This window comes from Grampus griseus (genome assembly GCF_964374135.1).
Source record: "Grampus griseus genome assembly, chromosome: 9".
NCBI lineage: Eukaryota > Metazoa > Chordata > Mammalia > Artiodactyla > Delphinidae > Grampus > Grampus griseus.
The window spans coordinates 103,120,011-103,264,189 of NC_139003.1; the positions used below are offsets into that span (position 1 = coordinate 103,120,011).

General features: G+C 47.0%; 1 protein-coding gene across 1 annotated transcript; it reads right to left on the minus strand.

Annotated features, from left to right (window-relative positions):
* Positions 1–2,063: 2,063 nt before the first annotated feature.
* On the minus strand, positions 2,064–85,975 carry IKZF1 (IKAROS family zinc finger 1; the record flags this gene model as incomplete). The annotated part of the gene is made up of 9 exons (XM_082661803.1): positions 85,876–85,975; positions 76,724–76,777; positions 68,031–68,150; positions 30,713–30,772; positions 22,703–22,963; positions 16,929–17,096; positions 12,670–12,795; positions 9,779–9,883; positions 2,064–2,773 (listed from the first exon to the last, which is right to left on the minus strand). Exons 2-9 carry the CDS (start codon positions 76,761–76,763, stop codon positions 2,064–2,066), a joined length of 1,590 nt encoding a protein of 529 aa, XP_082517929.1. The 5' UTR covers positions 76,764–76,777; positions 85,876–85,975.
* Between the last annotated feature and the right edge of the window lie 58,204 nt (positions 85,976–144,179).

Here is a 144,179-nt window from a genome sequence, read left to right on the forward strand (position 1 = left end):
AACTAACACTGTCCACAGCCCAGAGCCTCCCTCTGCCCCTTCACCCAGTGCATCAGTGTGTCACTGCCCAAATTATTACAACTTTGTCTATTTCCAGGTTCAAAATGTCAAACGGTTCTGTAAGCAAAGAACCCCATGCCTCAAGGATGCTGGGACGCCATCCTTTCCAGAAAACTCAAATGCACCTGAGAGGGTATGTTTCTGAAGACTGAAGAGGGATACTTCATTGATAGAATTTATAATGAATCCAAAGGAACAGGAGTCAGGCTCCAGCCTGCTGACGGGAAACATTCTTGCAGGGCTTCTAGACCCTTCCAGACCCTTTGGAAGGCCTCCAGACCCTTGACTGGTTCAGAATTTGCTTAGAGCAGTGTTCTCCGCTAGGGGCAACTCTTGTTCCCAGGGAACATTTTTGGTAGTCAACTCGGGGTCTTACTGGCATCTATCGGGTAGTGACCAGGGATGCTGTTAGCCTATGATGCCCAGGGGAATCCCCTGCAACAGAGTATCCAGCCCCAGATGTCAAGAGAGCTGAGCCCAAGAACTCTGGATTTAGATGACATGCAGAGGTGCTTGTGCACAATTCTTCCTGTTTCTTCATGGTCACCTTGGACATTTTTGGTGACGACAAATACTGGAAACATTTGAAACTGTATGCCCTTCCTGCTAGATGGTGGAGATGAATGTCCTTAATGACAGAATTACCTTCCTGGTTGGGATGAGAACCCACGGACACCTTCGTGGAGCTTCAGAGAGCACCTCTGGGGCCACCTGCCTCTGTCCTGTTGGACTTCGAGTTCTGGTCACGAGATGGTCCCGAGTCAGACGGGTGCGTCCTGCCTACGTGGATGCAGGGTGCTGTCCTTACAGGAGAGAGTTTCAGATGGTTGGAAAGTTTAGTTTCAAACAAATAGGTGCTGTGTGTAAGAAGCGTTTCCCGGACTTCACCTGTCAAACTTCCTTGACCTAAAATGAAGGGTCATTCTGAATCCTTCTTTTACGGATTTAAAAATGAGAATAATATACACAGCGAGCAGGGTAAGAAATGTACTGACGGTAAGAAATCCAGGCCTGGGGCTGCAAACAAAACCTTAACTGAGGTCTAGGATGGGCCTTCTGCAGGGAAAATAGCCTTCTGGTCATAGGTAGAACCCAGCAGGGAAGGAGGACAGAACCAAAGAAATGAGTGTGGAATTTAGAATAAAATTTTGGTTTCTGGGGGATTTTATTATCTGAAAATTTCAAAAGGAATTAAGGTTCTAATTTCAGGACCGGTGTTAAAAATGTAGTGATAGGTTTTGAGGGGGGGGCCCTTAAAAGTACTGATATGACGGAGCAGAGGACAGTAGTCCCAGGTGCCCCAGGGGAACAGGAGTTCATCCCACGTGACAACAGGCCTGGGAAGGCTTAGCTGTGAGCTGAGCAACCTCACGGTCTGGAAATCGAGAATGAGTCCAAAGGCTGTGCAACCCCTCGCTCCCTCTGCCCAATGATCACTCGTCCCCAACAACGTGCAGAATTTGACTTAGAATCATATCTCTGTTTAGAACCTGTGGCCTGTCTTCCCTGGATGCACACGCAGCTTCCGGCCCTGCTGTAGGGGCACTCACCCCCAGGGTCGGCTCACGACCGCAGCTCAGGGGCTGCGCACACGGCTCCTGGGACCTCGGAAACCCCATCTGGGGCGTGAATCCTATGCTTAGCACGGAACCGGCTCATTCCTTCCCGGGCTTCCGCCTGTTTTTATAAAATTCTCTCCGAACATGACCCATCATTTGGAGGACAGCAATTTCTAGGGAGCAACAGGGGAGGGGATTTCAGCCAGCGGTCTACAGAATTGTCTAGTAAGAGTGCATTTCGGGGGCTCCAAATGGAACCCTGCATCTAACAAGAAAAACTTCTTGTTTTCAAAAGCAAAACAACTCAGAACAAAACGAAACACGACCTAGAGGTCAAAGCACAGCAGTCGGTCCATCCCGGCTGCCCGCGCAGGGGCTGGCGCGGGTCCTGGATGCTCTTCCTGGGGGCAGGGCGCGGTCCGCGGGTGGGGGTGGGGGGGTGCTTTAGCTCATGTGGAAGCGGTGCTCCCCCCGTGTGATGTGGGACGAGAACTCGTAGCGGTCCTGGCTGTGGTAGCCGCACATGTTGCACTCGAAGGGATCTCGGAAGCCGTGGCAGCCCATGTGGATGGTGTACATGACGTGGTCCAGGAAGAGCACGCGACAGTGTTCGCACCTGTACACCTTGAGGGGCTCCCCGCTCGTGCCGATCACGCGCAGCGCGTCCGCGGGGCCCTCGGAGGCGGCGCGCAGCACGTCGTAGGCCGCGTGCTCCTCCTTGATGGACAGGCCGTTGCGCGCGTGAGGGGTGAAGTGGTTGGTCAGGTAGATGAGGCCGCCCCGCTGCTCCTCCGTGTTGCTCTCGGTGTCCGTGGAGTCCTGGCAGCTGTTGCTCGGCGACGCCTCGCGCTCGGAGGACGCGGACTTGGCCTTGGAGAGCAGCAGCAGGTTCTCCACGGCGCCGTCCTGGGCCGAGTGGTTGGAGCGCGCGGGGCCCTCGGCGTGGGGCTTGTGGAGGTGGTACATGGGGCTGAGCACCGGGACCACGTCGGAGCTGCCCGGGGGCGTCTGCACCAGGGGGCGCAGGGACTCGGCCCCCAGGTAGCTGATGGCGTTGTTGATGGCCTGGTCCATCACGTGCGTCTGCATCATCTCGTTCTCCTTCTCGTAGCTGGCGCTGCCGTCGTAGGGCAGGTCCGACAGGCACTTGTCCCCTGTGGGAAGCGGGGGACAGTCAGAGAGGCCCAGGTTACCTCTGCACCCGGCGGCAAGAGCTGACAACTACACCTGCAGGGCACCGACCTCGGGAGAGCTGACACATCTCTGCCTGCCGGGCACCTGGCACGGGGCTCTGCCCGGGGTCGGCGTTTAAAACCAATTTGTCTGGACAGATCAATAAATGAATCGGGGAAATAAGGATGGTGTGCCGATTTAAACAGCATATATTCAAACGGATGAAACCAATACTTGTGTCTTTTACTCCGGATGTTATAAACATTTTTATATTTAACATTAATATTTAAATGATGTATTTTCAATATACTGTTGTAAGAAATTTACAATGACTGCTTAATTTATCAAATTTATTTAATTAAAACATAATTATATGATTTCAACAATGTGCGACGTACTTATTTAAAATAATATTATCTCGTATGTTTTAAATTCCCATCTTTAATACGCTAGAATAAGGCTTAATCAAAAATACGAAAACCGTATATTCTTTATAGTGAAATGGTATCAGTCTTGTCAGTAGCACAAAGCTGGCTCTGACTTGCGTGAGAGTGAAAAGCATCATCGGACGCACCGGCCTCCACATCCTGCCTGGCCTCCAATTCCACTCTCGCCTCCCAGCCCTTAGCAGCACTGAGCCTGTGCTGCAGAGTCACGTGGTGGAGAGCCAGGAGCAAAGCAAGGAGGCTCCAGGGGTTACGTTTACTTGTCCTTTCAAACAATTACTGAACATGAACGATGGCCGAGAATTGTTGTCAAGGACTTGTCAGCAAGCTTAGCCTCAAGAAACTTAAGGTCTAATATCACGGTTTGTAGAAGGCGGCGAGCTCGCTTCCCCTGGAAAGGGGAAATTTGAGAAAAGATTTGACTTCTTGTAATTAACTTTCGAGTATAAATTTTCACAATGAAATAAAATGAATATACTTGAAGATACACCTTCCCGATATACTGGTTCTAAGCTCAGTAGGAAACCATGGCTTCATTAGCAAATTCATTAATGAACTGTCTGTCCTCATGGTCAGGGCTATTGATTCACTGGACTTTCAGCGGTGGTTAGTTAATAAGTCACAGGACGAGAGGCCATCCACAGGCAGGTCTGAATTGTTTACGTTTCACCCCTCGCTCTGCTTCTTTCCTTCTCGCACCAAATCTCCACCAAGCGTCCACCCTGAAGCAGACAGGAGGGACGGAATGGCCAACAAGCAACAGTGGTCCCCATTCTCAGCAGCCCACAGGGGAGACAGACATTAACACATGATAACATGCAGTGCATCCCTGTCTGAGAAGTTGCATGAAAGGAAAGGAAGGTTTGCTACGGGGACCTAATGAAGCTTTCTAGTATGATGAGGCATATTCCTGCCACTTATCAATGGTCACAGATTTTTTTAAGGATTAATAATAAGTCTAGGAAGTATGGAGCAGTTTATCCTTCTGTTGCTAAGAGCTGGCTGCAGACCGTGAAGTGTGTCCCACACAGGAGAAGCAAGAGGACGGAGAGGAGAGGGAGACTGGAGCCTTGAAGGGATGGGTGAAGGTGGCCAGAGCCCTGGGCGGATCAGTAGGCTGGGTAAACCCTGCAGAGACTGTGTCTGAAGGAAGACAGAAAGGTCCGAAGGAAGGAAGCACCCTTCTCTGTCACTGGCGGGAGGCAAAGGTGAGGAATGCCTTCCGGCTGCCTAAGGGTCCAGGTTACAGCTGATGGTGGCTGGAGCGGCTGGTGACAGCAAGGACCCCCACACCTCCCACACTGAAACCTGACAGCACGGTCTGCAGCTAGTTCTTAGCAACGAAAGGAAAAATTGCTCCACAGTTCGTAGACTTATTAATAATCCTCAAAAATGTCCGTAACCTTTGATAACTGTCCAGGAGTATGCCCCATCATACGAGAAAGCATCACTAGGTCCCACTTCTTGCTTTGTTAGGGATGTGTATCATACAGCGGCCTGGCTCTCATTCATTCAAATCTGCTGGTGGTCAGGAGTGACACACGCCCTGACAACAGTACAATGTGACCCTTGGATGACACAAAGAAACTTGTCAGTGGACTGCCACGCCCTCTGCAGAACTGCAACAGAATGGAATTTCTACGTAAGTTGGGTGGCAGGGATCACAGAAGTGGTGTTTCTCCCCATTTAAGCTTAGAAGTAATTGAGTAGCATTACAGAAACCACGTGGGTTTTTTTTTCCTGTTTTTGTGTCGAGGTGCCAAGTGTCTGGTTACCTTAACCTCAGAGGAGAAGGAGTCCCTTCTGGCTGGTATCTCAGTCTGTCTCTCCACCAAACCCCAGCAGGGAGGGGAGGGGAGTGGACTTCACAGACAATTCTGATACATATAGAAGTGCTTACAGCTCCACCAAAATGGTGCTTTCCCACCTAATCATCCTGTTTCTCCCAAAGTCATGGTTCTGTGGTTTCCTAAGCAACCACTGAAATCTGTTGGTTTTACAACTGGGAATCAACAACAAAAGGAGGTAGGAAATAAACAACAACAACATAGATTTCAGACTCACGTGGCATATTAAAACCACCCGCAGAATTTCTCTTCCCTAATATTCCACAAAGTGAGAAAATCCCACAACGTTCACTTTGGCAATATGCTAAAGAAAGGTACATGGTCTAATGAGATGCATGTTTATAAACAATCAAGGATCAAGGAAAGAAAATTCTGGCATGAGATGCATGGCAAAGCTTGCCCGTTGATCTCGCTTACAAACACCTTAAGTATGAATCAACAAAATCTTCAGCATTTTCCCTAATATCCTCATATCCATAGAGAATCAATTCAAATAGGTGTCTTTTTCCACGTATGATCAAAAAGCAGTTAAAACCTCTGCTAACGAGACCAGGTGACCCTGGCCAAGTGAGCAGTGAGACTGGTTCTCTGGATGGGAGACAGGAGTTAAGTCCTCAGTGCTGTACACTGGGAGGAAATAGCCCAAAGGACCAGAGCAGGCCCCTGTGGGAAATACTCCCCAAGCAGGTACAGTACAGGGATAACTGGTTTAGGGCATTTAACCAGGTCTCAGAACGAGGGACAGAGGGCGGAGAGGAACTCTTTTAACAAAGGCTGCACTTCGCCTCACCTGAACTCTCCCAACCCCATCCTTGGCATTCTTTCAGTATTGAGAAAAGTCAATAGCTCTCACAGGAGAAAAAAAATCTCAGATACAATAGGAAGAATGTAGACATGTCAATCAAACTCTATCAGCCCAAGCTGAATAAGCAAGATGAAAAGAAAAGGTCATGGTTGCTGTGAAGATATTTTCTAGCAAGACAAGGGAAGAAAGGAAGTGAAACACAGACCACTAAGCCCATCCTAGGGAAAAGCTTAATTCAAGGAAGAGAAGTAATGTTTCATAATTGCTTTGTGACACAGATTCAATTAAAAAAGATACTGAAACATGGCAGGCTAAAACAACAGAATAAGATGAAAACAGAGATTTTCGATCTCAGGAAACAAAATGAGGTCCAAACAGTATTATTACAGAATTAACACATGGATTAGAAACATCAAGTAATAGAACATAAACTCCTAAAAATGGAATTACTAACATAGAGGAAAAACACAAGATAATAACAGTGAATAAATGTGAAAAAGCCAAAAAAATAAACTTAGAGAAACGCTAACAGATATGGAAGACAAACTCTCCAACATAAGGACATCTGGTATCTCTGAATAGAGATCACAGCAGATGAAACAAAATATATATTTATAAAAAAGAGAATTTCCAAGAAATAAAAGAGAAAAGAAGGGAATCCCCAGATTAAAATGTCAGGAAATTTTTATTCAGAATGCAAAAACACCAAGACACATCCCAGTTAGGGTATTTAACTTTTAGGTTAAAGAAAAAACTCTTCAGGCATTCAGAGAGAAAATGAAAATCTTGCCTTCAGTCATGATGGCAAGATCTAAAAAGTTCCCAGGGGAAAAAAAAGAGTGAACAACATCACATACTTGTCAGAATGCTCTTCAGGTAGAAAGGCAGCAGGCAGACCTCCTCAAACACAAAGCAATTATGAAAACAGAACACCTACAGAAGCTTCTTGAAAAGAGTGGCATGTAAAGTCCAATCAATTAAGAGATCACTCTAAATAAATAGAAATAGTAGTAGAAGGGCTGGGTCTGAGCCTCTCTTGAGTTCAAACTCAGAGCTCTTTCAATCCCACCAATACCCTGCCAGCTTGTACGGTTACAGCTGCATTCCTACACACTCTTTCTGAATTTGTATACAAGATAGACGACTTCTAGAGGTAAGAGGTCCATCTCCTTTTTAATTTTAGAGATGGAGAAACCACAGGTTAGGAGTGGTTGATGAAAACCCCATCAAGTTGACATGAGGGTAAGGTAGTCATCTGGGGGCAAGAAGAGGCATTAGTTTAGAAATAAACTGCCAATCACCAAACTCTTGGGCAAACACCTAACAGAACACACAGCCAGTTCTGAGCCCTTTTTTCCAATCTCCACTCTGCCATCCTTGTCCTACTGTCTACTGTCGTTCCCCCCGGGACCCTGCCACTTCTCCTGTGCTGTCCACCTCTCCCCAGTGACTCCTTTTTACCTTAGCTTTGCTTGACCAGACAGACGGGTTCTGGTTTTGTTTGTTTGTTTGTTTGTTTATTTATTTATTTATAAATAGCATCTAAATCTCAATACAACACCTAAATTGTGGTCTCACCCGCGGTGGCTACTGCGGAGTTTCACAGATAGTTATTTGAAGTCTCCGTAAGCTGCAGGGGCTGAAATGCCCATTTATAAAGCCCTTGGTATCCCTCACTTTCCTCACCTGAAGGAGGAAGTGGTACCCAGCTCCCCAGGGCCCGTGACTGTCAACAATCCTCGGGCACACGTACTGCTCTATCTCTCCTGGTCACCGGCCCCCAAGCCCCCTCCACACAAGGCCTCCAGGGAGGAGCTGAGGGGCCCCAGGCTCGCCTCCACCCGGTGCTACCTGAAATCCCACCCGCAGCACTTGGTCCTCCATGTCACGTCACTCCCACTCTGCACAGGAAACGTGAGGCCTCCCCCCCGCCCAACAGTCTAAAGGCTCAGGTTTGTGTGGGCGACTCCCCAGACCGCGTCTCCAGCCGGTGGTTTGCAAAAGTGTTTTTTAACTGAATCCTTCCTCCCCCCCACCCCTCCCAACACCCAGCCTCCGATCAAAATGAAGCCTGTTTTAAGTGTCAGAGACAGGATGGAGCCCAAGAACCTGGCCTTCTGTTGGTCCTGCCCACCTCCTGCAGGAAAGCAGCTGCCCCAGCCCTCACTGACCACTAACCCCGTGCTGGACCCACGCCCTCTCCCAACACACATTTCCCAGGCTCCCACAGGGCATCACTCAGAAAGCCCTTGAAAACGAGCAGCTCAGACCCAGACTCTATCTTTTCCCAGAACCTGTCAATGGCACATGGGCCCCCATGACTCATAACTTCCATCCCCCAGTCCCGGCACGGCCCCCATACCTCCCTCACTCCACCACAGCCCCACCGTCCTCGCATTTCCAGTCAGTCTTTGGCACTCGAGCTCTCTATTTTCCAAGATGTGGCTCCAATCAAAAACATGCCAATGCTTTCTTCTGCCTACTGCATTGAGGCTACCTTTCTCACCTTGGCATTCCAAGGCCATTCACCTGTGGCCAGAGCTGACTCAGGCTTTACTATTATGGCTCCCCTGAGGATCCGTGGGTCACCCTGGGATGCGCCCTGCTTGTCAGACGTGTCCACACGTCCCGCTCCAGCTCCCAAACGGCATCATCATTTCTCTGTATTTGTATCCATCTGCCTAGAACCCTCCTCCATTCTTCCACTGTCAAAAATGTGTTGAAATCCTCTTCCTCCCTCCCAGTGACAGGTCACTGTCAGCTTCACAAGCTTTTACTGATCCTCTTCCCTGGACGTGACCCTCCCTCCTGCTAGTCCTCCCTGGACGTGACCCTCCCCCCTGGTAGTCCTCCTTGGACATGACCCTCCCCCCTGGTCATCCTCCCTGGACGTGACCCTCCTCCCTGGTAGTCCTCCTTGGACGTGACCCTCCCCTCTGGTCCTCCTCCCTGGACATGACCCTTCCCCCGGTCCTCCTCCCTGGACATGACCCTCCCCACTGGTCCTCCTCCCTGGACATGACCCTCCCCACTGGTCCTCTTCCCTGGACGTGACCCTCTCCTCTATGTTCCTCCTTCTACATTATCTTCATGATATTATCTTCACACTGAGGGCTTCTAAATGTTGTCACTTCCTTGGTGCTAATCTAGGTTCATAAAACCCCGTGATATACGTAAAGAGTGGAACCAAGGCTGGAGAGTTTGACTAATTTTGCGAAGGTGACAGTGTGGCTGTGAACTCACACCCTCAGGCTGGGTCCCCAGCCCAGAGCCCTTCGCCCCTCCCTCCTGCCCAGGTGTCATCCTTCTTGAACTCCCAGGGTCTGGGCTGGATGATGGCTACATTGGCAATAACCTCCTAGAGGAAGGGCTGTCCCACCCTGAAAGCACCTGGCACAGGTAGAGTCAGCGGTATCTCCTTGCTGGGCACCTCACAGGCCAGTTGCCCTGCAATTCTGCCCTTTTAGCCTTCAAAGTAGCCCATGTGGGGAGTATTATGAGCTTCTTCTGAAAAATGAGCACCTGAGGCTCAGAGAGGCTGCTCTCCAGGCCATGCCCCCGCTGCCCTGTGCTCACTGACAGGCCACCCCCAAAGGACACACAGCGTCCACAGGCAGATCTCACCGAGTGCCCCAGAAGCTGCAGAACCACCTCTAAGGGCAACTCCTGGGACAAGGTCTGTTATTTTTAAGAAGCCTATTGGAAAACCATTCCGAGATATTTGAGAAATGTTAAGCTTGCCAATGTTTGCTTTTTAAAAAATGAGATATGTTTTCCTTTCTTCTACCCTCAACTAATCACCATCTAAAGCACCCGCGTGGTTGTTCTTTTAAGAGACAGGAAACGTTTAACTCTTACCAACAAATTTCTGAGGCATAGAGCTCTTACGTTTGGCGACGTTACTTGCTAGTCTGTCCAGCACGAGCGAGCGCTCCGATCCCATCTTGCACAGGTCTTCTGCCATTTCACTGTGATTAGTTTCTTCTTTAATGACTAAAGTCAAAGACAGTTAGAAAGACCAGTTAAGAAACACTTACGGTGAAAGGATTCAGTCTCATCATCAGTGTTAAATATGACATGTGTTAAGCGCCTACACGAGCCAGGATCTTCCCGGAGATTATTTCTAATCTTCCTAGCAACCCTGCCAGCCAGATGGAGGCTGACCAGAGCCACCTGCTAATGACACCTGCCTTATCCCCCAAGACCAGGGAATAAGCACCACCACTGTCCCTAGAAGCCGGACTGTGATTAAGTAATTGTGTCCCTTTGACAAGTCCTCTTAACTTTTCAAATACACCCCAATCCACTAATTCAGTCAATCCTGACAGCAGCCCTCCTGAGAGTCAAAGAACTCTCAGCTAGAAATGATCCAAGGCTCGGACTCTGCCACAGTGAACAGAGGTGCAGGAGAAACCTGGCCACAGAGATGCTGCAGCCAATCCTGGCAACATGGGAATGAACTCAGAGCTCCTGGACCCCGAACACAGCAAACCGGAAAATCAAAAAAACATGCACCGTAAGAAATCTAGAAATTGTGGAGGTGAATGTTGATCTAGGAAGTGTTTCTAGCCAATCTGTGCTTTTCTGTGTCATCCCTTTCTTTCCATAATTGAAGACACAGCTTTGTATCCTGCGTAACCACCCGTGTTCTAGTTTTTATGGTTGGATTTTTGGAAATATCGCTCTTTCATCCCCCTGCAATTTCTCCTAAGCTATAAGAAGCTAAAAATGCAAACTGATTATCTTCCAAATGGCTAATCAATTCTTCCCACACCAATTCTGAAAAGTCCACTGAAATCCCACTGCTCTGTGCTTCTTCCTTTTTCAGATGGGATGGGCTGATTGATCACAGGGTCTCTGGAAGTTTTACTCATTTCTATTATGGATTTGTCTGTCCATTCTTCAAAGAGGTCCAGATGACAGCTACGTTTGAATACAGCATTAGACATTACTCTTCTTTTTAAAAAAATGCCATTTCCCTCATTTGCTTTTCCAGATACACTTTATAACATTCCAATAAGATTGACAAACCAATTTCATGCTAAAACCATGCTGTGATCCCAGAGGACACACGTGCAGTGTCCAGGCCTCTCTCCCTGTGACTCCTCCATGTTTTCTGGCCCCAGTATTGTTTGCTAGCTTTCTTCATCATGGACTGCACATGACCTGCTAAGATTATTTCTAAGCATTTTATGTCTTCATTGCTTCACGATGAACGCCACTTTGAAAAAATATATTTCAAATTGGTTATTATCGCTGGTAAATTTAATTTTTTAGCCTTGGAAATGTGGGTTTCTTATTAAATGGACAAACGTAACAGCCCACACCCTGATTTATACGAGGGGTACCCATAAAATCCGTAGAATTCAATTGCACTGGTAGTATTTTTGATTTATCAAGCTGATATGCTTCCCGGTGTATCCATCCTTCTCTGCAAAGCCGGGCCTGTGGCCTGTCCAGGGCGCCTACAGCACCTCGAGCTGGGTTTCCTCTCTGCCAGGCCATGGGGCCTCCTGAGACCCTCAGAGACAGCACAGTGAGGGGCCACGAGCCCAGGGCTCCCAGACCACTGACTCTTCTGCCATTTGATTCATTTTTCTCTAAGCTTGTAACACAATCTGTGCACCTAAGCCTCAAGGGAACTTCATGTTTTCCACAAAGACATTAGGAAATTATGACAGATGACCAAAAAGCCTTTTCCTAAATAAAATCATATTCAGAAAAATTAAATCTTTGCTACATCTCATAAGCTAGGCTCTGTCTATACCTAAAGCCCAAAGAATGGCGCCAACCTAAGGGGATGGGGAGGGGTGAGCCCGCTTAAGGGCCCATCTGAGTGCTCATGGGGGCTGGTCCTGGGGGCCCCGGGAGGGATGGGTCATGAGAAATGCACAGAGGGCACAGGTCAACCAGCCCAGCACAGCGAGACCCCCACCCACTGCCTGCCCGAGACCCGGTGTAGCCTTGCACGAATCCCACTGGCTTTTATGGACCCTCAACCAGCACTAACTCCACAGGAGAAGCCGTCTCATCTGAGTACAGGACAGAAAGCCATCCTGAAGAATCCCAAACCATCTGATCACCAAAGGAAATCAATCTGCATCTTAGGACTAAATGGATCCACACTCTCTCTGTTTACGTCTTTCACTTTACGTTATCTCAGCTCAGAGCCAAATGTTATCTCGAGATGCAATACACAGCGAAGCATCAGAGCACATGAGGAAAAAAGCAAGCTTCCCTTGAGACCTGCGACAGCTGCAAGACTACAGCCAGTCAGGGTCTTCCAATCATCCCACGTTCCAGGCAGGTGCCAACACTGATGAATGAAAACATGGCCTGAAAGCTCTTATTGGATCCACTTCATGAAAAAATCACTTTTAAAACCAGATTTCACATCTTATTTTGATGACTAAGCACAAAGAAGCAATTGATACTCCAGATTAAAAAAAAAAAAAAAAAAAACAGCAAAAACCAGAAAGAAAAGAAAAAAACCCAGACTTTCAAGGGTCACTACAATCTTAGAAGCTTCCCCAGACTTCGAGAGGAAGGGGTTTCAAGGTCACGTGCTCCCTGGTAAGAGGAGGTCTTGGAAAGCTGGGAAGCACAGGGCACTCCTAGTGAGAGTTCAGCGGCCAAAAACATCCCTCCATCCCAGCCGTGGTGGCTCCCGGGCCTGTGCTCTGGTCCAGCTGCATCCCAGCGGGCAGGGGGCCCTCCTTCCCCCCAGCTGGGGAGGGAGGGGGAGCCAAGGCCAGGCAGCCTGTGCCCTCGGCGCTTACCTGGGTACAGTGTGCCTGGAAGGCCCATGCTTTGCAAGTAGTTGTGGCAGCGCTCTTTGTGTTCCTCTAAAGAGCTTCGCTGTTTATAGCTTCGGCCACAATATCCACATTTGTGAGGCTTACCAACTGCAGGAGACACAATGGAGTTCAAGACCCCGATTAAATAGCGGCCGTACGTGTCATGGGAAGGCATGCAATACACTTTTTACCAAAAAGGCAAAAAAAAACTCTGCTCTTGAGAGCTAAAAGCATTATGGGCTCCGTCAAGTTGACTGAATTTAAAGATGTGAATGCCCAGGGGTTTCCTGATTGTACCAAGAACTCCTGTTACCTTTTTATCATTTTAACTTGTTCACTGCCTAACAAATTCTCTTCTACTTAAATCACAAAGTCTGAACTTTAACTGGAAGAAACAAACCACTGCAGTGTTATAACAGGGATGCCCGACAACAGGGCAGAGATGTGAGGAAGGCCTGAGCTGGCTGGATAAGATACAGACTCAGCTCCAAAGTTGGCCTCTTGTCCATGGCCACACCGTGGGCCAGGTCTGGAGTGACAGTGGCGTCAGGTCTGATGCAACCAAAGTGAATTCAACTCCTAAACTAGTGCTAAACAAATACCTGAGGTCTGTAAGACACCACAGTGGATAAATAGACTTTAATGAAATAAGCATTTTGTTTCCAAAATGTATTTTCTTGTTCTAACCTGGAAAAGCTCTGTTATCTCCCCAAAGACCTTTAGGGATGGCATGGCTTCTAGATCAGCCCTGTCCCACAGAATTTACTATGAAGAAGGAAATGTTCTCCACCTGTTCTGTCCAATATGGCAGCCACCAGCCACGTGTGTCCACTGAGCATTCGAAGTATGGCTCACGCCACTAAGAACAGAAGTTTGAATTTTGTTTAACTAATTAAAACTAAAATTTATATACCACATGTGGCTCATGGCTACTGTATTGAGCAGTGCACTTCTATACAGAGTTTAGTTCTTCCTGAATTTTATTGAGTGGTATTTTAGGAAAAGAAGACTAGCACAAGTTCATATCATGCCTAAGTTTAAAGATTTTAATAGCATTTTAGGAGATAAAATGGATAAAGGATCTTCTATTATTTATACAATACAAATTTCCATCCTAAAGCCAGAACCTTTTAGTTCCTTCTCATATTGTTAGATTTCACATATTTGAGAGTATTATGTCAAAATCGATGCCATCCAAATAGGACTGTTTGGTGAAACGGCTTAACCAAATCTTGTATTGGTTAAATCTCTTCCTTAGGTGAACAGAAACTATGGTTTAAGAAGACTAGACGAAAACCAAAATTTGACTTCTGGAACATTTACTGGAGGGAAAAGGGAGCTTTTATTATCTGGAGAAAGTGTTGTATCCCTAACATCAGAGAAACAACATTGATGTAGACAATGTTGCTAAAACCGCACGTTTTATTGAGTATGGCCTTTAGAAACTCATAGAATATAGATAACCCACTCAATGTCTCTTCCTGGAAAAGTTACAGCTTTAGCAAATGTCCATACATATGGCCTGGTGTCTGAATACCCATTTCTGTCTGCGTATATGATTGATTTTAACTCTGGAACATAAGAAGTTCATGAAAGCAACTGAACGAAAGTATATCTTGAAGTGTAGTCCACTGTTCTGCAGGAAAGAAGGTCTCTAGCCAAGCTTGCAATTTCCAAAGAAAGCAGAGAAGAAGGGAGGGGAACCCTTCCTCACCCTTCCAGACTACCCAAGCCCCTCTTATCAGTACGGGACAAATCCTATAGCCGGAACCTCAGGCCACCACCTGTTGCCAGGGAAAGCTACCAGGTGGATGGTGGTTTTTAGTGGAATGGGGGTGTGGCCATTTCACAACGGACTAGAACGTGACCATATTTGAATTTGCAGACAAAGGCTGAAGTCCTCACTTCATTCTAGTGAAATCATCTTGTAGAACCTAAGTCATTGTCTTTTTTTCTTTTTTTGCAGGAGTTGTGTGTCTGTGGCACTTTCCGACGGCAGAATCACCAGCAGCCCTGGATCAATGATGGTTTTCTCACTACAGTTTTGTCTACTCGCTCATCAGTGGATCCCTAATAGAAATAAAGTGTCCAGAGTCTACCACTGTTATATATAATCAGCCACACTGAGCAGGATACCATCATGCCTCAAATGAAATAAGCAGGCATGGAGCCAGAATAAGTTAAAATACTGCACGAGATATTTCTAACTTCACCATAGAACTGATATGCAGGAGAGATTTCTGTTGCCAATCAGAGTGACCCAGGGATGACGACAGTATGGTTGGTGTCAAGCTAGGGCTGAGTCTTTGTGTTTTCTACCAAAGGGGATATTGTGCATCCTACAACTCTAATGCAGTGTTACTGCTGTGATGATGTCAACCTGACTCCACATGAAGGCCACCTGTGAAGTTTCTCTGCCCTAGACCCCCGGTAGGCTCTGTACACAGACGGTGTCACTGTCACATCGGAAGCCTACAGAGACCCTGCAAACCTCCACCTCTGGGGGGACGACACATGTGCTCCTTATTAGCCACACGTGTAAGCACCTGCAAATGCTCACTGTCGCGGCGTCATCATCCCGCTTTGGGGGAGCCGCCTGTCTTCCTGTCTCCTGCAGCAAGGTCCTCCCCAGCCCTCAGCAGGGCCCAAGCCCCACAGGCACCCCCGCCGACCTCTCCTCGTGGAGAAGCCACTCCTTGGCTTCGTGTGTCTCCTTTCTCGGAAGATTCTGAGAAGCTCTCCCACGCCATCCCAGGGTTCTAAGAGCATGTGGGAGCCTCTGCCACGCTGACGGTCAGGAAGGAGGCCGGAACGAGGGGTGATGGCCGGACCGAGCATCTGAGAAGCAGAGCTGCCGGGACCCGCCCCCCACTGTCCCCGTGGCCTTGCGCTGACTCCCTGCAGGCACCACCCACCAGAGGAGGACCACCTCCCCACAACACTTGTAAATGCCCAGCACCTCCCTTTCCAGGACCACATGCTCACCGGGAACTTTTCCGAAGGTGAGCCTAGAAACTCGCCCTGTGGCTGGACCCAAGCCCTGCCTCCTCCCGGATGGACTCCTCCCGCCCGAGACTGACTGTCCCCTCCCTGCGCTCCTGCTGCCCCTCGGATGCTCGCACCACCGTACCCGGCACACGCTGGGGCTCTGCCGTCTCCTCCCCAGGGTGCTCAGTAAATGTGTGACGAGGAAGCGGCCCCAACCCTGGCATCAACTACACCCATCACCTCTGGGGAGCGGGGCCTGAGCGCAAGCCAACCTTCCCCAAGGACACGCATCCCCGCCTCCTGTGCTGCTGTCCTGGGGGCGTCGGGGGGAGCTGGGCTACAGCCTCTTCCTCTCCCACCGCAGGTCTGGACAGTCTGATCAGTGAGCTCCCTGAGGGCAGGGGCGAGGGCCCATCACCTCCTGCTCTCGGGGCTGGAAGGGCGTGATGTCAAACACCCCTGCGGGTGGCGTGCTGGCACAGCACACATTCCCTACCCTGTCCTCTGACCTGGAAGGTTACGGGGCCACTGGATCGTGAAACACCAAGGAAGCTTCTCCGGGGACAGAAGATCCAGTCTACTCAGAGGTGGATCTGTGCTCTCAGGCTGGAGCGCTTCGAATATCGTGGGACATTCTCGCTTACCATGACCTTGCTGAGACCCTGATTACTCAGGACGCATTTACTAAAATCTTATAACGGCCCCAAACCGAACTCTCCCACGGAGGCCTCGGCTGGCCTCTGGCGTGACCGTTGCACTTGGGCCCAGTCAGGAGCGCACCCTCAGGGAACAGGCAACACCCATCAGGACAGAATCACCTTATCTACCACCTTTGCAAAGAAAACTGGCCCCACGATGACTCCCGAAATGCTCGGCATGAAACAGTCGCGTGGGTGGCTTAGCAGTTAACGTTGAGAGACGTATTTGGAAACTTTGGGGTGTTAGCGGCACACTCAAGACAAGTACGAGCTGCCAAATCCTTTAAAAGAGAAACCCACTTACCTGACACAAGGGGACGAGGAGGCCTCTTTTGAAATACTCTACCTAAGATGAGACGTGTGCGTGCGTATGTGTGCGTGCGCACGCGTGTGTATGTTAAGGTTCCCCACCCATCCGAGCACGTGGGGGAGGGCACTGCTGTCTCCGTCAGGTGCAGCCGATGCCCGGGGGAGCGGTGTCCCGGGAGCAGGGCATCCCTGAGAGGATGCCAGGCAGTCCCCAAGCCGAGCCCCGCCTGCGCCCAGAGGACCTACCGGAGTGCGTCCTCAGGTGGCCGGTGAGGGCATCCCGCCGGCGACATGCGTAGTTGCAGAGGTGGCACTTGAAGGGCTTCTCGCCCGAGTGAAGCTTGATGTGCCGGAGCAGGTTGCCCTTCTGCGTGAAGGAGGCCCCGCACTGGTTGCACTGGAAAGGCCGCTCTCCTGCGGGGACGAGAAGGGAGCCGGTGAGAGCGGGACCCAGCGCTGGGACGAGGGGAGGACATGGCGAGAAAGTTGTTTCCCGAGGGCCCGGTGACTTCCACCGGCTGCAGGTTTGATGGAACGTGAGGCTTTCAGACTAAACCTGCCAGTTCCTTAACGCTTCACTGGTTGGGTCAATTTGATCTGAAAATCTAATTTTTTTCCCCTAAATCAGAACGGCACATCACAATGCAAATTCAAACTCATTTAAATAAAGCGGCGGCAACATTTTGTGATGAAGAGCCACTCTTCCTCATCAGCAGTTTTGGAATAAACCAATATCCAATTTTGCGTGTTGTGGCATTTGGTGGGGCTTTTAATGTGGCTTTTTTCAAAGGGTCTTTAAAATATGCCACTGAAGCAGCAAAATAAAAAGGAAACTCATTAAAAATGCATTTCAGGACCACAAGTTCATTTCAGCGTTACATTCTTATATTTAAATGAAAGGTACTTCATTATAACAGTTATAATAACTTCTTTTCATTTACATTTTCCCTGTATTTTCCCTTTCAATTTCTTCTCCATTACCTGTCTGTCCCTATGCAGGCAAATCAGGAAAGAGACAGACAGAGTGTGAGGGTGGGAGAGAGAGAGAAAGACTGAATAAAATGAGAAGTTGCGAAACTGGAGGGAAGGTCTGCACCGTCCAGAGAAAAGTCCCGAATCTCCCCGTGCTGCTGCCTCAAAATCTGACCTGCACTGAGGTTTCTGGCTTTTTGCTTTCCTCACAATCCTACAACCTTGAAGCTAGTATTGTTCTATCCATATTCATAGAAGACAGTTATATTTTCAGTACAAATATTCTAAGAGGTGCAATTTAGTTGTCACTAGGAATTCTTTCAGGGGTGGCACTACTGGAGTGGTGACAAAAACAAAAACAACAAAAAAACACTGGACCCTCTGCTGTGTGTCAGCTCATGTCCCCAAACTCTGAATCCAACAGAGGATGAAACAGGCATCTGTGCTCAAGAAATATGCTATTGAGTACGTCACAGGTCTCAGAATCTAAAATCGGTGAACATTTTTATTTAACTCTCAATTAAAAGAGGGATACATTTGTCATGTTTAAGTAAGCATTAAAGCTCTTTTAAAAACAAATGCTTTTTTTTTCCTTTTTTTTTTTTAAGAAGGAGAGCTCTGTATGACCACAATATCTGGTGTTGAGATACCATGAGAATGCACTTCCTAGTAACAATTTTTTTTCAGAAAGAAGAATGTGTTAACATGTGCAGTCGATCTTCCCAATCGGCTTACGTGATTTTGGTGAACAAGACAGCACTTAGCAAAAGCGATTAAGTAGAAGCATATCTGGTCCTCTTAAAATCGACACCAGATTAAATTTCAAAGTCTATATCGGCCTCTGAATTTCATGATTACCATCATTCTTAATTTTAAGTGGGCAGGACCGATGTGCTACTGGAAAAACTGCAACTAATTTACAATGATATTCAATCATAGACCATTTGGAAACTTGACACGAACCAGAATATATTCAGAATTCTCCCAAATCTAGATCTAGATTGGACTTGGCTGACCAGAGGAAGTCCAGCAGGTGGGAAGGTGATTATAAAAGTAACTAACTACCTAAATCTCTGAGTTAGGAGGCCACACTGGATGAGATTAAAATAGCTGATAGTCAGGCAGCCCCGAGGAGCGTCCAATAGAGATTGTTAATTACCTACTAGAAACACTTCTGAGCCTTCACACACACACACACACACACACACACACACACATGCGTGTGGCTGCCGTGCTTAACTCTAAGCAGACAAAAGAAGGAAGAAGAGTCCAGGGCGACCTCGCAGGGGAAAAGCCTCCACCCACTCGCTCTGGCAGGGGGACCCTCGGGCTGGCTGTTCTGGAAAGCTGGGTGGTCTCATGCCACGCAAATGCGTGTGACAAGGATGTGGGCCACTCTTGGTGACCAGCGTGCCTCAGTGTGACCCCACCCATTGTGAAGCGTCCCCTCTGTGCTGACGAGGTGCTTGTTGGGCTCCCCCCGAGCTCGGGCGGGCTGGAGGGAACACCGGCTTGGACCCTGCGGTCCAGCCAGCGTCTGTGCAGGACAGCCGGTCAGCAGAGTGAGAAAGGACAGATCCTTCCAGCCACGCGTCCCTTCGGCAGGACAGGGCAGGCAGGAAAGACAGGGGCCGTGCCTTGGAGAGTGCAATCTGTCTTCCAGTTTGAGTCATCGGCTCTCGTGTGTCCTGCTGGGCCTGGTGTCTTAAACCCGCTGGTAAGCTTTCCCGGAAATCTATCTGTTCCTGATTTGCTGTGCTGGCATGAAGATGTATCACAGGGCCCGGGGACCGGAAGACAGCGTTCCCTGAACTGACAACACGGAGCTCAACTCAAGGTGGTTGCCCTTTGGAGGTGTTAGCAGGAAAGGGATCAGGGCCCCGGAGCTAGACGACACAACGCGGCCCACGATACCTGGGTACTGCTACTGGTGATCGCTTGCCCCCCGCACGTATACGGCTGATGGGAGCCAAGTTAGACCAAGTTCCTCCAAGGCTGTATTCCCTTTTAGTTAATTGGGATGAGGGCTTTCATATCATTAATTCAAAATTTAGTTTTTAATCCCAGGAACTCTATAATCTGCCATTTCAGAGACTCCCTGTAAGAAATGTCTGCACTCCTTTTCATAACTTAATTGGGCAAAAAAGAAAGTCTCCACGGATGCCCACATCATGAAATTTCTGACCCTATATCTGAAGAAAGCGAATTAAAAAATACACTGAACTACAAGGCTTCGCTTGGGCTTATTGCAGCTGTGCCTTGGAACAGCACCCAGTGCGAGGCCGTGTTTATAAAGCACGGAGACTCTGCCTTTCCGCCTTATAGACGGGAACAGAGTGGGCACAGGGCCGGACAGAATAACCATAATTCAGACACTTTTCCTGATGCTTCCTGTTGAAAATCCCATCGTTTAGAATCAGATTACTGCACGTTCCTCTCCCACTACCCTCCCTCTGACTCCCCCGTGAACCCGCAGAAGTTGGCGGGAAAGTGTTACTACGACGCTTGAGTTTAAAAAAATGAAACTGAACAGCAAAACTGGGGAAGTGAAACGGTGTCATCAATGGACGACTCACACAAGGGCAGCCCTGGCCCCGCTCAGAGGCGGTGACGTGGGAGATTGCCCCGGACAGCTGCAGTCCTCCAGAAGGAAACCCCAGTGCGCCCAGCCGACTCGGTGACGGCAGGTGCAAGTCCTGGCTTCTGGGGGGACCTTAGGTGGAGCCCAGGCTCCCCGACGAAGGGCCCCCCGAAATGGCACTGTTTCCGGTCCACTGGCAACTGCATGTCCCACCACATACAGATGCTCCCAGTGTCCTCTGGGTCTGGACCAGAGTCTGCATTTTCAAAGGACACCCCAGTGATTTATGGGGACTTGACGTGTTAGAGAATTCAGGACGGGGTCGGTGATTAGCAAAGCATGTCTTTCTGATACATTCCACTCCGATTCCAGGAAAGTGTAAACCTTCTAGCATGTCTATTTATTCAAACCTAGTTTGGCCAAACTATTTCTATATAGACCTATGACTATATTTATGCAAAGTGGAAAAGCATTATGAAAACAAATCAGGAGTTCCTTGTTTCGTTTTTTTTTTTTTTTTAATAAAATTCAAAGCAGGAACCATAAAACTGATGGTCTCTATGTCCCTCTTTCTGGAATGAACTTGTTCTGTAAGCGAAAGACTCTGCGTGTTGGCACCTACTTGGCCCGTGGCCACTATCTGTGGGCAGAAGTGGGCAGCAAACAGCCGGTCTACTCTGCATGTCTATGCTTGGCGGGTTTATTCATTAAATGCAATTATTCTTTTTATCAGGGCAGGCACTCATTATATTTTGGCCATTTAGGATGCCAGCATTTCATTCAGTTATCAAATATTTATTGAAGAGAACTTTCACTGTACAGTCAGGTTTTACATGAATTAGCAGGAAAGTAATTCATGTGCGAGGTCTATTTCTCCAACAGGAATGAATTGATATGGGTCCCGGTGTATCCTGTGAAGGGTCTATCATCATGTAACCTACCTTCACGTTAATTTCCACCTCCTTACAAAGCGGGGAGCCTGTCTACTCTCCTGCGAGCTTCCCTTGGGGCTGGATGTGGCGTGGACATTCCACCGGATAATTGGAGGATTAAGAGGCACATTAGGAAAAGCAAAGTCTGCTAAACTGTAGAAGTTAAGTTTTTACCGAAAACGAATGTTGACTGAAAATAAACATATTTTACGGTTTTCCAGATGTATGACAAACAGAAATTATTTTGGGAACTGCCTGATTCAAATACAAAAATGACAACTCCACAAAGGTCCGCATTTCCTGACAACCCACCTGTTTTGCTCCATGAATTTTCTGAGTTCCTGCTTCAGTTTTGATAATCAGATAAGCGTTTGGCCCCTGGGGAGAATCGCATGAGGCTGTGATGCTCTTCCTTACTTCCCTGAGCTAGCTGACAAAACCCACCCTGCTTCTTCAGCCTGCTTTTATCGGTTTGTTTTTCTCCTCTTGTGGAGAACAGGGGCAGACGCTGGCTTTATGATGACCTAAGATGCCACCCACCGGGACAGCAATGGCTCACGGTATGTTTTATGTCCAAACTTTCAGTGACCACTGGAGTTGGCACATTTATTGTGTTGTTTCCACCTTTCAGGCGGAAGAGTAAAGTTTCTGTTTAATTCAAAAGACACCTTATGCATGCAGTTTAGGTAAGATGTTACCTGTTAACATTTTATTTTGAAGACTGTCTAGTGCCACTTGTGGTGACAGTCCTGGTGGGGACACCCGTGACTGGTCACCCACCAGGACCGTGCACCCTGGGGGATGTGGACGGTGCAGAATGGAAACCCTACTCCTCCGGCCCTCAATGTGAGAACATGTCAGGAGCCTGGGTGCAGCCGTCAGACACAAGACTGTCTGCATCCCTTCATTTCTGGACACAGAATACTGTTCTCTACTGCCAAAGCCTCCACTGCCCCATCCACTAGGACAGGGGTTTGGGTATTAAATTCTCTACCAATTTGAGATAGAAACTAGTGGCAACCAAAGCATCTGGGTGGGAGTGTCACCTGCTGGAGGATAAGCCATCTGAAAACAGAACTCTTTCTGAAAGACTAAATTTTGCTGCTATTCAATCATTCAACGAATGTTTCTAAAAATCAAGCCTTGTCAGTTTGGACACCCCCAACATGCACATTTGACTCATGGGTTTCTTAGTGGAAAATCGGAGGAGTAGATTTCAGTGTATCAATCTCCTCTTATCTTGCTTTGTCTTGTTTTTTGAAGGGTGAACCACCTGACAGCCCCGCCACCAATATTTAGAGAATGTGCTCTCAGGCCCTTGTCAGAACTTGCACGCCGGTTACCTTTTCCTTTTTGTTTACGGCTTTAATATATAGGATCGAATTGGTGCATGTTCAGAAGTCCTTTTCTGAATATCGCTCCTGAATAGGGAGGCTACGCCTCGCTCAGGACACTCAGCCGGGAAGGGCCTTGTCCTCTGCAACACCCCGTGGGCCCCTCCAGGCCGCCAAAGGAGGAACCACGCCAGGCCTTACCAGTGTGGCTTCTTTTGTGCACCGTGAGCACATTGGGGCCGATGCAAATTATCCCACAGACATCACACTTTAGTTTGCCGTTAGGAAGTCGAATGCCCCCAGCTCCTGACAAAGCTCTGCTGCCTTGGACACCGTGGGAGCCATTCATTTTCTCTCCGGAGGCATCGAGCATCCGTAAGTCCTCCGCACACTCTTCCCCATTCACTTCACAGGCACGCCCATTCTCTTCATCACTCTGAGTCTCTACTTTAACATTACCAGCTGAAAGAGACAATACAACACAGGGGGCCGTTCAGTGTCATCGCAAAAACAGAACAGAACAGCACAGCAGCAGAGACAACCTGGAGGGAGCGACACCTTCTAAACACAGGTTCCTGGCAGCTGACACCAGGGGACAGTGGCCCGGGCTCTGGACCCACTGGCCCACAGGGGACTGTGATATATGGCAACAAGCATCACGGGTTTGGGACCCTCGTCTGCCCTCTCTGTAGGTCCGAAGGGCAGACGGTGGAAATGCATGGAATTTATAAATTCTCGCTTCAGACTGGGTGTGTGTGGGGGGACCTCTATGCAGGGTAAGGTCACTGGGTCCACTGTGACAGCCTGGGCCCCTCTGGAGGGACCTGAGGCCAAGTCCAACACCCTGGGAGCCAGAAGACCCCTCACGCCAGAAGGTGAGTGTTGATCACGTAGCCCCCCCGCCCCCGCCCGGTGTGGGACCTTGTTTGGCAAAACCCCCTAAGAAGCGCTTATCTAGCCTGAAAAAGTCCCCTTAAGCATAAGGAAAAGCATAAACTACCTTTCCTTCATTCATGTATGAACAAACATGGAGACAAAACTCAGCAAACACGCGCTCAGATTTCTGACCAAAGATTCCTGAAAGAGTTCTGTTTGTTTGTTTCTTTGGCACGTGATCACTCTAAACCCTTTTTATTCCATGATGAAAATAAACCCTGCGTCCTAAAGGAGTGCCACGATTTCTCAGGTTTCTTCCAGTTGCTGAAGGGTTGACCAGCATGATGGTGAACGTAACAGATCTGCACTAGCTTTTCAGAAAGTAAGACTCGTGTGTGCATGGGGGTGAAGGGCTCCTGGTAATAGTACAATAACCACTGTCTACTCTGCATTTAGAGTCATTATTTCTGTCATTCACGTATTTTTCTCTGTAAAGAAAATAGCCATTTGGTTTGCATTCTTCTGAAACACCAACTGACGATGGATGGCTGAATCCAATATTGTAATGACCGGGAGAAACTGCAGTTACACTGAAAGGCCTCACGTTCATCATAGTCTCTAGAGATGAATAAGAGGAAGTAGGTAAATTCTGCCCAGTAAAATAATCAGTGAGATCGACAGTAACCACGGCTACAAAATCTTTGATCAACACTGTAAATCAGTGGTTCTCCAAGTGTGGTCCCTGGACCAGCAGTACTGGCATCGCCTGAGAACTTGTTGGAAGAGCAGACTCTTGGGTCCACCCTAACCCGCTGAACTAGAAAGTCGGGGGGGTGGGCCCTGCCCTGGGCGTTCTTCACATGAGCCTCCAAGGGATTCCCACGTACACTCGAGTCTGAGAACAACTGTGCTAGTAACACTCCAAGTTTGTTTGACTCAACACATTTCTCGTGATTTGGAAGCCCAGAGCCCAGACTCTGAAATCAAAAGTCCTGGTTTGGAATCTCAGCTCCACTCTTTATAAGCTCTGAGATCTTGGGCAGTCTTCATCTGTAAAAACGGGAACTACCCACACTAGCCCAGCAGGGGCTTTGAGAGGATTTAGTGGGTAAAGAGATGTAAAGTGAACTTAGGCCAGTGACTGGCCTGGCAAATGAAAGCACGTTCCCATAGAGCCGTCCCCTTGAGGGGGCTCCCCAGGAATGTTCACGGCACGGACCGCGTGCCAGGCACTTTAACTGCCCTGTAATGGGTAACCCTCACAACGGCCCCATAAGTGAGGTGCTGTTATCCTATTTTACAGTTGAAGACGCCCAGGCACAGAGAAGTCGAGCAACTTGCCTGAGGTCACACAGCTGGGAGATACTGCAGGCAGCCTGGCCCCAGGGCCCACGCTCCTAACCGCCACACGGCCCAGGTTGCCCATCAGATCTCTGGAGAGAAGACTTGCAGACAAATAAGCAAATGGAACGAATGAGCTGGGACACGGGCCACACCCCCACTGTGGACTTGGAGACCCCAGAAGTGAGGGGATATCTCTTCCCATCACATCCTGGCATCACAGAAGACTGTCCCGAGGACTCAGTAAGTGGGGGTGTCCAGGTGAGCCCCCCTACTAGATCCCGAAGAGCAGGGACTTGGGAGCATCCTGCATCTCAGCGGCCTCCTGCTGACCTCTCCCAGCCTCCGGAGACAGGGAACCAAGCCCTCCGACACGGCGAGCTCAGGAGACGAGACAGGTAAGGAGGGTAGCCGTGCCAGCGTGTGCAGGAGCTTCACCCCTGAGCCCTCTGGAATCACGTTCTCAAAGCTAACTCACTAGGGCCTCCTTGCCCACTGGGTTCTGCTCCGGAATGCTCAAGGCCCTCTGCACTCTTTCACCGGGGTTATTTTTAATCATCTGTCTCATGGCTTTTGAAAATGAGATGGGGCCAGTTCAGAGCACAGCGGGGCAAATGACTGTAGGTGTGGCAGGTTCTCCAGTGCCCGGAGGTGGGACCCAGGGTGCAGGCCAAGGACCCCGTGGACGGAGGAGGGGAACCAGGCAGACGAACAAGCGTTGGCATAATTCCCCTCGCCCATCTTCCTGCACTCAGCTCCAGGTCGTAAGTTTAGAGGCAACCAGCTCCATGGGACCGACTCTTGCTTTCTCCAAAACACACCTCAGTATAGGACTTATTAACACTTGCCCCAAACTCCCACCTGTTCTGCATTAAGAAGACAGGTGTTTGTGTGACCGTCTGGTGGCCCTGTGGCTTGTGTCGATGACGAAGTGCAGGCCCTTCCTGGTGAGCAACAGGGGAGCTTCGGGTGACCTGAGGTTTCTGCCATCAGGACACACGTCCCGGTCCCGCGGGCAGCCTGCTGGCAGAGCAGGTAAAGCGCGTCAGGAGTGAACGGGATGAGGACAGCGGGAGTGAAAATTGAGGGACGGATGTCACCTTAAATATCGCAGACGCCCTCAAGCCAGAAGCCTTGACGCCAGTCACTCATCCGACAGCAGTTCGTGAAGGCGGGCCAGCTGCCATGTGGCAGCTTCTCTGAGGACCCTGTTCACAGAGCCGAAAACCAGAGGCTGAAGAGAGCTTATTTTAAATTACCCTCCGATCACTGTGGGTCCCCTCGTACGACTTTAGCTAGATGTGTTTGGTGCCAGAAGAGACCAAACTCGAAGAAGAAAATCCAGTATCCTGTGATGTTCTGGTTTTCGGAAAAAAGGTAGGCAGACCCCCAGACTGGGGGTCCCTGCATCACAGTGGCAAGGTCAAGGCAGCGTAAATAATGGGAACCGGACAGAGCGCTCCAGGTAAGCAAAGGGTAGACGCACTGAGTCCCGGAGGCCAGATGCCGGGGATGCAGAACCGGACGCGTGCTAGGGCTCTGGGGGCGAATTTGAGGCCAGACCGTGACAGGAAAGATCTGTGGCAAGTAAGAGGGGAGAAAGGGGGCCTGAGGGGGCTGGGAGTGGAGGTGAGAACCAGAGGGCAACACGTCAGCAAGGGCTCAGCAGGTTCAAGCACGTGTGCATTTTCTCTCAGTGTTGGGGGAAGGTTCCCATCTCTTCGTGGACAAATGCAGGCTGGGTGCTGGTTGCACGGAAGAGGGGCAGAGATGCCCCCCACCCCTGCGTCTGTGAAAACGGGGCCTCTCGTCTGATCGGGAGGCGAATACAGGCGACATGCGTCTTATTTTCGTAGATGATGGAAATCAGGCCACGGAACTGTCTTAAAACATGGCAAACACAGACCTGATCTCAAAGGTCAGAATCTAACAGACATCCATCACTCAAGGTAGAATACACATTTTAGAAACACAAGCTCGGACAGGGGTGTCTTGGCTTTGCCGCCTCGGGAAATGGGAAAATGGCTTCGGGGCTTTTAGGTCATGAGGAGCTTGATTCGTGACGAGCCCTGAGCAAAGGACAGCAGAGGCTGCGGTCTTGGGGGCCTCTGTTATTGACATCTAGAGTCCCCTGAGCCAGCCAGGCCGGACGCCTCCTTTACATGGGGGAGTGCAGCCCGGAGAGGGTCAGAAGGAAGGAAGTCGGGGGACACTGAAGCCCATTCCTAGGGGACATCGCGGGGCCTGGACATGCTCAGCTCAGAGACACAAGCCTCCGGCTGAGAGAGAGCAGAGATGCCGCCACCCACCCTGAGCTCCTGAACGAGGGGAAGCAGAAAGAGCAGCAAAGCGGGGATCGGAGGTCCCTCCACGGGGGGCACCCGCCCTGGGAGGCCTCGGAGCAGCCCGAGGGCAGAGGGCAATAGCCAGGGCTCTCGCTGCCAGGCTCCCAGGCAAGGCGCCAGAGGGGCGGGCACTGGTGCGGGAAGGCCCTCGGGGGTCTGAGTGCTGGTGGGCCCGTGATTCTGAACTCCACCCGCCGAGAGTCAGCGGCACCAGCCTTTGCTCCAACCAGTGAAGGAGGAGACTGGGAACAGGTGCTGGGAGTGTATTCAAGCTGTCCATCTCCTGCAGGTTCACATGCACACAGCCCGGAGCCCACCCAAAGGGACAAGCAGGGTTCCTGCATCGTCTCTTGAGAACGCCACAGGACCAGCCCCGTCGTTTTCTTTCTTCAGACCCGTCCGTCATCAATTCCAGGAAATGGTCCGTCCTCCCTAGCCTGCATTTAGTGGACTGGGGTCCACCCCACGGAGGCTGTCTCTAGGTCCCTCCCCTCCTCGGAGTTCCTAAACCACTTCTTTGGCTCCGTTTCCTTGGACCCCAAACTGCTCAGCCGCAGTATTGCTTCTGTGATATGTTAGACTCTCCTTGAATACAGGGATTATACTTACAAATAGCTTCTGACTCCATCCTCCCACCACTTAGAAAAATGTCAAACTCAGTAAGGTGCTGAATGGAAGTGATTAAAGCTAGAACATGAAATGAAGACTTCTGTGTCTCTTGACCCCAGAACACTCTGGCTCAGGCCTGGCCTTGCAGCCTTTCCACTGATGCCCAGGAGCTCATGGACGGGACCCCAATGTCATTATTTAATAAATGTGGCTGCATGAAGAGTGGATGCCTTCAAATCCTGAGGCAAAAGCCACTTTCCTTCCCCGATGCAATTGAAGATTCGGGAAAATGAAAGTTTCGTTGTTATATATTTCAGAGTCCTTCTATGTGTTTAGTAACAGGGCAGATCCGGTTGACCCTGGACCCCTGAACCTTAGCACTTAGACAAGTTTAGCAATGAGAGAATCCAGGGAACTCGGGGTCATCGGGGCCTTAGTCTCCTGCCAAGCATCGTACGGTCTCATGAATGATCAAATCATTTTAATGCACAGGAATAATGCACACTGGCAGCCCCGCCTCACAAAGGGATTCTGTTTCCCTTTTGTCTTCTTCTTCCTTTCGAATGTGTCTTTATATTTCCTGGTGAGGTAAATGGTACTCTGACAGCATTTTTCCATTGAAAAGATATCCCCAAGCTGTCCCTGTGAGTTTAAGCCAGGGAAGCTCAAAATGCTCAATATTTTAAACGAAGAAACAGGAGACAGAAGTATTCCTGCAACTGACGACTAGTAAAAATCAAACTGAATAAAAATATTTAAGAGATATCTTGAATGAGGGTAATTAAACGAACATTTTAGATGCAGAGAAAACGTGTAGAAGTTTTTGCGCTGCCTCTAAAGGATTTATGAAAACTTTCAAGCATTTTTAAGGTCACTGAAACCATTTATTATAACTTATATCATTTAAAATGCAGGGTTTTTTTTTCCCTTGCAAAGATGCATGGTTAGGAATACGTTTATCCTTATTTTATGTTTTAGGTTTTAAATGGAATGAAATCAGGGAGAGACAAAAGAGGAAGATTATGGAAAAAAGAATGAGTTACAAGCATATTTACATTTTCCTCAGGTAACAAGGGACACAAACTGAGGTACAGGGGGTCGAACAGTTTATGTTTTTAATTTTCAAGAAGGAAAAAAAGAGAGATGAGTGAGGAGGACAATTTTCCACTATGACCACTAGGTGGTGATGTTGGCCCAGAACAGTTGGGTTGCTCTTTGGGTGGAGACTTCATCAAGGTCAACAGCCATTTAGTTACAACTTGGGTACGTGGGAGGGGGTGGGGAAGGAGGAGAGAAAGAGATACTAATACCTTGTGAACCCAACTGTATAAATATATAGACAGGAAGTGTATCGAAACATGTATCATCTATCTTACAGTATCTCCAAGTATTGTAGAGGTAGCAATTTTTTACATACTGAAGTCTTCACCAAAGGATCTGCTCCAATATTACAATATGCTCGAGCCTAAACCTTCCTCAGATTTCATGAAAACACATCTGAGAATGCATTATCTTACTCTTAAGTGCTTTTGACTTTTTAATATTTCAACCATGTGATTGCTCATCTCGAAATCAGCTATCTGTCCTAGTATAACCTTTTATATAATCATAGCAGCACACATATACATATATATGCACATATATACGTTTATATATATGTGCATATAGATCTCACAGAAATAAATTTCAAGCTGTTAAAGTTAATTCAAAGGAACATTAGTAAGAGAAAGATCTCTATAACTTTTTTTAACATCTTTATAGGAGTATAATTGCTTTACAGTGTTGTGTTAGTTTCTGCGGTATAACAAAGTGAACCAGCTGTACATACACATACATCCCCATATCTCTTCCCTCTTGCGTCTCCCTCCACCCTCCCTATCCCACCCCCAAGGTGGTCACAGAGCACCGAGCTGATCTCCCTGTGCTATGGGCTGCTTCCCACTAGCTATCTATTTTACGTTTGGTGGTGTCTATATGTCCATGCCACTCTCTCACTTCGTCCCAGCTTACCCTCCCCCCTCCCCGCGTCCTCAAGTCCGTTCTCTATACTGGAAAAGCAGTCAATGTAGGTTATGAGAAAAGAGATATCCTTAGGTTGATACTGCTAAACCCTTTAGGTACCAAAGAGTTTTTGATAGCCGGGATGTCAGAAACCTATTTTTAACAGCTACTGACACCTTTTAGACTACAGCCTGTGTTAATAAGCGTTACAGTATTAACAAGCATGGCCTGTCTTCTGATGTTGCTTTAATATTAGATAATTTATTAATACAGGCTCTGAAGACTTAAGTCCTAAGGGGGCAACCAACTTGTACCACTTTGAATATTCAGCTCTCTGGATATTTTTATAAAGCACTTGCCAGTCCTTAACATACTCCCTCAGGGATGCTGCCCAAACACACTTATCTCTCAATTCATAAAAAAGAAAAATGAAATTAACATCTGTGTTTGGTCTGACAGCTCAGATCAGGAGCGCCCCGCACGCAAAAGCACTCAGTGTGCTGCTCAGGAAGCGAGGACCACGGACTAACGGCTTCAAAGCCCCGCGATTTTTCTCCTCTCGGTTCTGAAATTAATACTTCAGAGCAACAGAAGGACAGTATGTATCCTTCTCCGTCCTACAAAAACTGTAAAAAGTATCTTGAAAGTATGTTGGGTTATTTAACGGTGACAGAAAGTCTGGCCTTTATCGTCATACTCAACAAAGAAGATACTCGTAACGTTCGTAATAAGGCTGTTTAACAGCATTAGGAGGGTAACAATTCTGTCGATACTATTGTTACTTCTACCCTTACTATTACTGCATGGCCACCACAAAAGGCATGCTCCATTGTATATCCAACAGTCTAAAACCAGGCATACATACCTCAGTGTGTAAGAGATGTTCTCGATGACAGATGTTTAATAAACAGCGTGATAGGTATTTAATTTATCTTAAGGAAGGTGATGAAAAAAGATGCATTCACAACATTTACACTATGGGAACTGAGTATGAAATGAATACACGTTATCATTTTCTAGAAGCAAAGTGTATACTTACGAGAGAAAGAATTGGGAATTATTGCATGAAAATCCCTAAAGCCGTCAACCCCATAAGCAACTGCAATAGAGAAGGCAAAAAGAAAGCTGGGCTGTAACACCATCTGAGAGACAGAGTAAGAGTTTAAAAGAAAGCATTGTTTTTTAAAAGGAAAGTAATACTACTCAAAACCATTATTTAGTTACTAATCTGGTACTGTTAGCGCTCAGACAGAGGGCTGAAACCATAACACAGTGCTTACACAGAAAGACGACCCCACTTCCTAGAGGTCTGATCTCATGGCACTATAACACACAGGCACTGCTGAGCAATGTCTGGTGTGTTGAACATCTTAGGGGCTGCAACCTAGAACATTCTAGAACTTTCTCTGCTGAGAAACCCTTCAGGGGAGTTGGTATAAACAGGTCCAAGATCTCAGCATCACAGCCAAGTGTCTCCTGGGAAAGCACTTATCTTCACAAAAGCAGTGTGACTCTTAATGGGCTGACTGCATTGCAAATGTTCTTCCTTCAGCTTTTTCTTAGAAAGTGTTCCCAGAAAATTAGAAAATGTTCATGCAACACACTGAGTGGGGAAAAATTCGTGTTTTCTACCTCAAAACGAGCTACCAATTTCTGTGGGTATTCCTTATCAGCTGCTCTCATGAATACTATCACCACCTCAAATCGCCAAGTTTGTTCGGTTTTGTAGGTCATAGCTTTTCAGTGTGTGCCTGTATCTTGAAACTTAATAGATACAGCACATCTCTCTCTCTCTCTCTCTCTCTCTCTCTCTCTCTCTCTCTCTCACACACACACACACACACACACACACGGTTTTCTCTGCTGGAGTGACCCCCAGTAACTGTCTGAGTTATGCATACCGAGTAGCTGCTAAATTAAACGTGTTGCTGAACTACTGAATTAGCAGAGTTTCCTGCAGGAAACAGACCTACTGAAGTTTGCTTAGACCAGTGTTTTCCAAACTTATCTGACCACAGACCCTCCCTTTTTTTTCCTCATGAAAAATTTAGTAAAATACTGGGATAATGGGGAAACAGTTTGGTAGACACTTCCAAAGCTACTCCTTGAAGTCGCTACCTTAATGATTTCCTAGCAAACCCTTAGTCTTCCTCTATTCCTTTTGTTCCTTGAGCATCCGAATCTAACAGTCACCACCTGTGTCCCACCCAGCAGAGCTGTCATCAGGTGGTCCACCTGGGTGCACCTGTGCTCCACGGTCTGCAGACAGTCAAACACGGGATGCTGATTTCACAGCGACCTTTGCAATTCTATCGTCTTCACTGAGTTCTAACCCTTTGTATTGACTTTTGGTACCTCAGTCGCTCTGTGTCATGGGGGTGCTACCATCTCAGATAAGGGAGAAAAGGCCAAGATGTTTTGAAAGGTAAGCATTACCTTTTTAAATCAGGAATATCACATAACATAAAGTTCTCTGATTAAATGATGTCACTGCCCCAATTCCCTGAGATACAGCTGAGGTTGCTGACAGGGCGCTTGAGGGTGACTTGATTTGAAAGTGAACTTCCTGGTACCCCTTCAGTACAGGCCATGCGTGATGATGAACAGCATTCATCTCAAAGCTGCCTCGCCAGGAGAAGATGTACACTTGCACAGATCCTGGGTGATCAGAGCGTAAGCCTTAAGGTATGGAATTCTGTCAGAATGCTTTACCTTTGAATATAAATAATATTACAGCACATCGTCGGACACTGAATGTTAATCATTTTTCAAGAGCGTCAGTGCTTTGCTTAGTATAATTCAAATGAATTTGAAAGCTGTTGTCCTAAAGATTTGATTCCCTTCAAATTACAGAAAGTTTAAAAAACAAAACAGCTGTAGCTATAAAGTTGTCGTGCTTTTCCCGAGGAAAGCTGAACTGATAAGAATTCACCCTTGCTCGGGTACCATACACGTTCCTGCAGTTACCTACTTCTGAGTTCAGGAAAAGGAGAGCTCTCACGCCCTGTGGGGAAATGATGCACAGCAGGGAACCGTGAAAACTCACCCTATCCTGCCCCGTCCCGTCCCGTCTCGTCCCATCTCATCCCATTTTACTCTGGTCGGTCCAGTGCCTCCGGGAAGGCATTCACCAGGAGCTCTGTAAACACCAGGGACTTACAAGCTCTTTCCACAAGCTGCCTTTAGTCCTCACGAGGCCCTCCAAGGCAGGAACTAGCATTAGGTCACAGGGAGGAGGCTGGGTCTTCCAGGAAGCTCTGGAGTTTATCCTCTTGGCGGTTAGCAGGGAAACAGGTGAATCTGAGACCATATGTAATTGACACATAGGGTCAGTACTCCAGACACACACGCTCCCTGCTGGAAGGGCCTCTGGGAGCTGTGCTCTCTCCTTTACGATGTTGGAGAGGCACTGGACCGCGAGAACGTTACCGCACCTGCACGCACACTCGCCCCGCGTGAGAGCTACAGCGCGTTTCCCTACGGAATCCCCGGCACGGTTAGCAGACACACACCACTGTGTAAACAATAGGTAACCAACGAGGACCTACTGTAGAGCACAGGGAACTCTGCTTATCCTCTGTAATGACCCGTGTGGGGAAAGAATCTGAAAAAGAATAGATGTATATATATATCTGTAGAGCTGATTCACTTTGCTGCACACCTGAAACTATCACAACATTGTAAACTACCTCTACTCCAATGTGAAAATAAAAATAAAAAAATAGATGAGCAACAGGATATATTGTGTAGCACAGGGAATTATAGCCATTATTTTGTCATAACTTTTTTTTTTTTTTTTTGCGGTACGCGGGCCTCTCACTGCTGTGGCCTCTCCCGTCGCGGAGCACAAGCTCCGGACGCACAGGCTCAGCGGCCATGGCTCACGGGCCCAGCCGCTCCACGGCATGCGGGATCTTCCCGGACCGGGGCACGAACCCGTGTCCCCTGCATCGGCAGGCGGACTCTCAACCACTGCGCCACCAGGGAAGCCCTGTCATAACTTTTAACGGAGTATAATCTGTAAAAAATACCGAATCTCTATGCGGTACACCTGAAACAAATACAATATTGTAAATCAACTGTACTTCACTTAAAAATTATAAAATAAAGAATAAATATCTTTACTAAAAAAAAAAAGGAATTGCCCACACAACAAAATGATGACCAGTGAGTGGTCTGGAAAGTGTGCCCCCCTCCCCCTGCTGCTCTCTGCATGGCCACCCAGCCCCCTTGCCCACGGGCAGTGAGAATGCATGGTGGGCATGGTGGTCAGGGTCTCTTGCTCTCTTTGGACTGATGACCTGAGTACCCTGCACTCTGATGGTGTCCACGTGCCTGATGAGTGTGAAAATCAGCCACTCCACCTTTCTCCCCAGGCACCTGGGAGGCTGTGTTACAGGTGCAGACCTGATGTGTCTCTGATCACAATCCTGGCTGGTCCCAGAAGCTTCACCATGGGGGCAGAAGTGATGCCTCCTTGACTCTCAGGCTTGTCTTCATTTCCCTAGTAAATTTCACCCCACATTTCAGGCTCTTGTTTCATAAAAAGGTGCAGACACAAACAGATTTAATGAACCTTGTTAAGTTTCCTAAATTTCATGAAATATATTCTTGTAACCAAGAGCAAAGTGAGCTCATTTGCTAGGAATTTTTATTCCCCAAATTGTCACGAACATTTTTGTATAAAACGCTGGGAGTGCCTCAGGTTCTGAACCCTATTCAGATTGCCAATTGATGACCATTCTGGGACAAAGGTGAAAGCCCCCAAAACCACACTCTTCAGTTTGCCTTTAGTTGTGCAAACTATAAAGGATATAATTATATACTTCTCACACTGCTGGAGCCTCCAGGAGAGATGAAAACATACTTGGGATTTTCAAACTGGGAGAGAGGAAGTCTGCCCACTTCCAAGTCAAAAAAAGACCCTGACGATTTCAGTGTAAACACATTCAGATTCGTAGGTAGGAGAATTTAGAAATGTGCAGTCATGTGACTTTTTTACATATTCTTTAAATCATATGAGCCTGTCGGTCACAGCCGGATCATCAGTCTCTTATTAACTTGTGTAAGCATGGTTTGCAGTGACCTTTGCGATATCTGCAGATCTAGCATTTCAGGGAAGGGCATCCTCACCCTGTCACTGCCCTAGCGACAGGGTCCCCGAGTGGGCCAGTGGGCAAAGGAGAGGACCAGAGACCCCCCCCAGAGCCAAAACCCCAAGGCCATGCTCCTGCTAGAGAGCTGGTTACATCCTGCATAGGTACCAGATCCAGATTCTCTTGCGATCCTGCCACACCCAGACGTTCCTGGGGTGCCTATTTGTCCTCGGACCATCCTCTATGTTAGGGGGCTCTGTGTCTTGCTGGGGAAGAGAATGCTGACATTTCCTGACCACTCACGCCCAGAAGGGGGTGTCCTTCCAGACTGACAGGAGAGGAAGCTAGTCCGAGCCCGCACACCGAGCCCACGAGCAGGGGCTGAGGCCTCACACGTCAGCGGAGCCGCTCCCGAGCGGCTCCTGTTGCTACACGCTGCTTCTCGCTCCAGGTCCTTCCCGTAGCCTGGGCCCCGGCGTCTGTTCAGCCCTGTGTCCTGCATGGACACAGGAAGCAGCGATGTGCCAGCGCCCCGACTGCAGGGCTCTCCTGGGCTCCGTCCCTAATCCAGACCTAAGGTCTTTCTTCAGACCCAGCTCTCCGCCCCGTCCCATGTGCCAGTGGCCCTCTCATCCGGCCGCGTGGCCTCACTCCCACCCCTGGCCTTCCACGGCCAATTTCTCTCTGAGTTCTGTCTCTCTGACTCTTTTCCAGTCACATCGCAGCCAGCACACGTGTGAAGCCGCTGCCTTGCCCCGCAGGACGGCCCCCACCCCACCCCCGCCCCACATCCTTCCAGGGCTTCCTGCCCACTGCCCGGCCCAGGGAAGGGGATGACCTTCACCCCAGGGACCCCGCTTTCAGGCTCCGCTTCCAATCCACCCTGCCCATCGCCCTGAGATCCTCACCCACAGGCTGCCTTTATCAGGGCACCTATGTCCAGAGTTTCCACTGGTCTGCACTGTTGTGATGAGACAAAACCCCCAAGTCCTGGGCCAAATCCTCTAGGACTGGTCAGCAATGACCATGACCCTCCCAGCTGGTAATGCTATTCAGACAACCAAACAGATGAACCTGCAGGAAAAACGCAAGAAAAACCAAACCACCGGCTGCACTCATTTGTCAACGCCTTGCAGCCGGTACGGAGACGTCCTCCTCGTCCAAGCAGATCTGTGTCCTGTGCAGATGTCAGGGCCACCGGCCTCAGGTCTCGTCCCCCCGACCTGCTCAGCTAGCAATGCCTCTCCGGCCCCCGAGGGGCCCCTCTGCTCTCCCACCCTTTCGACAACCGGTCAGAACCCACCCTCTCTCTCGGTACGACAGCCTGCACCATCTCTACTCCAGAGCCCTTGGGATTCGCGCCCAGTTCTGGAAGCTGGTGTGTCTGGAGCCCAATTCCGTGATCAAATCAAAGGCTACGGGGACTTTGCTCCCTTCTCTCATTTCCTCTCCTCCTGCACAAGACATAGAACATGAGGGGCTCATCACAGGGTCACTGAATCAACAAACTCCTTATTTTTGGAGACAACCATCCGACCTGGACGTTTTCAGAATTTCATTCCAAGAGGAACTGCAAAGTCTGAGGCAGAAGGCACTGTACTTCTTAGGTCTGAGTGTCGCTCCCAAGGAAGTGGGTGCACTTAGGTCGAGTGAGCCTCGGGGAAAGTGCTGGACTTGCCTTCAGTTTAGAGAACCGAGCACGTGGGCCCAGCCTTTCTGTCCTCCGGCTACTCCTGCCTGTGTCACATCACGCCCCAGACGTCCCCGAACCTGGAGCTGTGTCAGCTTCTGGGAAGAAGGGGCGCTGTCGGAGAGCGGGGTGCAGGGGCTGCAGGGCTGGACACTTGGCTTTGTCCCCCCAGGTGATGCGGACCCGGTCAGGCACCAGCTGCCCTGAGCCCCAGCTTCCTCACCCACAGAACGGGAATCATCGTGTCTATTCTGTCGGGTCCACGTGCAGATGCACTGTAACGCTTATAAGGCCCTGCTCTTCAGCCGGCCCCCTTCTCAGTGGAGAGCCCTGGGCAGATAACCAGGACCTATGATAACACCTATCTTCTCGTCAACAAAGACTTCAGGCTGAAAGGATTGGCTACAGCCGACTAGCACTGACCAGGTTTTTAATACACGGGGAGAACAACAGGGCTGGAGCTTTGCAAGACCATGACGGTGCCTAGGAAAGACAGACACCCTCGGGGACCATGTCCTTGGCACCTGGAAACCCACGTCTTGGCAGGCTTCCCTCCCACCCCAAACACCCCGGCAGGTCCTCACCTCCACTTGGGAATGGGGCTGGGGCGACCTTATAAGGCCTTCACTCACACTTACAGGGTTTCCAGCTGACGGCCAGGTTGTGGGACAGTTTTGGTTGTTTCAAGTGGAAAGCGACAAAATGGTCAAAGTCCACTTGGCGTCCCTTCCCACGACCACTGTTGGGTCTGCCGTCCAGAGCACACAACACACGGAACTAACCAACAGCCTGATGGGCTGACGAGGACAAACCAACTTCTGATTCTCTCCATGGAGGAGACCAGCTGGGGACCAGCCCTATTTCTGTTTATATTTCATTAGTACAATTTTAAGTGTTCACAGTGAACTAAATAGCTTGGAAGAGCTCTGATCGCTAAACCTATAATTTAGAAAGGGAAACGTGGATAAGCAAAGACTCTTCTTCTGAAGAGCACAACTGAGCAAACAGGTTCAAAAATGATGATTCTGTTTATGGGACTGTCTTGGAAGTCATTGCTTTGGTGTCCTTTGGAATCGCCCCCTACTCACCCTCTTGGATAGAGTTTACTGCAATTTATGGTGAAACATTCAACAGGTTAAAGAATAGATTTAGGAATATTCTCAGAATGTTGTGTCCTTCTTTCTTTTTCTTTTTTAAAAGAAAAAATACCTTTTTATTGGTAAAAATAGTATTTGCCTATTCAAAGATAGCAAGTATACAGAAATAGCAAGATGAAATTTCTAAAATTCGCCTCCAATGCCTATAATCTAAAGAAAACCATGAAAAGGAGAACATGGAAACATAATAAAAACAGAGTGAGAGAGCTTAGCTCAAGCTTTAAAATGAGAGAAGGAAAGGGACATTTTCAGGCAATAAATAAGGGCTGAAGGAAATTCAGATGGCTGGAGAAGCAATGAGAAGCCATAAAATTCTCACCACGGACCTGGGGAGGTTGAAATAGTGTGAGGGCCTGGATGTAGGTGAAACCTTGAATTTTATTTTGTTTTTCTTTTCCATTCAAAATCTTGTTTCAGTGAGGGGAATTCATACTGGATCAGACAGGCCGAAATGGTAAGGGAGGGAGAGTTTGCTCAGACCGCTCGCGGGCATGTGGACGGTGCCAATGGGCGGGGCCAGAGCAGGTGCATGGGGCCTCCTTTCAGTGTCAAGGCCCCGTGAGGAGGGGAAGAGACCAGGCAATGGGTGACTGGACCCCTGGCCACACGGACAGGAGGGATGGGGATGGACAGCTCTCGGCCGTTGGGGCGTGTGCTGGGTGTACCCGCAGGTGCTCTAGCTGATGTGACTGTAAACACTGTGCGTGTTTCAGTTGTGGTTTTCCCGGGGCACATTCTTACTGAAGCAACGGGCTGAATGTCACTGCCAGCGCGAAATGAAGCGGTGAAAGCTGAAGGCGGTGTTTCGACGGTTACATGTGCCTGGCCCCTGAAGCACGGTTACTGTGTGCACCTCTGCCACACTGAGGAGGTACAGGACGGGCTGCTCTGTCAGCAGAGGGGTGAAGGGAGGGCCCCCTCCGGCTCTGCAGACACTCCAGGCCATTCCCTCCCATCCTCGCAGTTGGCACGGTGTCAAGCCCCACAGATCCCAGGAGCCCAGGCCATGCTTCGGGGAGGCCGCAGATAAAGTAATCTCCCCCGGGACACACGGAGGGCGGGTCCCCTGCCGTCCCTCCCTTCCAGAAGCTCAGGGGGGTCCCTGCCAGAATTCCAAGCAAGAGGTGACTCAGCAGGGGGGGGTGGGTCTGGAAGGACAGCTCTGCCCACCGCCGCGCTGTCCTGAGCCCGGGGGAGCAGCAACGCGCCCTGTCTTCAAGGGCGCTGATCTGTAAGGAGAGGCTGCTCAGGATGCCTGTGGCCTACGGCCCAGGGCGGAGACAAGCCCTCACCCTGCCTTTCCCATCTCTTCCTGTTCTCCGCCCAAAAGCATGCTGTGGGGCAGCAGCTGGGGGTGAGGTGAGGCCAGGCGAGGGGCCAGGATGGAAGAGGGAAGGGCAGAAAGTAGGAGGCACCTCGGGTCCGCGAGCACCTGGGCATCTGCAGGGGGACAGGGCCGAGGCTGGGCAAGTGGCGGGACTGACACGCGGTGGGGTGGGCGTCCCTGGCCTGTGCACCGGGCTCACACGTGTGTGTGCGTGTGTGCACGTGCGTGTCTATGCACGTGTGTGTGCGCGTCAGTGGCAAAGACCGCTCTTCCTGCCCATGTATTTACAAAGGCAGCTCAGAGAAACAGCCTCGAAGGCAGACAGCCAGGCTGTCATGCTGACTCTCACACTCGAAGGACAGTGTCCCCAGGGCACAGACGGGCCCCGCTCCATCCCACTTCCACCAAGCCCCGTGGTCAGAGGCATCTCCACCGTACCCAGAAGCCATGGTGAGGTCCCTGCTCCCTCCGTTCTTAGCTGGGAACCATCCTGGAGAGGTTCCCGGGTGAGGAACCCTCCACATTGACAGTAAACTCACACAGGGGGGGACATGGGCCAGAGGTGCGGCCGCCACAAGCTCTTCAGTGTCTAGTGTGGACTTACTGCGAACCCGGATGAAAGAAGTCTGAATACTCTGCATTTTACAGTCCTTCTCCTACGGAACTCTGAAGCTTTCCCGCTCTTCCTCTCTCCTCTCTCACCCCTCTCACTCTCTACGTGCCTAACAAATGCCACGTCAGTATATCCACTCTCCCTGTAAAGCTCTGGGATGTGATCCAGGGAGGGCGCTGGAGATGGATTTGGGGAAGGAAGTCCTGCTGTGTTCCCTCCACCTTCGAGAAGCTCCGGGACCCAGAGCGTCACCCGGCCTCAGGCTGGGTCCCCTCAGATGTGACACCGGCACACAAGGCTGGCTCGGGGGTGCAGACCCTCGGAGGGCGAGGGCCCAGCAGTCACAGGGCACAGACACCCCACACCCTGTGAAGGGACTCACTCATTACTCAGCAGCCCCGCATCCCAGCACTTCAACCAACATTTCACATCTCTCGGCAAGAACCTGAAACATCCCACTCTTCCCAGTAGGTTTCAGCCGTTTCTTAGGACTAGGGTCTCTCAAAAAGTCCTGTCCTTCCCTCGGGCAACATTTCTTTGAAATGAGGAAGGTTTCTCCTCCGTTTTCCCCGCCCCCCGCCCCCCGGCCCCCGCCCCCACCAGCTCTGTGATTCAAAACCATTTACTGAGAAACGTGTGAAAAGGACCAGTTTAGGTCACGTGTTCTTCCCGTTTAACATTCAAGCTGTACCAAGCATGCACCATCTAGGGCAGGGCTGCCCGGCCTGAACCCGTCCCCTCCCGTCTTCATCCAGGGCAGGGCTGCCCGGCCTGAACCCGTCCCCCCTGTCTGCATCCAGGGCAGGGCTGCCCGGCCTGAACTTGTCCCCCCCGTCTGCATCCAGGGCAGGGCTGCCCGGCCTGAACCCGTCCCCCCCGTCTGCATCCAGGGCAGGGCTGCCCGGCCTGAACCTGTCCCCTCCCGTCTGGGTGTGCTACCAGCTACTGTGCAAAACGCTTTCTGGGCACCCGTTTCTTTCCTTTTTGAAGCTGCCCCATGAGGAAACCACGACCCCACTTTACAAATGGAGAAATAGGCTCAGACAGGCCGCCTGCCCTGCCCAGGGCTGCCGGTGGGGACCAGGACCCAGTTCTCCCCGCAACCCCCAGGGTTGTCTGCTCCCTGCAGCTCACCTGATCAGCCCATGCCTGTCTGCTCCCTGCAGCTCACCTGATGAGTCCACGCCCGTCTGACGGGAAAGCAGACTGAACCCTGGTGCCTGAGATCAGGGGGTCATCGCTCGGGAAACAATTCACCGTCTTCCTCTGGGCCCACCAGGGCTGCTCTGGCCTCTGAAGACCCCCGGGGCCGGCAGTGAAGGAGTTTATGAGGAAGGCCCTGAGCGCGCCTGGGCACCTAGCATTGCAGAGTGCGGTGCAAAGCCCCGAGGGAGGGCAGTAGGGTCTCTGACGGCAGGAAGGCGAAGTCTCAGAGGGGCAGGGGGAGAGAGGGCCCCCACTTCAGGGGGCCCAGCACCAGGGAGTCCCCCTGCTTGGAACCAGCAGAGAGATACGGGGCCTGGTCTCCCAGAAGGATCACGTGTAGAATGAGAAGCGGGAAAAAGGCATCCCCAGTGGACACACAGGGCGGCCGCATGGGTGGCGGAGGTCCTCCAGACGACGGGGTGCAGTGGGGAAGGGCTGGGTTCTGGAGGCTCCTGGAAGCTGAGATGAGGCCCCCCAGGCCACAGGGAGCATCGAGGTCCCGGCTCAGGGGGCCGCGCTGGGGGGCCTGGGTTAGGCGTCGGGATGGAGGGGCTGCAGTGGGGGGGCTGGGCAGAGGGGACGTGGAGGAGACTAACAGCCCACAGACAGACAGAGAGACAGTCACACAGGGAAGCTGGGAGCCCGCGGGGGCCCGGGGCAAGGAGGCTTCGACTCGGGAAGGGGCTCCTGGGCGCCCCAGGCTCCCAGAGCAGAAATGGCAGCCGTAGGCCTCCGCAGCCTCGCTAGCGGGAAACTCCAGGCTTTAGAGGAGAAGCACGCCGGCGTCGCCAGCGCTTCTGCATTCTGTCTTCTCCCCTCTCCGTGCCTCCCTCCTCCCGCCTCATCCCGAAGCCTCCAGGAGACAGGCCCAGGAGCGCGATTGTGACACGGCAGCCCGTGTGTCATATTGTAACTGCGTTTCCACATCCTCCTGGCTGTGTTGTACAAGCCCTAGAAGAGGAACAAGGGCGAGTAATGAAATACAGGAATGCGGGGAAAGAGGAAGCCCAGGACAGCAGCCCAACCGAAATGCAGAGAATTATGGAGAAGTGACAGAAAGGGAAGCAGCGCAGGAATTGCATTTGGGGCGGCTGAGCAGAGTGTGTGTGCACACATCCATGCACACGCATTCACACTGTCACACACAGACGGCCCTACATACACACCCCCATACACACACACTCACATGCCTACGGACAGGCACACACATCCATGCACACACATTCACACTGTCACACACAGACGGCCCTACATACACACACACCCTCATACACACACACTCACATGCCTACAGACAGGCACACGCATACACACACTGCCACATACACACACAGGTACACATAGACACAGACACACACACACATCCATGCACACAGTCACACACACTCACATACCCAGATACACACATATACACACACTCTCACATACACACACAGATACACAGACTCACACACACACACCCATACACACACACATACCCAGAGACACACATATGCACACACTCTCATACAGATACACCCCCATACACACAGACACATACACACCTACACACACAGACACACACAGACACACACTCACATACACACCCCCATACACACACACACATACACACAGACATACCCCCATACGCACACAGACACACATATACTCAAACACACACATTCTCATGTACACAGAGACACACATACACACCCACATACCCAGAAACTCATATACACACAAACATACACACAGTCACACATACATACATACACACCCCCAGACAGACGCTGACACTCACACACCCTGTCTTGCATCTCAGTCAAACTTCTACAAGAGGATGATCTCCTAGTTCTTAGCCCGGGAGGGAGAGGGACACGTCTGCCCTGTGGTCCAGTGGGCTGGGGGATATGGTGCAAGGGTCACCTGCACGTCTGCACTAAACCATACTAGATCCAGAAATTCCCAATAATTCTCGGCGGCCAATCTGTTATTTTTCTCTTGTATTTAAAAAGCCAGAGTTAAAAACATGGTAACATTGCCTTGTGTCATCAAACACACAACTTGAGAGCCGAGACCAAAACAATGGACTAAAGGTACAGAAAGCATGAGTATATGCAGGTAGCTCCTCTTTGGGACATCCAAATACCGTTTTTAAAAATGAGAACAGGCCACGAGAGTAAAGCATGGAATCAAGGGAAAAATGAGAAAGAAACCGTGAATTAACTGGTCTGCGGCGTTTTCTGTGCGTGGAGATAACCAGCAGCGGTTCTCTGTGTTAGGCATTCCCACCGGAGGAGCCTGGAGGGCGCTCAGAAACACGCCTTATCTAGCATTTCCATGGCGTGTGCCTGAGGGGCGGGGGCCCACCAACCTGCCTTTGAGGTCTCTGAATTCAGATGGAAAGTTCCCTCCCGGGGCCCGCCGGGTTTTTAAATGAATGCACTATCTTCCCCCTTCCTTATTTTCCAAGAACTACTATTGTTCTTATAGAAAACTACTGATTATCTCTCGAGACTACATTTCAGGAGCCCCTTCCCAGGAGTGGTCCTTTCCGGTTATTCTTCACAGGCTCACATGCTGAATCACACGAATATAAACCGAGAGAGGCCGTGTCCCGAGGAGACGGTGGCCAACCTTCAGCCTGTGGGTGTCACCGCACCCCTGTGCACGCCACCTGGGGTGCAGCGGCCCCGGAGGGGGCTGCCCTGGGTCAAGGCCCTTGTCTCCATCTCCACCCAAGACCCCAGGACTCCACCTCCGGGCCTCCTGGGTGAACGTTCTAGATGACGGTGCATCACCCATCCTTCCTACCCCTCACGTGATGCTTGGATCCTGACGTGGTCCAAGCATCCACGTCAAACCGAGACTGCGCGTTTTCCTTCCTGGGCAAACTTCAGTTTCCTCAACCAGCTCATGTTGAAGACCTGTGGCGCCAACTCTCTGCACCACCGAGGATGCCACACCCACCCCCGGGGCCACAGCCTGTCACCAAGGGCACTGTTTACCTGTCTTAGTTTTTGCATTGTTCCTTCCGATTTTGGGACAAAGGGCGGCAATGCAAGAGGGTCGCCAAAGGCCCGTGACCCCTAACTGTCTGAGTCCTTTTTCTCCCTTGGGTTTTGGTAAGTTGGTTTCTCATCTCAGAAAGTGGAAGCTCACCCTCCGTGGGGCAGCCCTCGGCCAGTGGGGGAAGGGGGCCACGCATGCCCCTCCTGCACCCAGCCTGGCGCTCAGAGCGCCCTGGAGAGACGGTGGTCACCTGTGCACTGGTTTTCCCTTCTGCTTTCCGCCCAGTGCCTTCCTCTGCTCCCCCTCCCACAGGCTCATCTTTTAAATGAAATTAACTGTCTGCTCACAGCACTCAACGTCCAGCTGCCCTGGAGGGAACCCAGGCTGGGAGAACCACTGAGCTCTTCCAAGTGGGGGGTTGTTGATCAAGAAGCAGCCCATCTGGGGGCTTCCCTGGTGGCGTAGTGGTTGAGAGTCCGCCTGCCGATGCAGGGGACACGGGTTCGAGCCCTGGTCTGGGAGGATCCCACATGCCGTGGAGCAACTGGGCCCGTGAGCCATGGCCGCTGAGCCTGCGCGTCCGGAGCCTGTGCTTCACAGCAAGAGAGGCCGCGATGGTGAGAGGCCCGCGCACCGCGATGAAGAGTGGCCCCCGCTTGCCACAACTAGAGAAAGCCCTTGCACAGAAATGAAGACCCAACACAGCAAAAATAAATTAATTAATTAATAAACTCCTACCCCCAACATAAAAAAAAAAAAATGAAGAATCTCATCTGCACAGAAGGCAGCCCTGGGTTTTTTTGTTTGTTTGTTTGTTTTTTGTTTGTTTTTTTGTGATACGCGGGCCTCTCACTGCTGCGGCCTCTCCCGTTGCGGAGCACAGGCTCCGGACGCGCAGGCTCAGCGGCCATGGCTCACGGGCCCAGCCGCTCCGTGGCATGTGGGATCTTCCCGGACCGGGGCACGAACCCGTGTCCCCTGCATCGGCAGGTGGACTCTCAACCACTGCGCCACCAGGGAAGCCCCTAGCCCTGGGGTTTTAAGTCCCGAGTTACAGATAAACGCGGGTAGAACCCGCCAACCAGCGCCATCCGCTGCAGATGCTCCGGAGGCAATTCCGCCTTCCCTGGACCCTTTGTCATTCAGTGTTAATACACTTCCTGCACCCTGGCTCTGGGACGGGCTGGGTCCCTGGCGTGAACGGGCCTCCCTCCTTGTAACAGAGGCCCCAGGAGAAACAGGCAAAGGCTCGTGGACACTTTTCAATAAATCCAGCAGATTGAGAGACTCACTGGCGGATCTCGTAGAGCAGAGATGCAGCCCTTGGGTCCTTGGCAATGAGGCTTCCAAAGCCTCTGGGGCCAGGGAGACCCCATGTCCCCACCAGAGGACTGGCTTCGACGGTAAGTCACTGCATCTGGTGACATCAGAGAGTCCCCAGCATTGTGGCTGGAGGGGGATGGGGGGGAGAACGGCAAACTTCTTTTCTCCCTCATAAGCATCAGTGCAAAACCCTGCAGGCTTCACAGGGTTCACAGGCCAAGGGAAAAGGAAAGAGCAGCAGACTTATGCACGGTGGGTGGGTGGTGGCCGACATGAGGAGCCCCACCCACCCCGGGGTGGGGCGGTGGTGGTCAAGGGTCTGAAAGCTAAGACGGCATGTTCTGGCCAGAGCTGTGGCCGGCACGGCTGAGGGTACAGAAAAGCAGGTTCCTCTCTCTGCCAAGTGCCCTGGAAGTTTGGGAAAAGTGGAGCTGCAACTTCCATGGGACGGCGGGGAAGAGGATGGCCCCCGGCATGTCCCATGGGGAAGCATCGCCGCCAACCAGTCCCGCAGCCCCTCCAGACCCCGGCTCTCAAGCTTGACTTCTGTGGTGAGATTCTGCCATCGAAGCAGGGAAGGGAGATTCGGGAAGCCATAACCTTGCTGAGAAGCAATTTTATTTTATTTTCAGAAAACCAAGTATTTAAAAAGTCTAACGGTATGTAAGATGGAAAGATACACACCACCCGTGGAATTCAGAGGAAGTTTTACCCCCTGCAAAGACAAAATATTCCTATTCAGCTTGCCAGTTATTCCAAGGTATGTCATGGTTGAGAGCCAAGTAAAATAACATTTCTAATAAAGAAATAAGGAGATCGATTTGCCCACTAGATAAAGCCTTTCATTTGCCCACTATGAGCCTTTCATTTTGATTTGGAGGCTGCCGGTTCAAGCGACAGAAAGAAGCACAACGAAAACTTAAATTGGAAGGATCTGAATAAAGATCAAAGAGATTGAAAAACTTAGAAATATAAACTTGAGGAACTCAAGAGCATCACCTGCTGATCTCATGCCCATGCCATTCCCCTTACTCAGAAGCCACGCGGCCATCTACGACGACAACGATCTACATCTACAGCAACAGGTCCGGAAGGAGAGAAAAAGTAAAACTGACCTCTGAGACAACCAATAAAAGAGACGTAGGAAACCTTTCTGCCAAAATTCACTTGTTTACTCATGGGTGAGTCCCTCCACGCTTGGCGGGGGCATCTGTCTTCCACGTCGTGGGCAGCTGTGGAAACGATTAAGTGGTTCTTTTCTTAACACTCAGCAGATTAAAAGTTGCAAATTAGAAAGTCAAGGAAGAGACTGAAAATATTATCCAAACAGAGGAGAGAATTCAAGGCCAGGGTCATTTAGGCAACAGTGAGTGATAAGTTCCATACACACCACAATGACTATTTCCGAAGCCACGTTCAGGACCTAAGGGTTGGACACGTGCAGGTAAGTTTTCTGGCCACAGGAAGGCTGCACAGTTGTCATCTGTACGTTACGTTGCAGGTGTGAGAAATGTCTGCTGAAGGAATGAATAAATGGATGAGCAAGCGAACGCCCTGATGATACAAACCTCCCTGCTGGCAGGGCTCACAGTTCGCCAAGCGAGTGCGTGCAATGCTCTCTCCGACATGCTGGGTCTAAGTGTTTACAACAGTGAGAAGGACTTAAGAAGAAAAGGTGAGAGCATATTCAAGATATTCTTAAAAGGATCTCGGGGGGTCTAGCAGGTTCTAGCAAAGATTCCTTATCCAGAAGGGTTAAAACACCATGAACGTAAAATGGAGTAGGCTTGAGTAATTTAGAACACTTAGTTGTGAAGAAGTGCTCCCTGCCTCGCAAATGCTACATGACCGAGATGTTGGATGAGGTGGCCTGTGGATGAGAACTCTGACTATGAGGTCAGACCCGGTACGAGACCTGGCACCAGGCCCAGCCTTACAGGGGCTCACGGACCAGCTGGCTGAACGATTCTGCGCACAGTAGGGACAGCGAATTTGCCTCACGCCTCCTTTTCTGTGCAGAGATCTTGTAGATCTGATGGCAACTACGTGCCGAGTGCAAACATCTGAGGTCAAAGAGTTTGCTGTCAATTGCTTCCAGGGTCCTGCTGCCAGGAAAGCAGATATATGGAGGAAATACAGAACATTCTGAGATTAAAAACAGGAAATGGGTGAATTCAGTGCCCCTTCTGGGAAATGATGAAATGAAATGTGTTTCAACCTTAAGGTGTAATCATGCAAATCTTAGTTCATCAAGTTTATTAAGGCATACGATTTCTCTGCAGGAGAAATGACTTTTTAAACGTAAAAAAAACTAGTATAATGGTTAAATCCACTCCTTCCCAGATCATAAAACTACAAGGCGCTAGATGCTTGGGTATTTTCTATTAATAGACAATAAAAAAGGAAAGGATCTAATGGACTATGGTGATATGGTGAGGATTTCAATGATCTCGAATCAGAACTTATAAAGGTTATAATCTGTTCGTTTTGCCCAGAGGTGTAGTCCACAAATTGAATTAAACAACTAGAGTCATCGTGTGAAGACACCAGAACTTTCTGCTAAAAAGCACAGCTAGGATGTTCAAAAGCAGCTCTTCAACAGTAAGTGAGTGAACCAGAAGCCCACTGTCCTCTGTTTGCTGGTGGTCAGCAGCCCAGGCCGGGCCCAGGGTGATCCCACTTCCAGCTGACCCCACTGGCATGTGGGGACCAAGCGACCCCGGCAGCTCGGCTGGCCCCAAGATTTCTTTTCACAGACTGACACACAGAGCGGTTGTACAAGTCGCACTGAAGATCTACATTTATGAGTAACCAATGCAAATGAGAGGAAATGAAAGACCAGAAAATGATGGGAAATCTAACAGCACAAATAGTTTTACACTTCAGAGACACACTTGCAATGGCTCAGACCGAGGTGGTTATCTGTACGTGATGTGGGGCCGCTGGCCGAGTCTACTGGGGGACACGCTCTCAGAATTATCTTCCCATCTACCTGTCTCCAAGTCCTGGAGGGGTCTCTCGCCAGCTGCAGAATCACCTGCATGCTGTCTCAAGGTCATGGGAAGCACCACGGCCTGGGCTACAATGGGTTCAGAGACTTGACCTGTCTCACCTGCTCAATTCACTCTATTCTCTAGGCCCTGAGAGTTGAAATGGCCTCTGCACCAGGAAAACCCATGGAGGTGGCAACAGAGGGGAGGAGGGGAGGTCTGTACTGCCTTCTTGAGAAACGGAGCATGGCCGTGACCCCTGGGACCCCTGAAGGGGCTTCCGTGTCCCAGGATTTCCCACCACGGCCTCTGGAGCTGAGGGCAGCTGCACTGGGTGCTCAGGAAGGGGTGGGGGGAGGCGCCTCAAAGCCACGTGGTCACGACGGTGATGTTGAGTGACACCCAGGCCTGCATGTCCGCAGGGCCCACCCAGGGCCACGCCCCTCACAGCCACTGCATCCGCGGAAGATCTGCGCCGACACCTCCGTCTGACTTGGGGATCATTTCAATTGTTCCTCACGTGGGTTCTCATCCCTACTTTTGGAATTTTCCAAAATTCCAACAGCTTTCTGGATGAATTTGTAAAATAAATAAGACAAGCTGTCTGGTTTCCAAAGCTTGGACTCAAACTTTGCACAGAGGGTTCCCATCTGCCCCGAACTCCTTTCTCACAGCTCCTAGAACACGACTTCACCTAGAAGAATGCATGCCCTGAATGGGATAGGGTTTCAATTAGGGTGATCCAGGTAACGGGATTTCTTGTTGAAAGGCAACGGAATAAAGGGTTCAACTTGCAATCATTTGCGGGGAAAGCGAAGCCAGCGACTCCCCGCCCCAACTCCCTCACCCAGGGCCGTGACTGCCCAGGGAATACGTCTCCGGAGCACCTCCTCTGAGGTCAGACCAGGGTCCGCCTCGGCCCGCGCAGACACCAAAGCTGCAGTGATGCTTCCTCGGCCCACGGATATGCCCCCCCACCTGACCCCTCTCCCATCAAGCTCTTACAATCCCACGCATTCCTGAGGGAACAGGACATATGTCATGTCTTCTGAAAAGCCTACACTCTTCTCATCAAAGCTGATTGCGTTCCTGGCCTGTTCTGTGGGGGTTTTCTGGCTCCGGCAGCGTTTCGTGTATTCTGTCCCCTCGGGAAGGCTGGTCTTGCCTTCCTCATCCCCTTCACCCTTCCCTCTGTGCCCTGCGAACACCGCACGGTGATGCCAGCTGGACTGCAGCGATCGGGGCCACATTCTCCCACCACTTTCCCAATCCCATTGAGAATACAAGACAGTACTGTCCAACGTCGCTCAGCTAATACTTGTGTTTTGAACGGTGACAAAGATCGTAAACACACACACTTAAAATAAAAATGGTAAAACTAACAGTCAAAAGAATGAAAGAATGAAAGATTTAAGATCAGAAAAGTTGGGTTCACACAGGTTGTGTGATTTGAAGATCAGTTAATTAACCTCATTAACTGTATAACCACCACCTGCCCAAGGAGGCCGGGGGACTCTAAGCACCAACTACCCTTCTAGGCCTTGTTACGGTCTGGGCAGATGCTGGGAACGCTCTCATTTGTAAAACAGAGAGAGTGATGCCCACCTGTCCCACCTGTCCACACTCTGTCTCCCTCCAACTGACGGCGGGTCATTTAAGGGCAGGGTGTCGGCATCTGTAGGGCATGATTCTGGGGCATTTTATTAAGTGAGTGGGTACTATTATGCATAAAATAATAATGGTTTTGTACTATCTCAAGTTGTGTTTTCTTTACTTTTTCCCTTGCCTACCTTCAGAAGAGCTGCCTGCTTTGATCACACCTGCCATGGGATCCATCTGTTCATTCCTGAATCAACATGGCGGCCGGCCTCCTTCCACAAGTGGGCGGAGCTTCCGTAGCTGCTCTGATTGACGCCCATCGTTTCAGAACCACCGCACTCTTGTTCTGACCTTTGTGCCATAGTAACGAGGAAGCAGCACCTCACAGTGGTATCTGACCTCAAAGAATGTGCCAAAAATAACTGTTTCTCAATGTACATACCCTACTCTTTATTTTTCTTGAGGTGAGAATGTTTGCTAACAGCCAGTTTGTGGGGCATCTCCTGAAATCACTCATCAGTCGTGCTGCGTCTTCGTTTTGTTTCCTATGGGAATCACATGCTCTTTCCATGGACTCCGAAACGTCGGGCCTGTCACTCCCAGTGGCAGCAGCTGAAGATTTCAAATAATTAAAATTTTCTGACAAACTTAAAAACTGAATTCCTTTCCCTGTTTGACTATTTGGAAGGTACGGCCGACTGATGGGCATCTACAGATGTGTCTCTCTGAAAGGGGAATTCTCCTGGAAATGCCTCGGGCATCTCATAGGGAAATCTTGGCATTTTCTTTATTCTTCCCAAATGAAGGAAAGGACGTACTTCATCCTTCGATGACAGTAAAGCATCCTTCCCTCCAGGCTCCCCCTGTTTCTCTGTGCATCTTGGAATGTGAGCCTTCCTGACCCAAAGAGTTGGGAATCCAGTCACAGCAGCAGAACCGTGATGACTACACAAAGCATCACAAAGAAGACCACCCACGTACCTAATATTTTCAAGCACACTTTCTACCTGATTTCCCTTTCACTTAAAACTTTCTAAGAAATCTTTCCGTCTTTATGGTGTACCACCTGCATGTGAATGGTTCACGAAATTACGCGACACGACACCCGACGTTTCAACTGAGCTGTGGAAATTCTGGATTGAAGGAGTGGACCGATTTGTTTAAAGATAACGTTTCTGTTTACAAAAGTAAAACTTAAACTCGATGAAAGATCTCATAGACACAGCTGTTTGCAAGACTAGCTTCACCTAGAATAAAATAGGATGGAGGAAGAATTTCAGTGGGAACAATGGTATATTTTTCTGCTTTTTGCTTTGATGCACGGTGTGAGCTTTGCTCCTTTTAAGAACCTTTTAGAAACTTAGGTTTAAAAGCAAGACTTTGACCTTAGGCCTGGTTTGCTGACAAACTACCGTGAACTGCTTCCTTTTTATATCTGCTGGTCCTGATAGCAGGGCAAAGATCCTAAGGGAATCGGGGATCAGACAGAGTGGAGTCATTAGCAGCACAGGTATGCTAATTTCATCTTCTTTAAAAAACTAGATTATCTGAATGTTTTTAAAAAAGGCTACATTTTCATCAGGCAAAGTTGCTGAGGTACCAACATGTCAAGGGAGGCCCCCTCTTATTCACCACTGTCCCTGCACGAGGAACCCACAGTCCTTCCAGAAGGACCCTAACAGGTTGAAAGGAAACACACTGTACCCAACAGCACGGGACACTCCAAACGCCAAAGGCACAGGTGCAAGAGGAGGGAGACAGTCTTGAAAGCTGTTCTGAGAAAGGGACGATGAGTTCTTATTTGGCGGTGAACCCAAGTCTCTGCTACACACATCTGACCCGACTGTGCATCTAGGAGAAACCTGCACCCAATCAAGGAAGGCTCTATTCCTACGTGGCCCCTGCTCTGCAGAACTAGAACATTAAAGTTCAAAAGGACAGAAGATGTGTTTTGTACCCACGTGTTTATAAACCAACAGCAGAGACTCCTGCACGGTAACAAAATTGGCTTTGACATGCGGTCTTCCCTCGCACCCTGGGGACAGAGGTAGATCTGGACCAAGGGGAGCTCATCTTCGGGGCAGAGACTGGGCTTCCTCTCTCACCTGCATCCCCAGCCACGGCCAGCGAGGCCCTTTGGTGCCGGGTTTCAGGAGACTTGGGCACACCGTGCAATGCCCAGGGACCGTGAGAACAGTGAGGAGAGGCGGAGCAAACAGACGATCCTGCTTATTTCATCACACTCGGAGGGAACCGGAACACATTGGCTGGGAGAAGGAGGTGCTTTGAGGGCCTGGTCTACTGTCTCCAATGATTGGTGGGGCTCCCACACTTCGGAGACAGGGATGGCTCTGGACAGAAGCAGATTCCTTCAAGGCTTTTCTAACATTCAGTGTCTCTCGAAATCTCAAGCAGGCTGTCTCACGAGGTGCCCACACAGGCCGGCCATCCCCTATCAAGGATGCTGAGCCCTGGCCTCAGGACCACTCAGGGACTTTGGTCTGGAATGCTTCATGGGACTGGGAATCCATCCCTACCGCAGACACAGAGCAGAGAGCAAGCAAGCTGTGTACACGGCTGCTTCCGTGAGTGCTGGGGTGGCGGAAGCAGTCAGCCTCAGAAGCTTTCCTAAATTGGCCTGGTTTCAAGCACGTGCAGACAGATGCGCCCATTCACCTTTTCCCTAGGGGTACGGTCATATTGCAGTCAGTGCGGGCATGAACTTCAAAGCATCAAGCTAAACGTTTTCATTACTATGAAGCAGACAGAACTGTCTGCCGGACAAGAAGAAATATTTTGTTTCTATATTTTCCCTTCTTACTATTTCTCTCTCTCTGCTCAGCTGCATCCTTCCTCTCTCCACCAGCAGGTAAACTCTTTGAGCCCCGGAATCTCACCTTTCTTAGTCGCCCCTGTGCCTAGCAGGGTGCTTGGGAGGGAGCAGGTAATTAACAAACATTTCTCTCACTAATCAATCCTCCAAGGCTGGCTCAATCCCCACCTCCAGCTTGCTCCCTGCAATCTGGAACGCTGACACTGCTTAGAACCTGGGCTAGCCATTTAGCCACAACCCTACCAGGGACCCTTCAGGTCCCTCTGTCCATTTAACCCCTGTGGATGCCGGTTCTCACACAGCTTTGACTCCCCATGACAGTTGGTCTAGCAGCTTGGGATGGATTCAGTGATAGCACTTTGAAGACAGTACAGTTTTCAATACCATGTCAAGGAGCAATCGGATTTCTTTCCAATTTTCCAGACTGAAGAGGAGCAAACAAACCCAGAGTCTACGCCTGTAAACATTTTCAATGTAGGGCATGCTAATAATTTCTGAGATCCCAGGATGCTGTGAATTCGGATTATTTGTCCCCTTAAGGGTTGGGAGAAGCCCAGAGGGGGGGGCCCTTCACAGACTCTGGACCGCAAAGCAAATCCTAATTATACAGCAAAACTGAAAATATTCATTTCCCTTTTACTTCCCATACATATGGATTTAAAGTTTTAGATGACATTTTATTTTCCCCTCAACTGTGTTAAGTATTGCTTCCTTCCCATTTGTGTTAACTATTTTCCTTCGATGGTTAAAATATTGTTTCCAGACTTTCAACTGAAACGATTTTCTATTTCTACAGCCAGTCTCATGAACAGACACAATAGAGGATTTTTCACAATACACTGGATCTGGTATTTCTGAGTGTCAGGATGTTCATTACGTCCTGCTTTTCCCCTCGTTGTGTTACGGGCTGGAGAAGCAGCAGGAGAAGTGCTGCCTGCAGGGACCCTGACATCTAGCTGGACGCAACGCACGGGCACCGGGCATCCGGTGCCCTCAGGGCGGGTCACATCCAAAGGCGGCGCACGTGCCTCACGGCATCTTAGGCTGGTTTTGCATTTTCAGCACTGATGGAGTGCAGGAAGGCCAGGTGTGCTCAGGTGAATTTAGGTACACAGCTTGGAAGTTGTGAAATATATTTCCCAGAGTACAATGGGTACAGAGGTGAGATGTGGATGACAGGTCCTTATGGTACCAACCTGTAAAGAGAATGGGGGAGACAGGCGCCAAAGGGCTTCTTCAAGGACTCATCGGGAGGGACAAAGAAACGAATCTGGAGTCGCAAAGGACGTGGCCTGTCCATCCCCCACGCACGAGGAGACGCGCACGGCAAATACACAGCAAGATGGTCATCCTTTCCAAGCCAGTTTTAAATACTACCTTACACAGGATGCACTTAGGGAAAACGTCTGATTCATTCAATGTACCTGCAGATGCAGGCAGTGCATGCAGGGAGCTCCGCTTCCAATCCTACAACAAGCTGGACTCATCATCTTCCGGGGGTGATTTTTTAGGGTGAACTTATGTCAACCCAGAAAACGATTCTCACTACTTTACAATTTAACTGTGTTTTTGAACCAAACAACAGCATTCCCCAGACTAAGTCAACACTTTCGTGCAAAGGTCTAAGGTTCCAAAGGGACTTTTAACTATTCCTAAAAGAAAAAGAAAGGCTTGCCTCAAATATTCAAAAGCAGGTGCTTGGGGTTCAGCGGGGAATGACGGTGCGGAAGCTACAAAGTGAGTGTGAGCAATGGAAAAATCTGGGCCCCTGAGGACAAGTGCTGGGCACATGCACTCAGGTGCAGCAGCCTGGAACCCAGCCTGGCGGCACGGCATTCCTCCACGTGTGCTCAGCTGGGGAAGGTGTGCTCTTCAGCTCCAGAGGCAACCCTTCCCCATGATGGTTTTTCCTGGTACAGCCCTTTTGTACAAAGACGTGGTTCTTCTCAACAAATCATGAACCAGGTCATCCCTGTCTATTCCATTTAACAAGCAGCAAAAGGCAAGAGCCAGTGACCTTGAACTTGGGAGGCTGTGAGTCTTCCCGTCACTGCCGACTGTACTGCTACATTAGGTTACTTATCGCCCAGGTATGCGGTACCTGAGGGCACTGGAGCAGCCTCTCCTTGAGGCCTCCTAAGATAGTTTGTTCCTGAGCTAAAGGTTTCCATTATTGGTCCTTGGACCCAAGTTAGAGAACCTTGATGAAACTGTTTCCAAGAACAATATTAAAAAAAAGACGGGAAGGAAGAAACACTGGCAGGAAAGGAAAAAAGAAAGAAAGAAGGGGAGGGAGGAAAGGAAGGAAGGGAGGGAGGGAAAAAAGGAAAGAAAGAAAAGATGGAAGGAAGGAAAGGAAGGAAGGAAGGGAGAGAGAAGGAAAGAAAGAAAGAAAGAGAGAGAGAAGGAAAGAGACAGGAGGAAAGAAAGAAAAAAAGCCTGAGAGAGCGACAGCACAATCAAAGCCACAGTGCTGCCTCTGCGGCTCTTTGGATCTGCTGTGCTCAGGAAACCTAGCAGCCACACAGGGACACGCTGTCTCCTGAGATGCAAGAAGCGAGCCAGTAAGTAAGCATGAGGCGTCCTTGCACAGGAAGGCTGGGGTCTGGCTTGCACACAGCTCAGCCTGGCTGGGTGCCAGGGTGCCCCATGCACGGGCAGCAGGACCTGGTGCCGAGATGAAACCCCAGGCTTGTTTACTCAGGGTGCAGTGTAGGCACCGGCTGCTTTCCTTTCCCACATTACAATAAAAGAAAGAAGCCTCTCCTTTACCACCCCTGCCCCATTGCTTCATCAGGTTGCAGCAGCATCTTTTGGGACGTTATCAAGAAGCTTCATTCTCCACAATTTTTGCAAACAAGTTCACCAATATGGTGGTGCCCGGTTTTGGAGCTCAGTTCGTGTGGTGCCTGTCCTAACGGCACTCTTATGGGAATGTGCTTTACGTCTATAAAACAGTTGCCTTGCTTCAAAACATTCAAAAGGATTTCCCACCACCCAAAATGACCACAGAGAGTGCATGAGAATAAAATGAATGGATGAAAACTAAAACAAGAAAAAATAGTAGATTTCTGTATTTCATTCCGCTACTATGCTTTGGAAAACTATTTTATTTTACATGTTTACATTTTGCTTTATTCCTGTTACTTTGTACTTAATCAAATGCCTACAAAACCTATGGCTGAAACAGAGCTACATTAAGTAAATCAAATGATGTAAAAAAAATGGAACCGGACCTAGGTTTTCTCTAAATCAAATGTGGCCAAAACCAGAAGAACTAAAATGCAAAATTTCCAATTCCTTTGTGATGACAATTGAGAAAACGTTTTGAAGATAAAACTGATTTAAAAACTACGTTCAGAAAGTGGAAGACTAACTAGTTTGGGGCCTAATTTCAGCAAGAATTAATTGTAAAAGGTTTTCTATGATGTAACGACACATACTTCCATAGAATCCCAGATCTGCTCCGTCCAGTAGGCAGCCGCTGGACACAGGAGGCTTCTGAGCCTTGAAACATGGGCAATCCAAATTGAGATGTCCTGCAAACCTCAAATACACGCTGGGTTTCAAAGACTCAGTAGAAAAAAGGGGTAAAACGGTCATTAATGATTGTCTATACTGACAGCACGTTTAAATAATGAAATTTGGGGCATACTGAGTTAAATAAAATATATATAAAAATTCGTCCCAGCTGTGCCGTTTTTCTTTTTTAATGTGACTCCTAGAAAATTGAGAATTATCTATGTGAGTCTTATTGTATTCCATGGACAGTGCTACCCTGGAACAGGTGATTCCCAGATTTCACAAATATGTTCCAGAAATGTTGGCTGTCATTCATCCATGAAACCTTTTCCCAAACAAGGGCTGTTCAAGGTCACCATGTCTCAGAAGGTCTGGAGTCCAGCTGCCTGCGAGGACCTGGCTGGAAGGACCCCACACCTACCCTGCAGAGAGTGTGCATGTGTGTGCGTGCACAGGGCAGGCTGATTTTAAGGATGCCTTGTTAGGAGATACTCCATCAGTAAAAAAAAAAAAAAAAAAGCTATTGAAATGGGAAACACAAACAAATGAACAAATACAAACCCTTAACTGTTAACACCTATAGCTCTGGCTTCAAGTATAAAAATCAGCAGTGAGTCCACATATTTATAATAATAGCACTTCTTTAAAATGGTAAGTGTCGTGTTGATCATGACAAAATAATTCCCCTTCCCTTCCCTCCCCTCCCCTCCCCTCCCCTTCCCTTCCCTTCTCTTCTCACTTAAAACCACAGCATTGTCTACTGAACAGGAATTTCGCCAAAGGCCGCTTGAACCGTAATGCTAAGATTACCTAAGTGCTCTCTATACCCGATAATAGTTAATCGTCATCATTTAACATTATGGGGGGTGGGGGGAAACAGAGGCCATCAGAAGTGCTGGGGGGAGTACAGGCTAAGTCATATTTTTATTGTTACCGCGTCTGACTGGAGAGAGTAGAGATATTGTGACAGGAGCAAAATTCTGCCGGATTCCAAGAATAACAATAAAAATAATCACAGAGCTGCCTGCAGGGCTGTCATAAAAGTCCTTTTCTCATTTCAGCAGGATTTCACCTCTAGTGTGGCAGTCCTTCATTCTGAAAAGGAAAGTGGCCGTCTCTGCCACGCGCTCTGTCAGCACAGTGAGGCCCTGGGGTTGCAGGCCTTCCGTCCATCACACCCCACCCTGCGGGGAAGACACCGGATGTTCAGGGCTTCACCGGAATCAGGCCCGGGTGATTTCAGTGGAAATCAACAGCCTGCAGCCACATCCCCTGCAGGGGAAGTGTTCTCCTGGCAGGCAGCCTCGAGAGACACGCCCTAGACCTGCTGAAAGATCCTCGCAGCTAAACTCACTCCTCAAAGTAGGGCACGAAGACTCTTCCGTTAATCCAGCTGCTGCCAGGGTCAGGTGCTTCGAGCACGAATGTCGGAAAGAGCCTCTCTGGTCCTCCAGTGGCGATTAGCTTTCCAACCGCTCCCCAGGCCGCTCACGCATTGCTGGGCCCTCGCTGAGAAAATGTCCCAGTGAAGCCACCACATACTTAGGGACCATCACAGAGGTCACCTCCCAGATCTGTACCCACATCTCAGGGTTGTGTTTCATCCAAGGAACTCAATACGGAAACTTTTTTGAGAAGACCAAGTTCAATCCCATGTGTTTTGAAGAACGGCGTGAGCCCAATTCTTGCCTGGAAAAATCACTGTAATTTAGCAACATATTGATGGAATGCAGACAAGTCTCGCTTTGCATTTAAAGTTCTTTAAACCGAAAAAACAGCAATAATAATACTAATACTATCTCATAAATAAGACACAGAATCCTTTCTAATCGCACTCCCCCAGCAGCAAAACTAAACTGCTAAAGCAGCATTCTACTTATTAATACAGAGAATCTAGCTGCTGTGACATTTCCAGTTTGTGACATCAACAGCAAAGCGTCACTTGGAATCTACTCGTGTTGGACAAGCTGCATCTACCCCTCACTGCCCCCGGTCTCCCCAACAGACTGAGACTTCCCTAACACCCCCTCCAAAAAACACCCACCCCACACAGCCATCAGTAAGATAATTCCTGCTTTCCACTGGAGCTGTCAAGACATTACAATCAGAGTTAAGCCACTGTATGCCGGTAAACTAGCTCTCAAAAAAAAAAAAAAGAAGAAAAGTTCCTAATTTGTAGCAGTTGCCCATTTCTTCGGTGTAAATCCTTCCAATCACGGTAGTCCACCGACTACCAATAGATAACGAGAGCCTGGAAGCTTTGATTCCAGCCCGAGAACCTGAAGACAGTCTCCTAGTTGCCCGTAAGCTCCTGTCCCCCCGCCAAGTCCTAACAGGCAAAGCGTTTACAATTCTGAGCGGCTCTGCGGTAACGTGTGAACTGCAGTTCCTGCTAAGACCTTGCAGGGTGCTGGGCTTATCTGGCGGCTACAGTGGGCTCGGCCTCAACCCCACCCCACGGCTGTGGGACCAGGAAGGCGGCTTCCTGGGGCCTGGCTCAACCGAGCAAGTGTTTTCATCTCATCGAACTGGTACTGTGGAAACTTTACAGGGCAATGGTTAGGGCTCGGCTCTGCTTAGGCTTCTACTTTTGCATAAAAGGAGGGGAAGCTTTTTTTTTTCTGGGTTATATTTACACTTCCCAAATCAGAAATGTCCTAACCAGATAGGACAGGTGGCAACTGGCAACCACAGCTCAAAAGCTTTTTTTTTTTTTTTTTCCATTTCTTTCTGAAACCCCATGTAGAAGGAAAGTTAACAAAATGTCGGTTGGTTGTTTTATCCCCAGAGCTAAGTATGCTTTCAACACAGATGGAACAAAGCAGAGAATAAAATGGGGACCAAAACCCTAAAACAGAACATACTGCTTATCTCTCTACTTTAATAGGTAAGAATCTATCTTTATTTCCCTCAGTAAACCAACTAGGTACAATGTGATCCCGGATTTAGGTTGTCAGAAGAAGATGGACAGAAGCCCATCATTGGTTTCTCTTTGTAAAAATAACCAGCATTTCCAAGTTCACACACTCCTTTGGAGACAAAAAATGAAACTACAGTGTATTAATGCATATCTGTGGAATCTAGAAAAATGGTACAGATGAACCAGTTTGCAACGCAGAAATGAAAGACACAGATGTAGAGAACAAACGTATGGACACCAAGGAGGGAAAGCAGGGGTGGGGTGTGGGTGGCGGTGAGATGAACTGGGAGATTGGGATTGACATGTATACACTAATATGTATAAAATAGAGAACGAATAAGAACTTGCTGTATAAAAAATAAATAAATAAAATTCAAAAAACAAACAAAAAAAGAAAACTGGAAGCGTGGGTTGGAAACGCCAGGCTTGGGGTATTCCAACCTCTCCGGGCCCCGTTTTTCTATAGGTTATGCCCTTTTAAAAAAAGTCATACTTCTGGTTCTGGGACACTACTGACTGTATTAAAAAATCTTCAACAGTCAGCCACAGAACGCCTGTCTACAGTGTGAAGCTCGCGTGAGTGGACACATGGGACCACGTGAGGACGACGGTGTTCAGGTTAGATGGTTCTCGGTGGGGAAACGTGGTGACACCTGGGCATCATGATGAGGGGGTTGAGGTGGGACACAGGGGGCTAAACAGCCCCTGGCGGGGGGAAGGACAGTCAGCCCAGGAAGGGCTCTCCGCCCCAAATACCCATGGTACCCACTGAGAAAAGGGGCCTAAAACATCCACGTGATGAACCCTCAACTTAAAAGCGCTCTCTGCTGTCCTGCCAGCTCTCTGCCTGAGAGAGCTGGGCCGCCATCCCATGCATTCGGTGCACGCATCCTGGGCGCCCACCGGATGCTGGGATGCAGTGAGCAAAGCCCAGGGGCGTGCTTTCCCTGCACGTGGGGACAGGCGAAGAGCGAGAGGTCGGTGCTGCCACTTTAGGTCAGGGAGGGCCCATCGGACGTGGCATTCCCGAATGGAGACTGAATGCAGGAGGGGAGAGGGTCACAAGGGCCTGGTGGGGGGCAGGAAAGGCAGACACACCCCAGCCCAGCCCCTGGGTGGCCGGGCCTGCCTGCACTGGGGCTCCACTGGGCTGTCGTATATTAGTCCTTTCTCTCTAGTCACTCCTTCCCATCTGCCTTCTAACAGACCTAACTATCCTCCTCTGACACAGGCCACCCTGAGAACCCTCCCTGGCTGCATCCTCACAGCCTGCTCCTGGCCCGTCCCCGCATCCCTACTGTCTGCCGGCTGCCTGAGCTCCCCGGCCCCTCCTGTTCCGCTGCATTTCGATCTGGGCCTCCACCCCTACCGAGCCCTCTGGGAAGCTACCACCCAACTCCCGAAGGCCCCTTCCCAGCCCCTCCGTCCTCCCTTTCATGCTTCGCATCTTCCCTAAAACCTCTATCCCGGTAACTTCTACACCATGTTTCTTTCCAGAAAATTGTACCCGAATCAAGCAACTGATTCTCTGCTTCCTCCCTCGCTTTCTCTTCCCGACAATCACACACATGTATTCCCGAGGCCCTGGTGCTTAGCACCCCTCCTGGCACAGCCAGACCAGCTCCGTCCACCCCTCCCATGCCCTGCCTTCCAGACAGTTCCTCGGCTACAAACTTGTCAACGGACTTCCAGCCAACCCCAACTCTGGGTCCATTTCCCGTTCTGTTAAGAGAATTGCTGCAGTCCCTTCACTCACGTGCCCACACCGCGTGGAACACGCTGTGCCCACACCGCGTGGAACACGCTGTGCCCACTGCTGGGAATCACCTCCCCACCCGGCCCCTCCCAGCTCAGGCACAGGACATCTCTCCCCGTTTGCTGTCCCCAGATGATCTTGCCAGCACTCAGGTCTGGAGGAAACATTTGGCGGGGTCCCCTCCAAACCCCACAGCTCGCTCCCAGAGCTGGCCACGGGGGCCCTGGCTGTGACGTTGCCCACCCACTTCTGCCCCTCCCAACTACCACGCGTTTTCTAAGGTCAGACATGACTCACCTTCGCGCCTCTGTGAGAACTTCAGCTCCCTGATTCTCCCCATGGCCCCGCTCCCCAGCCCAGCTGCGAACAAGCCCTTCTGTCCACTTTCTTTAGAGAAAACTTGATGTCCCTGTGAGCACTCTGCCGTGCCTTACGGCACTGGGCGATCAGTCTGCAAGCTGTAACTGCTAAGGTCTGCGAGGCAGCGGCTGCATCAGCCAGCCAGGGAGAAGGGCTCAGTCAATATTACTGGTATTGAATGGAAGGGCCTCATGTCCTAAGAGTCACAGAAACACAAGTTCAAACAAAGCACAAAGCCAACCTAAACGGTGCAGTCCCAAATCCTAAAGTGAACCCAGTGGGGAGGTGACAGGAGGGCGGGGCCCAGAGCAGCCTGGCCTCCAGCAGGGGCCCTGCTTTCGGTCACACACACCTTGACAGCCTCCAACCATGTGGTCACTGATCTCCGAGTACAAGCAGGACACACTGGCCCTCAGATGACCTGACAGTTCAGTGCCGTGAGTCCCTCGTCCCCAAGCACATCCTCCCGGTGGGCCAGCCCTCACCACGGCGGGGTTGGCGGGGGGACACTCACGAGCCCTCCACCCTCCAGCCAGGCCTTGCCTCGTATCCCGCTCTCGCCAGCCGCTGGGAAGGACCCGGAGTTTGCTGAGACCCTCTGGTCTTGCCACACCGATCACGTGCTGCTTCCCGTTTGCCTTCTTTCTTGGGAATTTTCGGCGTCTTGTGAGGTCACCACCTTGGTGCTTCTCCTCCAAGTCACCTGCCAGGAGGTGACCTGAGCACGTGCTCATCTGGTGTCCAGATCCCGCAGAGATCTCACAGCAAGCATGCCTGATGGATGATAATGACACCCACGGCTGCCGCTGCACGGATGGCCCTACCTCGCAGCCCCGCCGGCCCCCTGGTTACAGCGATGGGCAAGGTGACACCCTCACCGCACAGGGAGGCGACCTGCCAGGGCTAGCAGGACGGAATCACTGCAGCTGGGTCCGAGGCACAGAGATGCTCCTCCACGCGACCCACTGTGGTGTCCTGTTGACTACCACACAGAACACACACACACACACACACACACACAGGCCCCACAGGCACGACACACAGAAGCCTCTGCTGCCTGGTCTCACTTTATACACCACAACCCAGTACAGGATGGTACCCCATGCAGCACACAATCACTTATTTTAATTTCGTGTACCAACGTGTCAAGATGTTCCACAAAGATCATGCTTTCCAAGTGTTTTGCACTGCCCCACAAAACAGAGGTCAGAAAAAACTTAACATTTACTTTTAAATGGGAAGCAATGAACCTGCTACCTAATAGTCCCTCTTCAAAACTTGAAAGACTTAGACAGTAGGCAAAATATATATATATATTTTTGATGCTGTGTCTCACGTTTTGGGAAATTCAGGAAAATGAGAATCTTTCCAACTGGCCTCCTCTTGGTTTGGTGATGTATGGTAACCTCTGTGGTCTCCACCAGGCACCGCAGGCAGAGACGGCAAATTGGAAGATGAAGACGACAGAATCTTTAAAAGGTGCCCCATCAAAAGCACTGCACAATGTGTCAACTACGAAAAGGAGTAAGGAACTAAATAAACCAGAGGCGTGGACACGAATCTAAATGACATGCTTTGAGCTGTTCCTCAGAAGAAACCGGGAAACCAAGATACCCGAGCCCTGGATGGAGTTCAGCCCTGGACGGGTTTCTCTGTGAGACTGTTTCACAGCGCACATCCCATCCCAACAAGCTCGAGACCAGCTGCAGCTAATGCTCAGATGCTGTGAGATAATAGTTCTCCCAAGCTCAAATGGGGTTTCTCGGTTCAGAGGAGATGCACTGCACAGATAAAAACGACTTCCTCTAACTGCTGATTAGATAAGCGGGCGCAGCATCCGTACTCAAACGCCAGCGCCCCAGCTCCAATTAGCCCAAAGCCCACTGTTTTCCACCGTGAAAAACTCTCTCCAGCATCTCCCATCAACCCAGGCTGTGGAGAGGTGCTACAGCCCTCACCCACCGTCCTGCCACCGTCATGGTGCCCCGCCTGGAACTTCAAAACAAAGGTGAGATCTGGTACCAGGATCACCAGTGAAAAAGGTGTGAAACCTCTTACGGTTCACACTTTAGGTCTGGAACTCATGATGGAATAAAGCAATGTTTACTTCAAGTGAATGGACCAAAAAAGAGAATTTATGTGTAGACACAATCATTTTCCTGGATTCCAGGGGGAAGAACGCCAGATTTTTTTCTACTTTTTTTTTTCTTTCCGTTTTTGCCAGGGTGAATCAAACTCTGGTCAAAATCTTCCAAGGGAAGGACCCAAGGACCCAGGCTGATGCAAGAATTCAGCTTCTAGAAGGCTCCAAACACCACTCTGGGGAATGTGACCTGCAGGAATTACATCCTACGATAAACCACCCAGGAAGCAAGGGCTGTCACCGCCCTACTTTGGGCGTAGGTCCTGAGCAAGGGAAGAACATTCTAGAATGTGGCAGGCAGGCACAAACACACGTCATCGCCCCATATTCAAAAGGCACCCAACCTCGCATCTCCCTCTGCATTCGAGTGACTACTACACAAGGTCATCCTGACTGTCCATGGAGCCGACCGAGCCTTTGGAAAGCCTCCTTCAACCTCAAACCAGCCTCGCGTCTTTGGCTGTCGGCTAATTCATCCACCCCCTGGGCATTACTGGGCTTCTGCCCCTGGGTCTTCCCTTTGATTCTACTCTAAATCCTAACCTTGCCAGGCATCTCTCTTAGGGTACCATCTGGTTTTCTGGCCTCAAATCTCTCTTCTCCATTTCTGGCCTCTCCCTGTCTCCTCTGCTCCAGCCCAGCAAGCCTCCTTCCCTGCCAGCCATCTACACTCAAAGGGGAAGGGGCTTCTGACTTTACTCACAGTCTCTCTTGGGGCTGGAGCCAGCCAGCCTGCAGTCCTCACCCTTCCTCTCCAGGCCTGTGCACTCACTGATAGCATGCGGCAGCTGGAGGACCCCTGCCCAATTTTAGGACAGGGAAACCCACACAAGCAAAGGGAGAAGAGCAAGGCAGTAATGGGTAAAAATCCAGGCCCGAAGGAAGAAAGCAACGTACGGGTTATTGAACAAAGGAGGAAAAGAACTAAGCTTTTCGTTCCTTTACTCAGTCCTGTTAGACGCCCGTCCTGACATCATTTCTACAGGAGACACTTTTAATCACCCCTGGTCAACAGCTGTCAGAAGAACTCTCGACCCATTTTCCACTTCTCGAGGGCACCTGCCATGGGTCACTGAGTAAATTTGGGGGTTGCCTTAGGAGGTCACTGAGTGCATCCTCCGTTTTAGCAGTTTCATACACAACCACTTCAGAGGCGAGATTTCTCTCATTTTTAAACAGACCACTTCAGAAGAACGAGCTAGCATCTCATTAAGTAGACTGTCCTGATGACTAAATCCCTCATGGCCAGGAAGTCCTCTCCTGTGTCTATCTTACATTCTTCACGCTGCACTTCAGACCCTTGCGTCCTCTATTCAGACCCAGAAGAAAATGGAGCTAGATGAGAGCCAGAGCCTTGGCCCGGCCTTACTCCTCTGACCACCTTTCCACACAGTCCTCCAGGACTTCCCTCAAGACTGCGGGAAGGCTTGAGGTGCAAAGTCATTACTCTTCTCATGCTGGGAATGACCTGCCACCAGTGAGGTGCTACCTCCCCATCTTAGGGGGCTGGTTTCTACCTTTCCCAACAACTTGTTGATTACTCAGGTCTGTTCTGGTTGGGATTAGATTTGTCTAAAACTGGTAAGGAGGGCTCAGAGCTTTTCAAAAGCACCCCTTGGCTCCTTCTAAAACAGACACCCAGTGATCTACTATCACCTAAGACTTTCCCATCTTTTCCCATCTTTTGGCCTCTCGCCATTTCTCCTTGACATTTCCACCGGAGCAGCCAGCACCCTTGACTGGACCTTGGGTCTGGGGGTAGCCAGCACCTCAATCTCTCTCTTGGTCTTGCCCTCTCCTAACTGATCCCTCCCCCGTCTTCTTGGCTGTCTTTTCAGTTTGCTTGATCTCTGGATCACATTTTTTTAATTAGTAAATTCCTCTTCTATTCCTGGTGCTGCAAATCTTATCCATTGTCTTTCCCTTCTCTCAGGGGAAGCTACAACAGGCTCCTTTACTCTGCCCATAAACCTTTAAAAGATCTTTTTCTGCCTTTTACTGTCTGTTTCTGACTTTGTTATTCTGTCTTCAGCAAAGCGAGTTTGCATGTTTTCAGTTACCCCTGGAGACCATTCTGTGAGTTGAGTTCCGATGCTGCCGCCAGTTTGAAATGAGGGCAACAAGGCTCAGAGGTCTGCCTGGGAGGGGCCCAGGCTCCACCCTTGCCCTCCCAGGTGCACCTTCTCCTGGGCCAGCCTCCGCCCTCCTCACCATCCTCCCCGGTGCCTTCTCCCTGGCTCTTCCTTTTTGTGCTGTGCTGCTCCGGCTTCTGTGAAGGGAGGGCCCCCCCCCCCCCCGCCCCCGAGCAGGGCGGGGCTCCTGCTTCCTGTTGTCTGTCCCCTGACCCTCCTTCCTTTGCTTTCTTCCCAGGGAGCTGAGGAAACGTGCCTTTGAGTGCCTTTCCTTTTACTTCCAGCTTCGAATTCCCCATCTTTTAAAGTGGTCTCCTAACGCTATTGACATACTTCATTTGTTCAGTGCTACCAAAGAGGCATCACTTTAATAAACAACCTACCACCGCCTGCTCAAGCCAGCTGGTTTCCTTCAAAAGCCATAAAGGATGGTTTCTAAAGCTCACTGGCCGAGCGTGAACAGCAGTCAATTTCCTCGATGCTCCTCTCTACCCCTTGGTCTCTGGGATTCTCTCCCACTCACCTGTCTCCTTAAACCTGCCCGCTGTCTCCTCCTGTAGTCTGTGCTTCTGTCTTTTCTAGTTTCCTGGCAGTGACCCATCACTCCTCTGTCCCTGGCCCCCACTTCCAACCACCTTCCCTGCCTGTCCACACGGCAGCCGCTGTTTACAAACCAAGGAAAGAGGATGCTTGGGCATTTGAAGTTTTACAACTCTGAAATTCAGTCTTTAGAAACCTTACGCTGAAAGGAGAAGTGGGTGAGCATCGTGTTGCATGGCGAGCGAGCACTGGAGAGAGCCTGCGGGAGATCACACCCCCCCCCCCCCGCTGTACCAGCCACACCTGCACGGGCTCTGTCAGGACCCAGCCCGAAGTTCACCACCAGAACGCAGCCTTGGAACCAGGGGCTTGATGACCTCTTACCAAGGCAGATCACCCACAACCTGAAGTTCTTAAGGGGTGGTATATTTAGACTGTGAAGGCATTTATAACGAAGGCTTGTTTACCTACACCAAGTGGACTCTTCTCCACTCTCCAGGAACCGGCCCGACTTTCAGTTCTCTACAGGTTGCCCAAGGTGACCATGGCTGTCAGCCTGCACAGCAGCTGCAGGGATTTCGGTGCGGGGGCGGAGGGGGGCGGCTCCCCAGTTTCTCCATAATGACCCCGGAGTCCTAACTCTGATGTCTGGGTTCTCGGTTCATTTAAATGGTTAGTGGGTACGTATCCACATAATATCTTCTGGCTTTTGGTCCCTGAGCCTTTGCAAATTTTTATCATGTATACACACCCTCATTGTCCTAATGTTTTTATTTACATTTGATCTTTTGATTTATGTAAATGTGCCTTGAAAGGAAACTTTGCAGCAGTACAGGGTGTATGACAAACCAGTATCTCTTGTAATAAACAGAAGACAATCTTAAACATAAGTGCATCAGTTACAATAAAGCATGCTCTTTTGTGTCTCAGCTTTGGGAAACCCTGAAAGGATGTGTGTGGAACAAAAGGCAAGGTCCACAGACCTCCTTCTCTCCCCCTACTCACCCACGTATACAGCTTCTAACAGGGAAAAGGGATTCAGAAATGTACATGTTTTCTTGGTTCATCTATGTCAAAGGGCTTTAGCCACTATCTTTGTCTGTTTGTACAGCTAATTGTACAGCTAAATTAAAACAGAAGAACCATAATACCCAGCGTCTACTTGGTTTCCAAGACACATGAAAACGTACAAAATCTGTTTCTTAGTTATCACATTAGGATGTCCTACAGGAAAATAACTGGCGATTTTCAGAACCCCGAGAACTTTACACACGTGCCCTCCTTGGCCGTGGCTCTTATGAGCTGATCCACATGAGATCTGTCCTACCTGTCCTACCTCATTTCCACCTGCGTACCCTTCATGATACTCTTTTGTGCAGATAAGTGGCTCTCAACATCACAGTTTTATCTTTATAAAAAGAAAAAAGATAGGTACTCCAAGGAACTGTTGACTCATTCGCTGATGAGAATAGGGTATCATGGAGTGAAAACCAGTCTTTGAGTCAGAAATTGAGTCTCCTTCTGACTCCGCTACGTGACCCTGGCTAATTCACTGCATTTCTCTGGGCCTCTGTTTTCTTAAAGAGGGTGGACTGAGACTTCTCACCATGAACTGTAGCCTGGGTAGGTTAACCAGGGGAGAGATTGCAGATACTTCCATACACATTCTTTTATGGAGAAGGCGTGTAAATGTCCGCTAGTCAAGATGATCTAGATCTTCTTTTAACATTAAAATTTTTCTACTTGTCAAATTTTCTACTTTCAGTTAAACTGGACATTCAAGAAATAGAGATGTGAAGGGTAACTAAAAATGGCCAGATTCAGCTCCTTCTAAACCAGAGCTACGAAATGAACAGCCCTATTGCCATTACACATAAAATGGATGATCTTCCCTGTCTACAATCCATAAACGTGGATGTTGCTGCAGTGCGCTGAGGACATGAGCCCAGTGAGGTGCCTGCTTTGGGAGATGCTCCGCAGATTGGCCACGCCGCTTCCCACACAGGGCTCAAGACCACACTGAGCGGGGTCTCCCGTCCTGCATGTTGTGTTTTCTTGACATGGGGGTTGAGGGGGAACCACAGGTGAAATGACTGTAAAGAGACAAAGGTCCAGGAGGACTAGAGCACGTGACAGTCTGTGGACAGGAGGCCACTTACCCAGTCCTCTGTCACCCTTGGAGCTCTGCTGGCCTCCAGACGTGGTGGAAAGGTCTTCAGGGACAGGCATGGGTTCATCGCCATCGTCGGGGGTGTCACTCACCGGGGGGCTTTCCTTCCCTGAGGAGGCAATTAGGAGCTTGAGTTTCTGGGGACATGGTCACCCCTGGGGTGGTGGTCACTGCGATGGGCCTCACCGTGGTTTGGCTTCATTCGAGTTACTGGATTGAGTTCACGTTTCTCTCTGGGGATTAGAACCTGCTTTCCTTTTTATAAAATAATACCATTGCCACACCCAAAACTGAGAGGACACAGATGTGAAAAATACATATCACCTAGAGATCACCACTATTAAAACTGTGGTGTGTGTGTGTGCGTGTGTGTACACATACATGGATACTTATATATTACGGATAATGCGTGGTGACATATTTTCTTGATCAAAATAAACTGTACTTTTTAGACATTCTCATAACCAGTGGCCCTACTTCCATAACTTTGTGGTGTCTGTGTAATACTTCATTGCATGGGCACACTAGGATTTATTTAAATCCTTTTTCTATTTTTGAACTTACATTGTTTTCAATCTGTTTTTGTTTTTTTTTTTTTTTAATGAAACAACACTGTGGTAAACCTCCAAGCAGACAGCTTCTGCCCACGTTTTTAAGAACCACCGTAGTATAAACCCCGGGAGTTTCGTGCCTGGGTCAAAAGGCATCCACGTTTTTAAGCCTCTTCACGTGTTAGGGCCACATTTTCCCCTGTACGTTTGTTCCACTTTGCCCTCCTACAAGCCTGCTCACCACACCCTCATATTATTTCGTTTTTAAGGTCACCAGATTGAGTGTCCTGCTCAGAGCTACACATTCTGGGTCTGTTCACTCTCTTTTTCCAGAGCCAGGGGGCAGGTATTTTGCCAGCTGCCCGATTTGATTAACTTGATGGGGCCGGGAAGCCTGGAAGGAGGATGAACAGGGAATCAACACGATTCTGCCCCACGTGCACAGAGGGTCTGCCACCAGGAATTTTTATCCTCAAAATATGAAAGCAAAACAGAATCCACACAACTCTAAAAGCTGCTTCACAAAGTAGGATTTACCAAATGAGATAGGGTTTTACGGGATGCCCGACTCTGTTTTTGACTGTATTATAAGGTTTCATCAGAAGCTCCAGAAATGGGGAAATCCCTCCCACTCCCAAGAATTCAATACTGGGAAGCCTAGATGTGTAGAAAATGCTCCGTCTCCTTTGAAATGGAAACCCCTGTACCTTCTAACATAGATGTTACCTAAAATTGAGTTAGGAGACAATAAAACCAGGCAAGGAAAGAGCTGGTGAGGCCCCCAGTGGATGCAGAATAGCCCATGAGCACTGCTGTGGAAGACAAGCCTGGAAGACAGGGCGAGGCAGAGTGCGAAATTGTCTTGTTTGTTTGAATAAACCACCTGCGAAAGCGACACAACCCTTCAGGGGAAGGGCAGCATCCCCGGCATAGGAGACGACCCTTCCAGGAATAATTTAAAATAGAAGCTGCAAGGCACCAAGGCGATGCTTTGGGGAATAGTATCGCATTCTCTAGCAAACAGACATCACAGGGCTTCCCTGGTGGCGCAGTGGTTGAGAGTCCGCCTGCCGGTGCAGGGGACGCGGGTTCGTGCCCCCGTCCGGGAAGATCCCACATGCCGCGGAGCGGCTGGGCCCGTGAGCCATGGCCGCTAAGCCTGCGCGTCTGGAGCCTGTGCTCCGCAGCGGGAGAGGCCATAGCGGTGAGAGGCCCGCGTACCAAAAAAAAAAAAAAAAAAAAAAAACAGACATCACAGTTTAATATTCCAGCTTAGCTGTAATTACCTCAATTGGCATATTTTCAGAAAGAGCATTATTGGGTATATTTGGATAGCCAATACAAGATGGATAGTTAAAGGTGGGGCAGGCTGATAAGAATTTCCCAAGGAAAAGCCAAAGCCCAGAGAGAAACTGATTGAAGTGCTCGTGTTACACTAAATGTGCATTCCATCAGTAATATCTGCATCGCCCTAAAAGGAAGACTTTAAAAGTAGCAACAGCTAAAGACGCAGTGTTACTGTTCACCTGTACAGGTGGGCCAAAGCTCTGAACAGGAGCCCGCAGGAAGCATATGACCAACTGACAACTCTTTTTTCCTTCTGATTTCCTAGAGCTATGGTCTTCAAACCTTGAGCACTTCAGGGAGGTGGTCAGAGGACTCTTTTTCAATTCTTTTTTGGTAAGAATAATATATTTTTTAAATTATTGAAGTAAAGTTGATTTACAATATTGTGTTAGTTTCAGGTATACAGCAAAGTGATTCAGTTATACACACACACACACACACATATTCTTTTACAGATTCTTTTCCATTATAGGTTATTAGAAGATATTGAATACAGTTCCCTGTGCTATATAGTAGGACCCTGTTATTTGTCTATTTTATGTATAGTAGCGTGTATCTGTTAATTCCAAACTTCTAATTTATCTCTCCCCCCCTTTCTCCTTTGATAACCATAAGTGTGTTTTCTACGTCTGTGAGTTTGTTTCTGTTTCGTAGGTACGTTGATTTGTATCATATTTTAGATTCCGCATGTAAGTGATATCATATGATATTTGTCTTTCTCTGTCTGACTTACTTCACTTCGGGTGAAAATCTCTAGTTCTTCCACAGAACTTCAATATACGAAACCCATCCTCTGTGCCCATCTTCAGCCTCTGGCTGAAGGACCAGAGGCCCAGGACACTTGCTTCTGCGAAGACCCCCAAGGAGCCTCCACAGAACGGACCATGGGAACTCTGGCCCAACAAACTGACCGGATCATTAAAGGTACAGAGTGTGGGGTGTGCATGTTCGCCTTTCTGATTAACCAGCTGTCATGGTTACGGGCTGGGAGCGGGACACTGAGAAACTAGACTGTATTCATGTTTTGTGTTTTTTTTTTTGTTTTTTTTTTTTTTTTTTTTTGTGGTACGCAGGCCTCTCACTGTTGTGGCCTCTCCCATTGCGGAGCACAGGCTCCAGACACGCAGGCTCAGCGGCCATGGCTCACGGGCCTAGCCGCTCCGCAGCATGTGGGATCTTCCCGGACCGGGGCACAAACCCGTGTCCCCTGCATCGGCAGGCGGACTCTCAACCACTGCGCCACCAGGGAAGCCCTTGTGTTGTTTTTTATTCTGAGCTTCCTGATGATAACACTGGAGAACTCTGGGATCAATTTAGATGCCCGGGCACAAGGAAACCAAGGGAGCATCATAAAGAATTGGGATTTATCCAGTGAAGGGATGTGGTCTCTCTCCTCCATTCACGTGAAAAATGCATCCACATAATCTTTTTTCAAATTTAGCTGATTCGTTTCTTGGGAACAGGACCAACTAGAACTTGGTGAGATCCTAGGCGCGCTTCCGCCTGGCTGGGCTCCTGTGCTGAGCTACAGCCCAGCAGTCCTGCAGCATCTCAGCGCTTTCATTGTTTCCTACACGGGGGAGGAAAAGGAATAATGGAAACAGTAGGGACCATGATTCTAAATACCCTGGGTCGGGTCGATCCGTAGGAGCTCCCCACGCAGAAGCAGCGAGAATAAAACATGAGTCTCGGCGTGTGCAGGGGCATCTGGTAAAAAGTCAGCACTGGAAGAGAGCGAGGTGAGACAGCCGCGTGCCTGTCACGAGCCCTGCTGGAATTCAGCCTCACCTCGCCCGCACTCTGTGATGGTTTTTAAGAGCTCATCTGATTTGCCTAAAAGCCCCCAAGTTTGAGCAGCGGCTACTGAGGCATTAATCACTGGCTTGAGCATTGGTACTCAGCGACCCTGGGATCCTTCCCCTGCTGGAGATTTCCACGATGAACCTCCACCACTTCATCAAAACCTTCATGGGGAGCAAACATATTTTTATGTGTTGATTTTAAACCAATTTACCCAGTTAACCGCTTAAAATACAACACCGGGTATAAAATACAACACCATGATAAAAGATAAGAAAATGAAGTTATTAAATCAAGCCAACACACAGCAGATATTAACACACTGTGACTAGAAGTTAGTTGACACGGGGTACAGCTCAGATCTGACCAATTATAAGACAGATTCCATAATAAGTCACCTCTTTAAGACTCTTTCCTCAAGAGTAAAATGAGGCTAAAAAACATGATTTTGGCTTGGCTCACAAGGTTGTTGTGAGGATAAAATAATAAAGTGCATGGATGCTAATATGCTAAATAAGCTTATGGTATTATTTTGTAAATGTAACATCCTATAGAAAGAGGTATGCACAGCACCAAGTGCCCATATGTCCCCCAAGTGCACGTACAATGTCACACAGACACGCAGAACTGTAGACAGTGAGAAATCAAGTATTGAAATGGAAGAATTTAGGAGGTGAGAGGTCATTTTACTTATTTAGAAAAGTGGAAGAAACTTCTTACCAATTTCTACGTAAGTTACCTACTACCCACGTTTCAAATAAAGCTTTACCTATGAGAAGCATTTTGGGCAAATTAGATGAGAAAATTGTATAATTAGCTTATCAGCAGCAAGCAAATATTCCTCACGTAGATTATAATTCGCCCAACAAAGTTCTGTGATTCCCTTTCTCCCTAGTGGATGAGTTTTTACTGTGCACAGTTACCCAGGAGAACATAATTCCTGGGTGTAAATAACAACTGAGAAAATAGACTCTACAGAAGAGCGGGGAAGCTCCTACTCAGTGCCATGTCTGGCTCCCGCAGGACTTCTGATTGGTTATTGAAACTGTGAGTCTCAGCTCCCTGTGAATTGAAGACGGTCCCTGTATCTTCTTCGTGGGGGTCTTGTAAAGTTGAAAGGAGAAAAATGCCGAGCGTGGTGTGTGGTAAATCTCAAGCACTCAATCAATGTGATGTGCTCTGATTAACATTTGCACTGACACTTCAACACAGATGAGCCTCATTCCCCAGGCAGGCGATGGATGTCTACAGAGCATAGTTCTTGTTTCCTGGTTCCAACGAACATTACAAACAACCACTAAGAAAACACCCCATAGGGCCCCAGGAGCCTGAGCATCCTCTGAGCTCAATTGGCTCCAGTCCCCCATTTTGCAGAGGACACACAGTGGTCCAGGAAGCATGGAGAACGGTTTCAGGTCTCAGAGCTGGAGGCACAGATGAGGTGCTGACACGGGCCTCACAATTCCCGTCCTCCCACAGGCTGCCTCTTCCCTTAGAACCCAAAACAAACCATAAACCACACGCATAACCAATAATTTGGAAAGCGTGCCAAAGAAAACAGAGACAGAGAAAGCAATAGAAAACTTACCCAAAGGATGAAGGAGATGTGCCCTAAAGGAAAGGATGGCTTTGCTTTAGACACACTCTCCTCCAAGCCTGTTCAACAGCATTTCCCGACTCTGGTGGATACAAGTGGGTAAATATTTATTGAGTGTCTACTATATGCAAGACCCTGTAAACCAGGGCTCAGTCCACATTTAGGATAAATCCCAGGGAAGAAAGAAACAGGTAGTTTGAAAAAAAAGTTAGGTATTAAGTACTTCTCTATTTTTCAAGGGAGTAGTGCACATAGATTAGGTGGACTCCTATGCAATTGCTGATGTTGGAACTTTTTTTCCCTATGATAGTGGCAATTTCGTAGGGTTCAACTTAGAAAAAAATCTATTTTTCTTTTTTGGGAGCAGCATATAACAAGGAATAATTTTGTGGGGAAAGGGGATGATTCAGAACATATTCCTCACATAAATCAAAAATTTAACTTCTGTTTGGCTAAATGTACCTCCTTATTCTACAACTCACTGCCACCTTCCTCCATTTTAGAAATCAAAAAGGAAAAGTGATCATTACAAGGATTGTATTGGAGAAGCAGCAAGAAGTAGAAAAAGTATGCTTCAAATCTCTAGTAAAAATGGCACAATTTGGGCTTCCCCGGTGGAACAGTGCTTAAGAATCCGCCTGCCAACGAAGGGGACACGGGTTCGAGTCCTGGTCCTGGAAGATCCCACATGCCGCGGAGCAACTGAGCCCGTGCGCCACAACTACTGAGCCTGCGCTCTAGAGCCCGCAAGCCACAACTACTGAGCCCGCGAGCCACAACTACTGAGCCCACGTGCCACAACTACTGAGCCCACAAGCTAGAGCCCGCGAGCCACAACCACTGAAGCCCATGCGCCTAAAGCCCGTGCTCTGCAACAAGAGAAGCCACCACAGTGAGAAGCCCGCGCACCGCAACGAAGAGTAGCCCCCTGTCGCTACAACTAGAGAAAGCCCGCATGCAGCAATGAAGACCCAATGTGGACAAAAAATAAATAAAATTTAAAAAATATTTTTAAAAAGGGCACAACTCTTTAAATGCTCTAATCTCTGTTTAGAATGCTCCAAGTTTAACACAATCCAAAGGACTATTTGTGTAAAGTACTACAAGTAGCATTTGCTTTGCTAGGAGTATACAAAAGAAAATTTCAGACCAAATCTTGAATCTTTTTTAAACCAAAGAAGAGTTGGCTTTTTCAGGCCAACCTCACTCTTGACTCCACCCCCTGCCAACCTTCTCTTTAGCCACTTCCAAACAAATTGAGTGTTTAGCATAATGTTAAGGGCAAGAAAAATAGGAGAAGAAAATGAGGGTTTTGTTATGTTTGTTACCAACTGAGGGGATCAGAATATTGACTGGCCATTCTCCTACAAAACTTTCTAGAGATGCCAGCCCAGGCTCGGGCTTTCGGCTTTGCCTTTGGGACAGCAGAGTCTGCATGGACCCAAGGGCTCTCCTCCTCAATGCATCATGTAAGACGCCAATCTGGAAGTCACCCAAGAGGAAGGTGACAAGGGAACACAGAGGATCAGAAACCACGAAGGGGTCTCTTTGCGCCTTTGGGATGTTTAACATCCCGTGTTTCTGGCCCTCTCATCACCTCTAGCCATGGTCTGCAATTCCAGGGAATGGGGCTCACCTCTCCTTCAGCTCAGACTGCATCTACCAGCAGCTATCAGATCCTGGCCAAGCCGAAGGAGAGGCTCCAGAGAGCAAAAATTTTTGTTTTTTTCAATAGTTTTATTGTTGTTGCTGTTCTACTTACATTTAAGAAACAAAGTATGTGTTTAAGGGAAATAAATCCAAATAATGCTGAAAGGTAGAAGATGATAAACCAAAGTCTCCGTCCCCTTCTTCTCTAAACCATCCCCTCCTTCCAACCTCAGTCTTCCAAGAGGAAGCGCATGTTTAATAAGTATCACTCCAGAATTTTCCTAAACGTATATACAGGCATGTGGAAAGTGTGTGTGTGTGTGTGTGTGTGTGAGATATGTTTTCATTTCAGAGGATGGGATCATACTCTGCATATCATCCTGAAACACACTTTTCTCACCTTCACGTACATCTTGGACGTCTTTCCACATGACTATGTTCCGATGGCCCTCACTGTTCAGAGCTGAACGAACAAGGGCATGGAGGGACCAAAGTTTTCCAGTATCAGCACCAACGCTGCAGCGAGCATCGGCAGAAATGCCCAGTGCCTGTGTGCGAGCATGTCTCCTGGGCTGATTCCTCCAACACAACTTTCGTTTCTACAGATAAGGCCAAACGTGTTGACCAATGTTCACGTCCTCCAACTGTCCATCAACTGCCTACATGCCACAGCTGAAAAGCCAGGAGTCTGCTGGTACTTCACAGCCTGGAGAGCTCAATCCAGACTTTCTAAATGACAGGAGTGGCAGGGACAGAGCAGCGGGGACTGTGGGCTGCAGGAGGCTGTCTCCAGGTCGAGGGAACTTGAATCTCCCCTCCTGCCCATCTCCTGGGAGCAGCGGGCAGGCAGAGTGGCAGCCGCACGCTCAGCCCTGATCTCCATCACCAGGACGGACCGAGGCCCAGACGCAGAATTCAGTCACAACTTGGAAACCAGTGTGGGCAGGTTGGCCATGCCCAGAGGACCACATGGGCCATTCTAGCGGAGAGGCTTACCTGGGATTGACCATGGGCCTGAGACTGGAGAATATACAATACTGAAAACCCGACTGCTGCGGACACATCCAGGTTCAGGGCTAGCCAGACAGTGGGCTTCCTGGGCCCATGAATGTGGGGCTGGGCAGGCTTGGCTAGACCGGCTGGGGGTCCAGCACACGGGCATCGCCCAGCAGGACAGCGTGATCCAACCTTGGGCCTCATCTCCCAGGACTTCCCCAGGCCCTGGGTCTCCCATGATGGGAGAAGCTATGTCCAATAGGGCTTGAAATAAACCTATGGTGACTGGGGCAGTGTTATTGCCACGTTTAGCAAATATCCTGAATTGTGCCCCAAACTCTGTTTTCCAATCTACTTTCTCCTTGTCTCTCGTCCGCCTCCTCCCTCCATCTTTCTCTCTCTCTTTCAAGCACCTTCACTGGCCTGTGTTTGGACTCTAGGGCAGATCACCCGTCCTTTCTGCTCCCCCAGAGTATCAACATAGATTGAATCCTTTCCAAGGTGCTCGCAGATGTAACAGGAAAACCAGTTTTATCTGGGAGGGAGATTTTTCTGTCCAGCTTGCCACATTGGGATAATCTCTAAGAGCTGAAGTGAAACATGGATACCAATTCCATCTCGGCCTTTCCTTTGGCAGGACAGCCCTCTACCTCCCCCGCCCCCCACCGAGCACCTTGGCTTTGGGAGCCCACTGGAGCAGGCTTCCTGGACTCCCCATATGGGCATCTCACCAGCTCTCACCTGAAACCTGGGACATGTCTTGACCCTCATCAGCATCCATGGTCCTCGGGTGATCTGAGAAAGAGAGGAAGGGATTTTAGTTGACAGCAAATTACTCCTAAGATACGAGAGAGAGAAAGAGAGATAAGGGCCGAGCTCTTTAACAACGGGGCTATCTACCAAGAATAATGCACTTTCCTCCTTACACACTCGCTGGAGGATCAGACCGGCACAGACCTTGATCCTTTTAAAAACAGCATTACAAAGATTTATAAAAATATCATTACAAGGACAGGAGGACCAAATTTGTTATTTATTGTTAATTTCCTACTGCATAATAACCCAAAATGCAAACTGACTGCAACAAAATTAAGCAGAAAATTAAATGGCCCTGGGTCATTGTAGGCACGGAATTCATTCTCTGGGCCGATCCGCAGTTATGTTCTTTCTAATTTACTGAGCATGCATCGATGAACCTTGAGTCAGCTTGGTGACACGCGTACAATCAGCAATCAGAAAACGAAGCAATTTGCTGAAGAATGTCTCATTTACCCAGGCAGGGCTGCATATATGAGCAGCTGCCGTGCTCCGTCCATCAATAATAAATACACCTCCAGCCTGGCAGATGGGCCTCGCGCCGCTGGCTTTGTCCCCCGCTCTTTCAGGGCCCCTGCCCGAGACTCTGTCAGGCTCTGACGCAGGGAGAAGGAAACCTCACGACGGCTGCCAGACTGGACCCGGAGAGCGCCCAGACCTTCCTGTTCTGCCGACACGTGGCTGGCTCCTCAGGCGGGTGGAAAGAGAGAAAGCGAGCCTGGAGGAGCTGCCCTTGGGTGGCGACGGGGACCGTTCTGCTCGCGGCCACCACAAACACTGGGGAGAGGCCACGTCAGCCGAGCAGGAGGGAGGGATGGCTGCGTTCTGCACTCGGGGTCCTGGCCTGCACCTCACAGGTCTCAGGTAGCCCCGGTAGGTGACATCTGGAGGCTCCGTGGGTAGGAAAGCTGGGGCCCACCAGCAGATGACCTCCACCAAGTCTGCGTGTTTATGCTCTGCTGGACAACCTTCAGAAGAGCGCCTTTTCCAACCAGCCAACGGAGCCTGTTTTGACTCGAAATCAGCTCACTTCCTTCTGGGGGACCACCTCTGTCTCTCCTGTTCAGATGTGTGTGTCTGCGCTTTCAGGCCTGTTCTCAGCAGATGCCTGCACAGTGATGGAAGGTTCAGGGGGCCTGACACTCTCAGGGGAGGCTACAGCTCCGAGCAGACAGAGGCCATGCGTGTGTGTACGTAACAGTCGTCATGGTGCATTCGGAATACAGATTTGCACTTTCAGTCCTGGCGGCGCTAGTCACCAAGAGTCACGGATGACCAGCACTGGCTCTGGATGGGGAAGGTTTGCATCTATTCCTGAAAAAGCCATTGCACTAGTCTGAGCTGTGACTCGAATTTCCAAGGCAAGTGTGGGCCTTAGGGGTACAGCCCGTGACCCCAGAAGGGAAAAAGGCCCCATGGCCCACTTATGTTTCGGCCCCAAGACTGAGGGTCCACCAAAAGCAAAGCCAGACAAACTAGCCCCAGAAGCAAACACGAAACCTGTCTAGGGTCACCAAAAAGCAATGTGTCCAAAGTCTCACATCCTTTTAACAGTAAAAAAGGTAAAAAACCTATGATTCTTCTGAAACATGCTGAAACAATTCTAAAGAAACAAGGCAGACTCAAATGAGAAAAACCTCTGTGTTCACTGAGCAGCATTAATACAAGGTTCAGCTTTCTGAAGACAAACACGGTATGTTACAGTGAAATATCACAAACCAGTTCTAAGGTGTCCCCGTATGGACGGGGCGACGTATAGTAGATAGAACTCAAATGTTGCAGCAACAAATGATACTCTAACTCCCAATTTTTATTTTGTTGACTTTGAACTTTTTTCTGCTGTGTGAGTGATACATATTTTCCAACTGTTTTAACACAGAGGCAAGTAAATGCCCATAATTTCCACTCCTTAGGACTACTCACATTTTTTCTGTGTGTGTATGTGTGTGTGTGTGTGTGTGTACACACAGAACTTTTTAGAAGAACAGGACACTAAACATATTCCAAATAAACTGTTGTAAAACAATTTTTTCATTTACTACTACACGTGTCTTTTTAATTGACAAATATGCATGGACATTCTTGTTTTAATGACTTCGCACTGCTCAGCGGCAGGGACTGATCTCCTCAATACCCTACCGTATATTCAAGGAATTTCCGAGTAAAAAGAGAAGATGTTTCGTAAGGCCCAGCTGATGGCCCCCCACCCCAGCCCTGCCGGAGAAGGTGCCTTCCAGCCCACCGGACCCTACGGACCCTCTGGGTTCACTGTCGGGGCAAAATCTACCCACTCCCGGCTCCCCTTGGTGGGGAGATGTGAGAACATGTCACAAAGCAGCAAAAGGATGCTCTGGGCCTGTGGCTAAGGCCCAGGCCCGGCTCTGCTGGGCGGGCGCGTGCGCCTGTGTGTTCCGAGGGGGCAGGGCGAGGGCACCCTCCCGGATCCAGCCCTGCCTCAGTGTCCATTGGTGCTCTGGACAGTGGGCGCGGTAGGCAGCCGACCCCAGTGATCAGAGGATGCAGGATCCCTGTCACAGGCCTGTTTCCATTTTCACTGAATGTCTGCAAACCCCACGTGGAACTGTTAGGTCCTCAGACTCACTTAGAATTCCAAATGCCCTCTCTACCAACCCTACACGGACCCACAATGTGTGGGCCTGCAGCCACTGCAGTCCTGGGGCTGTGCTTACGGGCTGCCCCCCCTTGATTGGACAAATGTTTTGTTGGCATCATCGTTTTGAGATTCGTAAGCTATTAGGGCACAGTCCACGCCGGCCCTGTGACTCCGTGGCCTGTCTTGTCTGACATCACACGGTGGTTCGGGGCGTAGCTTGACCAGCTCCCTCCAACTTCCCCAAAGTCGAAATTTGCATCTCTTGGGACTAAAAAGTAGTGAGTTTTTTGTAAAAGTGACTTTGCTTTTAGGCAAAGACCAAGGAATAATCCGACAATGGAAAACCGTCTGAGGGAGAGGAAACGCCACCCCCTCCAAGACCAAGGAGCTGCCAAAGGGCAGCCTGGAAGGGCCTCGAAGGGGACGGTGAAATAACCCCATCTCCGGGAACACAGGCACGGCCCAGGCTCCGCGTTTCTGTTTAGACTCGTGGAAGTCGTGCCCAGTGTCAAATGGAAAATGGGCTTGATCTGATCTCAGCACAAAAGAGCTTGCAGTCAGGAAGGGGAGTTTATCACAAAAGTGACTTAACACCTTATTTTCACAAACCTTCACCTAAACCCAAACGAAGGCCAGCAGGCCTGTAAAGGGAGACGCCAGAGGGAACACTTATTTCACGGGAACATTGCCATATTCTGCTCTGCACAGGGAGCCCCAGTGATTTGAGGCCAGAGCCAACATATTGATGGCAGAAAACACAACAATCTCAGGAAATTACCATCACCGGGCGGCTCTTACAGACGTGAACGCTTTTATTGTCTCTTCGGAGTGAGCAGCCCTGAATCCCGCACACGGGGAAGCAGATGCAGAGATAAGGGGCAGCCAGCGGGGCCTGTCCTTTCAGGAGGCACAGCCTGCGGTCAGGACCGTCACTCCCCTGCTGCTGCTCGGGACTTGCCCATCTCTCTCCCCACCGTACCTCTGGAGTCTAGAGAACAGGGCAACAGTGAGGACCAAGCACAAGATGGAAGAAGGCCCACAGCATCCTGCTTCCACGGTGGCCAGGACAGCAAGACCTTCTGGAAGCCCCTCCCTGACCTCGCCTTCTTTTCCTTCTCCCATACCCACGGGGGTTGGAACCTGGACGCCTCCCCGGGGACAAGCACCCAACAGCCCTGGGCAGTCGTGGCTTCCGAGAGAGGAGCCTGGGCACGTCTCCAGGACGAGTGGCCCCATTTCTACCCGCCGGAGAGCAAGCAGCTCGAAGAATGGCTCGGCAGGAGCCTGCGAGGACCACTCAGGCGGGAAGGGCCGGGGAGAGCAGGGGTCCCCAGACCCTCCTCAGCCGCCTCCCCTCACAGCACTTTCCCTGAGGTGCCAGGGCTTTTCCATAACCCAAAACGGTGAGTCTGGATTAATGAAGTCAAAATGAAAAGCCAGATGCTTGTCACGAATCACAATTTGATGACTCTCCAAGCAACCCTGATTAATGGCAATTAAAGAATTAAGTACACAGCACAACAAATGTGCTATGACGAACCATGTGGGTGAGCTTCTGTCCAGAAATATTTCATAGCCTTTCTTGAGTGCCTTATATATGCCAGAAAAAGAGGGAAAGGAAACGATACCGGGGTTAGTTCGCTTTCTTGAAGCAACTACCACGCGCCTGGCATGTCACTGCTATAATCCCCACAGGCCTGGACACCACCCACGTTGTCCTCTTGTCTCATCTGAGCGCCCGGCAGAGTGTCCACTGTAGATCTAGTATTCAATCCCCATTTGCTAAGTGTGCATCTTTAATCCTTACAATTAAACTGTATTCTTCTTATTATACATAATCCATATTATTCTTTCCATTTTGTAGATGAGAAAACCGAGGCTAAGAAAGAAGTATTCTGCCCAAGGCCACACATCTAAACAGACAACAGAGCTGAGATCTGAACCCAGGACCACTTGGGCGGCGGTCCCAAATGTTAAATGTATAAATGGATAAGGAATGGGTGTTACCTGTATCTTCACAGAAAATAAGCATGTTCTTTGTAATACCCCGCAATTAAGGCAAACTTCATCACAAAACTTCTACAATGTAGTTAAATTCTGGTTATTTGGTCAAATGGATGCTATTGGTTATTTTCCTCCCTGATGAGTGAGGTTGCACTAGAGTTACGTTTGGGGTTATTTCCTTATAATCTCAATGACGCTTATTTTGAAGGGGGAACACGGGCCAAGCCTATAATCTATTTAAAATGTTTCAGGTCACAGACCTCTTTAATAAAGCCCATTATTCCTGCTGAGAGAAAGTCTTTTGATCTTCAGACTGGTAGATTTTATTTTTGCAAATCTACCCTATCACTGTGAATTACACTGTCTCTTAAAAAAGGAAACTTTCCAAGAGAAAGCAAAGGCAGTATGCAGGGTCTTTGTGTCTGGTTCTGGGGACCGTAGAGGTTTTCCTAACAACTTGACAAAACAGGTCGGGAGAACGTAACAACTTCGGAGCCCAGTTATTCCATTTCTGAGTCTTTTCATTTTTCAAAAATTAGCTGCCAATCTACACATTTTCATGATTATTCCACAGAGATTAGGGCTGGTGCAAATAACAATGAAAAACAAGATTTAAACAGGATGGCAGGGAATCCAATTTGGCTTTCACACCCCCCTTCCCCCATATTTAACTGAGGCATTCACACACACACACACACACACACACACACACACACTTTTTTTAAACTGAGCTACAGAGAACTCTTCCTCCAGAGGTTTGTTCTGCTGTGAACCTGCTTTCTGAGGGCAAATTAGCTCCCATGTGCAATTCTGTCCTCACATTTTTTTTCTAGGGGCAGGAACTGATATGCAAAAGAGGAAGGGTCAGGGGGAACTCAGGAAGCCTCTTCAAAAAACAGCTGAAAACCCTGCAGTCTGAAAACATTCTTAGTGAGGAGGGATTTAATACAGAATGAAAAGAACCGTGAGACTATTTGTAAAAGCCATCATGGAGCCACCTGTCTCGAAGTGAGGCAGGAAAAAAGATGCGAAATATTAGAAATCAGAAAATAATACAGAAAACAGAGCTGGAGACAGTTTGTGCTTTCAAAACAGGTCCAGAGCTGGGTTTCAGGTGCCCCAGGAAGGTCCAGCACTGCACAACTATTGTGTGTCTAGACCCGCTCACGTGTGCACCCCTGTACACTGGCTCTCAAATTACTAACAGTAACTGCTGTTTATTCAGCAACCCTGGGAGAGGCAGACACACTCAGAATTTACATACTCTTTTAGAGGACTTTTCCTGATTCTGGCCGTCATCAGAGGCCATTTCCTAAGTCACTTCCTCAAATATAAATGGCCTTTTACACTTCATCACTTAAGTAAAAAGTCTAAGTTTAGATCATTTTCTTCTACCTTCTTCCCGATTTTAGAAGACTTCATGCTTGGCCAGCAACTGTGCAACAAAAGTGACATCTCCATCTTTAAAGAAAAATGTAGGAACTGGACCAAAATAATGATTTACACGGATATTCTCATAAGTGTTGATCTCTTGTCATTACAAAGTGAAGAGACAGAGGAACCCAGGAATAGTTTTTGTGTTCCTATTATTTTTCAAAGATTTTTTTTCATTTTTTTATAAAATAGATAAATACAAAGTTACAATACGAACTCAGTTTTTTACTCAGCAAGGCAAGATGCTGTCATGAATACAGTATCTCCTCTTGCCTTCTTAGCAGTGAAGTTTTATGCGGACATGAAAAATTCAAAATTAAAACTGTATACGGTAGCAAAATCCACGTGTCTACTCATAACACTCCGAAAAACATACCTGTCATACTGAGGTTTCTACAAAGGCCATTGGACTTCTTTTTAAAGCTATATTTATGTCATTTAGACCCAAGGAAGTAAAATTATGCTAATCCCCACAGGAATACCCAGTGTTTGCAATCCATACGTATCTATTTATCAACAACAACTGAAAAGCTATTGTTGATTTTCCCACCGAGGACACCATCCAGTTTACCATATAACTTTTTTTTTTTTTTTTTAAATTTAGAAAAGTCTCTCCCGCCTAGCTGGTGGGGAAACAAGAGCTACAAATCTAGATGCAAACAGAGAGAGAAAATGTATTCCAGAGCGCCATAGGATGCTGGCTCCAGAGAGAAATGGGTGCAGACATCCTGATGGCTGACTCTCCATGTTAAGGCCATGTGGTTTCCAGGTTAATGGGAAATTCTCCCTAAAGGACTTGCATTCTGAGATCAGTTCTGTCTACAACACCCCAAAATTATCAGCTGTAATGAATTAAATTATCAGCTGTAATGAATTAAAATGAAGTGACTTCTTATAAAAATTCTTAAAAAATCATCTCTATTCACTTTTCAAAACCAAGTTCATAGTACACAGAATGTAAATTCAAAAATCAGGCTCCTTAAATCGCAGCTTAATCTCTTAGCAGCTTCAGTACTTTGGGAATTTACTTTGGTCACCCCAGCTTCAAATGGGTCAGCTTAAGTCAAGTTCAGTTGTATCTGAGAAGGGTAAAGGAAGTACAAATGTATCAATGATTTGGTAACAGTGATTGCTACTGACAGTAACTAAAATAATCACACAGAAGGATACCACTTGATATTCTGAATGGGTTCTTTAGTTGGACCAAATGAGCAAGAAAAGTTCTAGATTTCCATTGTATTCGGTGACAGACAGAGAGCTGAGCTATCCTGTAACCCAAACCTTGTAGGATCCCAAGGACAAAATGCCCAACATAACAGAACACGTAACAAGGTCCATATGGATATGCCCTCCGAGTGGGTATCAGGCCCAACAAGGACTGCTTGGTGTCCGTTCTGTCATCCACAACCTTCAGCCCACAATGTCCTCATGCAAACCCGGGGGGGGGGGGAGGGTGTCGTCAGTAGAACCTCACAGAGGCTTACAACTTCCTCGTTTTCAGGCCTACAAAATCAGCACATCTTTATGTATAATCAGGCAGAAAATGCTCATATCCATCAGGGAGCAAAATATAGGAAAACTCATTTTAAACACTACAGTCAGATTTTTCTGCAGCCCTTAAATAAGTTTAAATTATTTATTTTCAATGTTTTACTTTTTTTTTCCCAGCAAATTACATTTCTTTTACAAAAGGCTATCTGCTCTAAATTAAACTGAAAATTCTTGAAATTCAGGTTAAACAAACACAACTCCAGAGAGAAGTGAGAAAACGCAGGTAGAAATGCACTAGAAATTTCTAAACCATTTTTAAATGGTAATTAATTGCAATTATCTCTCACCACCTGAGATAATTAGCAGTATGATTTTTAATTTAATGAAGTAGGATACACAATTTATCAATATGTTTCCACTGTGGATCTCTTTGAATATCACTGCCCTACACAAAACCCAGCACAAAGGAGGAAGTAAAGGTCACTTTTTCAGGCTCAAAGTGGGGCTCACAGCAGGGGGTCACCGGCTCTCTCTAGTTTCCATTAAAAGCACCGGAGTTCATTTCAGAGTGCCTCCAAAGTCAGCTTATAAGAGATCAATCCCTCATTTTCATTTCTCCTAAAGATTCTAAATTAAACATTTTCCCCATTTGGTCTAAGGAGGTGTCTCACGTGCTATTTCATATGCTCCAAGTGTGCCAGTGAAAGTTTGATGTAAGAACAAAAATCTACCAAAAACTGATGAATCAATATTCGCCGTGGAACCCCTAGCTTTAGAAAAGGACTCTAATCCAAACCATCTTGTTCAATTTTAGACAGTTTCAAACTGCCCGAAAAAGCTTTCGAGTGTCAATTTTAGCATGTGAACTCCACAATGGAGCCCAGAAGTCTATTTCAGCATGTGTAAGGTCATTTACAAATTCTTTATGCAGTTCTTAGTCGTCTCTGCAAAAACCCCACACATGAGAGACAGAAGGAAGATGGAGACACAGAGGCAGAGACAGAGAGGAAGGAGGGAGGGAAGGGATGAAATAACAAAGCTGGGACCCTCGCACACTGCACCTGCCCTCAACACACCCCAGAAGCCCTGCACCAACTGCACGTCCATGAGAGCTCACTTTTGGCGCGAACATGGCAGGAAGAGAGTCAGATTTCTTTTAGCAGTGAGCTGACTGCTGAAGAAAAACGAATCATTGCACACTTGAATGAGAAAAGCTGAAGGAGGAGCTTTTCCCACTCATTGGGGCCCATCTTCAGCAATTCGTTAAGCCGTGGCCCTGTGCCGTAAGCCATCAGGAGGTGAAGCGGGGACCCCCGAAAGCAGAGAGAGCACATGGAAGGTAATGAGCCTCTCCATCACCCAGGACAGACAATGGGAGGGGTGCCGGGCAGGGGCTGGGCTGTAGGCTGCCCTGGGAAGGAGGAGAGTGCACGCTGGGAACATCCCATCTGTGGAAAAGCAGCAAAGAAATGGGCGATCTCACCCAGGAGCCTGTGGCCCCTGGAGACCCAGGGGGGCTGCCCCCCAGTCCTACCTTGGAGGCCTGGGGCCTTCGGACCCTGAGCTGCGCAGAAGCCCCTGGACTCAGCCACCTGCAAGGGACCCTGCTGTCTCCTTCACCTCGTCACTGCCCTCCTCGCCTTCCACTGGGGTGGAGAGGAAGGTGGGCCCATTTGCCAAATATGCAAAAAGGGAGGGAAGGTAGTTTTCTCTCAGGAAAACACGGGCAGGAAGGGAGCCCGTGCTTCCTGTCCTGACCAAAACGGGTTTACAGATTAGGACGTCTGACTTGGCGGGCTTGCGGCGGGTGGGAGCGGGACCTCTTTTAGTCAACAGGCATTCTGAGCACCCCAAAGGCAGAAACAAACGGCCCTGGGAGAAGGGAGACAGAGCCAGGCCTGTGGTGGGGAAGGCAGGCGGCCCCCAGGCCTGGACTCGGGGTTTTCACCATTTTTCACAGTTCATCCCCAGGTGGATCGTGGGAGGCACCCAAGGCATCCACCCACCTGTTCATTGCAGCAAAACAGGAGAAGGAAAAAAAGACGGACTCAAGGGATGAGGCCATTTCCTGCAGAGGAGGCCTGGGCTGCCTCCCCACCAGGCCCTTCTCAGGAGTGACTCCTGGCCCCCAACCAAATACACACCAAAGCAGGGTGGGCCCTGCCCACCTCTCCCCCCTGGGGCTCTCTGCAAAGCTTCTTTTGTTTGCTCTGTTTCACTTGTACTGATGCAGCATTTCACTTTTAATGTTCCCTAACGTCTTACAAATATTTGTTAGACTATCATCAAACGTTTCGAAGTGATGTCAAACACAAGCTATTAAAGCAACGACACTGAAAAGGGAAGGACGTGAACATATATCACAGGAGATGCCGAAGGATAACCTGCAGTGCAGAGTCATTTATTACACTGCAAAGAAGAACAACATGCCAGGTCTCCGTGGAGAAACCAGGGTGGGCATCTGGTCGACCCCATGATAAAACCAGTTTTGCTGGTGTGGCTTGAGTCTGCTTTGGGAGGCCCACGTCCCTGATGAACCCCTGTCTCCCTCCTCATCTGGATTTTAAATGTGTGTGTGTGTGTGTGTGTATGTGTGTGTGTGTGTGTGTGTGTGTGTGTGTGTGTAATGCCTATGCTCTGAAATGCAACCTGCCCAAGGTCTGGATCACACGTGTACATGTGCCTGTTCTGAGCAAAACCAAAATGATCTGTCTCAAGGTGTCAACTGGATCAACGGTTCTCCCCTTGTCAGCCTCAAAAGGATGGGTCACTTGTCGCTTTTACATCTTGTGTTTTCTCCAGTGACATGGAATGATGCCACACACATGCCTGAGGGCTCTGCAGGTACAAACGGACCGACACCAGACAGAGACTAACGGTAACCATCAGGGCTGGAGGGGCAAGGTCTTATGGCCACAAGTGGGAGTCACAGCACCCAAAAATGTGTGTGTAGAAATAGCGGAAATTAACACAACATTGTAAATCAACTATGCCTCAATGAAATTTTAAAAATAATAATTAAAAAAAAGAGAAATAGCAAGGGCTGTCAGTCAACCCCAAAGGGTCGCTCTCTGTGAGCTGGATCCACTGATATAAGTCTCCATTCAAATAAGGCAACAAAACCAAGAGTTAATTCGTAGTGAAAGTATTTCATAATGACAAATATTAGAGGCGGGAAAAAGAAACAAAAACGCCTCTGAACGCTGCTACCCTTGATGAATTCTGGGTTAACTGCAAATACGTGAGGCAGACACCCAGAGTACTAACGTCACTTATGCTTAAATTCACCATTCCAAGCAGGAAAAGCTGTCTTGTTTTAGTAAAAGGTAAAAATCAAACTAACCAACCAAAACCCAAAAAGGAGGGGCTTTCGTACTCAGGTCAGGTGTGTTTGATGTTATAACCCTTTCCCACTCTGCCCCCTGCGTCTCTCCCCACGCTGTGTGTACTCCCTGTGTGTGTGCATATGGTCACATAATGTCTTTATTTCCTGTATTTATTAATACACATGTAACCGTGAAGGATAGACACGACACGTGGACAGGTGGGGTGGAGGTGTTTCACAGCATGGCACGTAGTAGACTGTATATATACACCAGGTCCCCTCAAACTTCAAGAGTTTGACGTTTATATTGACAATATGCTCCTACACAGGACCCAACGTGAGACACACAAATTCAAGCCAAGGGGAAAAGATCCCCAAACCAAAGAACCACGATCCTCAGAATCTAGGCCTCCAGTGAGGAAGACACAGTGGCCCCAGCACTACTGGCTGCAGCCTCTTGGCCAGGAAATTGGCTGTGATCTTAATTTTCAACAAGGGAAATGGCTGCAAGGAAACCACTGGTTACCTTCTCTCAGGAGACTTCAGACATACTTCTCAAAAGACCCAAATGCAACATACTTTGATTCACGGACCTGTGGGCTCATCCCACAAGGCCGTGATGATGGGCTTTTATTGTTACGATGCTCCTGAATTTCCGAGGATATGTAGTTTCCCAAGATGTAGCACTTTTATTAAAATATTGATGAATTAAAGAAGCAAGGAGGAGTTTCTGAAACTGCTGCCTTCAACTATCACCAAGAAACAGGACGGGAAGAAAACCTGACCATTTAACTCAGTGACATGTTTTGGTCTTCAGCTCTGGTGGACTTTGAGGCCAGGAAACACATATTTTTTTCCCATGTAAAAAAGGTATAAACATGTATGACCATGGGAAGTTCTGAAATCGGATACACTATATCAAACCCAAGTTGTATAGGATTTTTAAATGCGACATCATTATTTATATCTGTGCACACAAATTATTTTTTAACACGTTCTGTATAATCTGGAATGTAAGCAAGTAATCTTCCGGTTAGAGATATCTGAGACTGCTTAAATTTTAAGCCACATATCAAATAATCTAATTTGTCACTGAAACAATTGCAACACATATAATATACATAATACTTGAATTATTACTTTAAAAATCCCATATAAAAGATGAATCCAAATAACCTCAACAAATAAACATCTTCAGACAAAGCAGTGAATTCAAGAGGCTCAGACCGTTTCCTGCAGGTTCCACTCTCCCCTCAACCAAAGTGAACCAATCCTTAAAATCACTGAAATTTCCATGGAAGTTTAAATATTATGCATATTAAATATTTTCAGCTTCCTTTTTTTTTTTTTAACTTTTAACAGAAGGTGAAGGAGATATTTCTTCAATACCAGTTTGTCTTTCCAAGTTTAAAATAAGGTACCTCAGAGCTGAAATACCCCGTGGGGAGCAGGGTGGGGAATTTTGAGTGTTGAAATTGAGGGAAGCACAGGGCCTTGACATTCACTCCGGGGGCTGCAGTCCAGAGAGAATGGGAACTGCATTTGAAAGCTGCATTTGGAAGTGCCGGATCAGACCCTGCGAATCGAATCGTAACCCTTTTTGCTTCTCCAGATGCTACACTCCGTGCCTCCAACTTAGAAGAAAAAACAATCACACCTTCAGGAGATTCCTTAGGAATCACCAAGGATCCTTGACGAATTTTTCAAACACGTTTCAAATACAGTCGCAAGTAACCCGACGCCTTTTGACCGAGGGGTTTCGTAACCTGACAGCCAAAACGGCACTCGGCAAAAGTACTACCAACTTTTCAAACCGGGATAATTCCGATTTTGCGGAAAGCAAGTTCAGACTCGATCTGTTTATTTTACAGTATAAACAAAAAGCTCTCACGTCAAAAATAAGAAAAGAAAGCGCGTTATGAATGACTTTATAAAGGCTGACTTCCGTGATCTCACTTATATAAGCGTAGATCGATTTAAACACGACAGGGACCACGGTGTCCTCCCCACGGGGACAGCGGGGCGGCTCACAGGTGTCCCGCGGCCGGCCTGCCCTGCACCTGCAGTCACAGCACCAAGTGGCCCAGGCTTTGACAAAAGTCAGCGCTCCCACTGTCCCCAGAGGGGAGAGGCGGACCCGAGCGAAACCAGGACTTACACATCTAACCGCCTCGTCTTTTCTTTCTTTCTCTCTTTTTTTAATCCACGTTTTCCTACGGAAATTCTACCTGGAAACACTCACGTGGATGTGTGCGTCGCACTCTGGGAGTCCAAGCCCGATCCTCGGGCGCCAAGAGCAACCTCGGAGCCGGGCTCGCCTGCTCGGCCCCCTCGCCGCGGCCAAGCGTCCCGCCCGGGCTCGGCTGCGCTCCGCGGGGACCCAGGACCGTCGCCGCAGACGCCGCCCCGGGCGCGGGCCGCGCAGGCACTTGTCAGAGCGCCCGGCTCGCTCGGCCGCCCAGCTCTTCCCAGCTTTCTTTCACAATGACTTCCTGAAGTTGCTCACTCGCATTGTTCCCCATTTCTCCTCTGCGCTCCCCACCCCCCGCCGGCCGCCACCAGGCTTTCGCGCTCCCGGCCGGTCGGCCCGTCCCGCGCGCACAGCGCCGCCCACGGGCCGCGCACCTGGGCTCCGCTCCGCGCCCCCGCGGGCCAGCGCTCAGCCACCTGCGGCCGACCGGCCCGAGCGCGCGCCCGCAGCCCGCGCTCCACAAACTTTGGGGCTGCGCGCCAAGCCGGTCCCGGCGCGCCCTGCCCCGCCGCCGCCTCGGACCCCGCGCACGCTCCGGCACCGAGCGGGACAGGAGCCGGAAGGGGGGCGGGACGCGGAGCGGGGCTCGGAGAGGGACGGGGACGGGTCGTGGGGCGGGACTCGGAAGCGGGCGCGGCGCGGGACTCGGAACGGGGCTCGCAGCGGGACGCGGAGCGGGGCGCGTCGCCTCTGCCGCCGGTCGCCCGCTCGCGCTGCGCCGTCCCGACCGCAACTCCGGGGCCGCGCGCGCAAACTTTGCCGCCGCGCTGGGCTGGACGCCGGCCCCCCCCGAGCCCAGGCTCTCGGGGCGGCAGCGGGCACGGGCAGTACCTGCTGGCGCCGCCGCCGGCTGCAGCCCGCTCGCCTGTGCCGGGCCCGCTGGGCGCGCCGCCGCCACCCCCGCGCCCGCGCGCCCCAGCCCTCCCCGCGCCGCCGCGCTTCCTCATTCCAGCGCCGCATCCCGCCGCGGCCCCGCGCGGCCGGCGGTGACCGCCTTTCCGCGTCCCGGGCTGGCTGGCGTGTCTGCCACCGCGCCGCGGGGTCCGCGCTTAACCCTTGGGGGTCCGGCGCGGACGACGCGTGCGGGGCCGCTGAAGCCGGGGCGCCCTCCCGGGGACCCGCAACCCTGTGCCCCGGGCCACTCGTCGGGGCACCCGCGTGCTCGCCCGCCCGGGGCACTCGGGGTCCCGTGAAGCACTTTCCCCGACGTCTAGGGCAGCCCACTGCCCGCCCGGCTTCGTTTCCCTCCAGCTAGGGCCACTTGCATCCCCGGTTCTGGCTGCGACCCCAGGTTATGAGTGCCCACCCGAGGGGGTGGGAAAAGTTGATCCTCCGCAAGTGAGGGGAAGGTGCAATTCATTTTCCCAGACAACCAATGGAATACCTCTCGTCTCTCTTCCCTCCCACCCGCTCGAGGCACAAGTTAGGATCGCGCCTTCCGGCTTGGCCTGTGTGCACACGCGAGTGTGAAAGGGCGGCGGCGGCGGCGGCGGCGCGGGCGGCTCGGAAGGCAAACCTGTAACCCCTCCTCGGCTCTCTGCGCCTCAGCCTCTCCCTCCGCGAGCCCCGAAGCGGGAGTGTAAGGCGCTGAGTATCGATTCAAACGGGAATGCCGGCTCTGATGGCGCACCTCTTCGTCCTCCGCGAGGAGTCCGTCATTCTGATCAGGCAGGCCCCACACGGCAGGAGCCCGGCGAGAGTGCTCAATTTGAGCAGAAGAGCAGGAGTCATGAATTCAACAGATTTGTGCTGGGCATCGCCCCCAACCCCCGCCCAGGCGCCAGGGGAGGGTCTGTTACACGAGCCAAGACCGCGGCCTTTCAAGACTTGCAGGGGCGCATCGGTAAGGCTCAGATAAACGCCGGCGCATCCCTGCGAGCAGGACAAACAAAACGGGACCGCGTCTTTCCATGGGAAGAGCGAGAATAGGGCTCTGGGGCCTCGAAGCGGGAGGCTGGGCAGGCCTTCCAAGTGGAGAGAAGTGGCTCCGGGCAAAGGGAACGGGCAGCTGAGTGAGGCCAGGGAAGGCTGTGGCCCGTCTAAGGAGGCTGCTCGTGGCGGGGCCAGGGGCCCTGTTGACCACCTTTGCCTCTGCCATCCCTGGGAGAAGTCTCTCCTACCATCCTTGAGCTGCAAACAGCATGCGCCAAGTTCTTGCTGGACCCCTTCTGCGACCCCGAGACAGTTAACTCCGTGCTTAAAAGCCCAGAGGAGGCTGGACTTGTAGAAGGTTCATTGACTTAATTCCTAGTCCTTCCCTTACCTGTGTGCCCTTGGGAAAGTTATTGAACCTCTCTGAACCTCGTCTTCTTTATCTGCAAAAGAAATAAACGCTACTTCATCCTAAAGAGTCCTTGTCAAGATTCAATGAGGCAATAAACATAGGGTGCAGGGCCCCAAGGGAGGCAGATGACCCGGTGGAGGGGTCATGACCTTGGATGAGTGCGACACTCTTAGCTCCGCCCCCCAGGCTCCTCTCTTTAAATGTGTGCCATGGTCCCCAGGAGTGCGTGTCAAGGACTCAGATGTGTTCATCCCACCAAGGCAAAGCCTCCTGAGGCAGAAGAGCATGAGGCTAGGAGCCCAGGCCGTTGGGCTGTGTGACCTTGACCGAGGTCACTAACCTCTCTGAGCTTCAGTTTCCCCATCTACACATTGACGGTAATAATATAAGCTACCTCCCGGAATTGTTGGTGAATAAAGTAGATCACATACAAAACTCCTTGCCATATGCTTCTTGCCATAGCAGAGAGGAGGACTCTGTGAGCAGTAATTATTATTTATTATGAACTCTACTATTACTAGCCAGTCTCATGTACCACCGCAAAGAGGTGGAGCGGAAGGAACTCGGCCTGTAACCTGGGTCTGTGGATAAGACTCCGTGGGGCCAGAGATGACCCTTCCATCAGAAGTTAAAGCTGCTGAAGACAACAGTAGAAGCATATTGGAGGATCTATATAGGGGTAGGGGATTAAAAGAAGGGTTATTATGGGATTACGTGAAACCACGTGTGTGAAACTTTTTAAAGTGTAAAGGACTATATAATTTAAAGAATCTTTCATTCGATAAAAAATAAAAACGATAAACATTAAAAAACACATTGGAGGAGAAAACGTATCAGTGGAAATTGAAACAGGTGTGATCCTCTAAAAAGTTATAGGTGTCATTTTGTTTCTTTAGAAATATATATATATATGTGTGTATAGATAGATAGATACAGATAGATAGCTGTTTCCATAACGTTAGAGTGTTAAAAATAGCTTAGTTCATTCAGACAATAATTGCTAAATTACCATTTTTTTCTTTCGAGATAATCTTCTCAGAAGAATAAAAACACCTATAGAACTAATCAAAGTCTACTTATTCAGAACTTACTATAATAATGGAGTCAGTTACGGGTGCTTTTGTTCTGGCGGAGCCTGGATTGCATTTTAAAGGAGAGTGAGTTTTGTAGAGGAAAAGGATAGTTGAGGTGATAAGTGTGGTTATTAGTTTTGTTTCTTACTAGCTGTGTGAGTCTTGGTAAGTTACTTAACCTCTCTGAGTTTCAGTTTGTCACCTGCAGAGCATACCTACTTTCCAATGGTGTTGCTAGAATTCAGAGAAATTAAATGAGATAATGTATGTAAGTAATTACGATGATGATGGTGTTTTTTTCTTTAAGGAAATCTATTAAACAGCAATAAAATGAGCATCCCTTTGCCTCCAGCAGTTGAGAAATAGTAAGTATCTTGTTAAATAGTAAGTATCTTGTTAAATAATAGGTAAAGTTTTCTGTAAAAAATGAAATTCTTTTATCTTTCTGTAGTGTGAAACTCATACAGAACGCTTGTGGTTCTGTATGGTGTGAAGGATCATGAACTTGAGGAAAAAGACCAAGCACTGGGATGAAACTTCTGCAACAAGGGCTCTGCTGCTCTGGTTTCTTTTTCCCAGTTTTTATGATCTCCAGCTTCTGCTTCTTCTGTTTTTGAAAACCAAAGCTTTCCAGCCTGGGGCAAGGCCTCGACCCTTTTCCTTGGGGTTCACTTCTTGGGTTTGGAAGTGAAGAACCAGGACTCAGGGGTGGGGAGGTGTGGGGGGCGGCTCATGCAGAGCCAAGACCGTCCAGCTGGCAGAGACTGGGTGGGAAATGCCTGGGGACCCAGAAGGAGACCCCTCAGGGTGCACCATGTCCTCCCCAGAGGCTCCGTGGCTCCTGGTTTTGAAACTCAGAGAAATGCAGCAGTGCAGCTGGGTTTTGAATCAAGGATGTGATGCAGCTGACAACCAAATCCTTCCCACTTTACGATAATTTTTTCACCTTATTCCCTTCGGTATTTGTAAGAAGAATACACTTAGACTCTCAAAAACAGTGACTTTTTATCAATATCGTTTGCTTAGAACCAACTGAAAAACAAACTGAGTCAGATATAGTGATTTGGAGGAGATAGAATCACCCAAAAGCCTTCCAATGAAAAGATGTTTTGTGTGAGTAAAAGAAAAGCAGATATTGAAGTGATCTGAACAGATTAGGATAAAGAAAACCGAGAGCTGAGTGTCACCCTCCCCCCACTGACTGTATGGGGTAAGTTCGGGATTGGAACACTATTTCTGGTGGTGTCACACCTTCCGGTGGGATGCATTTATTCGTTTATGCAAAGAGCATGTATCCATTGAGCGCCTGCCTTTGCGGGTGGTATTTGAGAGACAGGTAGTCCCCATAAAGCATGAGATGTGGTCTTATCCCTGAAGGGCCTCTAACTGCTAATCCAGAAAAGTGGAAACAACTGCATTTTGACGTGCAACGCTCTGTGGTATTCAGACACAAAGCCTGCGGACACACAGAGGGTGAAGCTGCTCTGTGGTACTCGAGCTGGTGTAGGAAGCGCTGGGGGCTTTAGAAGAGTTTCCTCAAAAGAGACAATTAACCAAAGGCAAACAGTCATATTCAGGTAACAGCTCTATTGAGCCCAGCTCTGTGGAGCACATTGCCAGACTATTATTGCCAGGTTATTTTCCGTCTAACAACGCAACGAGGATACTCAAGTTCAGAGAGCGTGGCTTGCCCGGGGTTGAAGGTTAAGGGCCAGACTCTGGAGCCAAACTGCGTTTGGGAGCTTGGCAAGCTCCTAGGCTTCCCCGGGCCTCAGGTTCCTCTTCCGTAAAATGGGAATATAACACCACCACCAACAGTCAGATCTTCATCAGTAACGTCCACAGTCTGAATGAGTCAATGTGCGCTAAGCAACCTTGAATGGACACTTAGCACTGAATCAGTGTTCGATACTTTTGAAGTATTCAGTTTCTAAGTGGTTGGGCTGGGATACAAATCTCGGTCACTTCTCTCAGCTATGCCCCCTGCCTATGGCCTGTGTCCCAGCAGAGAGCTGAGATCCCTCCAAGGACTCATTAAGGACCTTTAAGACATCCTCCTCCCGCTGGTGGAAAGTCTTTCTTTCCAGGTCACTTTCAGTGTTTTATTTCCCCTGAGGCCAAGTTGCCAATCTTGGCAGCACCAGTCTTGGTAAAGGGATCAGATCGACACATCCAGGAAAGATGAAGGTTTGTGACTGGGCTTTCCAATCTGTAAAGTACATAGACATTGAGTCTAGCTATTTTTGTATTGTTATAGCAACTTTCTCTTTCCAGTGTTAATACATCATAAATCTTTCCTGTCCCATCTGTAGAGGAATTGGGATGGTTTTGGAGAAGGGGTTTAGATTTGGGGCTCTATAGTGGAAACTGTCCTGAAGATATCTGTGTCTCTCCCAGCTCCAGGTAAGGCCACGGTAGGAACTTAGTTGAATTACATCACCTCTCTGAGCATCACGTTCTTATCTGTATCTACAACAGGAGAGGTCAATCCTGCTTCATGGAGTTGGCTTCAAGATTGATTGAGAGCCTGGATGTAAATCTTCAGTCCTGGTGCCCGGTAATCCATGATAGTCCCCTCTCTTTCCTTTCCCCTGCTTAGGGAGGTCCTTGAGGATTCTTGGAAGGTGACATCCAGCAGAAAGCAGGTGAGGAAGAAGGCCAAGTGCCTGAAAGGGGTTTGCAGGCTTGCAGTTGGGACTCACCTTGACCAAGTTGCAAATTGATCGTTTCTTTATCTGAGAAAAGCTGGGAAGAATTAATTCAAAGTGGTTGGTTGGTGCAAAGCCCAGCTGGTTCCAGGAGTAGTAAGTGAGCATTGATCTAGGGCTTTAAAGTTTACCTAAAACACCCATAAACATTTCTTCTGGACCTGATGACATCAGGGAGGTAGATGTTCGTGAGGCCACATTTGCCAGGTTTTCCCGTGTCACGGGCTTCTCCGTCTCCTTCCTGAAATGCTGGAGCTCTCCAGACAAGGCCCCAGACATAGTTTTCAATGTCACGTGTATCCTGACATCTGCCGTTCAGACCTCCCTCTGAAATCAGGATTCATACACTTTACCTGGAGATCTAATTGACATCTCATATTTACCATGGCCTCAAACCAAATCCCTGATATTTCCCCTCAAACCTGCTTCATCTTATCTAATAGCAACTGGAAATGGCTGAGGCCAAAAAGCCTTGAAGTCATCCTGGATGCCTCCTTCTCTTCCCATCCCATCTGCCAAGACCTCGTGCCAGCTCTTCTTCCAACAGGTATCCAGAACCCAACCTCCTCTCATCTCCATGGCAACCATATTGGTCCAAACTACTGTCGCCTTCCATCTGCAAACTGTGGGCCCTCCTAGTCACTCTCTGCTTCTGTCTTCGCCCCTCACAGCACCCAGGGAGAGCCTGAGAAAAATGAAGTAAGATTGTGTGCTTCTTTGCTGGACAGTGTGCCGGCGCTCTCTGACTAAAGCTGAAGTCCCGAGGAGGTGTGATTTTTCTCTCCTTCCTCGTGTCTCTCCCATGTCTCATGTCCAGCTCTTGTGCCCCTTGCTCACTTGTCTCCAGCCACTTGGCTCTGCTTTGCTACTTTTCAAGCATCTGGACCAGCTCACTGTCCTCCGGGTACCTGCCTGCCTGCCCTCCTGCTGGCTTCAAATCTTTGCTCCGATGTCATCTTGGCTCAGAGACTGTCACTTCTACCCTCTGTAAAGCACGGCAACCCTCCCCCCACCCCCACCCAAGAATTTCCTGTTCTCCTTCCTTCTTTCCTTTTTTTTCCCTACAGCCCTTATCATCTGTACCATGTTGTAGAGTTAACACTTATTTTGTTTACTCTCTAGGAAGATAGAATATTTTTCCTTTGTTTCCTCAGTGGCTGCAACAGTGACCAGAACAGTTAGCTGATATTTCCATTTATGGGTACTGATTTTGAAGGGTTAATCTGACTTTTCTAACTCAGGAAAAACAATTTTGTTTAAGTCAAACAACAAAGAGTTGTCATCTTTGTTTTCAAATTTGCATAGGAACTGCTTTTTCCTGGCTTTAGAGCTGGAAGGACCTACCTTCTCTTTGTTCCTCCGTCCATCTGGGGCACCAGGTTCATGAACATCGTAGGGTTTCGCCTTCACCTATTTAGTGCTTCCTTAGCAACAACAACTTCAGCACAGCAAGTTCCACATTTCTTTCCTCCTTAGGTCTATAGAGCATATGACAATTTAGTTCATACTACCCTTATACATACATTATTCTGTTCATTTTCAAGCTATTTTTCTAAAAGGAGACAAAGAATAATGTACAAATGCAACACTTCAGATTCATAATAAACTTCTCCTGTTCTGGTTGTGTGGGGTGATGATCCTTTTCATTTCTATAGGATAAGAACACAGATTATAATTTACCAAGGCCAGGACTCAGTATTTCTCTAAGTCAGTGATTTAGAAATTATTCAAAGATATAATGTACTCTGTAGCTACTCACAGCCAATGGCTATGTATTCTTTTAGTATTTACTCGTAATATTCTTATTACTTGCAGATATGTTTTTTCTAATGAAGAAAAAGAACTCATTTTCTATGATATGCATTTCAGAAACTGGCAACTTTATTTCCACTTCAGAGCTCAGATACACTATTTCCTTTAGCTCAAACAGTCTTTTGCAATTAAACTGAAGGGTTGACTTCTCATTATAATATCCCCTTATTTTCTATGATTATATCTCATAAACAGTCTTTGCCAAGCAGCATTTTCCAATAGGTTATAGTAAATGACCCTGCGTTTGGGGAGAAGGGATAATGTATTGATTGATAGATGATAGCAAAGGCTATTGCTAGTACTTGGTGCAAGTTGAGATGGGGGATTTGTATACATTTGTAAGACGATTAACTGTAGTTGGGGACACATTCCATGATCACCAAAAGGTGACAAGCCAAGTAACTAACCTGAGGATACAACTGAGAGGTTTGGCTCCATTTGCTAAGTTGTAGAGTGCAGATGTGCGTTGACTGATCATTCAATCACTATGATAGATCAATAGAGCCTGCGTGTGGTTTAATTCCTTTATTATTAGATTATTTGTGAAGCAAAAGTCAGGTCCATCTTGCGCTCACTCCTCCAGCCTGTGAACAGCCCTTTGTTCACTTCCAAGGGCAGCTTCTGGCCCTTCAGATTCCAATACCATTAAGCCCATAAGACACAGTGTTGCACCAAATGATTGATGCCCTTTGAGCTGGTTGGCCTGGTGGAGCAGGCTTCTCAGAGCAAGTCCAAGTTCAGTGGTCGATAACCATAAACTTAGCAGCTGCCCCTCCACTACAACAGCGTTTCAGTCATCACCACCAAAAGACTCTGGACCTGGCTCTCCCAGCACATACTTCTTGTAGGTTCCTGGAGCTCTCGCAGGCTTCAGTGACAGCTCCAGGCGCCTACAGCAGCAGCAGGGCAGCGTGTGCAGTACTCAGTGATTTATATTTGCATGGCTTTTGAGCTAGTCAGCACAAAGCACTCATCTATCTTCTCCTCCCCAGAAAGTTGGACCACGCTATTATTCATATTTTGTGGATGAAGAAACTGAGGTGATGAACCCTCCCAAAGTGAGGAGATTGCAAAAAAAGAGACAAAGCTCTTTCTTGATCCAAACGTAATATTTGACATCTGATCTTCTAACGGTGGTATTGAGCATTTTGATGACTTAGCAGAGATGGTATTTGATGGAGACATTCACACCAGTGGAAAACACTGCTGCTCCACTGTGATGATTCCATTTAACTTTCTGAATATATTGTTTAGCTAGGGCTTGTCAAGCTGGTAGATGAAGAAAGGCCAATGGGACCTCTTTCTTGCTCTGCCTCCCCTTGATCAAGTTTAGACCGAGAAGCGCCCAAGGTCCCTGCCCATGGAGTTGCCAAGATTCAGCCCACAGCCTTGTAGTAATAACAGACAATACATTCGGAAGAGCGAGCTGCATGCCTTGCTTCTTTGCTTCCTCCAGGATAGGCTTGCACCAGAATCATTTCCTAGATATAATAAATTTAGGAGCCTCCCACAGTGGAACTGACAGCACAGGCAAAGACTGTCAACCCACCTCCCCCCGTGATGGAAAACTTCACAAGGTTTTCCCAGCAGTGCATTAGGGCAGCTCCGTAAGAACCCACGGTTGTGCGCGCTTTGAGACTTCACGTCTTCCATTAACCAATTCTAAGACAGAAGACCAGTGTCTTCATTTCCCATGTTGTTGAAGTACTTTACATAGGCTTTAACCCAGTTGCTAAATTGCTTGAATTTGTAAAATGTACAAAAGGGCCTCCTCCCCGTTGATGGAGTAAAAGTAGATGTTTGATTAAGTAGATAGCTAGATATGCTTTTTTTCTCCCCATCTGGATGTGCTAAGGGGGTATGTTTGAAACTTAGCACTCAGTTCATGCCTTTCACAAGGGGAGGGAAGAGGGTATTTAACAAGGTTCATAATGACAGATAGAGGAATTGACACCACAAAAGAAAAAGAATCATTCTAGCATTTCATGACAGTTCACAGACAGATGTCGTTGGCTAAGTGAGAATCTCGTAGACGTGGGGGTAATATACACCTTATATGCATATGGATTAGCGAAAGCAGACTGTCAAGTCGGTGAGTGTGAGATTGTCAAATATGAGACATAGCTGCAGAAAACCTGGAGAACTACTTACTATTTATTTCTTCTCTTAAAGACCCAATCCTGTTGTCTTTTCACAGACAAAAGACTGAGTACTTTAAGGACAGAGGCAGGCCAAGGGTAGGAGGGAATTGAAGCGTTGGATTGGGGCTTCCGGAGGACAGCAGGGTTAGTAGTCTATTCCCTTTGAAGCGTATTTTTCATCTTATCCTAGGCCAACCATTCTCTTTTGTTTCAGTAGACCTTACCTCATCCAACAGGCCAATATCTAGTCCCATCTTCCTGATGTCCATGATGAGGGATTCCAGAATTGCAATTGATGGGACCCCAGATAGAGCAAGTTATCTTTGAAGTCCCTTGGAATTAGTTTGACCATGGTGGTCAACCCCCTTGAGGTGATTTTAGGCTCTGGACAAGATGAGATGCTTTAGAGAAGCATCCCTGGCCTTCTGAGCTTTGGTAGAGGTTGGGTAGGTGGAGAGTGTCACCAGCCAGAGACAGTTTGGTTTGGTTGGGTAGACAGACAGTGTCCCTTGTTAGAGTCAGGTGACCTGGTTTTGGTCATGCTTCTCTCTTCAGCCTTGGGCAAGTCCTTCAGTTCACCTTCCTAAGCATCAGTTCCTTTGTTCATAAGATTGGAATGGTTAACAAGATGGTCTCTGTGGTCTCCCCAGAATGACCCTCCATGACTTGATGTTGGCTTTGGCCATGTTTTCCTGTGGGCTTGCACAGACCTGAGAATAGCCTTGGCAACAAGCTCTGCAGGCTCTTGGCCCATTATCTGTAAGTCCACCCTCCCTCTGTCCTTTAGTGCCGTGCTCCCCAGAAGTCCCCAAACACTGAGGGCTAACTTCCAAAAGCAGTCAGAACTTATCACACCCTGAAGCAACACAACCAGCAACTCCATCACCTACTAACCTATACTGACTAAACCTCTTTGGCCAAACCTGAATGGTTTGACTTCAGGACTGTGTGAGAAGGAGGGAAGAAGTAGACAATTCTCCTACCTGAAACATAAGTAAAACAGATACGTGCTAGAGAGAAAGATCCACGTGCCTTTGATCTGTGCAGTGCCCTCACAGAGAAGCTTGATGTTTCTTGCTTGCAGCAGGATTTTCCTGGGAAAGTCCTCCTGAGTAAAAGGAGAGAGACACCTGGTGAAGATCAGAACTCTTGGAAAAGGCTGCCCCCTGCATCAGCAAGGGGAGATTTAAGGAAGATGAGTTAATATCAGACTAAAGTAAGTGTATCGATCTGAGGGAAATTCTGAACTCTGCTGTGAGCTAGGCCGTTGGTAAGTAGGAAATGCTTTGGGGAAAACCCATGACTTCCCCAAATGCCTATGTAAATGCCTACAACATGGAAAATGGGCAGGGAGACCCTGAGATCTCAGCAAACACTGTCACTTCAACTGGAAATGTTGAGCTGAAACTGAAGAGAGGCTATGAAGATCAGAATTACAACAGTGTGTAGGTTCAAAGGCCTACAATCATCTGATGCTCAGAAAAGAGAATGTGATGAAAGTGTAGAGAACATCTGAGTGGAGCAAAAATTCTTTGTAGGGAAAGAGAATATGATAAGAATTATAGAAATGTGTATAAGAAATTATGCAAAGTAAATAGATGAAATTGCCTCTGGTTAAAAAGGCAAAACAGCCTAAGCAAAATGACCTGGGGGGGTGGTATTTTGAAATGGATATATATCATCCAAAAAAGTTTCACATGGTAGGTGAAATTTTCTTAGTATTAAAGATGGATAGGTTGTGAAAATGTCTTGTAGTTATATGTCAAAATGTCCTTATCAATTAGAGATGCCTACTGATCTATTTATGGGTAAAATGAGCTGTGCTTTAAAATACTCCAGCAAAACAACAACAACAACAACAATTATAAATAAAAAAAGCAGCTGAGGGATGGAACCGGGTTCGTAATATCTTTGATAATTGTTGATGGAGGTGATGGCTATATGGGGATTCATTATATGATTATCTGTTTTTGTATATATTTGAAAATTTCTGTGATAGCATTTTTTAAGAAAGAAAAAGAAGGCAAGAAGACCACTATTTAAATACAAATGATAGCTTGAGATAATATTTGCAATGCATATGAAAGTCCATATATACATATATTTGCTCATATACAAAGAGCTCTTACAAATTAATAAAAAAAAGAAAAAGAAGTAACTCAATAAGCAATGGGCAAATCACTTCATTATACAACTTACAAAGGCCACTGAATACAAGAAAAAGATTCAGCTTTAGTAGCGGTTAAAAAATGAAAATTAAAATATATTGCAAGATATGACTTTTTATTTATCACACCTAAAAGATTGCTGTTAAGGGAGTGGAGAAAGTGGGGCTCCTTGGTGGCATTCATAGGGTGGATTAGTGCGCCACTGAGCATTGCATGTCAATATGAATCAAAACGTAAAATGTATAAGTGTACTTTGTAACTTCAAGGAATGCATGCTCAAGAGCTAGGGGTGTGTGTGTGTGTGTGTGTGTGTGTACGATTTGTTGGTTCTTTTTTTCTTCTTTCCATTGTACTCTGAGTCTTCTTTTTTTTAAATTAATTTTTATTGGAGTATAGTTGCTTTACAAAGTTGTATTAGTTCCTGCTGTACAGCAAAGTGAATCAGCTATATGTATACATATATCGGCTCTTTTTTGGATTTCCTTCCCATTTAGGTCACCACAGAGCATTGAGTAGAGTTCCCTGTGCTATACAGTGGGTTCTCATTAGTTATCTATTTTATACATAGTAGTTGGTTCTTTAGAATGAGGTTTTTAGAAACAGAAATTGAAAACAAACTGAATGTTCATCACAAGATAAGATAAAATTTGATATGTTCCTATAAATATATGTTCCTATAAATGAGTAGTTTTTATAGTAGTTCCTGTAAAAGTAGATGATGTAGATGATTTTTTGAGATGAAAAGATACCCACTATGAGTAGTTGAGTGAAAATTCAAATTGCAGAATGATTTTAAGCATTTCACAGGTTTTTCATATATATATATCTACAAGGCTCTCACTAAAATGTTAACATTACCTGTGGGTGAGAGGTTCTTGAGTGACTCATACTTTCTTCTTAATAATTTTCTATATTCTTTGACTGTATTATTAGTAATATCTAATATTATCGATAAAGCTATGTAATATAAAAAATTGTAGTTGAGATACCTCATTTGATTTGCTTCATAGAATTAAAAAAGTGTTAACAAGAAACTAAGTTGGGTCAAAATTATGTTGGAAACCATCATGATAACTGATTAATTCATAAGGAAAAAGAAAAATATGTAATAAGCAAAGACTGTTTTGAAAATTAATTTAATTCTAAGATATCCATGAGTCCAAGAGTGTTAGATGCAAATATTTTGATAGCTTAATTATCAACTTTATTGGAAAAGTGAAAGACAGTTTATTGCACACTGGTAAATAAAACCCAGATATACAAAATTTAGAAAGACCCATAAATATGTCTCCAACAGCATTTATTTATTTTTTCTTTTCTTTTTTTAAAAATTGAAGTATAGTTGATTTACAATGTTGTGTTAATTTCTGCTGTACAGCAAAGTGATTCAGTTATACATATATATATATTTTTTAAAATATTATTTTCCATTATGGTTTACCATAGGATATGAATATAGTTCCCTGTGCTATATAGGAGGACATTGTTGTTTATCCATCCTATATATAATAGCTCACGTCTGCTAACCCCAACCTCCCATTCCATCCTCCCCCAACTCCCTCCCCCATTGACAACCACAAGGCTGTTCTCTAAGTCTGTGAGTCTGTTTCATTGATAAGTCCATTTGTGCCATATTTTAGATTCCACATATAAGTGATATCATATGATATTTGTCTTTATCTTTCTGACTTACTTCACTTAGTATGACAATCTCTAGATCCATCCATGTTGCTGCAAATGGCATTATTTCATTCTTTTTTATGGCTGGGTAATATTCCATTGTCTATATGTACCACATCTTCTTCATCCATTCAGCTGTCAATGGACATTTAGGTTGCTTCCATGTCTTGGCTGTTGTGAATAGTGCTGCTATGAACAGAGGGGTGCATGTATCTTTTTGAATTATAGTTTTGTCTGGATATATGCCCAGGAGTGGGATTGATGGATCATATGGTAGTTCTATTTTTAGTTTTTTAAAGACCCTCCATATTGTTTTCCATAGTGGTTGCACCAACTTACATTCCCACCAACAGTGTAGGAGGGTTCCCTTTCCTCCACACTCTCTCTAGCATTTATTGTTTGTATCGAACAGCATTTATGATGAATCTATCACACATCTTGAACCCCAAGATTTAATACACACCTGTGGAAGCCATATTAACTAAAAAAAGTAGACACACTTTTCAAACCAGTATAACAAACAAAATGCTCTTTTAGAACATGAGATGAAGGTGGGAAACGTTACAACTGTCCCATAGAAAATAAGCTTTAAACACAGAGAATTTCTATTTTTACATAGTGGAAGCACTAGTTTCTGAAATAAAATTGGCTAATGAAACAAATTTAGATGATGCTTTTGAAGCATTTGACTGTTTTTACTGTGGTAAAATACACATCAAACAACATTTACGTCATAACCTATTTGTACAGTTCAGGGGTGTTAAGTACATCCACAGTGTTGTAAACCATCACCACCATCATCTCTAGAACTTTCTCATCATCCCAAGGAAACCCCATACCCATTAAACAGTTGCTCTCATTCTCTCATTAAACAGTTGCTCTCATTCACCCCTCCCCAGCCCCTGGCAACTATTAATCTGCTTTTATCTCCATTAATTTGTCTATTGTGGATATTTTCTATAAATGGAATCATACAACATGTGGCCTTTTGTGTCTGGTTTCTTTCACTTAGAAAGTTGCTGAGAATAATGTTCATCCATGTTGTAGCATGTATTTGTTTTTCACTCCTTTTTATGGCTGAACAACATCCCACTGTGTGATATTTTGTTTATCCATTCATCTGTTGATGAACATTTGGGTTGTTTGTATCTTTTGGTTAATGTGAACAGAGCTGCTATGAACATTTGTGTACAAGATTTTGTTTGAATACTGTACCTGTTTTGAATTCTTTTGGGTATAGACTTAGGAGTGGAATTGCTGGGTTATGTGGTAGTTCTATGTGTAACTTATTGAGGAATTACTAATTTTTTTTCCACAGCAGCTGCACCATTTTAAATTCCTACCAGCAATGTAGAAGTGTTCCAGTATCTCCACATCCTCATTGATACCCATGAATTTCCATTTTTTTGGATTATATCTATTTTAATCGTGAAGTGGTATCTCATTGTGGTTTTAATTTGCATTTACCTGATGACTAGTGACATTGAGCACCTTTTCATATAGTTGGTGGCCATTTGTATATCTTCTTTGGAGGAAGGTCTATCCAAGTCCTTTACTCATTTTTTAATTGGATTGTGTGTGTTTTTGTTGTTGAATTGTAAGTGTTCTTTATATATTCTGAACACTTTAGATATTCTGGCTGTATACTAGACTTTATATATGCTAGTATCTAGAGTCATGTTGGATGCATGATTTGCAAATATTTTGGTCCATTCTATGGGTTGTCTTTTCACTCTCTGGATAGTGTTCTTGATTTACTGATGCACAAAATTTTAAAATTTTGATGAAGTCCAACTTATCTGTTTTTTCTTTCATTGACTGCATTAATGTCAATCTTACTGTCATATCTTAATGTCAATTTTCATTGCATTTTGGGATATTCAAATTTATCCATAAGAGGAACTCTGGTGTGTTTTTATCACCCATGATTATTTACTTAAATGTATTTTCTTTCGCTGAAATAATTTTATATTAAAATGTCTGTTTCCTTTGTTGTTGTTCTTCAAAAAGTGCATGGTCTTCATCTAGTTGGTGAAAATAAAACTTTAGTGTAAAATTAAGAAGTTGGAAGCTTTTCATGGGTTTTACCTGTTGTCGTAAAAAATAACCACGACCTTGGGCTTCGCAGGTGGCGCAGTGGTTGAGAGTACGCCTGCCGATGCAGGGGACACTGGGTTCGTGCCCCGGTCCGGGAAGATCCCACATGCCACAGAGTGGCTGGGCCTGTGAGCCATGGCCGCTGAGGCTGCGTGTCTGGAGCCTGTGCTCCGCAGCGGGAGAGGCCACAGCAGTGAAAGGCATGCGTACCGCAGAAAAAACAAAAACAAAAAACAAAAAAACCCCCAAAAAACTGTGACCGAAAAGCTAAAGCTTTCTATGTTAGAGAGATGAGATGTATGCTATAATTGGAAAGAAAGCAACTAAATAGTACTTTTGAAAGTAAAAAGTGATTTCAGTCAGTACAATTGGATCCAATGGTTTGTATTTTCTGATACTTAAGAAATTACAAATCATTATGTACTGAACCATTACTTATTCATTGAGAAAAAAATGTAGTCGCCAACTTTAAAAAAGGATTCAGGGGCTTCCCCGGGATTGCCTGGTGGCGCAGTGGGTGAGAGTCCGCCTGCCAATGCAGGGGACACAGATTCGTGCCCCGGTCCGGGAAGATCCCGCGTGCCGCGGAGCGGCTGGGCCCGTGAGCCATGGCCGCTGAGCCTGCGCGTCTGGAGCCTGTGCTCCTCAATGGGAGAGGCCACAACAGTGAGAGGCCCGCGTACCACAAAAAAAAAAAAAAAAAAAAAAAAAGGATTCAGGATGATTGTAAAAATGATAATGTGGTTAACAATATCAATTCATGGGCTATAAGAGTAGTGACCAGCTATATTACTAGTGACAAATCAAATACTTGAGCTCATTTTATTGTTAGTTTTATAAAATGGGGATTCAACTTTAGTTTTGGAGAAAATTGATCCAAAATAAAAAGTTGCAAGGCAGCATTACAATACTTCCATGCAGAAACATCCTTATAGAGTTTGCTGTCAGAAATCTCATTAGAATAAAGAGCATGGAAGTACAGACATGTCACCAAAAAAAGAGATACAGATGGCAAATAAACATGTGAAAAATACCCAACATCATGTCATTAGGGATTTGCAAATTAAAGCAACAATAAGATATTCCTACACACCTATTTAAACGACCAAAATCTCTAGCACTGATAACACCTAGTGCTGACGGGAATGTGGAGCAACAGGAACTCTCATCCATTGATGGTGGGAATGCAAAATGGTGCAGCCACTTTGTAGAACAGTTTGGAAGTTTCTTACAAAACTAAACATTCTCTTACCATATGATCCAGCAGTGTGTTCCTTGGTATTTACCCAAGTGAGTTGAAGACTTAGGTCCACACAAAAACCTGCATGTGGGTATGTATAGCAGTTCTATTCATATTTGGCAAACTTGTAAGTAACCAAAATGTCCTTCAAAAGGTGAGTGTTTAGAAAAGTGTGGCCCATCCAGACATGGATGTTACTCAGCACTAGAAATAAACAAGTTATCAAGCCATATAAAGACACTGAGGAATCTTAAGTATATGTTACAAAGTAAAAGAAGCCAATCTGAAAAGGTTACATACTGTATGCTTCCAACTATATGACATTCTGGAAAAGGCAAAAATATGAAGAGAGTAAAAAAAACAGTGGTTACCAAGGGTTAGGGGGCAGGGAGAGGTGAATAGACAGAGTACAGAGGATTTTAGGGCAGTGAAACTACTCTGACACTATAATAGTGGATACATGTCATAATATATTTGTCAAAATCCATAGAATATACAACACCGAGTGAACCCTAATATGACTATGGACTTTGGGTGATATTTATGTGTCAGTGTAGATTCATGGATTATAAAAAATGTATCATCTGTTGGGGGTGTTGATCGTGGGGAGGGTATGAGTATGTGGAGACAGGAGGTATAAAGGGCATCTCTGTACTTTCTGCTCAATTTTTCTTTAAAAAATAAGGTCCAGGCTGGGGTGGGGAGAGGGATAAATTAGCAGTTTGGGACTAACAGATACACACCTCTATATATAAAGTAGATAAGCAACAAGGACCTACTGTATAGCACAGGAACTATAGTCAACATCCTGTAATAACCTATAATGGAAAAGAATCTGAGAAAGAATATATATATATAACTGAATCATTTTTCTGTACACCTGAAACTAACAAAACATTGTAAATCAACTATGCTTCAATAAAAAAAAAATAAGGACTATTTAAAAGAAGGCTGTAAGTGATTGGTCTATTTAGAATGCCACGGGTAGATTGCTCTAGAAAATTAGGTCTCAAGACTTATAGTGTTAGAATTCTCAGGGTAGGTGACAAAATGGTGTATCAACAGTTTTGGCTCAGGAACCACAGGAATTAAGGGGGAATTAACAAAAAGATTTTAAAAGTAGGCATGAGAATCCCTGCAGGAACTGAGGGCCATCCCAGACTTGTGTGGAAGCGGGAGATGGTGGTTGGGGAAGAGGAGGGTCAGAAGTTGCACAGAGATGACAGATTGGCAGAAAGACTTTTGGCTTCTCCTCTTGCCTTTTGCTCACAAGTCTTGGGACATGTTCTGCTTCTTTTCTTGACTTCATAAATCTTCAACAAGGGTCCAGACCACTGATGCCAGCACCTATTGGGTGATATCAGGGTTGAGGAAAACCTGTCTGGTGTGAGATGTTGGAAAAAAAAAACACCTGGTGGTAGGTGTTCAACTCCCCACTCCCCTGGTTCTAAACCCCCAAAGCTAGAAAATTATACCTACAAGGACAACCCTTCTAGGACTGCCACCCCCCTCAGGGAGTGACTCTCCAGTTTGAACCTGTGTCCTCACCCTGAGAGCTTGTTGGAATAGATTGCTGGTGCCCACTCAGAATCATGCTGCAGTGGGTCTAGGGTGAAGCCCTTCATTTGCATGTTTCATAAGTTCCCAGGTAATACTGATGCTGATGGTTTTTGAGAGCCACTCCCTAAGGGCTTAAAGGTGGCATCATGACTGGAAGAGTCTCCTAGAGTGTCTGCAAAGAGGCATTTGGTGGTGTTGTTCTGGGCTCCCTCCCTCCCCTTAAATTCCTGGGCTCCTGCAGTCTAGGACCCACCTCCCCTAAATACACATGGCTAGAGTGGCTGCTGCTCCCTGGAAAATGAGCTCCACAGATCAGACATCTGATGATGTAGTACAGCTACTTCAAACAACAGCAACAAGCTGGGTAGCAAATGCCATCTGAGAAACATGGTTAAGTGCTAACTGAAACAATGTATAGTTTTCAACTAAAACAGTTATACACTTTGATATGGACTGAATATCCATATCCTCCACAAATCCCTTTGTTGAAGCCCTAACTTCCCACTGTGATGGTATTTAGTGGTGGAGCCTTTGGGAAGTAGTAAGGTTTAAAGGAGGTCACACGGGTGGGACCCTCAGGATGAGATTAGTGCCCTTAGGAGAAAAAGAGGAGTGACCCCCTGTCTATTTCCCCTCTGTGTGAGCACACAGTGAGGAGGGCTATCAACAAGCCAGGAAGAGGGTTCTCACCAAGGACAGAATCTATGAGCACCTTGATCTCGGATGTTCAGCCTGCAGAACTGTGAGAAGTAGGGTCTGCTGTGTAAGCACCCCACCCTGGGGCATTCCCTCAGGATGGCCTGAGTGACAGACCCACCTCGTTTCCTGTCAGGGCCACACCCTCAGGTGCCTGGAGGTGAGCTCTTCACACCCTCTGTTCCTCTACTTCCCAGGCACAGCTGCACCCTCACCTGCTTCCTGCTCCTCTCTTCCAGGAGGCCAGATACTGAACCTGATGGTGAAATCTATTGACCACCTTATAAAGCCCTCTCAGAATCGTATCTGATTGTTCAAAGTTCTGGCCACCACCTGTGTCAGGTTGTGTTCATTCAGACTCTGAAACAAAGGTTGACATGCAGGTAGTTTCTCAGGAGATGATCCCAGGAGGCCCTGGTGGCGGAGCTGAAAGGTGAGTTGGGGAGGGAAGGAGGCCAACACGGGTGCATGAGTGCACAGGTTACACTGTGGGCAGCTGCACCTGCACCCCATGGGACCTCTGGGAGACAAGGGAGCATGCTTAGGTGTTCCACCTGAAGGAAGCTGAGCGGCTGATCCATTGACTCATATCAATCGTCCATGGGGGCTGCTCCCCAGAGGTGATAGTCTTCTGGCACTTTTGTCCAATGACCAGTGTTTGTGTGTGTGTGTGTGTGTGTGTGTGTGTGTGTGTGTGTTTGCGTGTCTGTGCAGGACAGGTGGGAGCCGAGGGGTTGGGAGAAGGGCATCTCCTTGGTACCTTATCTTCTCCCAATTACCAGGAAGATCAACAAGGCTTTTCTTCCTGCACCTTGAGGTCTGATTCAGATCAGCGAAACATCTTTCTCCCCATCTGGTTATTGGTGCCTGACAGTCCTCTAAGTTGGGTACTTTACCAATGAGAGAGCAGAAGTTTAACATTAAAAAATATCCTGAGCCAAATAACACAGAGTCCAGTAGCCCTGGACCACAGATCTCAAGGCTGTGAGCTCCAGAAGCTTCCTGGAATAGTGTCAGAGTTTGTGCATTTGAGGGGCAGTAGGGGTGCGTTTTCCTAGAAGGGGAGTGGTAGCTTTTATCAGGATGTCGATAGGCCTGTGATGCATCCACCCAGGAAGGTTAAGTACCACTGGACTAAAACTGCTGGAGCACGTTTACACAGAAACGTAGTCCCTCACAAAAGCAAATGGCCATAGCAGTGTCCTCCCTGTCTGATGTGAGGAAGACACTGTTGGAGTAGAGGAAATGGGTAGAGGAGAGAGGTACACAGGAGTGGAAGAGAAATCCCCAAAGCAACGTGACACTTGGAACTTTTAGCCTGGGGGTCAAGCTTGTTAGCTTCTTGGGTGAAGCCAAGTAGCAGCACTGTGTTGATGTTTTGTTTGGTCCAGGAGGTTGCTCACACCTGCTTGCCAAGCTGAACCACAGGATAGATGACACCAAGGCTTACTCTGATGTCATGTTTGCTATGGAACTCCCTCCCTCCTTCCTTCTCTCCTTCCTTCCTTCCTTTCCTTTCAGTCCATTCCTTCCTTTCTTCAGCCTTCAACTCCTAAATCTTTTCCTCCATACATCATTTATCCATCCATCTACTGTCAACTGTCTATTGCTACATACCAGGTCTTGGACCAGGCTCTAAGCCTATGACATGGTAAGTTATGGTGCTTTCACTCAAGAGCCCCAGTGTTTAGTGAGGAAGGCGAACATGAAATCTAATGCCGTTCTGGATGATCAATGCTATGAAGAGGAGATAAATAGACTGAAAGCCCCAAGGACATCAGGGGCTTCTTTATAATTGTTTGTGTCCCCCCAAAATTCATATGTGAATTCCTAATGCCCAATGTGATAGTATTAGGAGGCGGGGCTTTTGGGAGGTGCTTAAGCCATGAGGGTGGATCCCACACATATGGGATTAGTGCCCTCATAAAAGAAGCTCCAGAGAGATCCTCAGCCCCTTTCACCATGTGAGGACACAGCGAGAAGCCTGCAACCAGGAGGAAAGCCCTTACCTAACCGTGCTGGCACCCTGATCTCGAACTTCCAGCCCCCAGAACCGTGAGAAGTAAATTTCTATTGTTTATTAGCTACCCGGTCACTGGCATTTTGTTGTAGCAGTTCGAAAAGACTGAAACAATGCACTGGGTGATTTAAGATGTTATTGAAACTTGGACATAATTACAGTTTGATATTCTCTTGGTCATCCACCTTCTAAGTCTTAAAGCACGTTTTAATTTCACCTTTACAAACAAAGATGATCCAGAGTACTGGGGCTTTGTGATTTTCTTCCAAGCAATGGGGGTGGGTTGTCCTACTGTCCTGCATACACATTTTTGGGGTCAGCAGCACATGCTGGGTATGGGCTTGATATTGGGACTAAACCTGCGCTCAGGGACTGTGCGACTAATAACTGATCCGTCGGTGACCTAACCCATGGTATGTTACCACTACATCTGCCCAGCTGATGGATGTGGGCTCCTGTTGGTCATACCCAGAGAGGGCTCAGACCCACTCAATATTTTCTCTCCCTTGAGGTGTAGTCCTAACAAAGTAAAGAATATATGGGAAGAATGCAAGTGCATCTCTCCTCCAAGCGGCCATTTTCTTAGACACAGTGGCCTGGACAAAGCTTATTAATTACTTTAAGCCTATGAAAGTCATTTGCTAGTCTCATAGCAGATGGGTAGTGGGAGCCCACATGGGTCTCACCCATACAAGGTGGGAATATGTCTTTATTTCAACCATAAGTCCCTCCTCTTTCTGGGCACAATTTATTGGACTAGAGTTTGTCTCCTAACCTAAGACGGGCCAGTTAGATTTTCTTCCCCAGGAATTTGGAATTGTTACTTGACATGCTGATTGATATCCAAGGAAGGTCGTGAGCCTGAGGTTGAGGTAGTTCTATTCAGTTGTTGGTGTAGATGCCTCAACAAGGAAATGCATTTTGCAGACTCATAGGAATAAGAGGCACTCAGGGAGGAAGAGCGAAGACACGGTGAGACCTGCTGCTGAGGAAGGAACAGACGAGGTTCCTGGCTGTGCTCAATTGGGACTTCCCTGTTCCTGGTTCTAACTTCTGATAAGCCCTGGGGGACCTCTCTGACTTTGGGTATCACAGACACCCCTTATTCCTTATGAGGAAAGAAACAAAGAAAGAAAAGAACATGAGAACACACTTTTTACTTAAGGCAGGTTGAGTGGGTCTCTGTTACTTGCAACCTATGGAACTTGACTTCTTGTCCTAAAAGAGAATCTCAGAGTGTGGGTTATTCTCATGCTTGCTGACCTTGGGCAGTTGAATTTCTTGAGATAGTCCTTTAAAAGCAGATTATTATGATCAGAATGACAGGTACATGGAATCTTTAAGTCATGACCCTAGAATATAACAAGAGCATCAGGAGAGAAGGAGGAACTGGGTGAGAACAGGCTGGATCACCCTGAGGGAAATGAACGTAAGTGTCAGACAGAGAGGAGGTAGCCATCGAGGAGAGCAGGGATGTCTCCATACTGGAGGTTTCCAGAAATAAGAGAGCAGTTGCTCATCGGGGACAGCTGGGAGTGTCTGGTGATGAAACGACCCTCTGTTGTTCCTTCTCTTTGGCCTCTTGAGTCTCCCTCAAGGCTTGTTTGTGGCCATATTTTGTGCTGAGAGGTGAGGTCCTGTATCATAGGAATTGGTCTGGCCGGCTCTGTGGCACAAGGTCCACATCCAGGATCCATCTTCGCCACAGATTTGATGAGCAGACCTGTGAAAATTCCCCACTCTGCAATCCCCTGGATTCTGGTATCCTAGTTGGCTCATCAGAAATACCATGAAGGCGGTGGGAGAAATGACTGATCCAGAGAAAAACAGTGAAACCAAACAGGAAGTTGGAAAAAAGTGAAATTTTCCTATGCATTTTCTTGCCCTTCACTTGTCTCTATTTTTCTGGCCAGGATTCATCCTGATAGACTATTTTTACTCTGTTCCTGACCCAGCGAAACCTCGAGGTTCTGCAAATCTTACCAGATTTAGATTCCATTTGTGTTTTCTCTGTAACCTCTTATTTCTGGGAAAGGGAGAAAATCTGAAGGCACAGCTTCACTTTGCTGTGTGGCCTTGGTCTCTTTTAGGAGGAGGGCGTGTAGGGCCTCAAGCTGCCCTACTGGGGAGGAAACCAAGGGAAGACTCATCTCTTCTCCAGAGTTTCTCTGTTCTTTGAAGCCCTGCCTTTGGGACTTCAGAGCTGGGTGAGAGGCAAGTCAGAAGTGTGCCTTCTCCCTGTGCTTTCCTAAAGTTGTCTTGACGCCATTTCAGAGCTGTCCCTCATGCCAGTGTACTCAGGAGTGAAAGGCCGGCAGTGGCACATGCCCAAGGGTTCAAGACAAAGTCTCCCACACAGAATTTTCTCACACTCAGCACGCAGGGCAAGGAGAAAGCAAGAGGCACAGGCTGAGCGCTGCGGAAATCACAAGACGAAGACGTGGTCGCAGCTGTGGGGGACGGCAGCTGCTGTGTTTACCATTCAGGACTTCTTGTAGCTGGAATATTCCTAATAGTGACACCAGTCAGCAGAGGAGTTTCAGATGGGCTTGAGTAGAAGGGGAGAAGAAAGAACTCTTCTTAAGTGGATAATTCTCTCGTATCGACTTCACAAATATGGTGTCTGTTGGCCTCTCTCTCTCTCTCTCTCTCTCTCTGGTAGCATCAAAGCGAACATTCTGTCTTGTCTGAACTGAGTGAGACCTGAAGTCTATTTCTGGTCCTACCAACTGACTCCTGGGTGACCTCAGTCACTTCCTCTAAGAGCCTCAGAGTTCCCCTCTCTTCAAAGAACTTTAGAATATTCTTGCAACTACATAGAGCCCCCAAACCTAGAAGATGCTAACAGACACAGCCTTTGACTGCTGCACTCTGAGCCCAGGTGGATTGGATTTAGCCAGGGGCAGGTAAGGTATGAGGAGAATATTCCCTGGTCATTTTCATCCTGGTAAAGATGCATCCAAGTGCAGTGTGTTCCTCCTGTCACTTTCTCTGGTTTCACAAAAGCCTGTGGATGAGCTCTCTGATTCCATCCAAAGCTGGTGATGGAAGATCCTGGGAGAACAGAAAATCTTGGAAATGAACTTCAGCTTCAGGAAAAAATCGCCTAGACAAACTTTAAGGCATTGGCCCCAGGCTCTGTTGGGCTCCAGCTACAACAATAGCATGTAAACCAGAAGGAAGAGGACTGGAGTTGAGGAGCCTCAGGTCCTAACATTTTCTGAATCGAGGTAAAAATATTTATTAACTTTATGTGTTAAGTGTTCATATTAAAACTTCTATGGTGACCACTGAAAACAAAAAACAGGAATAAGGTATGTAATTGTCAAACTATTAGTAAAGAAAAAACACAATTCAAAAGGAAACAAGAAAATAGTAAAAAAAAAAAAAGGCAGAATACACAGAAAATGCAAAATGATAGAAATAAATCAGAATATGTCATTACTTAAAATAAATTTGAATAGGTTAAATTTTCTAGTTGAGATTAAACTAGATTTTGAGGGTGGACTTTAAAAATAAACAAAGCTATAGGTTTTTAATAATAGATATAAGATAGATATTTCAGAAGGATTGAAAATGAAACTATCAGAAAAGATAAAGTAGCCAAATAGAGATCAAAACAAACAAACAAAGAAGTGTAGCTATATTCCCATCATACAAAAGAGACTCTAAGGTAAAAGGAATTATGAGAGAATAAGAGTTATTACATCATTGTCAGAAAAATATAATAATTCTTGTAATAAACTTGTAAACTGAGAAATAGCCTCATAATATAGAAATACAATTGCACACACAGGACTAAAATAGATAAATAGATAAATTTACCATCATATTTTTAAATAAATAGAGAGATGTACCATGTTCATGGATTGAATAACTCAATATTTTAAACATGTCAATTTTTCAGATTGATTGAGGAGTTCAATTCAATCTTAGTCAAATCTCTACCATTTTAAGGAATTCAAAAAGATAATTGTAGGATTTATGTGGAAGGGATCCACAAGTTAAGAGTGGCTAAGAAAATCCTGATTCAAAATGCGGGACTATTTTCCTGATCAGCTAACAAGAATTATTATGAATAACATAGTGACTATTATGGTCTAGTCTTAGTACAGAAATAGACAAGTGGATCAATGGAACAGAACAGAGAGCCTAGAAATAGACTCATACATACATGGAAACAATTTATAATGGAGCTAAAATTGCAAATGATGGAGAAGGAAAATTTTTTCAGTAAGTTATAATTAGAGGATAATTCGTTATCTACAGAAGGAAAAAAATGAAATTTAACCCTTTCCTCAATCCATTCCTTTAAAATGAAGACATTAAAGACCAAATTGTGAAGTAAAAAACTTTTATTTCAGAAGAAAATATAGAAAAAAAACTCTTCATGATCTTGAGGTAAGGAAAGTTTTGACACAAAAAGCACATTTTAAAAAAGAAAATATTAAAAACTTCTATAAAGAAAATGAAAAGACAAGCTTCAAACTGAGGGATTCTCTCACAAGTACATACATATCATAGTCATTTCCAGAATCTGTAAAGAACATGTACTACTCATTTTCAGAATACATAAATAACTCCTACAAATCAGATTTTAAAAGTCGATTATAAAGCAATAGCAAAATGACAGAAGGCTTGAACAGGCACTTACAAAAGAGAACATAAATGACTGAACACATGAAAAGATGTTCAACCTCACTAGTAATTAGGGAAATGCAAGTTAAAATCATATTATCATATCACCAGATTGGAAAAACTAAAATATTCAAGAATATAAAGTAGCACTCTTTGTAGAAACAAAACTGTAAGAAACCAGAAGGTCCACTGGCAAGTGAATATTTTTAAAAACTGGGGGTACTGCATAGCAGTTAAAGTGAACTAACTGTTCATCACACATCAATATGAATGAATGTCATGAACTTCTTCTTGAATGGGAAAAGCAAGTCACAAAGAATATAAAAGGTAAATTTCTATTCCTGTAAAGTCCAAAGACATAAAAACCAAATATATTATTTATAGATGGTGAGAAATAAGAATAATTTTCTAAAGAACATAGGACAGAAGGAGATGAGATTAGGAAGGGGGACCTCAAAGTAACGATATACTTGGTTTTCCTAATGCACAAAGTGGGTTCATGGCTGTTAGTTAGCTATTCATTGTACTTTATGTATATTAATAATTTTTTGTCTACTCAATACTTAAGAAAAATTGAACATGTCGTGAATAATTTTCCAACTTCTAACATTCAGTTGTACTTCATTCTTTTTTAAAATGCATATTAGTCTGTAATGCAGACACGTCATTTTTGATCTATTCGTTTCCCTGCTGATGTACATTTAAGGATTTTGTTTCCCAAGTTTTGACATTTCTCATATAACAGAATCTAAAAAGGGTTTTTTAAAATTGGTATTTTTTTTCAGAAAAGGATGTGTCTTTGTTTAATGAAACAAACACACCCATGCTTTCTAGCTCCCCCACGTAGAAGACTTGATGCCTTGGACCTTGGAGAAAAAGGAAGAGAGATTCCAGAGAGGTGGGGGGTGAAGGGAGTGAGTCACTCCTGAGGCTGGGGTGATCCTAGCTGTGAGACTGAATCACGCTCTGTAATCCTGGTCTATTATCAAGACACCAGAGAATTTCTGTCTCCTTTTGTTCCGCAGGAGTGAGCTGGACCCTTCATTTTACTGAAACGTCTTCAACCCCTCTGCTACCTCAATGCAAGTTTTTCTTACGTGGAATTCTCTTATTTGTAAATGTAGTAGGTTTTCTTTTTCTCCGAAAGCTTCAGGAATGGCATTTTCAGTATGAGTGTCGGGGATATTTAGAAAATGCAGGAACCAGGAGTTGGATCTATAAAGAAATGAACAGGAGACGGCACAGGAGGTGTAATTCTCTTTCTATCAGTGTTTGCAAAGAAGCCCAGGGCCAGCCAATGCGAGGCACATGATGGGCCTCCTGCCTCTACAATGATACAGGAACATTTGTTGATTATTTACTTTGTTGACCATTTAAAAGGGAAAGAAGAATTTATTCAGTTTAGAACTGTTAGTAATAAATGAGTTCCTTTATTATAGATAAATCAGTTATTTTTTTAATAGGTTGTTGAAAATATGACCTGAGATGCCATTTAAATAAAGATGTTATAGTATGTAATGGGTCACAGAAACCAAAAACACAATATCCAAGTAATTAAATAACAGTTAGGAATCAGATTTCCAGTAGCCATGCCTGGAATTGGAGCATACTACTTTACTGCTTTCTATCAAGAAGACCTCAAAATTCCCAATTTAAAACGGATACATTTCAAGCTTGTGAATTAGCGTGGGTATCTGCGTAAGAGAATAAATTGGGCCAGAGACTCAGCCATTGTGCTCCTGTGCAAACCCGATTGCTCCTGAGAGGTTATTAGAAGTTCTGGGCTAATGTTCTGGAAAGAATGAATTTGCTATTATAGCAATCTTCCCGCATCATGGTACCTCTGCTATTAAAGCACAATCTCTAGATTTAGCGTGTCCTCTAGGAAAGAGATTAATTGAATTAAGAAGTATTTATTAGAAAAGAAATAAATAGCTCTTGCCAATGAATGAGATCGATCAGCCCAGCCATTAAAGAGGATGGAGGAGGTCTGCCCCATGGTGCTGGGGTTTAAGGTATGGAGGTTGATAAGTGATATTCCAGGGGTTGTGGATCACATTCATGAGCTGTATACATTTAGAGGCACAGAGGAAATGAAGTGTAAAAGAGAGTAATTGAGCCATTGTAAAATCAGATTAGAAAAATGTTTAGAAAAATGTATTGCCATTACCTCACCTTTCTTTTTTCCCTGCTCCCAAACATCTCACTTATATAATCCTCTGTACTGACTGCTACAGCATCTATAGACAATATTAGGAGCTGCTTCCTATTGTCATTTAATGGTATCTGTTGCTATTTGGACATCAACAACGTATGGATAGTTATTTTCTAATTTTCTGTCTAAAAAGAAAAATGATTCCATTTGGAAACTCTGAAAATGTGTCAAATCTTCTACCTAATTTTATGAAAATTTCAATTAAACAAAGAGAATTCCCCTTTCCTCTAATGTCACTATAACTTTTTTCCAAAAGTGTTATTTTCAAACTTATTAGAATTGAGGAATAGGGGCTTCCCTGGTGGCACAGTGGTTAAGACCCGCCTGCCAATGCAGGGGACACGGGTTTGAGCCCTGGTCCAGGAAGATCCCACGTGCCGCGGAGGAACTAAGCCAGTGTGCCACAACTACTGAGCCTGCGCCCTAGAGCCCATGAGCCACAACTACTGAACCCACGTGCCACAACTACTGAAGCCCGGGTGCCTAGAGCCCGTGCTCCGCAACAAGACAAGCCCCCGCAATGAGAAGCCCGGGCACTGTAAAGAAGAGTAGTCCCCGGCTCACCACAACTAAAAAAAGCCTGCACGCAGCAACGAAGACCCCATGCAGCCAAAAATAAATAAATAAATAAATAAAAAAGAATTGAGGAATAATTGATTTCTACTTGTATTTAAATATGTATGTATTACATGAAATATATTCATTTCCTGCTAATGGGGTGTATGTAAGGCAAAGAAAGTTTGCCCAAGGAGAGTCTTCATTTAATTTCCCAAAGTAAATGTGATTTTTCTTCCACAAGTATTGATCCGTGTGTTGGCAACGACCAGGCAACGACCATAATTATGGTAATCTCGACTCCCAGCACATCAAGTGTTTGAAGCAGAAGGGACTTCGAGGGTTACCTGGCTACATCTCTGTATGAATGGCCTGTGTGTTTGTGTCTTGTTAGAACCCATTAGCAGCATCTCTGCTGACACCGCAGATTCTCTGGGAGCAGTTTAAGGTCCTGTCTGGCTCCACAGTAAATTTTCATTCATGAGGGAGGGACCCGGGTTATGAGAAATGACTAACATTTTTTTGCTCACTACCTCTGTGTGAACAGGTTTTATGCATCACTGAATTCCCATCACACCTCTGGGAGGCAGACATTATTATCCCCATTTTGCAGATGAGTAAAACTGAGGCTCACAGCAGTTGGTCAGTTGGTGAAGTTAGACTTGAACTCACATATGTTTTGTATGAACTTATTTTTCCTTTTCTCACTCTCTTCTCTCCCCTCGTCCACACAGCCCAGCTGAAGGTGCTACCGTGGTCTTCCTGCTTATATACTGGGTAATGGGGACAGGCTCTCACTGAAGCAGACACTCCACTTCTGCCTCCTCCTGCTCTGTGCCTGACACTTGCTCCCTCACCTGGGACGAGGCACCATAGTTAAGAGCATGGAGTCCACAGCGAGTCTGCCTGAATTCCAGTCCTGGCTCTTCCTCTTCTTTTCCGTGTGTCCCTGAGCAAATCACTTTGCCTCTCTGGGTCTCAGTGTCCTCCTCTGTAAAATGGGGATAATAATAGTACCTCTCCATAGGGTGGCTTTGAGGGGTAAACGAATTAGTTTCTAAAGCACGTAAAAGCATGCCTGGCACACAATCTGGCCTCAATCAGTGTGGTCGAGTTGATTAAACAGGCACATAAAGGGATTAGAAGGGTACCTGGCACATGGCATGCACTTAATTAAGTATGTTATTCTTTAAGAACATAATGTGTTGACTTCTGCACAGCTGTTCTTGTGTTTTCTCCATCTTCAGAGACAAGTGTTTAAACTCTGCTCTTCGTGATGGGAAGAGTCCATTTCAGAGAGCCCCCTTTGTGACACCCTGGGTTCTTCCAGGATGGAGCCATTTGGATATGTGCTCTCCCACCCCCGACCTTGGTTTAATCAAGTCAGTTTTGATCACTGCTATGTTACCAGTGTTCAAGGACAGAATCCTGCAGCTTTTCTCTTTTATATGCATGCAGGTGCTCAATAAATGTTTATTGGATGAATAAATCAAAGTTGGGTCCTTCATTCAATATGGAGGCTAATTCCAGTTCTTGGGCTGCTGTGTGTATGTGGGCAGGAAGACCAGCCGTCTGGAGGGCTGCCATCCCAAATGTCCACAGGGTTTGTGCTGGAAGAGAACTCATGCTTTGCTCCAGAGAAAATGGCTGGAGCGTGATGGACTAACCCCTCCCACTCCCTCCCGAGCACATAACAGGGCCCACCCTTGAAAATGACCCGTCTCCGCCCTAACCAACAGGGTTAGCCTCTTGGGAGAGAGGTAGGTCTAATGCCCCCTTGGTTCCTACCTAAGGGAGAAGGGCTGGGTTGGATACAATGAAATGACCTAAGTATACTGAAATAGCAGAAAACAACCCAGCACTAATTCTTTGGCTTTACCTTTTTTAAAATTTGGAAATCCTGGATGCTATAGGAAATAGCACAGACAGTGCTAGTCAAGTAAAGTTCTGTAGAGAATGCTGTGTTCCTGGTCTCCCTGCTATTGTGAAAGTAAGTTTTCTCTATGATTTCTGTGGCTTGAAAGTTATCATTAAGTATTGCAATGTGGCGTTTGCATACGGAGTGAAGGCTGGTTGGGGGTCTACCCAGTGGGGATCGCTATAGATGCCAATCACATGTATAAAATACTGTAGCTAGTTTGCAGAGTGTCTGATACTACCCACTGCTCCCACTCTGTTAGGGGATGGGGGGAGGCTGTCAGCTGGGAGCTATGGAATCGTTGGGTCCTGTTTTTGGCTGGTGTCTTGAATCATCAGGCCCACTTCCTTCGTGGGTGTTGCTCAGGCTGCCCCCTGCTCCCAGCTCATTCTTGACCCTCACGAGGCCATCTTTCTGGGAGAGCGTCTTTTACCCTGACTGAAAAAGATGCTCAGTTTCTCTCTCTGCAAGTTATGGATACTCACATTTTAACTGCAGTTACCCACTCCAAATGGCTTTGGTTGTTGCTAAATCTTTGGGAGAGACTTTCCTCCCATTCTGGAATGTTCTGGCAGCTTTTCTGTTACTTGGGCATGAGTAGAGTGACCTGTGAACAGCTATGACTCCTCTGGATTGAGTGTGTGGAGAGCAAATCCTTCCCCACTGTGAATGTGGTCCTGTGGGCAGACACTCACCCCCATCGCCCGTAGCTGCAGACCTGTGAGCTTTTACTGTTTAACCATTTCACATCCACAAGCGGCCCTGGAATAGCTTAGTCCAGGCCCAGCGAAATGCGTGAGATGGGAAAATGTGGAGGAGAACAGAGCCCTGTCACATGGCGCACGACTCGGAACGCGGCTAAGGATCTCTCCTGATGAAAATAACTGATGGAGAAGCAGAGTTTCTGAAACAACACAGGGTTTGCAGGCGCTGGGGCTGGCTGTGGACACACACCCCTTGCTCCTTCTGAGAAGTGGGGTCTGAGCAGCTTCACGGCTGGGGAGGTTCCCAGAGAGCAGAGGCAGGACAGTGGAAACGCCTCTCTTTTTTTTTTTTTTTTTGCGGGGGGTACTCGGGCCTCTCACTGTTGTAGCCTCTCCTGTTGTGGAGCACAGGCTCTGGACACGCAGGCTCAGCGGCCATGGCTCACGGGCCCAGCCGCTCCGCAGCATGTGGGATCTTCCTGGACCAGGGCACGAACCCGTGACCCCTGCATCAGCAGGGGACTCTCAACCACTGCGCCACCAGGGAAGCCCCAAAAGGCCTCTCTTACTTAACTCAGAGTTCATTTTTAGCACATGCAAGGCAGCCGGGCTCGTTATACATTTATTACCCTGCAATGCACTTGGCAACTCACACCAGATGCCCTTAGCTGTCCATACAGGGCGCTCACACCGTCTGGACCTCCTTCATCCCCTCGACAGCACCATTAAGTCCAAGAGTAAATTATTAATGGTGCTGACTGAAACCAAAGCCCCAAATGATGCAAATAAAATTAACTAACGTGCAGTGGGAAAACAGAAGTTTTCACCAAGTTGAGAAAAGCTTGCTTCTCCAAAAAATGTGGCTTAAAATGTATCATTACGTACCGCAATGTGGCAACCTGTGTTGCTGGGGCCAACTTGCTCAGGAAGAATGGAGCCTAGGGAATTTGTGTGGTAAATAGCATAAACAGACAGCGATACTCAGGCGAAGTTGTGTCAAGAATGCTGTTTTCCTGGTCTCCCTACTTTTGATCATAATAATAGAGAAAAGCCTGATCCAAAACGTCTGGATTTGGTCAAATGAAACCTGTACTCCAGCCCACTTACCAAGGAGTCCGGTTTTAAGGATCCAGATCTCTTTCTGAGAATAAATGGCGGATGTGGGAATTCTCTAGAAGCAGTGGTCAGGGCAATGCCCTCTCTCCACCTGTGGCAGGTGGCCGTGGTCATCTGTGGGGAATGTGGGATACGGCTGGGGGTTATCATGAAGCCCCCAGGGCTGCTCAGGGATGGAACCTCTGCTTTCAGCTTTGAGGTCAGTCTGAGGCCTGGTTCATGTTCAGGAGGCTTGGATCATGGAGGGCTCAGCTTTAAAATGGTGAATTTAAGGGCTTCCCTGGTGGCGCAGTGGTTGAGAGTCTGCCTGCCAATGCAGGGGACACGGGTTCGTGCCCCGGTCCGGGAAGATCCCACGTGCCGTGGAGCGGCCGGGCCCGTGAGCCATGGCCACTGAGCCTGCGTGTCCGAAGCCTGTGCTCCGCAATGGGAGGGGCCGCAACAGTGAAAGGCCCGCGCACCACAAAAAAAAAAAAAAAATGGTGAATTTAAAGTCTTCTCAATATCGACAGTCAAGAAATTTCTTCATGCAGAAAGACTCACCGACTGGAATTTGATTCTGTAAGGCTGCGCCAGTAGGGCCTTTCCTGGACTCTCCTGCATGCTGCTGTGCCCAGAGGCTTTCCACGCCCTGGGTGATGGGCTGCAAGGTGTCTGGTCATGGTCCTCTGTCCTCGTCAGCACAGAGAAATGTTAGCTACTGGGAAAGAACAGGTACCAAGATCCGGGAGTGAAGAGAAAAAGAGACAGAGGGTGGCAGAGAGCATTCCCTGCCCCAGCCTTCTTCACCCGCAGTTATCCTGCTTCACGGTCCAGCTTCTCCTTCAAAGCTGTAGACCACTCAGCCATCTTTATTTTTTCCCTTCGTCTGCACCGAGCAGTTTGCAGGATCTTAGTTCCCCGACCAGTGATCGAACCTAGACCCTCAGCAGTGATAGCACAGAGACCTAACCGCTGGACTGCCAGGGAATTCTCTCACTCAAGCATCTTTTAATTTCTTTACTTATTTATTTATTTTTCAAGCATCTTTTTCATGAGAATCTAGGGTGGTTCATGCCATTTCAAACTGGGTTTCTGTCACAGGCAACTGAGAGACTCCTGAGAAATAGGACAAAAGGAGAAAAAATGCACAAAAGCAAAATTAATAAATAAATCTAAGTTACTTTTGAAAAAACTAATAACATAGAAAAGTCCCAGAAATGCATACAGTAGTAAAGCACGTATCAGAAAGTTGGCATAATTCCAAAAATTTGATATCCAATATAAGAAATTATAAGGAGAGCAAATAACAGACATAGAACACAAAAATAGGAACTTTCTATCAAGCAAGTACACAATAGGAATAAAATGAAAAGGAAACAAACTGGGCAATATTTTCAATAAGTATGATAAGAGATTTAATATGGATTCTCATAAAAATTGGTAAGAAAAAAATTAGGACTCCAATAGAAAGTTGGGCAAACTTAATGAACAGACAATTCACAGAAGTTGATTATACATTATCCCATTTGAAAGTTGAAAAAAAAACACCCAGAGACACAAATTAATATCCTATGGTCACCATATAACATCATATGACATAAAAATGTCAGTAATGATAAACATTATGCTGACGTTGGCATATTTATGACTTTTTGATGACAGGATATATTGACGCGCCCTTTTAGGAAACAATTAAAAATTCTCATCAAGCTTTCCTAAAACTGTCAATCCTACTTGTCCAGGTCATCTTATTCCTTGAAATGTATCATAAGATAAGAAATTAAATGAACTTAAGGGCTATAGTAGGGCTTTGGTCACCAACAATGAAAATCCAGCTTCAATAAACTTAAATAAATAAAAGACTCTATTTTCCCTGGTAACTCTAAAGTTCAGGTACAAACAGGTTTGTAGGCCCCTGGATGGAAGCTTAGAAAGAAGGGCCTTGGGGCTGGCCACCTGTATCACTTTTCTGTTGCTGTATAACAAAGTACCGTACAGTTTGAGTCTTAGAACTATTCCCTTTTTTGGTTTCTTTGGCACAGTTTAATGGGCCAGAAGCCCAGTCACAGTGTGCCTGGGTTTCTCTGCTCAGCATCTTCTGAGGCTGAAATCAAGGTGTCGGCTGGACTGAGTTCTCATCTGGGGGGTCTGGGGAAGGACATGCTTCAGCTCGTCCAGGTTATTGGCAGGTTCACTGCTTATGGTTGGAAGACTGGAGTCCCCCTTTCCTCCCCACTGTCAGCAGGTGACTGCTGTCAGCTGCCCATGGTCCTTGCAACCTGGTCCCCACCCTTCTCAAAGCCAACAGTGGAGAATGTCCCTAATGTCAAATCTCCCTCACACTCTGAGTCGCTCACTTCCTGCCTCTGGCCTCTAGAGCCAAATCGAAAGGGACCATGTCCAACCAGACAGTGTCTCTTGATTAACTCAGAGCCAACTGATGGTTAATCGTAACAACATCTGCAAAAACTATCTTTCCATATAACATGACATAATTATGCTAATGGGTATCTCATCATATTCACAAATTCCACCCACACTCAAGGGAAGGAAGTTCCATAAGGGAAGGGGCCTTTGGGGATCATCTTAGAATTCCCCTTACTACATACATCCTCCATCTCCCACTTGGCCTCGTAGTTTAGATTGACTGTCTATCCAGGGGATGGGTATGATGCAGGCACCAGGTTCCTACCATCCCAGGTGTGCAACCACACTCAAGACAGGGTATTCTCTTCCCAGAGAGGCTGGGTCCATCCCATCGTCCATAGACTTATCCATCTAAGGACTTCGAGATGCTCTCCTTCATCATGGGGTCGAGAAGAGATGAAACTAATAGTTAACGCATGACTTAATCGAAATATAAGTTGAACAACTCTGAGATACAACTGAATACCTATCAAGTCAATAACATTTTAAAAAAAATATTTATTTATTTATTTGGTTTACCAGGTCTTAGTTGTGGCAGGCGGTCTCCTTAGTTGTGGCATGTGAACTCTTAGTTGCGGCATGCATGTGGGATCTAGTTCCCTGACCAGGGATTGAACCTGGGGCCCCTGCATTGGGAGCGTGCAGTCTTAACCACTGCGCCACCAGGAAAATCCCTCAATAACATTTTTTAAATTAAAAAAAACCCAAACAAACCTGAAACATATCTAAACAATATAGGAAATGTATCAGCTCAAATAGGAAGTCAACAGGTGACACAGAAAGAAGAAGACCCAGCAGATCTGCAAGAACATCAAAGATCCTCCCTGCCCATGGTCAGCCTTCTATGGTGTCATCCTTAGAATCCACAGGGTGGTTCCTGCTCAGGTGAGCTCTGCCCTCACATCCAGACCCAGGGGTTCCTTCGTACCATTCAGAGGAAGGGAGGATGTTGGCCCTTGAAGCTCTTGCAGAGGACAAGGTTCTTCTGTCCGGAGGCCCTGGGAAGCATCCTTGGCTCTGATTGGATCACATCCCTGTCCTGTAACTGATGACTGTGGTCGGTGGTGTCAGCCATTCAGGGCCCCTTCCTGCAGTGACCATGGAATCCAGGTCATTCACAGGTCAGCTCAGAGGAGGCTGCTCCTTGCGAGGAACTGAAGCAGCCCACGAGGCAGGCCCTGTACAGGAAACCAGCATGGGCATGAAGGACAGAAAGGGGTTCCCCAAAGTGACTTTGAGCCTAACAGAGCCCAGGACACCTCAAGAAGGTCCCGTACGGGCAGGATTGCCAGTGACAGGTTGCCCTGGAGGGCACGAGCCACGGGTGACAGTCCCTGCGTGGGCACAGGCCTCCTGCAGACCTGCATCGTCTCCTCCAGCCGTCACCACTTCCCCGAGAAGTCCATGCCCCTTCCACATCTCAGATGAGGAAACACAGGCTGGTCCCTATCTTGCTGGACACCAGCATGATGGCAGCCGCCTGTCATGGCCCCCGAGCCTCCCCACACGTGTGAGGCACTGTTTGCGAGGCCCGAAGCCACACTTGCCCCAGGGAGTGGCCCTTGTGGCCATTGTCACTGTCTTTCCAGTAGGTGGGAATTTCACTTCCTTATTTCCAGGCGTAAATAATTGCAGATGCAAAATCGCAGCCTTATTTTAGCCACAAGCGTTGAGAATGCAGCTCTTAAATCCTCGGCAGTACCTTGCATCTTTGAGTAGGAGGTGGCCTGACCCCAACTTGCTGGCCGCTGGGGCCCTGGCTCGTATAGAAACCAAGCTGCGAGAGAGGAAGCAGGTGGGTCTGTTTCCTCCGAACCCAACCTATCCCTTAAGGAGAACGTCAGCCAAAGTCCCGGACGGTGTGGGCCCCAGGAGCCAGCACCCCGTCCATAACCTTGTGTCCCGGGTGACCAGGTGTCCTGGCACCCGCTGGGTGGACAAGGCAGGCTACGTAATGGGTGGGTCCTGTGCAAACTGAAGACATGGGCTCCTTGTGCAAAAAAGAGGAAAGACGTGTTTTCTTTCTTTTGTGATCTCTCTCTTAACTTGTCATGAGGGTTTTTATTTGTTATTTGAGGTCATCTCCCTTGGTCTCGGGGATACTCAAGGGGGTAACTGCGGACCTCCCAGTATCCAGGGCACCGCCCACAGCTGTGTGTGCCTAAACATGTCCCCAGGTCCCCAGGTCCCTGTGTCCCACACCCAGGCCGGGTCCCAGCGCAGGGTGGAGGGCGGCCATGAGGGCGGGGCGGGGTGCCGGAGCAGGCGGCAGGGCGGGGTGGGTGGGTGGGGAGACAGCTGGGAGCACGGCTCCCCTGGCACACTCTCCACTGTCCCCTTCGCCCCACATACCGAACACAAAGTCAAAGGTGAAACAACCAACAGTTCAAGGCCACAACCGTGAAGCAGTACTGGCGGGGCCTCCCGCACCCGTGCCCCGAGCACCCGCACTGTGGGCAGGCCCTGGGAGGTGGCCCAGCTGCCAGGCTTCGCGGGCGGCCAGGGAAGCAGAAAACCATCCAGTGCATTGGATTTCTCAACGTCGATGGCTTCGTCTGTCTGAGCTTTACGGGTCACGTGATCTTGAGAGAGTAGCCGGACCTTTCTGGGCCTCAGTTGCCTCTTCTGCACACGGCAGCCGATCCCAGGGCACCGGGAGGATGGAGGCGTTGTCGAGGGCAGAGGTCCCGTACCTGGGGGGGTGACTGCCTTTGGGATTGACTGGCTCTGGGAGTTGCAGCTGCCCCGGGGCTGGGGGCTGGCCTCGTGGTCGGGAAGGCTGGCTGTGACCGTGGAGGGACCCTCCCCACCGCCCGCCCCGAGGCCTGGGGCAGCCCTCAGGAGGCAGCTGCGGAGTCCACCTCTGGCCCCTGCCCGGTGTGATAAACTCCAGCTGCGGCTGCTTGGCGACCCGATGGCTGAGGCCGACAGGGCCCCCGTACCTCCCACGGATGGCCAGACCCTTCGCTGGGCTTCAGAGACAGAGGACCAAGGAGTTCAGAGCCACGGTCCGGGGCACGGGCAGCCCAGTGGGGCCCTCAGGAAGAGCAGCAGGGGCTCTGGCAGCATCTGGTCGAGAAGGCGTGCAATGCAGGCCCTGGGCTGCGTCCTCAGTGACAAGCAGATGAAGCAGGCAGGTGGAAATGGGAAGGGGGTGCCCTGGGCAGAAGCGGGGGGCGGCAGCTCTCAGTCATGGCCCCAACCCTGAGACCCCTGCTTCCCCATACCACTGAGACACATCCCTGCTTCCAGAATGATGGTGGCAGCTAAACACACGTCCTTGTTTGCATAGTGCCCTTGCCGTGCGGTTAGGGCTGCGATCCCATCACAGGAAACAGCACCATCAGTGCTGCAGTCTAGGAGACGGAATAGTCCAGCACGAGGCAGGGGGGCGGTGCCCTTGGCGCCAAGGGGGTTGGGGAGGCTGGAGTGCCAACGCCCCGGGGCTCAGGTCACGCCGTCCTTTCCCAGGCCCAGCTCCTCCAAAAACTGTGAAAGGAGGCGACTCCCAAGAGAGCAGATGGTGTGCGTGTTCTGCAGAGCACAGAAAACGGGGGATCTCGGCGCCCGCAGGAGCCTGTGGTTTCTGAAATGGGGGGGCCGGCTTCCTGCAGCTGCAAGGCATGCCGGGGAGGAGGTGCGCAACCTGGGCCTCACCTCACGCGTGTTCTCAGGCGGTTTGGCTCCCGCGGGCCTGGCCTGTTGCTCCCTCCCGGCCCGGAACACAGGGGAATCCAGCCACTGCCAGGGAAATCCAAGGATGCACAGGTCCCATACATCAGCGGGGCTCCGAAAGTGGAAGCCAGACAGAACTCTGTCGCAGGCAAGGCCCCCTGGGAGAGATGGGGAGAGATTCATTTTATTTTGTGCATGGAGACAGTGATTTTAATGTCATGTAAATGTAGCCGGCGATTCCTAATCTCTCCTGAAATGTACGTGTCAGGGCTCTGGTGTAACTCAGGTTGCTGCTGATAGAAAACAAGCTGTGTTTTTACAGGGGAGGCTTGTGATGACCCGCTTCTGAAATTTTTTTTTTCCACTACAAATTTAAATAGAACAAGCTGAGGCGGTGGTGCCTCTTCGGAGCAGCAGGTGGAACACCTGTCTGCTGAGCATTGACCCACACCTTCAGAGGCGGCATTGCCCGGGAGACCAGAGACCGCAATGACCGATGCTTCAAGGTTAACCGATAATTATTTCAGTGCTAAGCCACATCGCCAGAAGCGGCCCCGTTCTCTGCCTCTGAAACACCCCAAAAAGCAACTTACTTGGCAGGACGATTTCTTCTTCCCCCAGGGACTGGTGAAGGAAACAGCCACTTGGAACAACTGGTGTTTGGCATTTTTTTTTTTTCGGCTGTACCGCATGGCTTGCAGCATCTCAGTTCCCCAAGTAGGGATCGAAACCGCGTGCCCCTGGCAGTGAAAGCGCTGAGTTCTAACCACTAGACTGCCAGGGAATTCCCTACTGGCAAATTTTTAATCAGGGATGTTAGTAATAACTTTCCTCCTTATGCAAGTACCCCCCTTTGAAGTTCCGGGCCAAGGAAGTTTATTTTCCCGGATAAGCAGCAAGAATCATTGTGACCAGACAGTGGGATCCCCCAGTTTGTCTTCTCTGTCCTGACTCTGACCAGACGAGGACGCTTGGAGCAAAACGTTTTACTTCATCCATTTCTATGTTCCTGTGCGTTTTATCTCTCATCCAAGAATTCTCAACAGAGGTTTTGTCCCCATGCCTCTCACCATCCTCATTCCTTTCTATTTCATGCTCATTGATTTTGGTCTTCATGTATCTGCTAGCTTTGTCTCTTTGTTTAATTCTGAGTCAAACTTAAAGCAATTTTGAAACGAGGTGAGCTGTCTCTATGTCACTAAACTTGAAAATTCGTCAAGTGTGTTCTGATGGGAAAATGCTAAAATCCTGTCCGTTTGGCATCTTCGTCAATTTCACACTGACACGTGGTGGGTCGAGGTAGGTGTGACCATCTTTCCCAAGGCACCCGGCTCAGCAAATCAGTTCTGTGGCATCAGCAATTCCAACCTCGGAAATTCCACAAGGTATGAAAGAAAAGAGTTTTGCCCTTAGAAGAAAGAGGCCTCAAGCCACAGATGAGTCACAGGCTACCTCCGCCTCCTCCTAGGCTTCTTCATAAAACCTAAGACTTCCTCTTTCCTTCAGCTGGAAGCATTCACCTCTTCTGCCACCTTCCTGTCCTGGAGAGTTCTGACTCTGAAATCAGGCTGGAACCCCTTTCTCGGGCGCCACGTGCACGGACAGCGCAGGACCTGCATAGTTTTCTCCACCGTATCCCTCATTCCTGTTTCTCTCCCTGCATCCGACCCCCGTCCTGCTGGCTCAGACCTCAGTCCTGCTTCCAGACTCCCTCCCCTCTGCCCTCCTAACCCGCCCCCACTGCCCTCTCTCTGCTCACCCGACGCTGCTTGTCATCCACCCAGAGGTCACGTCTCTTAGAGAGGCCTTCCCTGTCCCCCAGGCTCACACTTGTCACCAGCCCCTCCACCTGCCCCATCGTCCTGCTTATTCTTCACGATGGTTTCCAGCTGCTGAATTTCTTTCTTTCCCTCTCCCTCCCTCCCTCCTTTCTTTCCTTGCTCCCTCCTTCCTTTCTTTCCTTCTTCCCTCCTTTCTTTCTTCCTTCCTTCCTTTCTTTTTTCTTGTTCATTGTCTTATCTCTCCCACTAGAATGCAGGTGCCATTAGAGAAAGAATCACGTCTGTCTTGTTCCTTTGCTGTATTTTTAGCCCCTAGAAGACCATCTTGAGAGATACTTAAGAGAATGGATGAATGAATGTATAACTCACTCAGTGAAGTTCTTAGCACCATTTATCTGGGCCCTTAAAACCATCCCCATTCTGTGACTTGGGATTCTCCTCTTTTTACTTATCTTATGTAAGAGCCTTCCTAATACTCCTAGAATACTGATTCCCCTTTTAACATCCCTTAAAAGTTCCCTAGTCTAAGACAGAGCAAGGTCCAATCTGCAGACCTTGCTGTTGAAGGTGCCTTTCATCTGGCATTTATCTGATTCCAGCGTTTGTCTCCTTGGAAGCAAACTCCACTCCATCTTACCATTTCAGCTTCTATTTCCCCAGCCGTGCAGTCTAGGTCAAGGCCCTTCTCCCACCATTCTCCCTTCCCTTAATTCCTTCTTCCTTCTGCCAGTGGAAGGCATCCCCATGTGGAAAAAGTCATAGTCTTTGGAGAGTCAGATAGATTTGGATTAAAACCATGCCCTCGCTATTTACTATATTTGGCCTTATGTTTTTCTTTGTAATAGAAAGAACATGGCAACATGTTAGTCTTCTCAGTACACTTTGCACTTCCTACAGCCCTTCCTGTGAGGGCTGTTCCAATCTTAGCATCCCCCAAAGGCGTCCCCAGCCCTCTGCCATCACTCCTTTGGTGAGTTTTCTCCAGGATGTGCTATCTGTACCCTTTTTTTTTTGCAGTACGTGGGCCTCTCCCTGCTGTGGCCTCTCCCGTTGCGGAGCACAGGCTCTGGACGCGCAGGCTCAGCGGCCATGGCTCACGGGCCCAACTGCTCCGCGGCATGTGGGATCTTCCCGGACCGGGGCACGAACCTGTGTCCCCTGCATCGGCAGGCGGACTCTCACCCACTGCGCCACCAGGGAAGCCCTATCTGTACCCTTTGCATGGAGTGCAAACTCACCTGACACTGTTATCTAACCCTCTGTATCTGCATCAGCCCTTCTCAACTATCCTCACGAAGGGCAGGAAACTTGTCTTATATTTATTTTCTCTACAGAAGGTACTCAGTAAATGTTTACTGCTTCTGTCCATTCATTCCCTTATTGGGTATGTATTGAACACTTGCTATGTGGAAGGCCAGATGCCAAGCCCTAGAGTGGCGGATACACAGGCAGAAAAAGGTGGAGATTTGTTCTTAGGGCACTTACGTCCATGGGGCTTCAATCCACAGTAAAAACAGCATCACCGAATTATTCTGCGCCTCCTCTGTGCTGAGATAGTGCCAGTGTTAATGATGCTATGATGAACAAAACATACATGGTTTAGGTCTTACATACTCACACACTGATTGTAAGAGAGAAATGGTGCCAAACGGACATCAATTCTAATTTCAGGGGCATTTAAGAATAAGGAGAAATTAGGAGGATGAAGATGATAATACATGATGGCAGAGTAAGATAACATTGCCTACTAAATTTTCAGATTAAAAACACCAGATTTATCATTCTGAAAAATTCCAAATTGGCAATTATGTGGTGATTTTTGCAGTTTAACATACACCATCTGTGCTGAGAGCCCTCTGTAGTCCTCCCTAAATTCCCTTCCTGTTTGCCCAACTTTGGTCAGGTTTGCAGCTATTAAATGAGAATCAGATCCACTGATGTCTCTTTGGCTCACTCACCTACTCTAGGAAAGGTGGGAGACAGAAGAAGGAACCTCTTCTCCTCTCCACTCTTGCTCTGCTTTTCAATCATTGCATTGCAGCCAGAGATAATCACAATTATTCTTAGAAATGTCCAGATGAAAATGTTGATTGAGAAGCAAAGTTGATCAGGCAGGTTCTAGAGGCGTCTTTGAAGCCCGGAGATTTATCCCACAGAGAAGTGGGCTGAGGTACCCTCCCCTCTCCTCCTCATGCACCCCTCCACTCCCACCCCACTCTGGGATGCAGACTCCCAGCAGAATTCCCTGATGCACAGGCGTTGCTAATGCACGTGGCGGATTACATAACCCATCTTATTTTGGGCAATTGCCTTATCAGAACAAGTCCCCCAGTGGGAAAGTGGTGGAAAAAGAGGAAAGAGATGGGCATTTCAGTCCAGGAGAGGTTGCAAGAACTGTGCCTTGGTTTATTAATAATCACCACGGTGATCTCGTGAAGTGTGCATCGCTGTTCGTATTTTTCAGATGAGGAATTTGAGACTCAGAGAGTGGATGTTCTGGGCTGCCTGCTGCACCACCCCCCCTTCCAAAGGAAGATCTCACCACCAAGTATAATAAAAATTGGAAAACCATATTACCAACAACAGGTTATCCAATACTGTCATTCAGAATCTGGCCAGTGCCAAGGTAGCTATGAGGGAGGTTTAGTCAGGGTGGTCACTGAACACTTCCCTCTGGTTCTTTCCACTCTACTCCTGGGCAGAAGCAGCTGGGCACCACAGTGGCTTTTCTTTTTCCTTTTTTCAAAGAATTTCTGGCCTGTTCAAAACCAGGAAGTTCCGGAAATCGGGCAACAAAACTTAATCTCATGAGATTTCCTACCCAAATAGGTACTGAAAGTTCAAAGTCTCCAGATAAGTGTGCAGCTTCTTGATGCTTATCTAGCCTAAAAGTTTAAGTATTCTGAGTTTCATCAGATTCCAAACCAGAGAGAGTCACAAATGTCTTCTCCTTGTGGGAATTTTTGACCTCCTATGATACTATGATTTAGGAGGAGGTGGTGAGTACTCTCATTTTATACTCAGTTTTCCAGGAAAAAAAATATTGTCCAGAAGAAGCTACTAGAGGGGAAAAAAAGTTAAAATCCAATCAGTAAAATTTTGACTTAGCAACAGAACAAGGCGTCCTAGATATCTGAACACCCACAGATAGAGATCTCTCACACACTGAGGCCTGCTCAGAAACAAGGGCCACATACAGTCATGCAACAGATGGAGAAAGAACTTGCACACACCTGTAGAGCACAGTGATTGATTCACAAAGGTGTGTCCACATCTGGAAAAAAAATAGTAAAGCCAAAGCCAATGAAAGATGAGTAAAAGTTCTGCCATCATTTGGATAATGTTTTATCCTTTTCAGAGCATTTTTGCTTTGCATTATCTTCCTTGAGCTTCTCCCTGGTCACCCACTAAGATAGGCAGAAGCATTATGACCATTACACAGCTGGGAAAATTGGAGGCTCAGTCATATTGAGTGACAGCTAAGAAGACCTGCTGGAAGTGAGCCATTGCTAGAATCCGGGCTTATGGTTTCCTAAGAGGAGGTTGTGATCTCCCTGTATTAATAATGAAAGAGAAGTCCTAAGAACAGCAGTGGAAAGAGCAAACTATGGCATCATGGCCAGCAAGGCAAGGAAGGCTGGTTTTGATACCAACCAGGGTTCTTGGCCTTCCCCAATCAATAGAAATTGGTACGTGGCCAGACAAGAAATTCAGGCAAAGCGTTATTGGGGCCCCTGCTTCAGTAGTGAGGAGTGAGAACAAATAGGTTCCCTTGTTCCATCCCCGAGGAGGGGCAAGGTTGTTCCTTACATGGGGTGAGGGTAGGGGTGTGTCCAGGGGTCGGGCCAGAGGGGTGGCTTAGGTGTTTTGCCCACCCCTTTGGCGGTGTTGAGTGCTGGGGGCATGTGCAGTGCCCTGCTTTGGCTCCTAACACCCTGTTTTTGCTCCTGGTTCTTCAGAAGTAGCAGCTGGGTCTTGGTCTTTTGTACCTTGTTCTCCATAATTTGCCCCAACTGCACATGCACAATTATTTTTAGTCCCTTATAGTTTCTTTGTATTTTCTTGCTTGAGGAGATACTGTCCAGGTGCAAGCACTGCAACAAAAGGTCCCAGGTCCCAGGTCCCAGCCTGTCTCAGTTTCATGAAAAAAAGTTGAACTTTGGGGCTACAAAGCTCTTCCATTCCTATTTTGGACTCTTTCTATTTATGGCATCTTGGGCAAGTAACTGAAATTCTCTGGACCTCAGCTTTAGTAAATATTTATGAAACGAAGGGTCTTGTGAAGATGAAATGAAATAATGTATGTATAATAGGCAGTTACTACCTGTTTGATTGCATCTTTTGTTCTTTCTGTCTAGGATTTACCAAAACTAAATAATCACATTTCTAGAAACTGTTACTACTGATATGCCAGCTGCTTCTCCTTTTTCATCCTAGGGACTCTACAAGATGCCCCACTTCTCCTATACTCTGCTATCTCATGTTTTCACTGACTGGGGGCACAGAACTGAGAAGGTATAATCCATTCCTCAATGGGGCTCAGTGCTTACAGTGACTTCATTTCCTTCCTTCCTTCCTTCCTTCCTTCCTTCCTTCCTTCCTTCCTTCCTTCCTTTCTTCCTTTCTTTCTTTCTTTCTTTCTTTCTTTCTTTCTTTCTTTCTTTCTTTCTTTCTTTCTTTCTTTCTTTCTTTCTTTCTTTCTTTCTCTCTCTCTCCCCCAACTCTCTCTCCCTCCCTCCCTCCTTCACTCTCTATCTCTCTCTTCCTTTCTTTCTTTTTTCTTTCTTTCCTTCCTTCCTTCCTTTTCTTTCTTTCTTTCTTTCTTTCTTTCTTTCTTTCTTTCTTTCTTTCTTTCTTTCTTTCTTTCTTTCTTTCTTTCTTTCTTTCTTTCTTTTTCTTTCTTTCTTTCTTTCTGTCTTTCTCTCTCTCTCCCCCACTCTCTCTCCCTCCCTCTCTCCTTCACTCTCTATCTCTCTCTCTTCCTTTCTTTCTTCTTTCTTTCCTTCTTTCCTTCCTTCCTTCCTTCCTTCCTTCCTTCCTTCCTTCCTTCCTTTCTTTCTTTCTTTCTTTTTTGTCCCCTGGAACCTGTGGGCTGGAACCTGTGTCCCCTGCATTGGCAGGCGGATTCTTAACCACTGTGCCACCAGGGAAGCCCAGAAAGACTTCTTTTAGTAGTTCTTGAAAGGCAGATCTGCTGCCAACACATTTTCTCAGTCTGTTTTAGCTGGGAATATTTTTATTTCTCTTTCATTTTTGAGGAGTAGTTTTACTAAATGTATAAATTTTAGTTGACAGTTTTCCTTTTAGCATTCTGAATATGTCCTCTAGCCTTCCTTGTTTCTGATGAGAAGACAGCATTAATTGTATTGTCTGTCTCTTGCCCACGAGTCCTTTTTCTCGTGATGCTTTCAAGATTTTCCCTTCATCTTTGTCTTTTAAAAAAATTAACTAAGTTGTGTCTAAGTGTGCATCTCTTAGTGTTTTTCCAACTTGGGTTTATTAAACTTCTTGGATTTGTAGATAAATAGTTTTTCATCAAATTTTGGAAGTTTTTAGCCATTAATATTTTCAATTTCTTTTTATGCTCCCCTCTCTGATTCTTCTAGGACTCTCATTACCCATAAATCAATACACTTGATATTGTACCATAGGTCTCTGAGTCTTTGTTCATTTTTGTTCAATCTTTGTTATTCATATTGAATAATTTCTATTACTCTATCTTGTATCTTATTCTATCTTGTAGGTTACTGCATCTTTTCTCTGCCATCTCAAATCTTCTGTTGCAGAAAGGAAACATTTTTATTTAAGTTATTATTAACTTCTGATAATAATTCAGACCAAAATTTTATTTCGTCCTTTAAAAAATAATTTATATGTCTTTACATATTTCCATCACTATCTTTAAAGCTGGGTTTAAGCCTTACTGAATTTTATACCCAATTAAATTTGCACATTTACAAATTGGTTATATGTGTAAAGAGCAGCTCTCACACAGTTGAAAATTAAATCAATACGTGAAGTGAAAACTGAGAGAAATTCTACTAGCTTTCTGAGGACAGAGGGAAAAAGATGAAGAAGATGGAAGAGAAGATGGGGATTATGAAGGACAGAGACAGAAAGCTGACCAAGTGTGGCTGGTGTTTTAGAGGGAGGAAATAAAGCAGTTAGAGTAGAAGGAACAAATAAAGTCAGAGCAGATTAAAGTTCTACTGAACTAATAAAGGAGTGAACTGATATACAAGCAAAATTAATACAATTAAATCTATCAGACTTACCCTGGCAATATTTTTGAACTACAAAGATAACAGCAAAAACACACATTCTTATAAATATGCAGAAAAAAAAGAAAAAAGGAAGAGATGGAGCACCCACAAATGTTTAATAAATATACTTAATCTCTTGGCTTTCCTCTGTAACAGTATTATGAGGCAAAACAGGCAGAATCAGTGTCTACAGAATTTTTAGTGCAGATGATATGACTCAAGAATGTGATGTGCCACCAAATTTTTATTAAGCTGTGAAGCCTATAAAAAGGCCTTTCTAAACAGTCAAAGAAAATACACCATTTGTAAACCTTCTTTAAATAATACCATAAAAATTTGCTTCAGCCAACCAAAAAATAAACTGAAAGAAATCAAGAATGAGAAAGTAAAGATATCAAAGGACTAAAGATGAAAATTAAATTTAATTATTATAAAATTAGTTAAAAATTAAATCCAAATGTTAATGCTATTTATGAAACATAAAATAAAATAATTCAATATGTCATCTAAGTGACAAACATTATTGCTGGGACAGCACAAATTTTATCCTGTATATCAGTTCTGACCTGTTTCTATAACTGCCTTGAAAACAATATTGTAAAAGTGTCTAAAGACACATCTTGACTCAAAGGGAAAGAATTTTGTGATGAAGTAGAGGTATTTTCTATAATCAATCTGTGATGTCTGCCTTGGGTGCACAAGTGGGTGTAAAGGCTCATGTGCTATATTCATGGAACCTTGCATTTCCATAGCATGGTAACAAAGTCAACGTAATTCATAAACTTGACTGAACCTAATATCAAAAGTTTATAAAGAGTTAAAATGTAAGGCAATAGAATGAACGTGTCATGTGTGTGTATGTGTGTGTGTGTGTGTGTGTGTGTGTATATATATATATATATATAAAACATATTATAAATTTGCAAGGTGGGGATTTCATTTGCTAATGGTTTAAACCAAGAATATAAATCACTTTAAGAATCTGTTGAAACATTTTCTGAATAGTGTTTATAGACTACAAGTTCAATGAGATATTAATCTTAATTGGTATGTTAAAAATAAATCTTTTCCAGAACAAATAACCTAGGGAAAGCCACACATTAAATCAACACCATAGATATTGATTAAGAAATTCTACATTGAAAACAATTCATAAAAAGTAACTATAACCCTTAACCCAACTTACCAAATATAAAGCAGGCTTGGTTGCCAGCAATAACTAGTTAATATAATTATGAATAAAGTTGTGTTCATAAGAGCACAATACAAATAAATAATCTGTTAATAATACTAATAAAGATGTGCAGAACATACAAGAGAAACATTATTGAGAGGTCTAACAGAAAAATTTAATAGTAAGTTATACCATATTTCTGAGTGGAAAAACTGAAAATAGTAAACATATCAGTTTTTGACAAATCTCAGCTCAAAGTGCTATAAAATTATTCTAGGAAGCTGAAATAATTATACTAAAGTTTATGTGATAGCACTAATAGGTAAAGCTGGTTATAAAATTTAAAAAAAAAAAAGAGCCAAGATTGTGTAAAGTAATACTATTAATTCTGGAAAAAACAGAATGAACTTTTTGGCCAACCCAATACAATCAGGTATTAAAATGTATGGTAAAGAGATAAATTTCTTCAGATAATGGTCAATAGTTTATTATGAACAAACTTCCACCTATTAAAACTAGAAGTGCTGGATTAAAAAAAAAAAAGAAAGAAAGCAAGCATTGGAGACCAGTCAGGAGAGCAGAGAGAGACTTAAAGCTTCAAATTCTTTTAAAATAAGGGAATTGCAGATAGGTGGACCCTATATTAAGAGGTGGAGGAGAGCTTCCTCTAGTCTTATGGGGCAGAAGCGACCAAAATTACAGTTCAGAAACCATGAAAGAAGTCAGACCCTGCTAAGTCAAGGATTTTGTTTGGGACTCTCAGGGGCAAAACCAGAAACAGATCAGCATCACAAAGATTGAAACAACTCTGTCCTTGGTGGGATTAAGTTGACCTGCTGCTACATTAAGTGCCTGCCAGTAACAAAAATAAATCCTACCTAGAGGGATATAAAAGTATTTAGAGCCATAAATGGCCTGTAAGATTTTTCATATATAATGTCCAGCAGACAACACAAAATTACTAGGACTATCCAGTAATTGGAGTCAAGACCAAATGACCGAAAAGCAGTAGGGATAACATATAGTGAAATCAAAATCACAGGAAATCCAGGAATTGGAGTTATCAGACACTGATTTTAATTTTTTTTTTTTTGCGTTACGCGGGCCTTTCACTCTTGCGGCCTCTCCCATTGCGGAGCACAGGCTCCGGACGCGCAGGCTCAGCGGCCATGGCTTATGGGTCCAGCCGCTCCGCGGCATGCGGGATCTTCCCGGACCGGGGCACGAACCCGTGTCCCCTGCATGGGCAGGTGGCCTCTCAACCACTGCGCCACCAGGGAAGTCCCACTGATTTTAATTTAATTGTAATTAATATGCTCAAGGAATTAAATAACAAGAAGGAGAATAACAGAGAGCTAGGAAATGAGGAATCAAGGAAAATCTTTAAAATGTAAAATATAATAATTGAAACTATTGAGATGCCTTTAATAGCAAATAGGCATAGATGGAGTGATGATGAGCTGGAAGAAGGTAGCCAGGTGGAAAAGGGGTAAAAAATATAGACAAGAACCTCAGAGACATTTGGGACATGATGACAGTGTTACACATACATGTAATTAGATTTCCAGGAGAGGATAAATAGTGGAGTAAAATCATTATTTAAAGAGATAATGAAAAAAAAAAAAGAGGTAATGGCCAAGAATTTTCAAATGTGATAAAAGGCATCAGGCCCCAGATTCAAGGAGCTGAAAGAAGCCAAAATAGTATAAATAAAAAAAAAAAAAACCTGAGACCCAAATACTAAGAAAAATTTTAGGATTATTTAGAGGGAAAACAAAACAACCTAATTTCAGAGCTGCCTGAAACCTCTGGGTGGGAGGAAAATCAGTGGGAACAAAGAAGCTTCTGGGACTGGTCAAGGGTTACTTGTGGCTGAATTGGAGGGGGGCAATAAGGAGGATCCCATGGACTGGAGAATCCTTTCCCCCACCTCAAGGCATCAGGTAGCCTTGCTGGAGGGAACTCCCCTTGTGCCCTCTGGTAGCATTGGCAGGGATCAAAGGAATTCCCAACAGAACCAGATAAACCAGAGGAAATAACACTTCAAAGTCTCTGAAAATGACATTGTCATTGGAACTGTTGTCCACGAATATAGGCCAGGACCTATGTGCTAAACTATAAGTGAACAGAGCTGCAGAGGCTTGAGGAACAATAACAAATGATTCATCCCTCACTGGAGTCCAAGAAGGAAAGGAGAAAGAGAGCAAATCTGAAAAAAGAAGTGTTGCTGAAGACTTGGGATCTAAAGAAATTGGGAGCTGAAAACATCCAAATTTGGAGGGAGACTTAAGCCTATAGGTTCAAGAGCTCAAATGAATCACAAATAGGGTAAACTCCAAGAAATCTGTGCTAAGGCACATCATAGTTAAACTTGGGAAAACTAAAGACAAAATAAGAATCTTGAAAGCAGCAGAAAGAAACAACACATTCGCTGGAGGGGACATCAATTGGGATGACAGTAGGTTTCTCACCTGGAGCCCTGGAAGGCAGATGGGAGACCACTTTTTCAGATGCTGAAAGAGATAACTGTTAACTATAAGTTTTATATTTAGGGAAATGATCTTTCAGGAATGAAGGGGAAATAAAGACATTCCCAAGTGAAGAAAAACTAAAAAGAACTACTCACATAAAGACCTACCCTTAACAAATGCTAAAGGAAGTTCTTCAAGCAGGAAAGAAATGAGAAAAGGAGAAATTTTGGAGCATTAGGAATGAAGGAGGAACAAGAAAAAACAGAAATACCAGTACATAAAAGAGAGAATTCTCATTGAGTTTTATAATGATATTTGATAATGGAAACAAAAACTGTAACAACACCTGATACTCAAGACGATGGTACTTAAAAGTGGGGACAGTAAAGGGACACAAGTGGGAGTGGGGTTTCCACACTTCAGTCAACATTGTAAAATGTGACGGTGAGCGGACGGTATGTCCCACGTGTGTCTTGTCACACCCAGAGCCACCGCCATACAAGAACACCATACAAAGAAATGCACTCAAAAACAGAATAAATAAATCAGGATAACAAAATTAATAAAATGGAGAACAGATTAGTGTCACCAGGGGTTAGGAGTGGGTGGGGTGGGCAGCAGTATGGGGTGGGAGGTGTTACAAAAATACAGCATGAAGGATGCTTGTGGCGATGGAAGTCTTCTGTGTCCTGACTGTTGCCAGTAGACCCACACGTGTGATAAAATTGATAGAACTACACACACACACACCCAAAGTATAAGTAAACCAGGGACTCTGAATAAGATCAGTGCACTGTATCAATGTCTGTACTGTGGTTGTTATACATAGTTTTGCAAGATGTTGCCATAAGGGAAACGAGGGTCAGGGTACACAGATCTCTCTGTATTATTTCTTGCACCTGCATATGAATCTATAATTACCTCAAAATTTAAAAGTTTAGCTACCCCCCTGCCCCCAGCATGAAAACAATACGCCAAAAGGCAGGAAGGGAACTCTAATATTGCTTAGGAAGTGATAAAATACTTATAAATAAGCCAAGGAAGCGTGTTGTAATATCTAGGGTAACTGCTGGAGAACAATAAAAGACTGTAAAACTATCAAATAAATAGAGAAAGAAGAGAAAGCATTTTTAAAAGCAGTTGAATCAAGCCCACATGAAGAATGGAAGGAGAAAAATGAAGCAGAGAACAGGTGCTAGAAGTAGAAAATAAATTGTAAAATGTTTGATTCAAGCCTACATATAAAAGTAGTTAGGAAAAGAGAAATGGAAAATGTTCCAAATAAAAAGACCACGATCATCAGACTGGATTTAAAAATGAAATATAGGGCTTCCCTGGTGGCGCAGTGGTTGAGTCCGCCTGCCGATGCAGGGGACACACGGGTTCGTGCCCCGGTCGGGGAAGATCCCACATGCCGCGGAGCGGCTGGGCCCGTGAGCCATGGCTGCTGAGCCTGTGCGTCCGGAGCCTGTGCTCCGCAACGGGAGAGGCCACAGCAGTGAGAGGCCCACGTACCGGAAAAAAAAAAAAAAAAAAAAAAGAAATATATAAGATTTACACCTTGGATATAAGGAAACAGGGAGAGCTTGACAGTTACTTCTTTGAAAAAGCCAATCAACTTGGTAAATCCCTGACAGACAGAGCATATCTTACCAATATTAAGGATTCAAACGTGGACATTACTACAGAAACTCTGCACAGGAAAGCTAATATAAAAATTTTATTAAAAGCTTTATGTTAATAAATTTGCAAATTCAGACAAAAGGGTGAAATCCCTAGAAAAATACAGCTTTTCAGAACTGCCACAATAGGAAATAAAATGTTTGAATAATCCTACATCTACTGAAGAATTTGAATCTGTTATGAAATCCTTCCAACAAAGAAAACTCATCCAATTGTCTTCTTTGGTGAATTCTTCCAGACAGTAGAAAACTAAAAACCTTTCAACTCATCTTTACAGTGCTAGCATAATCTTGATACAAAATCTAGAAAGAATATCACAATAAAGGAAAATGAGCAGCTAAACCTTTCTCATGAACACAGATGCAAAACTCCCATCAAAATATTAACTGAATTCAGCAATATAATAAAGAACAATTTATCACAACTAAATTGGCTTTAATTCACAACGTCAAATTTTGTTTAGCGTTTGAACATACACCAGTATCATTTACCACATTTACAGATTAAGGAGAAACATCTTATGATTACCTCCACAAATGAAGGAAAAGCATGTGATAAAATTCAATACTCGTTCAGGATAAAAATTCTTAGGAAACTGGGAATAGAAGGATCCTCTCTTAATCTTATAAAGAAAACCCACAAATACAAAACAGAACACAACAAGGCAAATCAACCTATGGCAGCTCCCACTACGGCTGAGTAAGCGCTGTACCAAACCTCCCAGAGGCCAACTAAAAACTCCAGACAAAACACAAAATACAAGCTGCAGGTTCTCTAGTGGAGTTGATACTTGGAAGAAGAAAAGAATATGGGGCAACCTTACTTTTTTGGCTTTTAACTTGTAGTAAGGCCGCAGTTTGCACCATGTAGCCCAGCTAGGGGTGTCTGAGCCCAGTTGGGATTAGAGAGGCATCAACACAGGGAAAGGCAATGATTGGAGATGGGTTACTTCCAGAGAGATGAATCACATAGAAATAACAAGAGTGGGGTTCTTAATGTTGGAGAAGGGTGTTACCTGTATGGAGGCTGCAAACTATGCTTCTGCATTGAATTAGGAATTATCCATGTGAATTCATGGTTTTATAGATAGATGTCGATCTATGCATATATTATCTGTGATGTACACAGATACTCCACGGCTTGATCCACCGAGAAGGGTTGAAGCAGTGAGCACACGTAGGCCCAGTTCTTGATTTCCAACACCATTTTCCACCAAATGGAGCTGGGGCTCCTTGAAGGAATGGTTGATTCCAGGGCTGGAGCAGAGAAAATATGACATGAGCCTGCAACATTTTGTCGTGTCAGACCATGATGACATAGTTAATTTGAAGGGGAGCCTATCACAAGGACACAGATGCTGACGTGGAGAGGTTCCCACTGTCCAAGTCTGGAAGAACTTGAGACTCAAAATAAATAAGGATGGTAATGGATTACAGTTCATTGAATGAAATAGGAAACCATGAGTTTATATAGATATACATAATAAATGCATTAATAAACTATAACTTTGTTGAGGCATGGGATATTTACATAGTTTCAAAGTAGGTACCGTAAAATGTTCATTTGAATGGGGAAAACAATGATTTTGCAGTGGAGAAACTGGCAGATACCAATTTAATCAAACAAAGTTAATATCACCAGTTATGGGACTAATAAAAATATGTTCCACATGAGAGAATGTCCACAGCACATGAGTCATGAGGAGATTCCTGGCAAACACATATTGGCAGAAATTCCTGAAACAATGGGCCTATGCTCTTCAAACACATTAAGAACATGAAAGTCAAGAAAACGCTGAGTAACTCTTCCAGGTTGAAAGAGACTAAAGTGAAATTAGAACTAAATGTAACACCTTTTAGGACCAACAGACCAAGTTCAGAATCATGTATTTGGGGGCCAGTTCATAAAATTTGCATAGCGTTTGTAGATTGAATGATAGTGTATCAATGTTGATTTCCCATATTGATGGTGTTATAGAAGATTTATAGGATAATTTCTTTGTCTGTAGAAAATATACTCTAAAACATTTGAAGGTTGATTAAACATCATGTCAGCAACTTAGTATCAAATGCAGTTGCAGGGGAGAAGCTTTTTACTAGTGTACTTGAGACTTGTCTCTAAATTTGAGATTGTTTCCCCAAAACCATGATTTTCAGAAAGAAAGGAGATGGCCAATTTGGA